The sequence below is a fragment of the Hetaerina americana genome, unplaced genomic scaffold, assembly GCF_022747635.1.
Source record: "Hetaerina americana unplaced genomic scaffold, ioHetAmer1.1.p SCAF_6, whole genome shotgun sequence".
Taxonomy (NCBI): Eukaryota; Metazoa; Arthropoda; class Insecta; order Odonata; family Calopterygidae; genus Hetaerina; species Hetaerina americana.
In genome coordinates this window covers 31,554,167-31,698,345 of record NW_027287205.1, presented here as the reverse complement: position 1 = coordinate 31,698,345, position 144,179 = coordinate 31,554,167, and positions in this window count along the sequence as shown.

The window sequence follows — 144,179 nt, the reverse complement described above, 5'->3', positions numbered from 1 at the left end:
TGTGGCCGAAATACTCGTATCCGTATTCACCTTTCTCATCCCTTTTCTTTTGCAGGGTAGCTTTACCCCATCTTTTGACTCGTGGCGTCAGCCAACTAATCTCATTTGAACTTTGTTGTGAAAGGTAAACGTTTTGCGGCTATCGGAGATTTTCATTTATTCAATACTACTAGCAGTAAGAGCCCAATTCAATCAATATTACATAGTTCTACGATCCGAGGTTTAAAATTAATAGCTGACAGAAGGATAACCTATTATTATTCATGTGTTCGGTGACGCTATCGAACATGACCATTCGGGTACGACGTGTACTTCGACCGAAAAGTATTGCATAAATTCACTGCGTAGGCGTTTTACTATCAAGAGGTTCTGTAGAAGTTGTAACTACAGTAACTCCATCCATGTCATCAAAATAGATGTGCATGATGGATCAAGAAATCGCTTTGGTAATTTTGGCTGCTTTTAAGGTGCATAGTCAACGTGATCACAAATGCATTTTTTAATATAAACACAAATGCACAAACAAGAAAACTTCGCACAGATTCACAATTAGTTCTACGACGTTATCTCACGCTCTTATCCCTAGCTTAAATCAATTGTTATCATCAAATTTGATGCCGCCGGAGTACGGCATTTGCGGAGTAGGCACTGCAAAACATGTCACATGTCTCCATTGAAGACGAGGTTGTGTATATAGCGGTGAATGGAAATTTCAATCTAGTCGAGCAACTCTTATGTAAGCGATCATATGCGTATGCGATACATGGATTTTATCGTTCGTTCAAGTGAAGGGGCAATTCGTGACGCCATCGATTATATACTATTAGCCAGAGAGCATAACTCGATAACAAGTAGTACCTCACATTCAAGTGACAGTCATTTTGTTCGAAAAAATTCTTTTGTTGTAATAGTTATAATTCGTAATAAACGTTAATAATGCGTTAGTTTTTCCTGCTCATTAATTAACTAATTTCGATTTAATTATCAACGATCTATAATTCTCTCACATGCATTTCTGGTCTGCGGAAATATCCCAATATATACCTGTATAATAGATGAAGCATAACTGATCATCAGTGAATTATCCAATTCAGCGTAATATATTATCCTTATATATTTTCATCATGCATGTCGCCAAAATTCGAGTCGAATTAGCGAAAACGAAAGAACCAAGTTTTACTATTTAATGAAAATTAATTGAGTTATTTGACATATCAAATAACTCCATTGTATGAATTCTTTCTGAGTTATATTAACGTTGAAGGAAGATAATAAACTTGAATAGGAAACCATGCATTGTAAAAAAATACAGTATGCTGGAAAATTAATGGTTAGTCCTTCGAGGGGTGTTAGATTTTGCAGGTTGAAGTAATTCTGAGTTCTTCTCAATCCGTCCAAAACTACTTAAGTCACGGAGTGAAAGCAATGCAAAAAAATTAATCAAAAGCATCTGTTGGTTACAAAAAATATTCCATTGCATCCTTAAGTCATGATTTTAGGTTCAAATTTTTTATGTCCATGAAGTAAATATGGCAGAAGGATGAGGAGGATAAATTATCCACTTCAGTCACATATCTTTTTCTAATTAATTACTGCCGTCACAAAAACGCGAATGGTGCTATTGGAAAGGAAATTTAATTTTCTGCCATTTTTGCTTGCAAGTATATTCTCGTATCCCTGAAACTTAAAACGATTTGAAGGAATATGTATTCTTGATCGGAAGAATATCGGAGATTTTTCTGTTTCATTTCAAAAGATTGGTTTCATATCCATCAAATTACGACATTTTTTTAAAAATATTTACTTTGTGGGCATGAAATATTTGAGGCTAAAGTATTGATTTTTTTGGAATGAAGCATTGTTTTGTAACTAACTGATGCTTTTGATACATTTTTTGCGTTACCTCAACTCCATGACTAAGGAGTTTTGGTCATATTGCAAAGACGGATGAAATGATTAGAGTAAGAATCCTACCTCCCTTAAAAGTATTTATCATCTCTTTCCTATTGCATCTATGGCATAATAGAAATCAGAATTTAATATTCAATGCGCAAGGGGGAATTAGGGCTCGAGATGCGGAACTTTAGGAATCGAAATAAAAAGAGATTCAATTTCGATGAAATTACAAAGTCGACGCATCTTTAGAATATTTCAACCATTTGTTGTGATAGTGAATTTAGCATCGTTACTGTGAGAATTAATAAATATCCGAGTTCACGTAATAAATTCACCCATATTTCACTGGGGTTAAGTCATCAGTTGGTAGAGTGAAATATTAGGATTTATTTTTAGCCGTCAATAACTCTTCTGCGAATACATATTTCCATTCCGTTGAAGCGATAGAAAATCGAGTATACGTATGTGTAGCTGGTATGATTGATATAGACCAAGTGCTCACGTTTCCCCTGAACAAAATGGTTCTCTTTTTATGTTCTTAACACACACCTTTGATATGACACATCTTTGTCAAAATTGGACACTGCGACGCAAGTGATTTCGAATAGAATTTATCGGAGGCGTTCCTTTCAAATAGGCCGATGGAGTAGGCCGTGCGATCATTCCTTTGCGTAAGCTTCCTCCATTAAATTCCTATCGCAAAGGGTTGAGATTGCAGAGCTCCAGGGCCAGGTTACGGCAGTCTAGCGAGCTGGGATGGGAAGAAGCGGTGGAAGCCGTCAGGACGTTTCCCATCTCGCAGCTCCCTGAGGGAGGCATGGCAGGGAGAGGAGGGGGGACGGGACGCAGACGAATGAGCAAACCCTGAGGGGCCTATCCACCAGCGGCGATGCTGCGGTCGCAGTTGCAGCCGGACGGGTCTCCTTGAACCCCAACGGGAGAGAAGGGTAAAATGAGGCTATGAACGCGCGCGTAGAACTCGGGATCATGCCGTTCATGGACTCCTGGGGTCCTGTACAGAACTCTTCGTTCAATACGAATCGAGTAACATCGTGCCCATTGACGTCTCATTTCTTCGTGGGGCTCATCTGCTCCTGCAGCCAAAGACCTCTAACTGCATCATTCGACAGTGGAGGTCTCTTCAGTTTAAATGCATCGGTCGAATAGTAATGCAATAGAAGCCCTGTAATAGGGTTTGCTTAGGTCTGTTTGGTTCCCGTAGTGGTCAAACAAGCCGGGTGGTGACTCAAACAAGGGGATATAGTGCTGAAATATATATATATATATATATATATATATACTCATATATACAGAAACATATATAAGGAAAAGGGATAGGAACACGTATAAAGGACGAACACAATAGAGGTGGGGAAGGCGGAATCGAACGGATCACAAGAGTAAAAATATTTCCTCAACCGGGACTCGAACACCGGATCTTTCCACTTGCCGGGCGGATGCTCTTAACCACTTGAGCTATCGAGGATATGTAATTTACCCTGAGATCCGTGGGTCTTATATGTCGCCAAGCGCCCCGATTCTTTAGCCAAGAGATGGCGTCAGGGGGCTGTTTCACCCACCAAAGGAGAATTCCAAACACCAAATATATAATGTATATATATATGTATATATATATATATATATATATATATATATTTATATATATATATATACACACACACATATATATACATACATACATTCAAACCGTCACTTCTTCTGGCTATGCGTTCCACGAAACGCACGGTTCCTATCCTTAATGATGTTGTATGATTGCTAAACTACTCTCCTTTCCTCTTATGTGTTGTCTATTTCTCCTTTGGTGGGCGAAACAGCTCCCTAACGCCAACTCTTGGCCAAAAGAATTGGGGCACTTGGTTGCATAAAGCGTCGCAGATCTCAGTGTAAATTACGTTTCCTGGATATTGCAAGTGGTTGAGAGCACCAGCCCGGTAAGTGGAAAGATCCGGAGTTCAAGTCCCGGTCTAGGAAATATTTTTACTCTCGTAATTTGCCTGATTCCGCCTTCCCCACCTCTACTGTGTTCGTCCTTTATATGTGTTCCTATCCCTTTTCCTTATATCCATTTCTATGTGAATGAGTATATATATATATATATATATATATAAACCCGGAGGAAATGGACATGCATTATAAAACTTGGGATGTCTGATCATTCTTATCGCTTGGTTGTGACGTCTAACCCCAAAGGCCCCAAGCTCCACCCCAAGCTGCCGCAGATTCAATGGTTAATTTCCCATTACCCTTTTTCGTTGGCGCATGGAGAGCTCAACAGCAATCGGAGGCGTGTCAGGAATTGTGTGATTTTTCAAATATGGTTTCAAAACTCTTTAAAACTGACGCCCGCTGAAAAGTTTATCGTATTATCATGGCCTTGCGGAAAAAATAGTCCTCGATCCGTGATTGTAGTCATAACCGAGCTTACCGAAGAGTCAGAAGAGTCGTGATTACGTGAATATATTACCGCAAGACGTCGTTTATAGGTTTGTCGGAGGGTTACAAACGCAAAAGCTCAAATAGTCTCTTCTATTCTGCAAACCTTTAAGTCAATAATCGCCGTTTTGTTTGTTTGTTTGGATTTAAAGCCGTGTTCCAAACGACAGAGAGAAGTGAGTTAAGCTCAAGTGTGTGCCCTTTGAAGGGGGCATCCCTAGGGCTCTAAAATTTTTACAGCTTCGGCAACACTGTGAATTGAAAATAAGAGAACGACGATTGTCAATCTTTTGGTGAAATTATAAAGCAAGCGATTTTTGATGGTTTAAATTTTTCATTAGCATCGCTTGGTTTAGCATAGTTTTTCAAATTACTTTTTCGAATTAGTTCTAATTAATTATCATACTCAATTTTCATTATATGCGTCGTAAACTGCGGTTATATATTATCGAGCAAAAGTTTGGGTTTGTATAGTTAAAATACAGAAATTCCAAATGTAAAAACTATTCGTTTTGACCGGGATTCGTACCCGTATCCCTCGATGACCGGCCGAGCTCTTCAGCCAGCTAAGCTCCCGACTGTTATTACGCTCGCAAATTTTGGGGTCTTTATAGGAACAAGATGTTACGATGAAATCCGGACATCAAGGGATCTAGGTTCAAATCCCGGTTAAGGCGAATGATTTTTACGCTTTGAAATTTCTATGTAAATGCATATCAGTGGGTGACTCCGTTAAAAGGTATTGTCGCGGCATCTCCCGAAGCAGTGCGTATAATTTATGAAAATTGTATTAATTTTCATTTTATTAATTTACAGGTATAGCATAAGGGTTTTATCTTTTCCGTATTCATTTTTATTTACGAGTGATGCTTAAATGTTTACCGCCTATTTACCTGTGCAAATGCCATTCCTAACGTGCTCCCATGATGTTCCTCTTCAAGATGGCCGCAAGCGCTATGAGGAGTGCGTTAAAGTAGAGTGCATTACTCGCACTCTTCTTACCCGAGTGCCCTTCACTCGGGGCCCCTAACATTTGAGATAACCTTCGCAGGATAGCCGGTTCCTCTGAAAGGGCCCTTCAAGGGCGCATAGATGTCATTTTGGACGCGGCTTTAAACCCAGGCGGAAGCTCTTTATTTTTTTACTCGTAGTTCCTCGACATCTGGCAGTTCGCGCTAGAAGTGTGTGTGTGTGTGTCTGTGGGGGTGTGTGCGGGCGCGGTTACTGTGAGGGAGGGCGTTTCGCTTCTGGCTGAGGGAGAAATGCCGAGTGCGAGAACGGGAAGTCCTTGGGGGTTGAGGGTGAGGCCACACGGCGTTAGTTAAGGGGTTGAGGCTCGGTTGAAGCCCTCGCGGCGGTCTGGGGCGGGAGAAGGATACAGCCAGAATTCCGGTTGACCGCTTAAACCGCCTTTGGCAACCGTATTTGTTTGCGATGTTTCCGCCTCGGTGTTGATGAACCTTAGGGGGGGATGGTTTTTCACATTCAAGCCAAGTTAATTTTAGAGCCTTCGGATTCCATTTGCTCGGGTGTTGCAAACTCGAAACCATTCGACGTTTTACTGACTGCGTTTCGAGTAATATATGGTTAATGGTACAAAATGCTTGACGCAGAAGTGTGTCATGACTATTTTTCATGGAGTCCTCGAAATATTCTCTTTCATGTACTTTTCAGAGACATTATCCTTGCGCTACTCATTTGATCAATCGAAACAAGCTTTCATTAGGAATAATATAATTTCACCAATTAAAAAAAAATTCGTTTGAGCAGTTGGAAGGCTACGTTCATACATGACTCTAGTAGTGGAAATTGAGTGGGAAAGGTAAAACGTTTCTACCGAAAGTGTCTCTCTAAAGGAAAATATATAATGTATTTTTATTTCACATTAATTACTCGCATAAAAATTGGTGAGTTTTCATAAATAAATAGATTATCTTCATTCTATTTCTTCTACGTATGATCTTCATTTATTTAAACGCACCTTGTGATTTTTAAAATTGTCGATTTCAAATATTTACCAAAAATAATTATTTGAACAGTTTTCACATTCAAGTTTTTTCAGCTACTGCTACGATTTAAAACCTCATCGAATTTGAATGACAAACGTCCGTTTTCAAGGTAGTGGTCTCATTTCTTATTTTTTCCAGTCTATAGTTTGATAACCGTATCCCTATCGTATTTCAGTATAGATGAAACTCTGAAACTGAAACATCTTTCCCATATACTTTCTATTTTCTTTCTCTCCCCCCCTTGGTTCCAGTCTCAAGGCTTAAATATTGCATCTTCCCCTTGACCTGCATGAGAGAGCTTGATGTAGCATTATTAATCACTATTGCTACTATCTCCTGATATATAGGCAGAAATTTCCCCATCTCAAGGGATGCCGGCACCCAAAAATGAATGTGTACTATTTCAACTATCGTCATTTGACTCCAGAGTATACCCCTTTGTTATCCTCTTTAAAGCTGTCGGTAAGAAATTTAATTCTTGGCTAATTTTCGTGGCGAATTTTTTATTATATTATTTCCTAATACGAAGTCTTTACGTAGCGTTAAAGTCTAATTTCATTTTCTTCGTATTCTTTTCCATAGGGTGTTCCACTTAGTCCCGACATCTTCTATATCTCCGTGTATTTCTTCATTTGTAAATTGTTGTGCCACTTACGTTTCTTATGACAATGTGCATTTTAAATGCTGTTTGTGTAGTTAACCTTCTTAAGGTGATGGTTTTATCTAAGTCTGTAGGAAGTCAACTTTTTTGAATGATTTTGAATCCCAAAGGTAAAACAAGGGCGCTGACCGTGAATGCAACCATTCGTTTCGTTGCGCTCTTATTGTATCTCGTTCTTTGGATTTTTCATCTGCTTTAATGAATAAACTGCCCATTAGTGAGCATTCCTTCGATAGTTATAGAGTAAGATTTACGGAGCGTAATGGGACACCTCGGTACATACATTGCCAAAAGCACTCGGCCAGATATCGAGGGATCTGGGTTCCAATCCCGGCCAAAGGGTATGATTTTTACTTTTGAAAAATTTGGAAATTGTTGTAAGTAACCTTTACGTCTTGCGAATATTTTGTTTCTTCTGTTTTGTTTTTATCTCCTTTTTCAGGAGATTGGAACAGTATCTTCGGGGCGTAATTAATCAGAGTAACAATAGCCCGAACCTGATTTTCTGAACTTAACATTGAATCGGGTTTCGTTGCTCTGTGGAATGTGGCATCGTCAGTGCGTGACGTGATCCTCGAACAGGTGTCCAGTCTAGCAGCGATCGGTACCCTGTAAAGGTCCGAAGACTACTGACACGGGCTGCGTTGCTTTCTCAAGATATACCACCAACTTTCCCGCCAAAAATCGCTTGATACTTTATTGGATAGACCCTATATTTGATGTTTATTGATAGAATATTTGGATATTCACACGAGAATCATTATTGCTATTCGACGTCATAATGGCCGATAGCCGGCAGGGACCCATTTAATTTTCCATTTCAGAATATATTTCATTAATACACTGAGAACGAAGATTCTTCGATATCTTAGAATGACAAGATTCTTAGATTACATTTTGAATCGGACTCACATCAGGAGTGATGTATTGTGAAGAGCGTTAAAAAACTTTTACAAACTAGTAAATTGTTGCGTAGAAACATGTACAAGTGCTGATTTATTGTTTCTACTTTTTGCCCTGGATAGCCCAATTGCGGGTTTCGGTGAACATCCCCTGAGCATAATTCCAGTGCTCCAGTGCTACTTAGCCTTTACCGGCCACGTGCAACATATGTCGGTGAACGCTATACCCTGCATCTCAGCCCATGTACATCAGCCCACAGACTCCAGGTAAGTTTAACTCTTTTTCGTATTCTGTTTTCACCATGAATGCATCCAACGAATCTGGTAAAGACTTACCATGATAACTACAGCGGCTATAGAGGGTCTTTCATTTCCTTTTGAAGCTGGGGCAGTGCTTGACATATAATATTAAGTTCAATTATGCTAAACTTGCTTTATGAAGGGACATTACCGTTATACTTTGCCTTATTTTCGGTCACAAAATAGGCTTACAGTGAATGGCTCGTCAGTTCATCGTATTTTTAGTTGTAAAATTAGAGTTTTTCATCACATTCTTTTTTTTTGTCATATATTGTTACGCATCGATACTGCCATCGCTGTGGTAGAACTGCATTGTTACAACTCACGGTCCAGAACAATCCGTTTGGGCCCACGGTCACGATGTAGCGGGTGTTCGGTTTTTATTTGATTGCCTCTGGTATCATCACCATGCAGAATCATAGCTCGTTCATTATAAAAGGTTTCAATAAAATAAATCAGAAACAATTTTTTCTTGACGAATGCGTGAGGTACTGAATTCAGACCGTCGGTTAAGTGTGCGCATGATGGCAGATCGCATTGGCATTGATAAGATGACAGTGCAACCATTATTACTAAAAATTTGGCGATGCGAAAGATCTGCGCTAAACTCCTCCCGAAGGTCTTGACGGACAACCTAAAGCTGAGTTGAGGCAGGACTATTTCCTATTCCATTAAGTGAAAACCTCCCTCTAAGGACACCACCACGGGACACCAAGTTCCGTCAAAGAAGTTCGCGGTCGTACCCTGAAGGATCTTCTGGAATTCGCCAACCAGAGAGCCTTCTCGTCGTGTCAAGGCAGTTGGAAAAAGTGTTTAGACGCTCAAGGGATGTACATCGAAGAATTTTGAGTAATTGCAGCAATATCTGAAATTAATCTCCCCGAAATTTTGACGAAAATTTTCCCATTATTTTTATACATACACGTGTCATTTGACGGTCTAATGATGATACCTCATTTACCGAAGTCATGATGGTCCTTGAGAAAAGTAATTTAAAGTGGATTAACAATTTTAAAAATGATTGTTTCGTCTATTTATACTTAATTCCCTTCAAGGTTTTATTGGACTTTGGTGTAACGATTTCAGTTTTAGTCCAAGTTTAAAAAAAAACTAATCAAGAGTAAAACCCATGGCATTTTAGAAGTTTCCGGAGAAAATTTAGTAGAAATGAATCTCCAAGCCCTTAGTTTCGTTAAATTCGTTCGTTTAAAAATTCTTTCATTATTTAAGCATAACTTTGTAATTAAATTAGATCTTTCTCACTTTAATCTATTGACCTCTTTAAAAGGATGTTATAAGGGTCATCATATCATCAAGGAATATGTACATATTTATGCATTTCGAGATAAACGTCAAGCATTACTAGTATATCGTTTACCACGACGCAGGCAATAATTGGAAACAAGTACATGTTTTCGAATTTCCTGATATTCTCGACACGAGACTGGATTAGTTCTACTTATTAATAAATCGCATTGCGTTTATGCAAGTTTTTCCTCTTTTTCCCTCTCAGTATCCCTGGCATCCACTTGTCCAGCCTTCTTCGAATATTTCCAAATAGCAGAATCTCTTTTCCTACCGTTCCGAGAACTTCATCATTCGTTTTCCTCTCCGACAATTTAAATATATTCATCCTGAGAATCTATAGGCAAACATTTATACAAGTAAGCATTTATGATACTCCAAAGCCGGAAGTGTATTATTAGTTATATGCTCACGGGGATATAGCAGAAAAACTAAGAGCATTCTAAACGGTAACCGAGTATTCTCTATCAAAATGAAAACTGAGTGAAATATCGGGTTTCTTTTTAGAATAATTTTTTCAAGCTTACTTATCTTGTTCAAATTCGTATCGTCCTCATGATTGAACAAAATATATTTGAGATAATGCTTACACAAATTTGTCATTATTCTTCTATGAAATATGCTTTAGTTTTAAATAATTTTATTTATTTATTAGGTAATCTACTGCTTGAGGTAGATATTGCATAGACACAAATACCTAATAATTATTTTGTTACTCTTAACAAAACACAACCCACAAGCTACTCTACAACAAGTCCCTCTTTATCTCTGTGCATTTCCTTCCTCCCTTCACCCCGTCCAATATCCCTTTTAAGATAATTTTTCTTTTAATATAAGTTAAGAAACATTTGCGTGGGTAAAGAATTGACAGCAGTCAAGCATGCCCACAAATAACGATTACGTACGTGGGTCGTTCAATGGAGCCTTTTACATGGACTCTTTAAAAAATATTTAAAAATTCCTAAAAGCATTTTTTTCCTAAGGACACTGAGGAAAAAATAGAAAACCAGATTATTATGTGCTGGTTTTTATAATTGTTCGACATAATTGAATTTAAGCTAGAAACACCTTTCCTGGAGTTTATTCAACTTTTTTTTAAGACATCCGTCAACAATTTCGCTAACTTTGATTCGTCGATAACTCAAAACCATATCGTGGGTTTTATCAATCGTTTCGAGGAACCCACTTCCACTTCGTCCCGAACGATCCTAATTATTTGCGTATGTACGGCGAGGTTTAAACTCATTAATCCAACTGTAAACAGTTGCAAACACAGGAGCAGATGCGCCTTGAACTTCATCCAACTCAGCTTTGATCTCTTTCGGTTTTAAGCTTCATAAATCGAAGTGTTTAATGACCGCACAAAACTCATTTTATCCTATTTTCCTAAATAATCAAAAGTTTGTTACTTTAATCGACTATGGAAATGAAACCACGCAATTGATATAACGGAGACTTTAACAGCAGTTTAGTGAGAACTGGGCATTACTAAAAGCAACCCTTTTCCGTCACTACGAGCGCTATCTCTTGAATTTTCTAAGGAGTAATTGAAAATAACCAGTAGTCAAAGTAAAAAACGTAATGGTAAAAACACCAGTTAATAAATTTAATAATCGGAATTTTTCGTGGATGATTTTTATGAAATGTGTTGTAAAAAAAGAAAGACGGAGGAATTACTAGTCTACTAACGTTTTACTATTAAATTAATTGATTGAATGGGACGGAAAATAGAAGTCTAATTTATTAAGGGTGGTCTAGCCTCAACTTTGAATTGAAAAGAATTTTTATATTCTGCTTGCCTCTGAAGGTATTAAGAAAATTATACCAAATTTTCGTCATGGAATTGACTCCTTTTAATGCTCCAGTTTTTTACTTGTCTTAATTCTTTCCGTCAGCATGACGAGTTAAAAATGTGTCTTCTAATGATTTGCACCCCTATTTACCGAGCATTTCCTTCGCTTTCCGGAGAAAAATCGGAATTAATGAGGCGATGGTAATTCGTCCCTTTTAAAGCATTGAAAAGCGTTAAAGCTTAGGAGGAGAGTGACTGAGAAAAGCATCGCTCACGATGGATATAGTTTTATTTTTACCAGTAATCCTGGATAAGTTATGGCCACCTTCCCCTGTGAAACGGGAACCATTTTCAGGGAAGAAATCCTGTCATTAATAATGTACAAGGCGTTTTCTTCTCCCACCACCCCCTCGGGATTATCCTTCTTATGGGAGGTGGAAGTGCCCTCAAGGTTTCTCTCGAGGAAGGCCGAATACTTGTTGCGAGCACTCGGCTATGCGGCGAGAGGTTGGAGCGCACGGCCTCCACCCCATCCTGCATCCTAGCGTCTCAACATATCTTAATGGACACCATTCGATGCGGCAAAATTGACATTAAGACATTATCTGAATTCGAGACATAATGAGAATTGCGTTTGACAAACTTTAGAATATTTTTATCCTTGCATGTTACACTTTAAAATATTCTGCCATTGCTGGTATCTTTGTATCACCTTTTCATTTCATTCAAACTTGAAAAAGTACTGTTTCTATAGCGAGGAGGCGGGGTTGTCAAGTTCTCATTAAGTTTATGAACTAATGCTTTTCCTGTACATTGCAACTGCGTAAGAAAATACCTTTAAACTGAACTGAATGGACTGCTTTAAAGCCATTTAAAATTTCTAGGCGATATCCGACCTTTATTATATTACACCGATGTTTATTAAATAAATACCAATTTTTATAAAATGATGAATGGAGGCCTTAGAATGTCCCATTTGAACGATAGCTTCCGTGCGGGGAATTTATTAGTTGTTAAAGCGTGAAGGGCCTTTCAATAATAACACACCTATTTGACGATGATTCTACGATTTGATTTATTGATTATTTACGATTTATAAATGATGTTTTAGTGTTCGATCAAGCCACAACCTAAGTCATCTCAATTAATTCCCTTTCAAAGCTCTTCTCTGTTTGTGAAGGTAACAAGTTGGTACATTCCAGTGAGAAATAATCATCCCATTGCTATTGAAGAATGTATTTTTATCTTTTTAAACCACAATCCGTTCTCGCATTTTCCGGTCTTTTGGTCAAGGGCAGTCCAATTCTCAATTTTTCTGACATATGGCAGTAAACATTTAGAAATGTAGACCAGTTTACATATATTGGTAGCGTTTTGGATCAAAATGATTATAGTAGTAGGGAATTAGGTATACGCATTGTGTCAGGCAAAGAAGCATCCATGAGCAGGTGAGAATTGATGACGGACTTTTAGTAAGGATGTTAAGAAGGGTCTCCTCAAAACTTGGATATGTAGCGTGGTTTTGTACGGCGCGGAAACTTGGCCACTGAAGCAGGATAATAAAGTGTAGATTGGAGGCTTTTGAAATGTTGGTGTGGGAAACATGTTAAAGGTGAAATGGGCAGAAAGGAAAACAAACGAGGAAGTGCTAGGCCTGGTGTGGGAGGAGAGTGGATTTATGGTAGAAATCCGAAAGAGGCAGGAAATTGGACGCAGAGAAACTTGATTACTTATTGGATTTTGAAGAATGCAATAGAGGGGATAAAGGGGAAATGAGGAAGGACCAGGAATAGGATAGGCAAGTTGGGTGGAATGAAGGGAGAAAGAAGGTGTATGGGATTGAAGAGGGGCTTATTTTAGTGTTGGGTGTTGGGTTGTGTTTTGTCAAGAGAGTCCAAGAAATGTTGGGATGTTCAGTTTGAGTCCATCCAAATCCTTCCTCAAACGGCAGGCTACTAAATAAAATACAAGTAAATCTCCACTCTGATGAACTTCTTGCATTAAAAAATCTAACATCTTTGTGCTTGGTATTGTTCCTTCGAAGAGAATTATATTCGTAAAATCCATTATAATATTTAATAAAGTGTTTTAATAAAGTTTTTTATATGTCTTCTAACTCGCTATTGCTCCTGTTGAGACAAAGCGGATTACGTAACGGATGTTCGCCTCACGGTTGGCGGTGCTCGGATGTTCGCGTATCCCATTGATTAATCGAAGTTTGCAATTACCACTCTTATGAATAATGGAATAAGTTGCAATGGATCCTCCAGATAATAATGTGTGCCATCTACATCTAGCGAATCCTCTGGAATAGGATCCCGCCCACGCCAAACTGTAATACCATAGAATCAATCTCGGCACCGTTTGTTTGGCTTAAGAGAGAATCGTATAAAATGCGTCTTTAAATGAGTGTTGAATAATACTCGAGTCGCTCGGGCTCCATCGTTTTCTCTCACTGGGCCGGGATTGATGTGGAAAAAATTCCAAGCGGAGGTTTTCACGGTTCCCCCAACTCGCAGGTTAGCCTGTAGTTTTCGGCTTACAATTCCGTCTTGGCATGAAATAGTGCTTTTGCCGACCCAGTTACCGAAGAGGGAAGCGAGTCAGTCGACTGATGGCGCGTTGCCGTTTCCCTCTTCGTGCACGGATTCTGTGCCTTATCGTAGGTGACTATCGGCATGAAATTTTCTGCATGGCGAGATATGATCTCGGCCGCCGGCTCTCCAAAAACCAAACCTCTGCCGCGTTGAGTATTATATGTTCAACGCAACGTAACGTGTTACTGCTAGGACGCAGTGTTCTCAAATTTTGCCGTACGTAATGTTAAAGAGTCGAGAAACCAACGCATTTCATGAGGTATACACATCAGTAGAATATGCGGGGCATTCTTAAATCAGGAAGATTTCATTTGATGGATTTTAGGAAAATGAAATTAAAATGAAAAAGTGAGAGTGATGTGTTCATACAATTTAGGCCAAATTTTCGATTTTCGGCTAGTATTTGGGATGCATTGTAGAGGACGTTGATTAAAGAATTGGTAAAGGTCCTGAGAAAATAGCTAGATTTGTTAAATATTGCTACGAGAGGAGAGTAGGAATTAGGTTGGAACCCTCTTTGTTTCACGGCGACAGCAAGCAATACTAAGGTACAGGGCACTCCAGTTTTCCTGAGACACCGAAGGAATCATTATGGCTTCAAATCATATTGGTATATTCGACCACCGGGATTAATAATAAAGACACCTTCACCGACAGATTGGTAGAAGTACTCGTTTTCCCTCGCCCGATACACGATCAAAACAAAATCAGGCAGCGGAATTAACGTAAAGACTAAAATTTATTGATTTAAACACATCGATTATTCCATGATTTACGTATAGGTTATGTTGTGTACTTGCACAATTATTTTGGAACTAACCTATGATACATTATTGCAAGGGCCTTGTAGAATTTTAAGTGAGAACGTTTAAAATTAAATAGGAATAAGTTGAACGGCTTCAAGTCCGTCGTTGGGTGTATTCTTTTCATTCAAATTAAATCCGATTTTGTGGAAGACAATAGGGGAGAACTAATGGAGAGGCGAGGAAGAGGGAGGAAAATAAATGACATTTTGGATAGACTTGAAAGAGACGAAATAAATATAGACCTAAAGAACGAATTATTTCAATATGGTGCTCAATTTCCGAAATATATCTCTTGTTTGTCCCTACTATTAAATCAGAACAAAAAATTAACAGCGTAACAGCCAAAAAGGTATCCCAATATCCATGTAGGTACTTTCACTTTCTGTTGCAGTTACTGTCGCGCCATCTCCCGAAGTTCATTGAGTTTTCACTCTTTCTGTTTACCCTCAGTTGACCTTGGCCGGAAATATGGTTTCCATCCATCCTCCCACCATCCAAACATCAATCTCCCTATCCTTCCCATTTCATGCCAAATCCGGAATTTTCGAAAATTTCATTCTGTTCTCCATCCCGAAATGGGACCCCTTTCATATAGTTACGGTGACCTTGTGATTGACAAGAGTGATTTGAGTGAGTGGAAAAGAATTTGATGAAAGAGCTTAAACATTCTTAAGTCTTCTCGCATTTAATATTAACCCTGTAAGAATTAATCTAGGCAAATAATCGCTTCCTAGGGGTAGGTATATTCCAGGAAGCGTGCGTCCTCAGAATTACATCCGGGCACTATCGCAATAAGTAAAATGTCGCTATGTAAACGTTGCCTTTTATCCAAAAGCAGCACAAAGATGAGTGCACTTCTCCTCAAATTTAGCTTTAGTGTAAGGAGTTTCATTGTGAATGACCTTAGTGCAAAAGTACGTTCATCTTTTGCTAATCTTTGAAATATCCATAAATTATAGCTTAAATCAATTGTTATACTTTCTTTTACAATATTCTCGCCAATAGGTTCCTGAAGCAGTTGTTATGACTCAAATATAATGACTTACATCTAATCCTGCAAGTGTATTTAAATTTTAAATAATAACTCTTCGGGATGGATGGTAAAATTCAACGTTTAGGTGATAGCTCTCCAATCTCTAAGGGCAAACGTAGGATGGCCGATTGGTCATATATTTATGATAAAATTTGAAGTCATTACGACCCTTGTCGGCTTAGGTAGAGAATTATTTAAAAATAGAAACTTGCATGCTAGTTTAAGGTTGGTTTTGTTTAAAAATGTATAATGAAACACAGCCCGAGTTTGACAGATATATTCTTTCCCGGTTCACATTTGATTTTGGATAGTTTCATACATGAGCCAAAACTTGGGAAAGAAAGGCTGCTATAAGTTAAGAATCGAACGAACGACACATGATAACTACAGGAATTGCCCAGTGTTATTATAAGCGAGTGATAGTAAAGTGGAGCGGCATTTGAATACAAAGCTCAATTTATATTCATTAATTATTAAAAACGCCATTTTTATGGATCCCTCGAACCATGGACCAGACATTGGGGTGATGTAAGAATTAGGTTTTAGAATTAAGAATCGGAAAATGTACATCACTGAATATTCAGAAGGAAAAATAAAAAGATGCAATGATGAAATCGACGAGGGGTAAGACTGTGGTGTCCATTATCACCTGTGCTGTTCAACGTGTACTATTTATGTTCTAATGTACGCGTATGTAGAGGAAATGAAAGGAAGAGACATGGGAGAAACAGGAAGCAAGGATGAAAGTCTGTGGACTATTCATAAAATCAATTAAATATGCTGATGATCAAGCTTTAGTGTTTCAGTCAGCCAAGGGGTTGCAGGCATTGCTGGGTACATTGAAAGTGTGATAGATATGGTATGGGAATAAATGTAAGCAAAATAAAGGTTATATGATTTTCGAGAAAGAGGAAAGATAAATTAATTTTAAAAAAGGAGTTCATAATCTAAATCAGGAGGAACAATTTACCTATTTCATATGTGTTTGGACCAAAATGGCCGAATTAGCAGGGATAAACCATAATTAACCACAGTAATTAACTCGGTCGGTTTGGTAGTTGATGATAGAGTTCACCCAATACTAAGCTCAACGGTGTTGTAAAACTTACACATCAAGGCAGGGGGCCAGTGCCGGTTTTTGTTTTCCAGGAAGATCTGGTACCCGAAAAACCACACACCTTGGGTGGAGCTGAGGATGCCCAGAAAGGCTTTCCCGGTAATTGAACCCGCGCCCTCCGGTTATTAGTTCAACGCTCTACCCTATGGACGTCCGTGACCCACACTGGGGAAGGGGTGTAAGTGAAAAAAAAGGAACTGAAAATATAAGCTGAATGAGAATGTTACAGGAAATATTACCTGTAAGAAAAGACTCGTTAAAACTTCGATAGAAGCGTTGGTTTGTTCGGGGTGGAGACATGGCCACTGAAGCAAGATGATGGGCGTAGATTGGAGGTATTTGAAAGATGGTTGCGGAGAAGGGTGGTAAAGGCGGAAGATGGAGAAAAGAAAACAAGCGAGGATGTGCTAGGCATGGTTAGAAAGGAGAAGGGATTGTTGGGAGAAATCCAAAGGAGGCAGGAAAGATTGATTCAGAGCACTTTGATTAGGAATGAATTGCTGAAGACTGTGATAGAGGAGAGAATGTTAGGCAATAAAGACAGATATCGAAATAGAATAGGCATATTGGACGAAATAAAGGGAGAAAGGGAAAATGCGGAAGTGGAAAAAGGTGTATTGTAATTTCGGATGTCTGGTTGTGTTTTGCTAGGAGAGGAGTGCATCGTGGTACCGTAATTCCATTTGTTTGTGTTCATCCAAAACATTAAACAATAAAATACGAACACTGGTAAATTATTCGTGTAGTTTTATTTATCCAGTCACAAAACCAATCTCCTATGAGTATTATTGCATGCATTATCCTTTAGGAGAGAGAAAATTGTGTTTCCTCTATGTATCATTCTTTCCGTTTTGTTTCTTCTTAAACTTCTTATAAGAAATTAAATTTGTCTAACCACGTTAGCACCAGGAAAAAATTCATAGTTATCCGCTGAGTTATTTAGTTGAAAGCGACCCCACCTTTTAAGGTTTAATATTTCCCCACATATCATTCATGTGTACTACTTGCTTCTGTTAGGTGTAATGAATAACTAATTCAATGAAAATGACTCATTGAGTATTTTTGTCCTGATTTTTTTGAGAATAAAGTTGAAAAATACTTGCAGTCCCACCTTAGAAATTGAATAAAACCCCGAAAAGCATAATCATAAAAATATAAAACGGATATTACTTTATGTCTTAAACACCGCTCGTGTTAGTCTCTTTGCTTATATTTTATTCAATGAAATCAACCCTGTACCGCCATATCCAGATATTATGTGTTGCCATAAATAACTGCACGGGTATTCTACATTATTTGCCATTTGAAGAAACTTGATTTTTCATAATATGGCATACATTATAAAGTATTTTATTTAATTGTCTGTACATGAGCTTGGATTCTAATATTTCTGCATTTCGTAGATGTTGGGGCACTAGAATAACTCGTTTGGATATATCCGAGTATTTTAGTGAGAAAGAATTTGTGTGAGAAGTAAAAGCGTATGTAATATTTTAAAAAGAAATAGTATCGGTATTATGCATGTGTCTATGTTCAATTTTTCAACTTTACGTAACGTAATCATATAGGCTGTCTACTCAGAAAAGTTGAGCTTCCCAAGAGAGGTCGGTCAGATTTTTTTTGATAAACTCAATTTTTTTGTTCTAGGTTTTTTTGTAATTAAAAGATATAATTTGTGATCTTTAGAGATGAATATATGTGGTGCCGTTAATTAAGTTATACTTGTTTAAAATAGCTAGCGTCTTTATTTCTTAAAACACTGGTAAGTAATACATCTAAATATAGGTTGTTCGTTAAAACTAATGCTGGCTGATTCCCAATTTATTATTTATAGTATTTATTAGTAATTTATTATTTAATAGTATTTATTTGGGTAGTTGAATCGGGCCTGTGTAACTGAAATCGGGCAATGTGACCTGTAATTAGGTTTGAAAACAAAGGACTTGTTGGGCAACTATTATTTAGAAAATTGTGAGAAGGAAAAATTATTCGGAAAAGTCGTGTGCCAAGGAATGGAAGGACAATAAACGACACCAGTAAAGAGTGTTATCATCATAATGCAATTTGGTCCATGTACAAGTGGAAAAATAGGAGGGAAAATAATTTTAATCTATTTTGTTTCTAAAGCCTCCCCAGTTCTCTCCATTTTCTTATCGTCTAGTTAAAATTTGCATAATTCGAGTTCGCCTCACCGTTATGACGCCCTTTTCACGCCATGCTCCTTCAACACGCGTTAGCGCTCTCTCTTGTTTTCTGCTTCGAGAACTTGAACTCGAGTGTAGTTAATTTCCCCGCAACAGGGTGGGAAGGTAGGAGGGAGAGACTGGCATCTCACTCATCCGCGCACGCCAGCCCTACGCGATATTAATACCATGCATGAGTGATCATTGTCCATCGTGCGAATTATTTTTACAGGTTTAATGACAAACGCCCTTCATAATTCATCCCTATCTAGAACGACTTTGAACAGTTCTAAGCCAGGCGTGAATCGATTTACAAACATATTGGAAATGATGATTTAGTTACTAGTTATTTCATGGACGAACACATGAGTAATAGTTTGGTGAGTGTGGAAGATGAGCACCCACCGACAGATTCTTATGGAAGTAATACAATCTGAAACAATCTGTGGTAAAAATCTAAAACACTGCTTTGGAAAATGTTCATTAGTTATTATAGAAATGGAATATAGATCGATTGAGGAGTCGTGGAAAAAATTATTTTTATGTGAAGACAGTAGGTTTTGATAAAAAACATGCATTATACGAGGGTCATCCGGAAAGTAGTACCCGTTCGTGCCGCATGAAGTGCTGACGACGCGAGTAGCCGCTGGACGAGGTCAGATAGCTTCAGTGGCTTGTCTGCCTTCTCTGAGCCAAGTTGCGTGACGCTAGCATTGCCTGTGTTGTTTCTGTGATTGTTTACAATGTTTAAAAAAATTGAGAACGCCGCCAGTTGTGAAGTGAGGGCAGTGATTAAATTCCTCAATGCAAGAAACGTTCGCCCATGTGATATTCATCGCCAATTAAAGGAGGTGTATGGAGACAATGTAATGGACGAGTCGTCTGTTCGGCGGTGGTGTCGCAACTTCAACATGGGGAGGGGGAACACACACGACGATGAGCGTTCGAAGAGACCGTCTGTCATTACAGACCAACTGGTGAGCTCAGTTGACGAATTCGTGAGGAACGATCGGCGCGTCACAATTGATGACATCTGTGAGCATTTTCCCAATGTTTCTCGAACAATTGTTCATGAAATTGTTAAACACCATCTGCATTATGCAAAAATTTGTGCAAGATGGGTCCCTCGCGTATCTCAATGAGCTGGCGGCGAAGGACTATGCAGCAGGAATACAGAAACTTGTCACACGTTATGACAAATGCCTTAATTTGCTTGGAGATTATGTTGAGAAGTAGTTTAAAGTATCCTCTTTCAAATAAAATTTTTTATGTTTGTTAATATTTACTTTTGTGTCTTTATTTCACGAACGGGTACTACTTTCCGGATGACCCTCGTATGAAATCACAACTTTTTTAATTCAAGGTATAAAGACTGATATTGTTTCCCTGTTATGAAATGACTTTTCTTGGGTATAAATTTTAAAATAGTTTTAAAAGTTATTTGGTAACTAATGGCAATTTCTCACTGTTTTAAAAAAATCACTAAATTAGCGAAACTTGGCTGTTGGGCGAAGTTTTCTTCACAAGCATGCTCTGGTTTAAGAGTGCCCAGGGTCATAAGGTAGGAGGACAGGTAATGATCGTAATAGGATGGAGGCATCCTAGTATTTGTAATGAAACAAGCACCACAAAGTGGAATCCAGCCGGCAAAAAAGTTGATAAGGAAAAAAATAAAGTAGAGGGAAATGGAGGATGTGGACAGAGGCCATTAACCGGCGAGATATTTCACTTGTATATCGTTGTCGGTTTCAGTAACAAGAATAATTGAAACTCTCCATATCCGAGAGAGTCTTACAACCAATGAAGATGATTAGAAATAAAAATATGTAAAATTCAAATTATCTGAAGACAGTAGAGGCTCGCTACGAGTTATCAAAAGTCCATTGAAATGATTTCCGAACTCCTGAGTCGCATTTATATGAAGTCACAATTGCTCTTTTATGTGTACTATCACTTTATAACTAATCCTACAACCCTTTACTTCAAATGTTTATGTCATCTAATTTCATTAATGAGTCACTACTTTTTCTCTAAATATACGGTCAAGTTAATCAAAAGGAGAATGAGAAATCCGTTTAATATTAATCTTTAAATTCGCGTGATCAAATATTCTAGCTATAGGCTTCTCATGATTTCTGCTCATCTTTTCTTATAAATTTGAACATTAGCCGTAGTTAATGGGGCTCGCGAAACTTAAATTTTATGATAAATAATCATTTCGTTCCGTAGAAATGGATGTCATCCTAGGCAAATGAAATCCATGTAGATTTGGATATTCACGTTGTATGCACAATATAGCCGATATGGTAAGTATATGAACAGGCTATATATTCAAAATATTCTTCCTACTTCAGGTAGGTTTTTTATGGCTCTTTAAAAACTAACTTCTCTGAAGTTTTAATTCTCTGTTCTACATTATTTCTTTATTCATTTTTTCCTAACGTCTGCCTTCCTTCATGCTGGTGGATCTATTTCTTCTACTCCGGTTACCCAACGTTCTTTATTCCATAACAGCCTCCAACATGCATACAACACTGCTCTACGATATTTCCTCCAGCCGATTCCTCTACCTTCTTCGTGTTTCCCTCGGCAACTTACTCTCTTCACCCACCCTATGTGAAACCTCGGCATTTGTCTTCCTCTATGTCTAACTTATTTCCTTTATCCTTCTCCGCCACACAACAACATCTCTAAAGTCTTCAATCTACGCTCAATATCTTGCCTCAAAAGCCAAGTCTCACACTCATAAATAACTGCATTGTACTGAGTCTTACTGTTTCCATATATTTGTTCAGTATACCTCTAGTCAGTGCTATTCCTTTTACAAATGCCTCTTTTGCTATCGCAATTCTTCTTCTAATGTCCTAATTAAAATAGGTCCCTCTTCCTCAAAAATACTATCCAAATAAATCTACTGCGCAAAATACTCTAGTTTGTTACCTTCTACTTTAACATTTAACTCAGCTTTCATCCTTCCCAAGATTCTCATTATTTTTGTTTACTTGTGGTAATATCAGCATCATCATCATTGTAAATTATCATTCTCCCTCAATGTTCCTGTAAAGTCCTCAATAAAAACTGCAATCCCTTAGTTATCTGACACTGTTGGCGAGTTTGATCGTGCGTAAACCTAACTGCATCACTGTCTACTTTTATCCCCAGCTTAAGCTTTCAATTAGGTCTCCTATCCCTCCAGTCTGCTCCTGTATTCTGCAATATTTCCATTAACTTTGCCCGCTCTTCGCGGTTTAATGCATTCTCGAAATCCGAGAACACACACAAAGACATTCTCAGGATATTCAATGCTCCTTTCGATTATTGACACTAATCTCTAGGCATTATAACTGTGAATGTACTTTGTGTTGCGGCATCAGATACGTTACCTCATAGTACAGAGCTATTTTTTCATAACTACTAGTGACTCATTTTCGTCGCTGCACTTCCAGCAGGCTGTTTGTAGAGCGATATCAGTAATAATTTCGTAACTCTTTTAAAATGAGTTCAAATCAAATTACATTGTAAACTGTTGTACTATTTAATTTCAAATTTTTTATTGTTTCACGTCACTAAATATGTGCTTTATACAAAAATTAGATAAGTATAATTGTATGTTGCTCATAATTATTCAAATTATACATTTAGGTCCCTTAATTGAATTTTAAAGTATTAAAATTCACGAAAAAATAATTCCCATGTAGCTGCATTGATTACTCCACTATTAATGCGTCTAATATTTTCCCCTCCACGGCCCTGAACTGCAGAGTAGATCATCAGGCAGTTAAAGTTCCTAAAAATTTGAAATATTTCATACCAATATGAAAAACCCATTTCTCATCCTCTTGCATAGGATTATCGATGACGAATAACTACAATGCATTTCACAAACATGCAAGCCCTAAGACGGGGAGTAAAATTCTACAATTTCAAACAGGATGTCTAATAATCCTTTTCCATTATTTCGTATTTCATCATTTCTAGATTATTATTTATTATTATTATCAGTAATCTACGTGTCAGATAGGTTTTGGATGGACACAAGCTGCCAAGCGGTTCAGCGACAATTCCGTTGCTCTCTTAAGAAACTCTCCTAACAAAACGAGAAGAAAGAAAGAGAAGACTCCTAAAAACTTAGATATGGAGCGTGGTTTTGTATGGCACGGAAACATGGTCACTGAAGCAGGAGGATGGACTTAGATTGGAGACTTGTAAAATATGGGTGTGGAGAAGGATGGAGAAGGTGAAATGGACCGAAAGGTTAACAAATGAGGAAGTGCTAAGTATGGGGGGAGGAGAGGGAATTGTTGCAAGAAAAGGGAATGAAGATGAAGTGGCCAGATAGAAAACAAAGGAGGAAGTGCTATGCATAGTGAGAGGGGATTGCTTGGATATATACTAAGGAGCCAGGGAAGATGGGTTAAGTTTTTTGATTGGAAATGGGATGTTCAAGATTGTGATAGAGGGGAGAATGTTAGGCGAACAAGGAAGGGGTAGGAATAGGCTGGGGATGTTTTTCGAAATTTTCGGTACTACATCATTATTTATAGCTTTTAAAAAAATCTTGATGAAAATATTATGAATAGCAACACTGGCAATTAAGAAGAAAATGGCGTTTCAATATCCCTTTTAAAATTCAGAGGTCAAGAGAAGAAAACGAAATAGCATTTTCCATTTCCCTCTGGGAGAACATTTCCCGCCGCAAATTCCGAAACCGCGATTTATTCACGGCAAACGACAAATTCCCCTCGCCCAGGCGTAGGTAGCGATCGATGAAAAATAACATTCTCCCTGCTTCGGAAACCGACCATGGAAGGAGAAAAAAACTCGTCCGCAAATAAATAAGTATACAACAAAAAAAAAACGTTATGTCCAGGCGCAAGCTCTTTTCCATGAGAAACCAATCCAGGGAGAAGAATTACCCCTTTCTGACGGATCATAAAACGTAAAAATGGGGAATCTTCAGCATCCATCCGTCACTGAATTAGCTTTTTTTTTGTGCGTTTTTCCTTTTGATTACCTCATACGGGGGGAACATGCATGGGAGAGGGAGTGAAGGATAGTGCAAGCCAGAGAACGCCCTTGTGGCAATTCCATTTCCATCTCTTTTACGTCTGTTAGTATTGATACCGCTTTGAAAGCCTTTACCCTCAGACCAAAAATAGTCACTCCCCCGCCCACTTGGTTCCCCAACGAAATGGCGAATTCAAGGAATACATCAGGAAGCGTAGAAACCGAGAATGCAAGGAAAACATCAATCGAAAGGATTACCGGACGGAATAAACAACTGAATTTCCAGTTTGCTGAATTGTATATTATACCGACATTTATCTGCAACTTAAATGAGACGCCAAACCCAAAAGCCTTTAAAGGAATGCAACATTTTGCGATCCCAGAATATGCATGAAAATTATCCACAAAACTAAAACTGATAGTTTTTTCCGATACAATGGGCGAATAATTCAGAAATGATACTTCCGTAATTGACTTCTTTGAGCCAGGCGTAATAATCGTATCTATAATAAAAATTTTGCTTTAGTTTATCCCAAGCGTCGAGACTTAAAGGCTAGACTTTTGAATTGTACATATTTAAGGGTAAGCCTTAAAGATACGTTTACCAAATGTTCAGAATCTTTTCCTTTAGATCGATACAGCCAACGGTAATTGTTCAATTGCGGACGTGATCTGAAAGGGTAATATCGCACGGTATAAAAAAAAACTGTTGAAAGAAGGAAAGGAATGTGTTTTCGGTATTTATATTTTTATGGTTGACCAGGCAAGGGGCATAAAGAAATCTCTTTTTTTTCGCCATACCGCCTCGTCCTCTCTCATGGTTTTTATATTTCACTTCATCTGTCTATTGGATATTTAAAATTCACCTCCAGCGCCAGGTTTTGAAGGCTTTTCTGTGATTCCCTGATCTGCGTTCCGAATTAAATCTGTCTCCGGACCGTGGCGTTTCACACTCAACACGTATGTTTTCTCCTTATGCTACTTGTTAATAAAAATTTTTCTAATCGAGGAGATGAGTTGCCTCCCGATAACAAACATATATTATCTTGACCTGATTTGAGAGATGTTTGAGACCGGTACTTAGTGGAAATCTACTTGTGAAGCATGGAGAAAGAATCAAAGACTCAGTCTTTCTTGTGGAAACGCAAAGTTGTAATCTTGACCTATTTTCCGCTTGATGATCTTGAGCTCTTTCCGTAAATACAAAAGAATAAATTGATTTTTTCAGAAGGAGGTAATAGTTAACGCGCTTGACGGCCGGAAGCGATGCCTATGCATAAAACAAAATGAGCGGGTTCAAACCCGTTTTCACATGATCACTTATTGTGTTTTAATTTTTATTATACGGCTTAGTCAACGTTAACTTTATTTTCCACGACCCACCCTGAATGTAAGCGCTGTGGACAATTAACATGCAATCCGTAAAATCATTGCGAAGTTTAATTTGGACGTTAAAATTCAATATTTTTTGAATTTGCAATTTAAAATGTAAATTTCCTAACATATTTCCACACTCAACATTAATTTAATCATTAATGACTATCATTTGCGTTTGAATTCTCCTCTAGTAAAAGTCAATTACGTTGTATTTTGGTCGACAAATATTGGTATAAGTTGGTCGGCAAACATTCACCTTTAAAGCGTTATGATGGTTCCATTATTACAACGGCACCCAATGCATGAAGTAGTGTATGTATTTCTGCATGGTCGAGCTGTATAGACGAAAAGGTTCCATTAAAGTATCGAGGAAAAATATATGCCTGCTTTCTTTATCGCCTTGCATTACCCTGTCTCTACTGTCACTCAACCTCTCACTTTTCCTAGCTTTTTATCTTCCCCTTTAACACTGGCATTTCCAACTCTACTTCGGTCCACTTGGCTTCCATCCCCTTTTCCCAAATTCTCCACCTCGACCCAAAAAGATCCAATTCGAGAAATTTATGGCCCCATAGCCTCTCGTTCCATGGCAACGACAAATCATTCATTAACGATAGGTGGACTAGCTCGGCCAACGCATCAGCCTCCGGGAATGTATGCTCTTCTCCTCCGCTGAAACAGCCATCTATTGCGCTGCGTTGCTGATGACTAAATGACCCTTATAAATTGTTCCGCTGCTATTTCTGTGAAAGTCCGAAAGTTTTCTACAAAAAAATGTTCATATCTAAAGTGCGAGGTTATGTAGGCTAAATTCGTACGCGGTCAAGAAAATATATTTTGTTTTGGAAATAAAAGTTTTTTCTTAGTTATCACCGTACTTTTGGCAATAAAGGGATAAAATATTCTCGCGTGTGGGTTGTCAAATCTTTTTCCTATAAAGGCCCATCAAATCACGAAAATTTTAAAATGAAATATCAATCAAGACATATATTGTCATATGTGTTTTATATATTGAACGTGCATTAAAGAAAATTACAATGCTTATATTGCATTCCTCAAATAAGAGTGGAACGCCGTGTGCTAAATGATTAAATATAAATAGGTGTCCAATTTCGTCTGCTGGTCGAAAAGGCCTCAAAGGATTGCTGTAGCTAAAGACTTGAGGCGATAAATATTATTTTTCAAGTATACTGGTGCATCAATGAAGGGTTGAGAAATTTCATTGGTAATGCAAACGATGTTTTTTGTTTGTCTTAATATTTAAATAATACTGAGATTTTTATTTCCTGAGAGGTCCAATATTGGATTTAAGGTTTCTAGACTTAATGTGAAGGAGCTCTTTCTCTCCCTCTCTCTCCCTCTCTCTCCCTCTCTCTACCCTACGTACACTTCTAACGAATAATGTTTACCTTGAGCGAATGTAACATTCAATTCAAATTTCCCCCGATTTGGATTAAATTTCTCAAATATTTTACCGATATCCCCAGTCTTTTTGACCCCACCCTCAGCGCGGGGCGATTCTTAGCCTTAGCATTAAATGTTCCTGTTTACTCCATTACTATGAAATACGCATTCATGATTTTATAACTGCGCCTCATATTATCATCCCAGAGTTAGTAAGCAACATAATCCTTAACTTAGCTATTACCTGCGTACAGCCTCAACTGTAAGCATTTGGCAATATACATGCAAATGCATGATGGTAAGGAAAATTTCATGTTGGTGTTATCATAATCATATCCATTACCTTGATTTCTTTTACTAATCCATCATCGATAATACATCATGCAGTAGAAATCATTTCGTAGTACTTTTTCGTTTTTACACGTAAATGGTTGAAATTAGAAAAATGGATATTGCGTTAATTAACGCTCTAGTGAAAATATCCGAGAGATTTAATTCAGGCAATTTCATGAGTTAAAATTGCCGATCCGAGGGAAGAAATAGGATCTGAAAATAATTTAAATAAATTAATTCAATAATAAACGGTTTCATCGAAATGACAAGTCGGCCTTCTTCGTTTTCCGCTCGCGAAGAGAGTGTACGCTTTTGTCGTTCAAGGATTTATTTCGTTTTCTCAAAACTACCTCTTCCTAACGAGGCAATAGCACCATAAAACAAGGGGGGGGTAATGTCTTTCCAAACACTTTCGTTTCTCCGTCACCTGACGTGGGTCCGAAAGCCTCCCAATGCGTCCCTCAGTCAAACATTTATGCTCCGTTAAAGCACCCTTCCCTGGTATAACTGCCTCCTTGTACTAAGCCAAGCATTTTACACATTAATAATGCCAATCGTGACGACATGAAAACTTTTTTTTGTCGTTAAAGGCTTTGGTATCACAGCAATCGTTCAAAACCTTCCGCTATCGACCATCGTTCGTTTGGAGATAATCCTGTTGTAAAACTTACGACGATGAGGCGTTATGGGAGATTTGGTATTAAAACCAGAACAATAAAATGTCAAAATCCAAATGAATGTACGCAGTAATTCAAAAGAAGTTTAAAACAATATGGTAGTTTATGGAAAAACGAGTTGTTAAAAAATTTTCTTACGGTTATTATAGGAATTCAATTAGCTTAGCGAAAAATTCAAGCAAAAAAATTGCTTCTTCACGGGTGTAAGGTTAAACTTATAATGTCATGCAAACGTAAAATAAAAAAAATACGTAGAGAGTACAAAATCGTCGCCGTAGGGATATTAAATTGCAAAAATGGGTAATAAAATTGCAATCTGATTAAAGCATCACTTCCGTTTGAAAACATGTAATTGTTCCGGCATTCATAGCTATAATATCATACTGTTGATGCCCTGAATATATCGCTTTGACGTTGACGACATGAGGAATGCTTCAAAGGATTAGTAATATCGGAAAGCCATATAAAAACAATAGAGAAATGTCTACTATAGTTTATTGGTTTCAGGGATACAACGCAGAATAAAATAATTTTTGGTGCTTTAATATTTTCCCTTTGCTGAAAAATTATCAATAAAGCCTGCCAAACGCTTAAAAGATTTTATCGCGCCTACTGGTTTACCCAGAGGGAACATATCGCCATCGTTCAAAGTTCAACGGTTGATAGCGAAAGAAAATGCTTGTTTGTCAACAAATCCCCAACCACCGATGGACATTAACTTTTTCTTATGCATCGAACGGATTTTTATGAGGGGGGAAAACTGGGTCACTGTACCCAGTTTTGTGATATCTGAAAAATTCAACTCAATGTGAAGAGGCAAGTAAGTGAGACCACGACTGTGAGTACAAAATTAGAGTATGGAACGTTAAATTACATTTTTCAAACATTGAAATCCACCCTTCACCGAGGTAATCCTATTTATACTGGGTGGGACAGAATGGACTCCCTGATTTGACGGGTGAATTGTAGAAAACCAACCAAGATAATCGAAAAAGATTTTATTTCTGAAAATTATATATAATACCGTTTTACATTATTTTCATTCGGTTTTGAAAATTATTTAATCCAGGTGATGACCTTGGTGATCGATGCACAATGTGCATTGGACATGTTGAGTCGTTCAAAAATATTTCCGACAACTCTCCTCAGCATATTTTGCGTTATTCCAGCGGTGACCTCGGTAATTGCCTCCTTAATAGCTTCCAAGGTCCTTGGTCGAAGTTTGTAAATCTCAGCTTTGAGATATCCTCAAAGAAAAAAATATCACATGGGCTCAAATCTGGAGAACGAGAGGGCCATGGAACATCCTCTCGTAAGAAGATCAGGGGGCCGAGAAATTGTTTTTGCAGGATTTGGTGTGAACGACAAGTGGTATGAGCCGTGACACCATCCTATTGAAACCAACTGTGTCATATTCCTCACCATACTCTCTCCCATTTTGGAGAGTAAAAATTTCCCTAGCGCCTCACAAAGCGCATACAGTTCAGAGTAACAGTTGAACCTCGAGATTCCAAAAGGTAAGGCTCAGTAATGTCCATGGAGGACACAGTGCGCTGAACTGTCACTTTGAGGTTATGAATAGGTCTTGGGTGAAGTTCGTGAGGGTTGTCAGTGGCCCACTAACGAACGTTTTGCTACTGTAGTTTACTGAGCCGGGGAGGTGAAAATGCGCTTCATCGCTAGACCACAGAATAGTGTCGGGTTGCACAGAGGTTAAGATTGAATTGCAAGCATCTGTATGTTTCACACAGTCTTCTGAACTCAATTCTTGAACAACCATCATTTTGCAGGGGCGTAAGTGAAGTTCAGAGGGTGAAATTTTCCTTGCCGTTTTGGGCGATATTCCAAGAGTAGCAGCATGTCTCTGCACAGAACGCGATGGAGACTGTTCAATGGGCGCTTTCACTGCCACGGTGTTTTCAGGTGTCCGCACACTTCTAGGTGGCCCAGCTGGTTTTCTAGGAAGTGCATATCTTGTCGTCCGTACACTAGTAATCCATTCCATAATGGTTTTAGCGTCAGGACCTTTTCTTCACTTCACTCTAAAATCCCGATGAATTATTGAACTTATTGCGCTCACAAAAATCGAACCATAGCACGCACTTCGCAACTGGTGGGAGCAACGATTTTCGCAGGCATTATTATTTGAATTCATTGAAAGGCAGATAACTCTAGAGTCAAAATAATAATTCATTGGCTTCAGAAACAATCAATTGATGGCGCTGCATTAGTACAACTCTGTTCTGACCCATTAACATTTACATGTTAGAAAACGGCCATTACTTTACGAATATACCTAGTATTTTAACGTTTAAATTAGCTTTCCTCTTCTTGAAAGAAGCATAACCTTTGTTCTGTTTGCCTATTGTATTTTAATGCCATAACTAAAGCACTGGCTTCCAATACGCTTAGCAAATCCTTACATAGCCCGCCTTAAAGAGAGGCGCATGGCGTGGGGGCGCTTTGCAGCTTCTTTAGAGTGGAGTGAAGGCGACGGGTTGGATCTAGCTCCGTGGAGATAGATTTTTTGAAGTTAATAATGTAATAAGTATGGCTCATATTTTTTCAGTAAAAGTGAGGAACCCTTCGATGCCCCACGTATACAACTTGGAAACTAGGTGACATGAAGATTAATTGGAAGAGCTTCATTTTTAACCTCTTCAGAAAAAGCAATTAAAACTTGGTGAATGAACCCATGTCTTTCACAGCGTAGCTTGCTGTGACCCAAATAATTTCGGTGCCCTGAATACAGAAACAGCTAAGGGATTGCATTTTGATTTAAGGCCCTTCCGATCGTTAACCAAATTTTCTATCGACCGGACTATATTTAAAATATCCGAGAGTGCATATCTTAAAAATGCTTAAAGTTTCGGCACTACCCCGTCAGCAACGTTACGTTACAGCATATGATTGTGTATATTCTCTGAGCGTAACTTAGTGAACTAGGAATATTTCCAAAGGAATACAATTTCTACACTTAAAATGTTAAAGTAAATATTGCAAATAGTAACCTAGCTATGGCTTTTTTAGGTAATCTACCGTTTAAGGTAGTTTTTGGATGGACACAGCTACCAAATAAATATCTTCTAACAAAACACAACCCCATATCCTATTGTATAACAGGTCACTCTTCATCTCTGTGTCCTTCCTTCCTCCCTTCATCCCGTCCAACATCCCTATCCTGTTCCTCACCTTTCCTCGTTTACCTAACATTCTCCTCTCTATTACAGTCTTCAACATCCCATGGCCGATCAATATGTTTTTCATCCAAATTCCCTGCCTCCTTATGACTTTCCCCAATAATCCCCTCTCCTCGCTCACCGTGCATAGCACTTCCTCGTTGCTTTCCTTTCGGTCCATTTTACCTTCCCCATTCTCCTCCATACACACTATTCAAAAGCCTCTCCTGAAAAATTCAGTTGCTTTCTCCCCGCGGTTATTCCTTGTACCTAAACCGTTTTCCTCCACCTCCATATCATCTCATCCTTCGCTTACCGTCGCATCCCAATCCCCCATCACTATCAAATGTTTCTCTGCAGGAAAACACGCAATTAAGTCCTCTAACTGGTCGTATATCCTAGGGATAATAACCTAGTTCGTCGGTTCTGCTTTTATCTCTACTAGTAATAATTTATCCGTTACCTACTCTGTTGACTACGCTTCTCCCTACCTTTTCATTTAATACTATGGCAACCCCTCATTGGCTCTCGTCCCCGCCGCTGTATATTATTCTATAACTATGATTCCATTAATCTCCGCTATCCTTCCATCTCATCTCGCATAGACCTAAAATGTCTATATTTCCTCTTTTCATCTCCTGATTAATATTCTCTAATTTTTCTGTCCTCTATATTGTCCTAACATTCCAAGTTCTTATTCTAACTAATTCGGTCTTCTGCTTCTCCGTCTTCTGTTCTGCTGCTATTGGTTTTCCTTCGTAAGGTTTGCGTGAGATAAAATTTGCGGAAGCCTTGCCTCTCCCGTTGCCGAGCACGTCACACGGTTGATTGCATCTAGTCCCGTAGTTTTCAGGCCTGATTTCCTCTATACTGTCCATCATTAAGTTCTTGGAAATAATAACTGAGGTGGTTTCCCGTTACCTTCCTCAATAGCGTTTTTAGCGAGAAATTATCACTCAATGGCCGCCCCACTGGGGTCAGACGCCATTGCAGCCGCCTCACTGAGGAACACACGCTGCGTGGACTACCTTTCGTCTGGCTCATAACTTTCGACCTATCTCTAGGGGTCATCGGAACGCACAAGCCCCTCCACCACGTTAAGGTGGTAGTCAATGGGAGGGCGTGAAATGGATTAAGGGCTAATATTAATAAAAAAACTTCTTATGCTTCAAATTTTGATACTTTGTATGTGATACCTAAAGTTTAAATTAATAAGATTTAGTCAGTTAAATGGAATATGTTTTAGCCGAAGAAGTTGGTCAGGTATTTTGACGTTAAGAATTGCGTTAGGCAAAGAGGCTTTTATTAAGAGGAGGGAGTTAATGACAGGGGCCCTGAGTAAGGAGGTTAAGAAATGACAAGTTTTTACCTTGGATAAGGAGCGTGGTCTTGTACGACGGGGAAACATGGTGATCAAAGCAGGATGATAGGTGTGGATTGGAAGTTTTTGAAATGTGGCTGTGGATAGGGATGGAAAAGGTTAAGTAGATAGAATGGATAACAAGCGAGGGAGAGCTAGGAATGGTGGGGAAGAGAGGGAATTGTTGGAGGAAATCTAAAGGAGGCAGGAAAGATAGAGCCAGAGCATTTTGATTGGCGATGGAATGCTGAATACTGTGCTAAGCGGGAGAAAGTCAGGCAAACGAGGAAGGGGAGCGAATATGATGGGGATAATGGACAGAATGTATGGCGCAGCCGTATACAGAATTGAAGAGGGCTTTACTGCAGTGTCTGATTTCAGGCTGTGGTTTTGGTTGGGAGAGTCAAGTAAATGTATTGTCCTACAATTGTATGGGATTTCTCCATTCAAAAGCTACATTAACCGATGCAATACCAAAAAAATGATTCGTCTCTCTTTATGCATATTTTGTCGATCGAGTGGTGTTTTTACCTGCATAACATCCCGTAAATAATTAATAAGTAAAATAATAAATATAAAAAAAAATTAAATATGCCTGTTTTTTTATCTTCTCAATTATACGCGTAATATTAGGAGGCTTAATGAATTATGAAATAAATGAATGATATTATTGTGCCTGTGTGGCACTTAAACCGCAGTTTTAGCCAACAAATGGTTCCGATTAATTTTCACTTCATTTTAATTTGGTCAAGTTTTAATTTATTGTAATTTTTTTAAGTGAATAAGTAATGACAGGTTTTAATTTTTAAATAACATAAATGCCAATATCATTTACAACTAAATAGTCGGCAAAAGCCAATCTACAGGTTTAACATAATTGTTGGGGCAAAATAAATTTTGCGTTTTTGTATTAGTATTATTGTATATTTGATACTGTCAATAGTTGATATTCTGAAATATGATGCGATAGTAAAATACAGGATTAGGGGTAATATTATTTTTAACGACATATGCCGGAAAGGTCATTGATAATTTTTGCAAAAGGCCTTAAACGACGGAAGAGCGATTTGGCAAAATTCATTATATTTAAATGCCTGTACTTGCGATTTCAGTGGAGTTATATACTTGGAAAGTGATGTCTATTGACATACCCATCCGTTCATGGAAATCACTTCTCTGTGCATTTGTATCGGATTGATATTTTCAGTTATTTGACCGACATTTTTAGGATTACTAGTAGTAGTTTTAGAGTAGGGGATCGAGATGGTGCGGGGGCTAACGTACTGGCTTCCCACCCTGAGGGCGCGGGTTCAAATCCCGGCGGTGTTGAATATTTTTCAGAGGTATCTCGATCCCTACTTGAGGTGCTTTGTGGAGGGCACTTTGAGTGAGTACGCCGTCCGTCGGATGGGACGTTAAGCCGCGGACCCCGTGGCGCCTTTCGTAAAGAGTAGGCTAATGCCGACGCCGGGTTTCTCTCCACCCTTCATCCTTTCCTATCCATCCCCTATGGCGCAAATGACCTTAGCTGTCGGTCGCCTCCCCTCAAAACTACTACTAGTTTTAGAGTAGTAGTTTTAGGGGAGGCGACCGGCAACTAAGGTCATTTTCACTGCTATGGATAGATGGGGAAGGAGGAAGGGAGGAGAGAAACTCGACGCCGGCATTAGCCTACTCTTATCGGAAGGCGCCAAGGGATCCGCAGTTTAACGTCCCATCCGATTGGCGGCGTACTCACGTAAAGTTCTGTTCACAAAGCGCCTCGAGTAGGGATCGGGATACCCCTGAAAAAGATCTGCCGTCTCCAGGATTCGAACCTGGGCCCTGCATATCAAAGAATCGTTTGGCGGAGAAAATAATTTATCTAAAAAAGTTATTGCCTTAAACGCTCGTGATTCCAGCGTAATCATTTAACCTCTCAGCCATAATACTGCATAAGATCCTAATTACCATTGATGACGTGCGTGTGAAATGTTACTTCGGGGGTTACCTATAGTTTTCATAAAATGCTATATTTCCCGCTTATGAGATCAGTAGTGATACTGATCGATCTAAGTACTCAGGCCAAATTTCCTCACTCAAAAAAGCACTTCGACCTAAGTCGGCAAAAGCTGTATCTTCCACGTTGCTCTAATCATTTTAGTATCTCTGCAGGAATATGATCTGTATAAATGCCTGATTCATTTTCATATTCTATATTGCCTTTTGAATTTCTTTGTCAAGTAGCTTGGACTTAGCTATCCCAATCGGCATCATAATCACCTTCGTTGTATTGATTGAATGGCTTAATATCTTCATACACTTCTTCTCGGTATTTTTTTGTACTTTACCTGACGCTTTCCTGCTTCAATTAATACATCTTAGTCGTGTATCTGATTTCCCACGGATTTTCATTTCTTACTTCCTGGCAGTTATTTCGCCTTTCTGCGCCGCGCTTCCATTTCAACGCGTACCCTTAAAATCTCAATACTGGCATTAGTTGCTGTATTTTATAGGGTAATGCATTTTATTGGTCTGGGATTATTCATGCTATGAAAACATAAATACAAGATATTTCAGAGGAGCAATAGATGCACACAAAAAAGAAAAAAATGACACTGTGTTGCAATAGCACCTAAGTAACTGATACAACTGATGCAAAAAATTAATGGCAATGTATTAAAAACAAACTGCAGCTGATGCAGGAAATGTAATTGCAATAAACTAAAAACAAACAGCCATGGATTACATATTATATAAATAAAGCAAATATTTCCGCATATAAACGGTGTATCAACAATAATAAAACATGAAAAACGTAATCTTAATGCCAAACCAGACTAATTCAATACAAAATCGAAGACCTTCACTTTAAATTATAACGGGAGACGACCGACTGAAGGGATCATATGAGCCAGAAGGGATCAATGAGTATTTTGGGAGCGTTAGGATGTTCAGGAAATGGGAAAAGGGTGGTGGGAAGCACCACGTAGGCATTAGCTCACTCAATGGAAGGAATGAGGATATTTGACATAAGTAACAAGTACTAATGGCAAATAATACTAGGTTAGACATAAGGATGAGATTCGTCAAAAGTTCTGTATTTCAATAAATGTAAGACTCTTAAGATATTGGCGGCAGAAAAAAGAATATCGAAAGCGCTGGAAATATGCTGCTATGGAATAATGTTAATAGTAACGCAGATGGGGGAAAAATGGAGTAATTCGAAGAGTAGGTGAAGGGAGAAGCCTATCGAAGAAAGTTACCAGAAGAGGAGGGACAATAGCTTGTTAAAATAATGATTTCATGAAACACAAAGGAGTATTTTGGGTAGAAGTACTAGGAACAGGTAATGAAATATGCCGGTAAAGGGGAAATGAGAGAAAGAAGAGATTGGCAGGGAACAGGGTGTAGTTTCAAGAACTGCACTAAAGCAATCCTCGGGTTGATAACCCGTGGCGATGATGATGAACGAAAGGAGCCAAGGGGTTCAAAGTTTAACGTCCCATTCGACAGACGAGGTACTTCAAATGAAGTGCTCTCCACAAAGGGTGAGCACTTCATTCTGCACATACACAACCCCAAGTAGGGATTGGGATACCTCTAAAAAAAACTGCCACAGCTGTGAATCAAACCCTGTCATTGGCAATCTTAGTATCTTCGCATGAATTTACATGGTAAGAAATGACAGTACTATAAATCCACTAACCCATAGTACTGCAGCATGTATTTTATATAGCAATGAAATGTAGTTAATTCTTTGGAAGAAATATTCGAACGCTACGGTATAGTTATTTCATTGGATACTATTATACAATCCCAGGAATGTCACTAAAATTAAAGCTAGAAATGCTTGTGAGCTTGAGGTTCGTTAATTCACCACCCAGACCACGTTTCCCGATTACCTAACCTTTATCCGATAAAAAGAGACTTAGGATATTGGATATCCAAATGGTATCTTTTCCCGCAAGAAACAATGCTCATTTTACCAGAAGGAAACAATGCTCATTTTACCAGAAGGAAACGTTAAACCCATTTCACAATTATCCGGGCGTAACCTTGAACTTCTCCAGCTCTCAAGTGTTGGACCTAGAAGGACTGGGAAGTAAGGGACCAAAACTGCATTATCCGCTGGTAAGACATTGACTTGACCTAGGTACAATTATGAATTGGCAACTGGAAGCAAAATATAACATCCTCATTCATGACAATCGATTGTGATGACCAATAGCGAAAGTAATGTTGTCAACATTTGAAGTAATATCTCCACTTTTGTTCTGCTGCATTTCTATGATCTTACAACCATTTGCTCTAGTACTTTTTATGGCAATTTAATATTTGTTATTTCATGATTTACGTCAGTGGCGGAATTGCCTTGTTTCGCGTCACATATCATTCAATAAATATTTACCATTTCACAGTTATCAACCCGAAAATTGATTAGGCGAGGGTAGAGCTCTTCTATACTGAACCCAAAGGCGGACGAAATTCGCAAATGAGTTGAATTAGTGGGGGTAATACCTTTGCCTGTACCGGTTTCCTAGGGAGATCTGGTATCCGAAAATTCAAACAACTTTGGTGAGGATGCGGAAGTCCATGGACATCCCCGGAAATCGAACCCGGATTCTTCAGTCAGTATCCCAAGGCTATACGATACATACATATTATACTGCCATGTCTCCCCACATTTTCCGATACTCATTTTTTAACTTTTTGAAATTTTAAAGTTCATTTACCTCCTTGTAGTTTAAGTTGTGTTTTGCAATCACTAAGTTTTACTATCTTTCATATGTTCTCTTAACTTAAATCACAATTAACTTTTCTGCTTCAGTAGATGACGTTATAGCAACCAATTTAGTCTTAAGCTCAAGTGTCTATTTAACTTATGGAAAAAAGTAACTCCCATCTGGTTTGATTTACTTTTAGCTATGATAAAACATAGGATGTACTTTCCAAAAACATATTTCTAGACATATTGCCATGGAAATGGCTCTTTAATTACCAAGAGCACCAATTTGATCACGTTTTCCTGAGCAGAACTAATTTATAATGCTCGACGTGTGTTGGGTTTATTACAGTTTTTATCAAACGTGTACCATTGTAGTTTATGTGCACTGTACGTAGGATTGAAAATTTGTACAGTCTCCAATTCCACGTATTGCATTCTCAAAATGCGGACCATGTAAAACTTGATTGTTTTGTGGCTTTTGGGACGATAGGGTTTTATGGCCGCAAAACCGTGACTTCACAAAGATTTGACTAATAACGGAGGTCAGTAGTCATGGAACGATGTTAGAGACACATAGATGAGTACCTTGATTACGTGGTGGAGGTCGCTAAACTCTCCTGCGTGTGGTTAAAAAAGGTTGGCCTTTAATCCTTTGTGCATTATTTTTATCCCAACCATCCTCGTCTATCCATTGAAATTCATTCCTGCCTTCATTATTTTTCCAAAGCTGACCCCTTCGCGTATCCTTTGCTTTCCCTATATGCCATACTTGATCTGAATGAAGTCTAACGATCCCTCATTACTACACCTTGACTAAGACGGTAATGCTCGAATTATGACAAGAGGTTTTTGACACTTCATGCTAACATAATAAGCTTTCGAACTACAACAATTACATGTAGACTTAGCCTGTGTGTTAAACTCTAGTCGTTTTATAAGGAAGGGAAAAATGAAATGCCTGGAAGAACAACGTGTTAGTGCTGGAAAATTGCTTCAAATTCAGTAAATCTTCAACAGAGGATTTTAAAATTCTATAGCAAACATTTCCTGATGATTGTATGAGCAGTGCGCAGTGATACGAATGGTTCAATAGTTTTAAAGGAGGCAAAACACCGACTGGTAGAGTTTCCAGATTAGAATACTTTTGCAAATCAAAAAATGACGATAAAATTGATGCAGTTCAGGCCATAATTCGGGAAGGTCTCCCTTTAGGCTACCAGAGAAAATGGTGTGGGATTGAGGAATCATCACAGGATCATGCCATGCATATTTATATAACAGAATAACCACACATTTCATCGCCCCTCCGGAAAATTCGTGCCGCGTTTGCTGCCTGACGATCAACAAGAGAATCGCGATATGATTCAAGATCTACATGATAGAGCCGATGAAAAAATTCTTAGAAAGAATCATAGTAGGAGGTGAAACTTAGGTTTACGTTTACGAAGTAGAAAATTGCAATCGTCGTAGTGGATTGGGAAAGGAATACCCCGACCAAAAAAAAACCCGCGTGAGTCGGTCCAACATGAAGGTCATCTTGGTGATTTTTTCGTCTAGAAAGGCTTGGCCCGTTATGAATTCGTTCCACGTGGTCAGACAGTAAACAAAGAGTTCTATGTGGACATTTTTATGGCTTTGAGAGATGCTATGCGCAGAAAGAGGCGTGAGATGTGGGAAAACGAGAGTTACACCACTACCACACGCAATCACACGCTTTGCGTATCTGTGATTATTCAGCAACACAAGAGAAAAAAGTTGGGTCGCACTCTAAAGGTATGCGCGCAGTAGACATTTATCCTGTTTCCAGAATTGAAGGTACTCTGAAATGACGTCGTTTCGAAACCATAAAGATCGAGGAAAATACGATATAACAGATGAACTCTTTCTCCGAAAACGCTATTAGGGGACGTTCCGAAAAGGGAGAAACTTACGGAGAGATTGATGCATTTGCCAGCAGCTAGTTTGAGAGGGAAATATTTTAATGAAGTTGAAAATACAGTAATAAAATTTTTCTTAGAAAAATATGCATTTTTTAACTCACCTCGTATGTATGTATTATCACTTTATATATTTGACCTCTATTTCAAAAGGGAATTATCATTTTAAAAATATTATTCAGCTCATAAAAAGAAAGAAATTCCCATTTTACCGATTGCTACCAATTCTGCCATGTTTTCTTCGAAATAATGAACAAATATTGGCGGGGCAAAAGGAATAATTTCAGCTAATTCCTATTGAAATAATGATGTTGGTTTCCTAGGCGAGGCGCAACAACGGTGGAATATTTCGAAAGTCGCTCATATTGTGTAAGAGTTATATTATTTTAGATGCCTCAGTGATTGAGGTCATTTGTAGCTAATATGCCGTTAAGATGTCATCGGAACCCAGTTCCTCATTTTGATGCAAAAATGGAGTTGATAGGAGCGGCCGCTTGGCACTCAGTATCATCAAGTGGATGAAGAGGAGGGCAAATTATTACTTAAAGGAGGATCAGTTAAGGTTCAGAAAGTGGATGAGCACGCTTGGAGTCATAGCACAATTGAGGTCACTAATCGAGAGAACCGTAGAAAATAGTCAAGACGCATTTGTTTGTTTCGTAGATTTCGAGGCGTTCGATACAATGAATTGGGTTGAATTATTCAATGGGTTACAGAAAGCGGGAGTAGATTTGAGAGATGGGGGACTTAACCTCACGGAGTTGTCGGGGTAGTAGTAGTTTTGACGGGAGGCGACCGACAGCTGAGGTCATTTGCACCATAGGGGATGGATAGGAAAGGATGAAGGGTGGAGAGAAACCCGGCGTCGGTATTAGCCTACTCTTTACGAAAGGCGCCAAGGGGTCCGCAGTTTAACGTCCCATCCGACGGACGGCGTACTCACTCAAAGTGCCCTCCACAAAGCACCTCAAGTAGGGATCGAGATACCTCTGAAAAATATTCAACACCGCCGGGATATGAACCCGCGCCCTCAGGGTGGGAAGCCAGTACGTTAGCCCCCGCACCATCTCGATCCCCCCACGGAGTTGTCTTTCCTGTATGAATACAGCCTCAGACAGCTCAGGTGCGTGTGGTGGATGTAGAGTCAGATTAGGCAGTGCTAGGAAGAGCAGTAAGGCAGGGGTGTCATTATCGCATGTTTGGTCCTACTTATGTGGGGAGGAAATGATTAAAGAAACTTGGGGAGAACTGGGGGTGGGAATAAAAATCGGGGGAAATTTTCAAATCAGTTATGTTTATTGATGGATAATCTTTATTTCGTCAGTCAGCCAAGGGGTTGTGAGCATTGCTGAATGAGTTGAAAATTCTGTGCGATAGACGTACTTAAGAGAATAAATCTAAATAAAACGAAGGTTTTGCGGTGATCGAAAAAAGAGAAATGCTTAGGTATACATTAAAATAGGACTCTTATAAAAAATGAAACATTCGTAAAACAGTTTATATGGAGCGTGTTTAAGTGCGATGCGGACACATATTCGTTTAAGCAAGATTTAAGCGTGAATTACAATCTTTTGATATGTTGTGAAAAGGGATGGAAAAGGTGAAATGGACAGAGCAGAGCACAAAGGAGGAACTGCTTAGCATGGTGAGATTTGAGGAGAGAGGATTTTTGGTAGAAACTCAAAGGAGGCAGGAAAGATGGATTTAGAGCGTTTTCAATGGGAGCAATTACTGTACTGTGACAGAGGGCAGAACGTTGGGCCGGGATGTCGAGGTTGAAAAAGGAGAGGTATTGGACGAAATGAAGGGAGGAAGGATGTTCGTGGAATAGTAGAAGAGTTTATCGTGGTAACGGATAGGAGTGCGTTTTTACTAGAGTCAAACAAATGTATTGTTTTATATTCTGGGTACAAGCAAAGTTACCGTTACCGGTAGAATATCAATAATAATAAAAGTAATATATCAATCTTACTATTTGCGTACTGTAGTCCTCCATTCTTGTCAATGCAGTGTTAATTTACTCATTCTCTGATAGTTTCATATTATTACGCTCTTCTTAATTTGTCCTATATTCTTGTCTACTCGTCTCCTTCACAGGATTTTCCATTTTATAATGTTTCTAAGAAATCCATTTTACCTCAATGTTAGTCAAATCTATCTACTAAATACTTCATTGACATAGATTTCTCCACATGGTCTTTTCTTCTTCTGCTCTTCTTTATACTTCCTCGTTCCTCACTTTCTCCATGCATAATCATTAGCGTTTTCCTCCAGCACCATGTTTCAAAGGTCTTCTCCAATCCACTATTCCGGTGTTCCATGTCTTTGATCTATAGGGTGCCAAGATTCATGCCAACGTATTGAAGTCCTGTTTCCTTGTTTTCAGCTTTGGGTTCCTTTTTGCCAGCCTCTTTATGGGCTAAATGGAATAAGAGATGATTTGGTCTCAATTTCGCCCAAATTGGGGCCTCTATCTATCTATCTATCTATCTATCTATCTATTTTTATGATCCAATTATTAGCTTGAACTATTTATCACGAACTTCTCCCATCCCAATATTACACAAACCTTTTTATATTCCGTTGAAGTAACGACCATATCCATATTTTTGTGGAAAATATTGCGTCTCCCATAAAAAATATCACAGTAACTTCTCCAATATACTCTTTCCCCGAAAACCTGATAGACTGGGTTTAATTCTCGTGAAACACAATAGCATCCTAGAAGTATCTACAATAAACGTGTTATTATGTCAACAACAGTTGTCAGATCTGGATTGTGAGCAAGCTGGAATAAGATAGGCTCCACAATTTTATTCAGCACGTCTGAAGGCAGGGCACTGGAGATGGGCGGGGGAGACGAAGTCGGAAAACCGAAGGGACGGATAGGTCTGCGGCTACCGTCCTTTTTTCCTGAGTTTTCTTCTTCCCTTTAGCCACCGCCCAAATAAAGGTTTGTGCAAAACCTTCTCCCTCGCGGGAAGAAGGAGAGACTGGCAACGGAAGTGTAGCCAATGATTGATGAGAGATGAAGAAAAAACCCCTTTCTTCCATTCGATAACCCCACAACCGGTCCTCCACACACCATTCCCTTTTCTCTCTCTTCTCTCCATAGTTTCCTGTGTGCGTGTATCCGTATATTTTTGGCATTTTATGTTTGTGATCATATATATGTGTGTGTGTATATATATATATATCCTTTCTGTATATATATATATATGTATATATATACATACACATATATACACGTGTATAATAAAACACACGCATACATATGACATTAATGGATGCCATGTTCTTATTCAACTTTCGCGACCGTTGAGGCCCAAAGCAATTTTTGTGAAAATATTTTTATTACTAAATTTGAACCTTAGCAATTAGATAAAATTTATATTTATGATTACGAAAGAATGATTAAAATGTAGTACGATATATGGTATCTATCTTACGCTCGCATGTGTGTGTAAAATATATGCCAATACCTACAAGGACTATCCCATAAGTAGAAGGGCTGAGTCGATTAAAAAAAATGTATTGCTTGAATGGATAAATTCGCTCAAAAGTCTTCGAAGGAGCACCCTATTGTGTCCACATACCGCTGCCAGCGGGTTTCCCGCACCTCGTACGCCTTCTGGATGGCGGCGTTCGGAATGTTGCTATACTCCCTCGTCATGGCCTGTTGTAATGTTTCCACTGAACCAAGGTGACATCATTTCAGCACAAATTTGAGGCGGAGGGAGAGGAAGAAGTGTGTTGGGGCAACGTCAGGGCTGTAGGGTGGCTGAGGGAAGGTCAACAAGCTCGGAGTGTAACGAGGTAATGTTACCGAGGTTTTGCAAAAGAACGATCCCCACTCTGCAAAGGTTAGGAGCCAACCCGTCGGCCTCCAGCCTTTCTTGAGACTCCACTCCCTCGAACTCAGCCAGAGAAACTGCCGCCCGTCCGATAAAAAATAAGTCATACTATTATGGGAAGAATCAACCCCAACCGTACTCTTTACAGGGGGTAAAGGATATGGTGATGGAAATTAGAGAGGAAAAATAAATAAAGAAATAAAAATGAGCCAAAAAATAAAATGTAATCGGGGAGTTAGAACAAAACAAGCGATTATACCAAAATACGAGAGCAAAAACCCTCTGGCTAAGGTGTACTATTAACCATCGCCCTTATCAAGCACTCACCCAGGCAGGGCTTCCGAGGGATTTCTCCCTGCGCCAGTGGCCCACCAGTCACACGTAATAAAATTATTGCGAATTAATCACACACTCTCTAGCTTGGATATACCAAAAAGCATTGATCCTTGGTAGTCTCAAGCACTCACACACCCAGGGCTTACGAGAGATTTCTCCCTGTGCCATGGGAACGCCAATCACTCACCTACTTGGGTATGCGTAAACGCCTTAACCCTTGCAAATCCCGCTCACCCAAACAGGGCTACCGGGGAATCTCTCCCGACGTTAGTCCTGTTACTCGGAAAGGTAATGGAGGTGCACAGAAACTATGTCATACTACTTTTGGGACTGACCGATATGGATCGCAAATCTTGGTCCCCTTGTGGAACGACTTATTGGTTATCTACTTTTTGAAGTAGGTTTTGAATGGACACAGGTGACACGAATTTGCAATGATAATAGCCTTATCTTTCCCACAAAACACTACCTGATCTCCGACACTACATTAAGGTCCGTCGTTAACTCCTTATACTTCCTTCGTCCCCTCCTCCCGTCCAACATGCCTATCCTTTTCCTGCTCCTTACTCGTTTGCCTATCATTCTCCCCTCTCTTACTGTCTTCAACTTACAATTCCCAATCAAAACACTTTGAATCCATTTACCTGTCTCCTTTGATATTCTTCCAGGAATCTCCTCTCATCCCCCACCATTACTTATACTTCCTCGTTTCGTTTCCTTGCTGTCCATTGCAACTTTTCCATTATTCTTCAAAGGCACCGTTCAGAAACTTCCAAACTACCCCTATCATCTTGCTTCAATGACCATGTTTTTGCGCCGTGGAAAACCACGCTCCATTTCAAAGTTTCAACGAGGATATTCGAAGCATCCTTACTCAACGTTACATGCATCAATTTCCTCCTCCTCGTGGAAGCCTCTTTTCCTAGCGCAATTCTTCGTCTAAGCTCCTTACCATTTTGACTATTTTGAAGCGGAACACTCCTGAGAAAGGTTAACTGTTTTGAACTGCTCTATTTTATTATCTCTAGAATAAATATTTAACTCTGCTCGATCTCTGCTTCTCTATCTCGACAATCACATATTCTTTGTTTACTTTTCTGATCCCTTGCCTTTCATATTGATTTGATTCCATTTCTTCTGCTCAACCCAACTATATGAATAATAACGCGGAGGTGGAACCTTGTATTACAGATACAAGTTTCCAATTAATGTTATTTTTCATATAGTTGGGTTTCCAGTTTCAATATCCATGTTTTGATAATTTCCGATTATTCTTTTATTGTGCCAGTCTCACTTTCTTCACTCGTAGTTTTCTCTACATATTGTTCGTTCTTCTTTCTTATTGTTGCTCTAAATACTTGTCCATGAGAAATACAAACATTCTATTTCCTCACCCGTTTTCCCTCTTCTCGTATATTCTTTTCAACTGGACGAAGTATTCGTTATGATTAAATGTTTCGTGTAGAACTCTTTTGCTTTTCCCCGCGGTCATTTCTTGTCCCTAAACCATTGCCTCCTACCTCACTACTATTGCTACCGTCGCGTTCCAATCCCCCATCATTATCAAATGTGTTAGTTAGTCAATTAGTGGGGTTTACTCCAGCAACACCCATGATTAAGTCCTGTAATTAACCCATGACCAAGATCGCAGGTTCAGCTTCTACTACTTCTAATAATTGTTTATCACTGGCCTGATTTCTGTTACCTGCCTTTTTTACAACCTTTTTTATTATATCTAACAATATTATTGCCACCCTTCGCTACCTCTCTCCCCCTGCGATGCATATTGCTCCATAACTATTGCTAGCTATTATTGTATGTACGAGGCATATTCATAAAGTAAGGGCCGTTTGATTTTTAAATATTGGCGCCTCAGAACACAGTTTTACTCCTGCAGCGCCATCTACTGATTCATTAATAAGCTATAGCAGCTTTTTTTATTTCAGAAGTCGTTTTCTTGTCCGTGCTTGCAAACAACAATGTCCACGATAATCGTTGATCCCGCCAGCTGTGAAGTGCGTTTTGTCATACGATTCTTGTATGCAAAAAGATTGTCGACTGCTGACATTCATCGGGAGTTATGCCTAGTTTATGGTCCTAAAGTTATGAGCAGAGGAAAGGTTAGACAATGGTTCCGTGATTTTAAACATGGACGAAGAAATGTCCATGGCGAAGAGCGAAGTGGCCGACCCTGTATTCTGACCGATGAAATTGTTTCGCAAGTGCAACAAAAACTGCGATGTGATCGTCGATTGACGATGAATGGCCTGGCTGAACAATTTCCTCAACTCGGACGCACTACTGTTTACAATATTGTCTCAGAAAACCTCGGACACCATAAATTGTGTGCAAGGTGGATACCGAAACACTGCCAAAACCAATAAGAAAATTCAAGATTTTCGCTGGGAACTCTTTGACCACCCACCGTACTGTCCTGACCTTGCACCTAGCGACTATTTCCTCTTCACGCACTTGAAACAGTGGCTCGGTGGACAACGTTTCGAAACCGAAGAGGAACTCAAGAACGGCGTTGTCAATTGGTTCAACTCTCAGGCGGCGAGCTTCTATGCAGAGGGGTTAAAGAAGCTGGTGAAGCGGTGCGAAAAATGCTTAGAGGTGAACGGCGATTATGTGGAGAAGTGAAGTAGGTTTGTAGCTAACTAAAAGTTAGCTAATGTGTTTCGTATTAGTATATTTTTTCCTGTGACCAAACGGCCCTTACTTTATGAGCATGCCTCGTATGTACATATCTGCGCCATGCTACCATCTTTCCTCGTACAGCTCGAAAATATCCATATATCTCCTTACCATTTTCCGCTTTATATATTTGATTTATACGTCAGTAACATAGTATTAACATTTAAAGTCTATATTGTAAGTGTTTTGGTCTTCTTCTGTGTTTTCTGTGCTACTTGTGTTTTCGTATTCCCTTTGAATAGTTTTCATGAGATGACGAATGCAGAGGCCTCCCTGCTCCTGCTGTCGACCACGGTACATGTGTCATTGGTCCGAGCGCCGTATTTGCCAGAGCTTACTCCAATACACGTATGCTATGTAGTTTCTTTCTAATTTTTTACTCTCTAGATCTTTGTTTTTCTAACTTAACCCAGAAGTGGGCAGGAGTATTCTATACTAAGAATTCCTTGAATGGACAAAACTTCATTCTTCAGTTTGGCTAAGTGATGGAATTTTGACATTGCATCTTTGACAACTTTCCTAAATTTTGACATAATAATTGTCTGAGTACGTCTCAGATGATATTATGTGATCAATCAATCTATATATATATATATATATATATATATATATATATATATATATATATATATATAAATATAGTACAATACACAGTAACACACAATATAGAAACACAAAAAAAGAAGAACACTCACAAGTTATTTCTTGATATTTCGACGGAAACAGTCCGTCTTCATCTGAAGATATAGAAGTAATGATTAGTTCAGATATAGAAGTAATGATATTTTCAGATGAAGACGGGACTGTTTCCGTCGAAATATCAAGAAATAACTTGTGAGTGTTCTTCTTTTTTTTTGTTTCTATATTGTGTGTTACTGTGTATTTTACTATTCGGCACTTCCGTGTTACGTCTACGAAAGCATATATATATATATATATATATATATATTATATATATATATGTGCAGTATTAGTATTCACAAGCTTGCACCTGAAATCACTGTCAGGAATATTTCCAAAGTTCCACCGCAGGTGAATCAAGAAGTTTCCCTGTGTAAAATAACGGTTATTGTAGAAACTTAACCTGATATGTGAGCAGTGAGGGGATAGGCATATATTAATTATTTCTTAAATTTAAATCTAAATCATCGATACGTATTTTAACAATCGAACAAAAATATATTTTTTATGCTTTCTATCATTTGAAATTTATAATGGAGGTAGAGAATTTCAGTCTTTGCCCTCGATTGATTCTATGAATATTTTATCGCTCACATGACAGGCGTTAAAGGTCGAATCTCCGCTGCATCACGGGGTTTGACTAGTAATACCTTATTGGGCACGAACAAAGTGCAGGAATCAATTATTATTCAGCATGAATTGTTAAACGCTCTGAGTGGAAGAATGTAATGTGTTTTGAAATAGAGCTGTCACTCTCCACGAGGAGGACATGCATCAGCCGGTTGGGAGTTTGCATTGAGTGAAATAACCTGGTCATTCGAAAGGAAACCTTATTTATAATTGAACCTTTGAATGGGCATTTGTATATCCAGTTTTATTTGAAGCGCAAGCAAATATTTATTCATTTGGGCATACCATCCGTTGCGAATGTAACTAAATATTACGGATTAACAGTAATTTAGAATTTTAGTCCACAATAATTAGGTAACAGTCATATCGTAATAGTTTATTACATACATCATACCTGAGAAAAAAAATTTTTCTACGTTTTTTTATTTGCTGGATAAGGAGATTTTTGTATTTAAATGCAAAAGGAGATACCACAAGAAAGGATAATCTTCTTTAAAATAAAAAAAATTGTCATTTTTGCTTGTCTCTCGAAAATTGAATTCTTAGCTTTCGGGTGGAAAAACTTCTCGAAAGATGATATTCAAAATATTGGTAAATGTTACAAAGTTGCTTGATTTTCGACCACACTACTGTGCTAATCTAAAAGAAATTTTAGTTTAACTGAGCCAGAGTGTGACATAAATGTTTAAGTTCAAGTTTTTTCATATATTAACAATCCAATATTGCTATAATGTGAAATATGGAGAGGCGGATATTGTAATTACTTCTTTGGTAGTCTACCATTTTAGGTTTTTTTAATAGGCATAGACTGAACAACGATACGCTTCTTTCCTCGCATTGAAAAACACATCCCATTATCAAAATATACAATAATCTCTACTTCAATTCCGTACATATTTTTCCTTTCTTCGTTACTTCCGACGTTCCTTACCCAGTGTATCTTTTCTTCCCCTTACATTACCTTCCTAACGTCCCCCTCTATTACTGTGTTCAACACCACATCATCTATTAAAATACTCTGTGTAGGTACTGTATTTATCTTCCTTGCCTCCTTTGGATTTATGCCAACAATTCCATCTCCTCCCCTATGACCATGCCTAGCACTTCGTTTGTTCCCTTTCAGTCCACTTCACCTTTTCCATCCTTCTCCGCGCCCACATTTCAAAAGCCTCCTATTTACACATCAATGGCCATGTTTCTGCGTCGTACAAAACCACGCTCCATATCAAAGTTTTGACGAGTCTAATCTTAGTATCTTTACTCAACGTCCCTGTCATAATTTCCCTCATTGTAAAAGCTGGTTTGGCTAACGCAAAATTTCTTCTTATGTCGTAACTACTTTGATTTTTTTTGTCCCAGAGTACTTCGAAAATAGTTAAACTGCTCTACCGTCTCTAACTTTTGCACTCCTATTTAATTAGCGGCTATCAGTCAATGTAAAGATGAATTGCTCATTATAGAAATTGTGTGTGGTTTCGTCATCCGTGTGGGTATCCAGGTAAGGCATTGCTGGTGTAGACATCTTCACGTAAAGAGTTTAGAAATAGTTAATTGCAGTTCATGGTCTGTTAATGGACATTATTTAAGAATGGAATATAAGAATAGGATTGCTCGTTCTTTCATAATATTTAGTTAATACCTCATTCAAACGTCAGCGTATTACAGTGACTAACAGCTGTTAAGAAAAAAATCAATTGGGATTAACCTAGTTTTAATATATCAAAATTAGCGTCCAAGTTTTATTTGCAGCAAAAACAAAATAAATTTATTTTTTTAAAGAATAATTAATAAATTGGTTTTTGCAAAAATGGGTAATGGATAATTAATTTTGAAAATATAATTCTCGTATACGTAAATGTCACTACTCCATTTAGGTAATTTCCTCCCACAAAATAAAATGAACCCCTCTTCCTAATCGACCGTGATAATTTTTCCATAGCCAAGGGCTTTAGTGTCTTCACTGCGATCCAAATGTATTTGAGTAGAACACGTGACTATGACATGGCATACATCTTGTATGAGAGAATGATTTTTTGTTCGAATACTGAGTATACCGACACTAATTGATTGGTGTTTTCAGGGCATTATGAAGCTTATTAAACAGTATCAGTTGAAAATTTAAAATAATATATATTGTTCTGAAAATTGAAATATTCCAAGGGGCTAGTGATGTAAAATATTTTATTTTGCTTCGGGGTGGTATTAATGGGAAATAACGGGTGCAAAAAATAAAATGGGTGAAAGAGATGATAAAACACTTGTTCATTTTCTCCTTTGAATCGAGAGAAGCAAATAATGGCTAACTCTTAACTAGAAATGATTTACAACGGGCAGCATATCATATCATCATGAGGGTAAATTTATGATTGAACCATTCTTTTTCTCTTGTTGTATGTGAAAACTGATGAGCGTTAGCAGCATGCTCTAAATATGTGATGGCATTTGGAAAATGTATCAATTAGTGTGATACATTGTATTATATTTTCCAATTATAAGTCTCTGAGAACAATATTTCGGTTCATTTTGGGATACTTAAAACTGAAATGTTTTTATTTCGCAGTAATGAACTGCAGTTTGATTAAATTAAAAAAATTAAAAATCGGAAATAAAACAATCATTCGTTGATTTCATCGAAATTTTTCTAGGAGTCAATTTGCATTGTGATAAGTAAGTATCTTATCATCATGGAGGAAATTAATCAATAATTAATTCGTTCCTTTTTCCATTTTGTTATCGAAAACTAATGCGAGTAAGCAGCTCAATATACATACAATTTCTATGCCTGGGTAAACTATATTTGTCGATGAATAATAAGGCTCTCCAAAGTAATTCTACTAGTTGTTCCGCAGGCTGCTCACAGTATCTCCCCCCACTCGTCTGCAAACTCGCCTTCCTCAGTTGTAGACTGGCTTGCCGCAAATTTTCTTCTGATGAAACCCGAAACCTCTTGCAGAACGCCCATGTTTTACGGAATTTAGAACTTCTAAGAATGTTTTCGCATGAAAACCATCTCAATTGGAGTAAATCATTCTCTAGATAGACAGACTGTGTTCCTCCCTTCATAATGTGCATAAGACCTTTGATTTCTTTCCTCTTACCTAGATTTCAAAGCATTCTTCATTCTATCACAATATTAAAAATCTCCTTTCCTCCATTCATATTGGTGTTGGAGATTAAGACTGTAAGCTTTCCCAACTACTGAAGTTTACTCTGATTACTTTTTAATATTTAAATACGATTACTATCGATCATTAATACTGTTGCGTGCATTTCATTTTGACCAAAATGATATTGATGTCTATGAGAAATTCATAAAATATGCTTTAAAATTTGTAAAGTCTGAAAATGTCTACATGAAATCACCTTTTGCACATTTTTTACCTTGGATTTTAAAATTATGCCTTTTTCTTCTGCCATTAAAGTTGTCAAAAAATACTCCTTTAATATTTTTTAAAGAACTGTTTTAAAGGATGACGCGGTTTAATATTTTGCCTAAATCCTAACCTAACTTTTCTTCGTAACGCAATTCTTCTTCTCATGATCCTGCTACTTTAACCATCCTCATTCGTAACACTTCCGAAATGGGTAAACTGTTCCGCCTGCTTTAGTTAATCATCTATTAAGTTAATATTTTTCTTACATTTTCTCTTTCCGGTAAACCACAAAACATTTCTTTTGCTTGCATGGATTCTCATCGTATACAATCAGCGCTGAATTTTCAATGCGCTCAGTAATATTTGCGAACCCTTGGCTGAATGCCAAACTAAAGCATCTGCAAACTTATATCATTTTATGGATTCTCCAACGACTTGCGTCCCTATCTACAGTTATTTTCGTTTCTCTTGAACCATTTCCTACACGTATACGAGGTCTGTCGGGAAAATATCCAGCCATGCACTATTTTGATACATAGTATAGCCTACCTAGAGCAATGAGGCCTTAATACCTGTCAAAAGTACTTCTCTTGGGGCCCGCATACTTATACCAGCGTCTCCTCCAATTACAAAACATTCAGCAAAATCCTTTTCAGAATGGTATTCAGCTGCCTCGTCCAGCATTGAAAATTACAGGTGATAATGGAGACCCCTGTCTTTCTTGTCTTCCTAATTCTACCTATCAGTTCTCTTAATCCGTCATACGCATCTCACCAGCCTATGATAATTACTGTTTGGATACTTTTGTATCCGAATATTATGAAATAGAAATAAGATCACTTCGGTCATTTAATTAAAAAAAATCGCTAGCTTTATATTCATACAGGGTGAGGCAGAATAATCTCCGTGTTTACGGGTAAATTGTACAAAAACCAACCAAGATAATTGAAAAAGATTTTTATTTCTGAAAAATATATATAATACCGTTTTACATGTATTTTATTTTAATTTTGAAAATTATTTTATCCAGGTGATGACCTTGGTGATCGATGCACAATGTGCATTGGACATGTTGAGTCGTTCAAAAATGTTTCAGACAGCTCTTCTCAGCATATTTTGCGTTATTCCAGCGGTGACCTCGGTAATTACCTCCTTAAGAGCTTCTAAGGTCCTTGGTCGAAGTTTGTAAATCTCAGCTTTGAGATATCCCCAAAGATAAATATCACAAATCTCTCATCTCACGGGCTCAAACCCGGGGAGCGAGGGCGCCTGGGAACATCCTCTCGTAAGGAGATCAGGAGGCCGGGAAGTTGTCCTTGCAGGATTTGGCGTGAACGACGGGTGGTATGAACCGTGGCACCATCCTGTTGAAACCAACTGTGTCGTATTCCTCACCATACTCTTCCATTTTCGGGAATAAAAAGTGTTCCAGCCACTCACGATAGGGCACAGAGTCCAGGGTAACAGTTGAACCTCGAGATTCAAAAACATTAAGGCCCAGTAATGCCTATGGAGGACACAGCGCACTGAACTGTCATTTTGGGGCTATAAGAGGCCTTAGGTGAAGTTCGTGAGGGTTGTCAGTCGCCCAGTAACGAAAATTTTGCTTATATACTGAGCCGGAGAGGTGAAAAGACACTTAATCGCCGCTAGACCACAGCACCCTCTGCGTCGCCACCACACCATCTTTGTATTTAAACAACGTTTGTACGACAAAGCCTTGATGCTCACCAGGCCACTACATGTCAACTACTAATAATGGCGTGTTTCCCCCAGCTGACACCACTACTTTCACCCCGCTAATTCAACTGAGCGCTCTTCAGTGATTTTTTAAAACTAGGGAGTTCCCTCGGCTTCTCACTGAATTATGATTTATCTGTGCAAATAAATTTCATTCAGTCCCATAATGTGTTACCATTAGACTCGTACAATCCGATTTCAGTATCTTGCGCATGGTTCATGAAACAGGGTGTATGTATGATGATGATGTATGATGTTGAATGTCGGTGTGGAATACGATTGAAAGTCTTTTCTTTCGGGAGGGAAAGAGATGAAAGACTGATCTGCCCACTAAATTCAAGTCCTGTTTCTCACCCGGTTGAAATTAAATTAATCTCATAAAATTGGCTGACTGCGCCTCGAAAATTATTTTCCCAGGAAAACTTTCCGTTCCGACGCGACAAGAGTCGCCATCGTCGTCAGCTGGACAACTTTCAACTCATTGGGCGTGGAGACTATTTTGGCACCTCCGAAGCATGTCCTCCTCCCAATTCGAGAAGCATTTTTTTCGGTGCACGGGTCTTTTGTTGGCCTATCGCGCGGTCATAATTTGTCGCTGTGGAGAGGATAAGTCACGGGCACGCACACATGAGAAGGGAAACAAGAAAGGAAATTGGCCTGGTCTCAAATTGAGGGTGCCTAGAAGGGGATAGTTTTGGGCTTAGGGCTTGAAGGGGAGTGAGATATTCCGTTTGCATCTACATAAAGGGCTGTGTTCTCTGGTGTGATAGGGATTCTTGTTGGCCGAAGATGGCTTCCTTGTCCAAGGTTGCAATGCTGGATCTTCTTTTGACCCTTTCAACTATTCATAGCCTAAGTTCCCTGGTTCACCTTTTACTTCTAATAATGGGAGGGATGTGTAATGAGAGCGTAATAGAGCTTTGGTATGTTGTATAAGTTAGGCCGCACATATGGATATATGCTGCGAGTTTATGGCATCCTCACAAGGTAGGCTTAGTTTTAGAACTAGATCGAGTGCAATGTAGAGCAGCTGGGTTTGTGAAATGTTGCTATCAACGAAGTACTTTTACGACACTATTGAAAGGATTAGGATAGGAGCCACTAGTTAACCGTTTGCGGTAGATTACTCATCCGAGGATGTTAAACCATATCACAAACCCCAATTAACCATGGTGAATCTGATCACGCACATAGAATTAGGGTGATAGATAGTAAAACGAATTTATTAAAAATTTCAATTTTTCCTCTTTCTGTTTGATAACTAAGTTCATAGATATAATCGCGTTCGCATATAATTAGTATCAGTGGTGCTTATATTTTGTCGTTATCTTGCATTCATTTTAATAAATTGTTCCTGCATGTGTGTAACACCACTCCAAGGTGACCCGTCGATACTTCATGGTCTTTCACGCTCCAATCTTCCATTAGTTAATTTAATATATTCGACTTGCACCATTCCCTTCAATATTTTCCCTTCCATGGCTCTTTCCGTTTAGATATTTCATAAACCACACTGCCTTTACAATGTGTCTAATTGATTTTCCCTTTCTCGGCACTGCCTTCTAAATGATCTTGTATGTAATGCTATCTTCTCTCGCCCTTCTAAGGATTTTTCTAGTTCCACTGGAATAAATAAATAAATTAAAAAAATTCCATTCTAGTGATCTAGTCAATTTACCGAATTGCCGATTACACATCCTTGAATGTTTTCTCTGACCAATATTATATGTATGCTTGAGATCTATTTTTTAATTGAAAGTAATTGCTATGAAACAATCTTTTAACAGAGTGAAAACGATTTATGTTTTTTAATAGGGACATAAGACCTGTTAGATCTGAGATTTGGCAAGATGAATAACTCTTTCAGTGGCTAATAATAATCTGTACACTCGTACATTAGGACCTATCTTCATATGTGAATTAAAATTTTGCTTTTGCTCTTCAGTGCCTCTTGTTATCTATGCAAACATACCAAATATGAAATCAACGACATCAACGATACCAAGTCAATACTTATCATCCGAGAAATGGAATAATTAAATTGATGGTTAACTTAAATGTCAAAATTAAAATGTAAAAAAGCTGACAAAAATTAGCCGTGGATTGGGATTGAACCGGAGACCTTGCAGAGAGTAAACAATTACTGCAACAGGTCTTTTATCATTTCCTCCACACACACGTTGAAAAGCACGGGCAGTAATGAACACCCCTGAGTTACTCCTCTTCCTAAAACTGCCCATTCGGACTCTCCATCCGTCACTCGCACCTGAGCAGTTTGAGGCATGCACAAGTAGCGGATATCTCCTATCCCTCCAATCTACTCATATTTTCTGTAATGTATTAATTAACTCAGCTCAGCTCACTCCATTGAGCGCCTCCTTGAAATATAAGAAACAGGAACATGCGTACATTCAGCTGAAAAGGGAGGAAGTTGTTGCTAGCCTAAAACGACCTTTAAATAGCTATGCGCAACCTGCCGTGAAAGAAAATAACATGCCAAGTGCATTAATTTTTAGCGCATCTTTCCGCTCTCTTCTGCTTAGTCATCCAGGTCTATCTTTCGCAATAAATTTGAAAAATTCAAGGTTTTATTGCTATCTTACGGGTTGTTTAAAATTCAAAAGGATTAATTGAATTTAGTTCTTGGTATTTTGTTCATTGATTTACTCTCCTTGTATTTATTGTAAATCCGTTGATTACCAAAACCATGGACGTTGGGCCAATATCCTGTATTGAGAGAAACTATTGCTTTTCACAGATCTCCTCTGTCCCGTTGAGAAAACTCTGCCAATAGACATTTACATAAAACGAGATTTGGGAAAATTTATCATCTTAAATCGTATGGCAATTTTTCAGTTACAATATAATCATTTTTAGTTTTTGTTATGGTATATATATGTATCGTATACAAGAGAGTATTTTGTGACCACTAAAAGAAGATACTAGTAGGTATCACGATAAAATTATCACTATGCCAATTAAAAATAATAGATAGAAAATTTTTCGTTAATCTCAGAACTCAAAACTTTTATACTTCGTACTTTTTGTGAAGAATTTTTTCCTCCAGTAGGGCATTGAATTTTCAATAATGGTGGAATTTTAAAGCACCCTCAACTTGCATGCTGGGATTTGAAAAATCTTGGGGTCGCTTGATGCCCTCGGAGTACTCTTATTTCGTGTTCAAATAACATAAAAGTAGTGGTAGACTGATAAATATTTCAACTGTTTGTAACTCGTTAGCCTGGAATTCTGTAGGCATATGAAAACTTGTATTGATTAACCATGGATTCACGGATGAACACATTGAATGACTATTATCAAAATCTTTCATAAAGTTATTTTGATGAAAATGTGCTTGTGGAGTTTTGATGGAATGGTAATTGAGAATACTACTCCTTAATGAATGTAAACTTATAGAACTATCGTTCTAATTTTTCGAGAATGAGAGGACTGATGATACAAGTTTTTTTAACTTAAGGTTTACCAATTCTCTAATGGTACCTCATGGCGTTTTTTATTTTTAGTGATACAATAACATTTGTTTTATTAGCTGTGATTCACGAAGCGTGTAATTAGATGGCTAGATTTTCTCTTGCCATCTGTCCAAATGATGAGCTCGAAGCGACCCCTTTCAACCAAGTGGTCAAAATTGTGAACCTTGTTCGAAGAATAACTTTCAGAAAATTTATTCTACCGTCCCTATTTTATATCAAACCTCTCTGCAATTATCGTCGAAACATCCTCTTAAGGACTTTTTTACGCCTCAACACTACTCATGGTATTCAGCGAAACTTGATGTAATACGCTCAATATTTCCTTTTATTCGAGACTTAATTTCCTCTCCTTTGAGAACTAACCCTATTTCATCCCCAGTTCTGACCGGGACGGAGAGAGCGGGGTAAGAGGAGGAGGTTGGCTCACGTTTTTGTCTTCGTCTTCCGTTCCCATTAGCCTCACCTTATACTTCCATTCGACACTTTATCATCCGACGACATTCCTCTCTCCCCTTCTATTCATTAACATCGCTACAAACTCTTCCGTTTGGATCTCAGTTCCCCTGTTCTCATTTGCATTTATTGTTCTTTAAAATATCCCTCCCTCCAAGCACAGACCAACAAACGCGTTAGACACAAATTGAAAAGACTTCCTTTCTCTCTCTTTTGCTTGTCCTTATTTTATTGAGATAAACTTCTTCCTCTCGGTATTTTTCTTTCCGATTAATGGAGAGGCTCATAAAACCCAGCCATCATTCCTTAAGAAACGTTCGAGGTGATTAGCCCCTGGAAATACGACGAATACATTTTTTTCTAATTTCTTTATCGATATTTTAGGTAGGTACCTATATAATGTTTACGGTGTTGATTTTATTGACTAGCATTTACTCCCGGATAAAGAGTCCTTTGGGAGTATCACGTTGAAGCATATTACTTACGGAAAGACTTCCTTTCTACTTCTCAGTGTTCTGATCAATATGATGACCAATACTTATATTCATCAATACTCCTTACTGGAATCGTCTGACTTGATTTATATTCTTAATGTGTGAAGAGTGCATCAGACCAATCCTAGGTTAGTGAATACTAGCGATTATCAGTAGTATGAACTTTTAAAGTCGGTGATAAGATATTATTATTTTCCTTGTCGCTACTGCCCGGTATGAGCTATAGTCTCCTTTAAGATGTCTCCCAGCCTACCTTCTCTATACGGAATCTTTTGGCATCGTCTTGTAACTCTCATGATCTTTAAATTCTCTTCCAAGCCCTGTATCCGTCGCTTACTTGGTCTCTTCCCCTTCTCCTCTTTCCCTCGACACTCCATGTAGCAACTTCTTTGGCGTTCTTTCCTCACTCATTCTCTCTACGTGTCATAGCAAACCCCGTGGTTGGAGCTTCACGTACCTGACTACGTTTTCTCCTTGTAGAAATATTTCTATTTCTCTACTACTTTTTACTCTCCATCTTTCTCCCTCTCTAACTGGTCCATAGATCCTCCCTAAGATTTTTAATACAAATGCACGCAAAGAATTTAATTGACAGCTGGCCCAGGTCATACATCAGATCAATAGACTACCACTGGTCTAATCAGTGTTTTATAGAACTTAATTTTCATGTTTGGAGCATTGAGTTCAGTAACTTGTTGTTATCGAAATAAGATAACAGTTTCAAGCATAACTTTGTGGAATTCCTTCATAATGATTGTAGAAAAAGAAACTATGTACTTCCTCATAAAGATTTTATATCTCGCCCGACCATGGTTTCGATGCTGCGCATCATCATCAGGTGATGATGATGTGCAGCTTCGAAACCATGGTCGTGTGAAGTATTAAATCTTTATGTGAAAGTGCAAAGTTTCTCATTCTACCCTCAGCGAAATAAGATATTATTTATAAGAGCGTGCATAAGAACTTGTTCCAATTGTCTTGTGTATTCAAAGAATAATCCATGCACGGTTTCGGTCACTCTCACTAGGATCAGGGTACACATACATACCCATATCTCATCTCTAGGACAGGCAGAATGTCCCTTTGTTCGCGCACGCCCCTGGAATGCACTCAGCTGTGCCAAATAATCCATCCATCTGCAAGAAGCCTTAGGTATCCTTCCGCCGTGAAATGAACCGACAACCCTGTCAACCCATCAACTTAAAAAAAATTATCGCGTCGCTACTTTACATATTCGGACTTAACATCTTTTAGATAAAAAATTGATCCATTGGTTTCTTTGTACCGTGTTTTTAGCGCAGAGAAAAATACCGCCCCTAAAGTCTTACATTCTGCTTATATTATCCGTAATGTCTATACTGTAATATAAGATAACTCCAAACTCATATTATGTTTTGACGGACTTGTATTTTTTTAAATAATCCATTTGCGACATGTTAAAAATATTATCCTGTTTTCATACTTTCACCCTCGGACATAACCCAGAGGCGACGTATAGGAAAGGTCTTTAGCTCATGTTTGACAGAACTCAAATGACGCATAAAGAGCTCAATTTTTTGTTCAGTTGCATGCGGCCGGAATTAAGGGACTGTACGCAACTAAATCTGATGAGAAATTGCTACTGAGATTAAGTTCCCTTAATACTTTCGCTGAGAATGCCTTCATTTATTGCGTTGGCGAAACTAAATGACGGTGATTTCAAAGCGTTTAAAACACAATGGTAGCTATTCATTTCCCTCTCCATGTTATACTTGGCTTTCACATATTTACATATCCAGAAGTACACTGCTTTTATCTCTGCCATGTCTTAAACATTACTTTATTTTCCTTTACGGAAGCTTTGTCTCTCGGACTTTTCAGTGCGCATCAATCATTCTACTAAAACTACTTTTTCTACGCACTCGGTTAGAAAAGGGAACCTTTATGTGTTTCGCCTCCTGAAAAGGCGCCAGTGAGACGTGCTTAGCTTTGAAATGTGTCTCTTATTAGTCGTTCAAATGATTCTGAAGCATTTGAGTGATCGTCTTTTGGATTAACATATAGTTTTGATTCATTTATCGTCGGTACGATTTTCATTGATATTTTATTCTGATAATATTCGCTATGGTTTTCATGTTTGTAGATGTAATAATATTATCATCTGGGTCAATAGCTTTGTACAATTCAGCAGTTTTAACATACGGTCGTGTAAGTTAAAATTTGAATCCCTGAGTAAAATTGCTGATAATGTAGCTATTACGGTAATTTCAATCAACGAGGTAATATTTGTATATAAATTTGATAAGAACTTTTATATTGTTAAAACAGTTTCCTTACAAATGACTTGCAATAATAATAGGATATATATTACCTTCTCACTGATAAAAATATAAAATATGACATTTGCCATATTCCATAATTTTTATCATGCCACATTGGTAAAAGCGTTTGTTCTTCAGTTTTAAAATATTAAATTTTGAATGACTTAAATCTGGATACACGTCAGCGGGATTTTTGAATCAGTAAATGATCATCTGTCACTTCACTGCATTGTACGTATACCTATATGATTGTATGTATCATTCATGTACAAAATTATTTAGTTCAAAGACAAATTATCTTCAAAGAAGAGAGAATGAGGCAACTATTTTGCAAATTAGAACAGTTTCTTGAATGGAAAGCGAGGAAAGGGCAGGAACAGGATAGGGATGTTGGACAGGATGAAGGGAGGAAGAAAGTACTCAGAGATGAAGAGGGACCTGATGTAGATTATGATACTAGATTTTGTGTTTTGTTTGGAGTCACAAAATATTTACTTGGTAGTTGTGTCCATCCGAAAATCTACCTTAACCGGGAGATTACCTAATAATAATATTATCATTAATTATAAAAATGCTCTTAAATGTTATTGCCTGGTAGTCTAAAATGAAAATCGTTTTTATATTTTTCATATTTGTAGAGGAAATGAGACGAATAGGCGCAATAAGAAATTTTTTTGGTTCTATGAAACAATCAGGGATTTAGAATTGGTTTTATCAGAAGAAATTTAATTATAAATTGACATTGAGGTAGAGTTTCGGTCTCAAAAGAGGTCGTTTTGATACGAATCTTAAGAAATGGTCCAATATAAAGGAAATTGAAATATTATGAAAATTACTTTTTTGGAGCTGTACTCGTCGTCATCTCTGCACTCCGTAGAAGAAATTTATTCCGTTTAAAAACATCATCTGAATATATTATTCGAAAATCAGTCAAGCAGGAATTTGTATCAGCGTTAAATCAGTCAATACCCAAGTATTTTTCATATTTAGGCAGTTAATTTTTGAGATTCAGAGAATACGAAAATCTTTTAATAAGTTTTCGTGTAACTTTAAACTGAGCATAATTTGTCGAAGGGGCAGCTATATTCGGTCAGGTCTTTTTTCCGACGAAGTTTGAAGTGCCAGGTGCACAAGTATGAAATTCGCATTTCAGACAACAGATTGTGAACCAATGCAGTTTGTGGTATAAATATTTGACACTTATTATATTTTGTTGTGCCATCAACAAGTCTCAGACCGGCACGAATAATGTATTGAAAAATGTTTGCATAGTGTCGTGTTGCTGCGTTTAATGTGTCGAACTTTATACCAAACAAAGAGCGCGGACAGCATTAAGATTTATTTTAAGAAAAATAAAAAATGTTGCCTAAATTAGCGATTAATTCTGGAAGCTTATGATGGAAAATTTCCATCGCAAAATACATGTGAACGATGGTTTCGGCCTTTTAAAAGTGGTGACTTCGATGTTGCATGCCAGGAACTCGGAAAACCGCCAAAAAGATGTGAAAAAATAACTTGATGAATGGTTCGCGGCAAATGTCTAACTAGCAATAGAGCATGCTTTGAATAAAGCTCTTTTTATTATCCTCTCGAACTTTTAAAAACAAAACTCAAACTCAAACTCGATTACAATCCACAGACATTATATTGCTCAAAATCAAAGCTATACTTTGAGAAAGGAATAATTAGGATTCGCAAAATTCTTCGGAAAGACTAAAAATAAGTTAGTGTCAAAGGATGCTAGACAACTCTCCCAAAGTTCCAGAGGAAGCGATTCAAGATTAAAAATGAGGAACTCTTGAGAAATAAGGTGAGGATTATTGATGAATGAGGTTTGAGAGAGCAATTTAAGGAGTGTCTTTTGGAAAAAAATCATTTCGGAAAGAGTGATTCCATTGCTAGGTTGACGAACAGTTCGTGGAACAGGGTAAACAGATATCCAGGATTCAGAATTGTCTATGAAGGTGGTTCATGCGTGGTATCACTAATCGAAAGAAAGCCTCAAATTCAATAGTATATGTGGGTGAGACGGCGTTAAATTGGTTGCTGAAAAAAAAGAATGTACACCAAAACTATTAATAAATAGGAATTGAAAACTTGATATATTTTAAGCACGAACCATAAGATAACTCGATCGTGACTCACATGTAAGCATATTGTACAAAATGACTATCCAAGGGCTTTTATCACGCTTTTTTTTGATTATAAATCAGTGCAATTCTCTTTGCTGAAAAAGAATGGCACCGTATGTCTTAGAAATTAAGACAACGTATATCGTTTGAAAAAGTTATCGCTTTGGAACACCAATAGTTTCAATGAATTATTTTAATCTCTGTATCAAGCAGACTTATCATGTTATTCTTATAAACGTTTTTTGTTAGCATAAACATTTTCAGTTTCAAAACTAGCTAAGCCGTTTTAGCAGCACGCGGACAACATTAAGCGTTTCTTAATTTTTAAGGTATTATTATAGATTTAAAAATAGAGCTCGTATATGCAGTAGTATATAGTAGTAATGGAGTCGTATATGTGGAAGTAAAGTTTTAGTCTATCGGTATACAAGTGTGGGTTGTGTAAGGAATAATTGAATATTTTTTTTATTTATAGGGGTAGTGGGAGGCCAGTGAGAGAGAGATGTGTCTGTATACATATCGTAGTAAAATATGTGGTGCTTCCTGGCATCAATGCGAGCCCAAGTGCCTCTGTGGATAGGCATGTTACGTAGGACGTGGTAAGAATGGCGGCTCATGTTCTCCAACCCTCACCCCTTTCCAGTTCCCTCACATCCGAGCTATATTCCATTTTCTCCCGCCTGGGTTTCCATTTCTATACGCACGCTTCCCTTCACTAAAATCCCGAGTGTGTGCCGTGTATTTCTGGGTGAGACAAGAAGGACGGTAACGGTGCCCATTTATGCCTTTTTCTCACTGTGACTACCGCGGTTTCTCACGCCGCACTGTTTATGTCCCGCCGCCATTCCACCCCACGCAACATAAAAAATGGTGAAGGCTGTGATAAAATCCTAGGAGTGATATAAATTAATGCTAAACTGAGGTTGCTTGAGAAAAAAAACTGAATTTAGGTTTGTATAAAACCCGCGGCATCTAATATAAAGGAAATAATCAAAGTATTGGTTTAATATGAAATTTCCCAATGAAATTACGCATAGGTTAATTAAGTACGTCGTGTTTAGTGGATAATAAAGTATTAGGCCTAGTTATGGTGTACTATTCCTGGACTGATTTTCAGTTCTTTAGAAGAAATATTAACATTATTAAGGAATCAAAATGTGGGTTCTCACTAAATTGTGTCAAGAAGTTGTTTTATTTATTATTTTTTCATTTGATTATTTCAATTTTCAAAGTCACCTCGTGATGAAATTTACTTTTGATCTTTAAGATTCTTTACTTTGTTATCTTTTAGCTTTGATGTGTCTGTGCTATGGAATTAAATTGACGTAGACTTTAAAACGGTTGAATGGTATTAACGAATTTCTGTGAGAGATATTTTGTAAAAACTATGACATAACTCTCTACTAATTATATTGAATTCATTGTACGAGTAAATGTTGACAGCTTGTGGAAATGTCATATCGTTTGAGTAAATCAGCCACTACGTAGAGGAAATACTGTCTAAAATTGATGTAATCTTGACATGGATCATTTAAATGGCGGATTACTCTGTCACTAGATACCATTTCTCCGACAAATTATTCCATCGAGAAATCTGCGATTGTAAAATGGACTCACAAAATATTAAATTTGGAAATCTCTTTCAATCATAAATTATCCTTGTGGCATAATTAATCGATATTGCTTTGAGTTTTAACATTATATTAAACTCACTAAAAAAGCTTTAGTAATGTTAACCGTCCTAACTTTGATTTTTAGCGGAACATTTTCCCCTTATAACAATTTTTGAAAAGTATATATGAGGTATTGTTTTTAGTTTTATAATAATATCTTCCATAATTGATACACAGTATTCTCCGTGAAAATATTTATGATCTAATAAATCGAAATATGTTCATTTGTAACGTAGGAAGAAATTGTAAAATAGTTTACATGCGGAATATTTGTCCCTCGGGTCTCTGCTATGGAAACGTTTATGAAAATATAGTATTTCATTCCATGTTCAAATTATGACATGCTCTCCTTTAATATCGCCAATCGCCGTTATTTGTGATACTTGCACTATTTAGAAACACTTAAATTTCATTGCTACACTTCTAAATATTTTGTCAAGCCTCACCCAATTTTTAGACAGCGCGATTAGATGATTTTCAAGTTTTTAAGAGGTAAGCTAAATGACGATTGCATTTGGAACGATTTTGGATGGATTTAAATTGGCATTGTGGGTATCTCCCGTGACTAATTCCTGTGTAATTGGAATACTAAATACTCTCAGGGTTCATGATGTTAGGGTTACTCAAAGCAGTATTTTTTATACATTTTTATCAAAAGAATGCCCCCGCAAGTAATCGTGGGTAAATTATGGCATGGAGTAGGGAAATATTATCGATTGCCAAAGTTGGAAAATCTGTTAAGGTGAGATGGATCCCCTTTTTACTATTGCTGTTAATTGTGCGAGCAAAAACAGTATCTTTGTTCTTATCTGTTGTATGGTATGTCGTTCAACAAGGCGACATTAGCCTACTTGTCCGTGCAGTGGGAGAATCGATGTCTTTAATGTAATCTCGTTAATGATGCCTTAATGATGAGTAATATATCTTTGAGTTGTCGCAACTCCAGGGACTCCCTCATATTAAATTAGTAAGAGGTCTTCTATTAAATGTAATAATAGGCCCTTTCGTATTTTATTGCTGTAATCATCACATTGATTTCAGACACATCTTGTAATTCACCCAACGATTTGGGTAGGACTGGTTGCCATTGATAAGAAGGGATTTAATAGATAAAATTAGAAGGTGGGGCTTTAAGTTATTGCTATTACGTATTAATGGCGTAAAATAAATTTCCCTAAACCTATTTACTGCTTTTAGTAAATCTATTTTCCAATTCGAATTTGCTGTGCGATCGGTGTGAGTACTTTGGACTGCAAACTATATAGGCACTCAATATGCGAACTAATGCACTCTGAATTCTTTGAAACACTCCATTAAGAGTTCATTCTCTTGTCGAATGATTCGTAAACTGATTTATCTTGAAATTCATCATGTTAATTGTAATTGTAATGGGATGGCTTGCATAGAACGTCTTAAAGAGATGTAACCCGTGTGCGACCTCTTTCGCGAGAGCAGAGTTGTTGAGTTTACGTGTTACCTTTAACTTGAATACCGACCATAATGGAGCATCCTTTTAAAAATATTAGATTTGATTTTGTTTTGATTCAATTTTCATTGGTAAAAATTTTTTATTTTGCATGTTTTCCTTTTGAGATGAATTTATAATTGTGGTAACAGAATCACGTGCGATGTGTGGGTGTATGTGCGATGTTAAAGGTTAATGTGCTGCACGAGACGCACATTACGCTTAAAACTTTGCATTTCGGCGATACTTCTCGCCACGCGCGAGAGCGCATATGACGCAAGGGAGAGCGTGTAAAGGAATTTAGTGGGCATTCAGCCGCTTGTTCCCCCATTAACCCTCCGCGTGTGCAGAAGCAGTATTCCTCTCCCCCAACCTCTTGTGTACTATCCGTGCGACGACTCTGTGACCGACGCCGATGCCATCCATTCCTCTTAGGACTTTTCGGACCTGAGGGGAAACCTTGCCCCCTCTCCGCCACTTATCCTTAAACCACAATCTCTCTCCTCCTCCTCTCACCCGCTCACTCTCTCTCTTTTAACCCGGCTCCATTTCGTATTTCCTCAGGAGCGGCGGGACACCCTCCGTGGGTACATTATATGACCTCCGAGGCGATAAGACCCAAGGGGTGCTAATCCCAAGTCATTAGGGAGTTCTGGAGACGGTGGCTTGAAAGTGTGTTGCTCGCGGAGGGATGTGGGAATGGGGGGGGGAAGAACGAACGTCCCGTTTGGGTGGAATGGGGTAGTAGGACTGATAGTGTATGTTGGAGGCGGTGGGGGATTCAGGGGAGGAGGTAGAGGAGAAGGGGAGGGAGACCATTGGGTAGGGATAAGCAAAGCGAGAGGGTGGGGATGGAGCGGCGCAGATAGGGAGATTTAGGAAGGTGGATTGGAGGAGGGAAAGGAAGGAAAGCAAAGTTAGTTCCGAAGGTGGACTCCTGGATCCGATAATGCGGGAGATATATAACTCGCCTCAGGGTCGCAGGATTCATGCACTGTTTGGACAAGTACTACCCGTAGTCCATGGCTTGCAGCGTGGATTTAAATCCACCCCTCCCTTCCAACACGGAAAGCGTGCTATGGCTGTACGCTATACTTACTCATGCGTCAGCCAAATAAGAGATGACAGTAATCCATTTGGAAAACAGTAAGCGCACAGCGATAACCAGCTTTCACCATTCATGCGTAGTTGTGATGGCCATTGTGATAGGAATATGAGGAGAGAAAGGAATTAAGAAAGATGAAAAGGCAGGGGGAAGGGGATATAGTCGCCGACTCTGGGGACAAGATCAACACTTTTGACTAAGCGTTTCTTATTGCATTAGTAACATTTATAATATATTTGAAATATTCCCGATTTGAGAGTTTAATGGTAGTTCAGTGATGAAAAAATTTTCTGTACCCGAGGGAATGAATTCAGTTGTTCCTAAAATTGATTGCGGAGCCAAGCGCAAGGGAGGGGGACTAAATAACGGGTGAAAGGAGGGAACTCCACTTACTGGCTGAATGAATGGTTGAATTTCGAAAAGGGAAAAAAAGCACACACAAAAGTCCAAATATTCTGGTAAGGTTATAGAAAAGCTTGTCTGCCGCCATTGATAATCTTCGTTGAAACGGAATATACCTTAAATGAAAACATATGGATGGACGAAACCATAACATTTACAGTTTAAAAAAATGGAATCAGCCTAATTATGTTCATAGGGGTTGCCAGTTATTATGATAGGCAGCGAAAGTGTATTCATTTGATTTGGCGCAGGATTGCAAAATGCAGTTCATTCATGTATATTCCTATGCACTAATCTATTGCTACAATGTATTTTCGAGTTCATGTCCCCCTTAAATATTTCATCCACTGCATCTTGGGAGTCTTTTTTTTAAAGTGTTTTTGTTGACTTTGTCTTCCGCATGTACGAGTACGTTGTCAATGCCCCGGTTGAGGGAATAAATCAAGAAAAAACGTCCTCAGTTGACAAAGAAAAAAATTCCCTTCCATCAAGACAATGCACGGCTGCCCACCTACGTAGTTTCGATGGCGTAAATTATGAAATTAAAGTTCGAATTGTTGCAACATCCACCGTATACACCAGATTCGACCTCCGGTGATTTTTTTATTTCCAAATATGGAAAAATGGTTCGCCGGAAAACAATTCGCGTCGAACGAGGTCATCTCCAACACAGATGTCTATTTTGAGGACTTTTCAAAATCCTACTTTTGGGACGGCTTAAAAAAACTTAGAGAAACGCTGGGAAATGTGTATCGAGCGAAAAGGCTGAAATGTTAGAAAATGCATCCAAAGTAATTTTTTTTCCGAAGGGCTTTTTAGCGACTCACTATCTTCATGGGACTCTTGTATGTATGCACATAATGAGTTTGGTTCCCAACAAAGGACAAAATAAAGAGTTGATTTAAAAAACCGTAAGTTAATGGAATTATTAATTTACGAATGCTATCAATCGAAGTGCAACTGAGAGAGATAGTTTTACAGTGAAAAGGTGATTGAGAAATTTCTCATTTCTCTTGTTTTCATATTATTTTCTTCCAATCTTAACAATGTCCAACGCCATATGTCTACTTCTCTCTCGTGCGCTCTCATTTGATAATTTCCTTTACCAGTATTCAGCAAACACTGATTCCTCATACAATATATGAACTAATTTATCTTTATTTTCTTGAGTTTCTCTAACAATTTTCTCACTTTTCCAAGTCTTAGTAGAACCCTTTCATTCTTTACACTATCCTCCCATCTAATTCCTTCCATATTTCTCTAGATCGACAATTTGAAGGCCTTCATTCTATTCGTTTTACTTCATATTTCCGCGAAGTCCATGACTCTGCTCCGTACAGTATCCCAGTTCAATGTAAATGTTTTCCATTCTTTTTCTCAGTTCCTTATCCGTAGGTACTCATAATAGTTGCTTCTTATCATTAAATTTATTTTTTGCCATAGATATTCTTGATTTTATTTCCTAAATTATCAACAAAGTTGTGAAAAATACAATTGCTCGTTAAGGAAAGATACCTACAGTAAAGGCAAAAGTTGTGAATTCCCATCTTTCAAATCGAACTCTATGAATTCTGCTATTGTAACAGAATATTTCTTTATGTAAGTAATTATTCTCCGTTATTCAAGTTTGCGTGCCTTCAATATCAAAAGGCCTTCCCCTTTCACTTTCCAGCAAGTAAGGGTTTTCCAAACGTATTTCAAAATACGTTTTCCAAGCGTATCTGTTCGCTCAAGTTGGGGAAGGTCGTGAAATATCGAGTGAAAGACTAATCACACCATTCGTCTCAGCTGCGTCTATGATCTTATTTTCTAATCAGTTGTAATTCATCACTTCATCTTAGTTGCCGTCATTATTCTGTATTTGGAACCCACATAAGTAGTTTAAGTTTTTATATCTCTATTATCTTTTGGCTGTGACGAGTTATTTACATTCTGATGAGAAGAACAACACAGCAAAATTCATATGTTCATCACGCAAAATCCAAAATCTTCAATTAATCTTGAGGGGAGAGAAACTGTACAGAAACCTATGAGCTATTACCTTGTGGTAGTAATCAATTATTCTTTGTGCACGTACTTGTCATCGTCATTGCTAGTCATCAATTGATTTGAAAAAGCTCTTCTCTACTCTGTTCTTCTTAGCTAATCTCTTTACGTCTACTTGTTTTATTCCCTCATTGATATCCGTCATTGCATGTACCATGTATTTTTCTCCGTAGTTTTTCCGGGTCAATATTTCATCGTCGATTGTCTATATTAGGTCGTTATATCCTCAAATGTGTCCAATAAACTAAATCCTTCTTCTTTCACAGAGTTTTTATTAGACTTCTTTTTACTTCTAGTCTTCGTAGAACTTTTTTTTACCAGTGATTCGACCCATCCACTGATTCTAATTCATTACATATACTCCTGGAGTTTCACATTTTCCTTCCAGATATTTTCCTTTTCTGTTTCTCATTGTTCGACTCACTCACTCCACAGAAGACAAAACTCCACTTATTTGTTTCAATAAAGTGTTCCCAAACTTATTGATTGTGTCTCAGCATGCTGTCCTTCTGTTAGAACGCTGTCTTCACCAAGGATATTCTGCTATTTCCTTTTGCTTCTTCCAACGTCGCTGATTTAAGTTACCAATAATAAAACTCTGCCTCATCTTTTATATTTTGATTTCTTAGTTTAATGTCTGCGTTGCCTTTTGATTTTTTGTTCACCAGACCATGATATTTGCTTTGCTTTTTTTATCATCGATTGGTATATTTTCATCGCGTTCATCAAATTATCGTGGGTCTTTTTAGGTCTCCTCTCTCTGTGGCAACAGCTGTACTGATTTTTATTAATGGATACGCATCGATGAAGGTTCTCTTATGGTTTCATTTATATCTTTTTTGATTTCATTTTATTGATCATTTTCTAAGTCTCTTCTTGGTCTGTAAGTACCCTGGTGGCCGAAAGAGTTTCTCTTGTACCCTACCTTTCCGGGACACAAAATTGCCTCCATCCAGGAATCTTCTTCTCCAGTAGGTAATTACTGTCAGCGTTTTCGACACCATATGAGCATCTTCGATTCAACTGTAGTTACATTTAAACGCTCTTGACATCTATCTGCCCGCCCAGTTTTAATAATGGGGGCGATTGAATACCTTAGGAAATACATCGTTATTTTTATTAATCCCGTAAGGTTGATTTCTTTAGTATTTCCTTGTAATTATTTCAACAGCATTTTTTATGAGTCGGGGGAAACAGTGGGTTTCGAGTGCTTTTTAAAATCCTAAATCCTTGCTGCTGTCTCTAATTCCAAACGCAGCGTAGCATCTCCTTAGCGCCTCCATCAATGTCTTATTTCTCTTCCATAATATTATATTTACATCTATTTTTAGTACATGTATTTAATATCTCGTAAGCCGTCGCATGGACGTGTGGGAGTGGGTGTTAGGTGCATCTAATACAATACTTTCATAGATACATGGCATCAATTGATTCACTTAAAGGACACCTGGAATAGGGTGACTGGAAATCATGCATGAAGCATCCGTCTCATACATTAAAGCTGTTAAACTGTTAGTTACTAATCCACTGACTATGTTAAGAAGACACTCAAAGAATCCCATTTAAAAGGGCGGACTAACATGTAACCCAGTCGCCAACTATCAGGTAGCATTCCACTCAGACAGGATGGACAATTTACAAATAAATTAGATCCATGTATTTATTTACACGACACCCCACCATAAGACAGCCAAAAGGTGCTTGGCGGGGGCGTTAGGATACCAGCGATTAAGAGAGTTGTGGGGTAATGTAAATTCCACGTTTCCAAGTATTTTTGCCCCTACCTACTAATATCAGTCTTATTGTTTTCCCCTTAAGTTATTGACACTAATAGTGGACGGGGAATAGGAAGAGTTGCTTCAATCCGTTCGGCTGTATATATCTCTTATTTTATGTAATTTGGGGCTGAATTGTATAGTATGTTTATTTTTAATCATTGTATAGTAAACATATAGTTTTTACAAATCTTCTGTTAATCTTTTCCTTTCATTTTGATCTTCAGTAAAAATAAAATCCTTCTTCTTAGATCTTGTTCCAAATCGAGTGGTAACTAACATTCTGCATAGATTTTTCGAGTACATTTAGAAGCTCGTCTCTAACATTTGAGCGTGAAACGTTTCTTAGTCATAGGTACTACTTCCTATAGCGTCGTCATGATATCGAAAGGAATTATGCATCCCGAATGACAACGGAGTATTTTTACTGGCAGGTTGCTTTCCCAGATCCAGTTTCCTGCTTAACTCACTTTTCTAGGTGCATATGAACTCTCTTAATCGGCAAATATAACAGGATGCCGCATATGCTGCAAGTGTGGGCATCATCAGCATCAAACTAAATTTGACCTAATATTATTATGCATATCTATTATGAATCACTTATGCATATTTTGAATTTAAGATTGAAAGACTACATTATAGAGTCTTTAAAATCCTTCTCCATCTTAAGTAAAATAAAATGCGGTGACTAAATATTTTGAAAGTTTTCAGCAGTCCTTATCTCTCATAAGTAATTTATGATTGCTTTACATTTTATTCAGCTTATTGATTATTGCTTACCTTTTGTTATCATTTCGCAATTTACTTTGGCGAATATCGACTGCTTAGTTTACCCTTTAATGTTGGTTTTGGTAAGCAATAACGCTTGCCCTGGGTGCAATTTTACAGCCTTATGTAAAGATGTAGAAAACTCGTCCTTATTTCCAGACAAAAGGATTATCGGTTGATGGAATATTGGTTTAGTAACGCTTGGGGATGAAATGAGTCCATCGATCTAAATATACAGAGGTGTTGAATAACATCTGTACTTATTAAATCACGCTAATTAGCGATGAAGATAAATTTACCATTATTAACGGAACATGGTTTGTGCCTAAAAATAATCCGGTGAATTTAGGCAATTTGATGTAAACTGGAGGAAATTGACAGGAAAAAAGCTGTTATTTTTTTAAAACATTCACGTTAGCTAACGTAACGTGACTTATACTGTTACTATGAACCAACAGAAAAAGTGTGTCATTAATAAATAGGTTTATAAAATAACATAACATTATTTTACTGTCAATACTTTTGCATTATTGTAAATATTCGTAAAGTATCCTAATATGTTTTTTTTGCTCAGGTAACTAGAAAACTTCTCCCTCCATAAATTTAAAATTTTTGTACAATTTATAAATGCGCATGAAGTTCAGCTTCTGTAAGTAACCTCATGTGGAATGATTTATATGAACTCGGAAATATATGTATAACACTCAGTAGATGCTAGGATTACGAATTGGCGTACCGACACAAGCGAAACGACTACTAAACACATTTTAACCAGTGGTTGAAACGTTTACAATAATTTCGCCAAATATGTATCCTAATTCAGAAAATAAGGTAGCAAGTAGTAAGTAGTAGTAAGGTAATTGTAGCCCCAAGGTTTAAAATATTATCGGTGGGCAAATTATTCTTAGTATTTCTCCTCTCCATAACGTAGTATTAAAAATGGTTATCTCTTCTTTATTATTTCATAGCATAATTGGATACATCGCAATTGAATTTTGGACACTGTTTTCCTTCTTAGTATTTCTAAATGACAAGAACACAGTGAAAAAAATATGTGGAATCCACTAATGTTGCGGGCAGAGGACTGCATAACCTACATCATTTTTTTGGCCTGTCGGAGGATAATAATGATGTGTACTCTTGAGATCGCGATAAGCCACTGCTGGCTGGCTCCAGGTTTTCCCACGAGTCTATTCATCACGTGTTTACACAACACCCACGCCTTTCCATTTTTCTAGGCTTTTAGCATTTTTCATATGTAACTACGTCTATGGTAGTGATGGAACGACTTCTTATTTATCATTTAAGCCTGAAAAATTTGATTGTTTCTGGACTTGTTTATTCTTTGCTCTTAAGCGATTCTCCCCTACCTCATTCCCATATCTCTCATAACGCGCTTCTGCGCTTCAATTTCCTATCTTAAATGTGTATTATTTTCTGAGGATGAATCTTATTATTACCACTTGTCCTCACGTACCGTGTGTCCTAATGTATCATGGACTTCTTCCTCCTTCCGAGGCCTTGTTACTACATACATCATCCTTAAAAATAAATTTCTTGGATCTGCTTTCATCCTAAATATTATAATATCCATAATATAATATAATTCGCTATATTTGAACCTTCCTTAAATTTCTTTTACTGTGGCTGCTTTATTATTAATTGTGGCGCTCCCAATTTCAAAAACACTAAAAATCACTCGTTAATTATCGTTTCAGAAGTATTCGATATCTATACACATTACTTTAAGTTCACCCAAAGCTATCAGATCCACTTTCTCCATCGTATGCTTAATTTCGCATATCATGATATATTCAATTAAGTTTAACTTTGTGAAATCTTCTATAACTTAAAATGAAGAGCTGCTTGGTATTTTTAATAACCTGGTAAATTTCTATTTAATGGTGATTCAACCTCAAAAGTGGCTGGATAATGTTATTTTTGAATTTATGCGTTCGGAGGTATTACAACTACTATTAGATGACACCCGCTCCCCTGGCTCGAGTTCCTCAATTGCTTGAATGAACGCTTGTTCTTTGAGGCCATAAAAATTTCATGGGCAGTTAATTAAGATAGATTCCGGTGTTTTAAAATGGACCCGTATCCTTTATTACCACCTCGCCTGTTTGAGATGCCCTTCCAGCAACCTTACTTATAATTAGTTACTGACGACATGTGGGCTACGATTCGTGGGCTAAGTACAAAACTTGAGATGTCATTTAGGTGATTACCCAGTCATCGCCCTATCGTTTCCCAATTAGAATAATGCTAGAGGTTATTCTAACGTTCTAACCCTTTACAATATATATTGCAATATATTTACAATATAGTATGCCTATGGTGATAGAATAATTGTTGTGCTTGTAAAATACATTTTATATGAAATAATTCTGCACATTCATAGTGAACAGTGAAGAAAAATGTCATTGTAGCCTCTTGCATTAGCAGGAGCAAATTAACAGTGTAGCCATTGCGAAATAATGTTGTGTATTCTACCCAAAAAAATTCATTCGAAATTAAAGTGATAACTGTACTACATTTTTAAAACCTTTAGTGCTTATTTATTTTGGCACTACTCGATGGTTGGCATGTTGAATAATAAGAATATTGGATGAGAGAATAACTCTTTTGACTGCTAGCGAATGTTTGACATGCTGGTACATCAACCCGATTTCATGACACCGGATTTCAGTTCCCATTTCGAGAGGGATTCGTCTACAAGTTTCGCGCCAGAATTCTGGCTTCTAAGAGACTTACTGACTCCAAGTCCCCTTCTTTTGGATCTCATATTCTCTCTCTTTCCTTCATATCTGATTCATCCGTCCCTCTCATTTTCCTGCTCATATCCTCGACGAATCTTCTCCCCCAATACGCGTTCCTCCGAGTCCTTTATTTTCTTACCTCCTCCTTTCCTCTCGAAATATCTCCTTCTCCCTCGCTAAAACTGCCTTCATGTCTTATTTCCTTATCGAATTCATCTCCCTTCCTCCGGTTTATCTATTTCCCTCCCTTGAATTCAAATGTTTTTCTCTTCACCTCTCCACGCTATATATCTACTTCTTCGTTTAACTGTTGAAATATTCCGAGAGAAGAAGAGAAACATCACTCCACACTCCCACATTCGTGGGAGTGTGGAGTGATGTTTCCAGCTGTAGTAATGATTAAGTAATATCAATTTTCCATCTGATAAAAATTTACTACCAATCAATTTGTCTTGTAATACTCTGTCTTCAGCTCACCATGATGTAGTACATCAATACCGGGTCGTTAATACATTTTATCCAGTGGCAAAGTGCTATTATTTGGTCATTACATTCTCCCTCCACATTACAGCGCCTGGAGCTTCGTAATTCGGTCAGATGTAATATCTGTCACAGGTATTTACAGCTGTGGACTCTTACATATTCGAGGTATTATTGAAAAAATGCAACCCTTAAATATGTCGAGCCGACGTATTACAGTGGAACTATCGCCGTCGGCAATTGGAGTGTAACTGTTACAAAAACTTATTCCATTTTATTAAGTGTTATTACAAAAAGACTTTGATTTTTTGTTAGTATCTTTCAATGCGTAGGAATTATTTTGTGTCCGGTGCGGGAAATCGGAATTTTGGATACCGTAGTTGACTTTCCAGTCATCGGGTATTGTATTCTCTTGTTTGTATTTCATTATGAAGCCGTCCCTCTCCTGTAAAGTCTTGGAACACATTATTGTTAGTTACATCATGACATTCCTTGACATTCACAACCTATTACTCAACAGACAACCCTGATTCAGAAGGGAGAGGGAAGATATGAAACGCAGTTGGGGCTTTTTATACCCGACGTTCTACAATCGGAGGAAAGAAACAAACAAGTAGATGCGATATTCTTGGGTTTAAAAAATGCCTTTGATAAGGCCCCACCTACTAAATTGATTCACAAGTTGCAATGATATGGAATAAACGACAAAGTAATAAACTGGATTAAGGACTTCCTTGATGACCGCAAACAAATGGTAATTATGACTCAAGCTCTAATAATGTACAAGTAACATCAAGCGTCCCACAGGGTAGCATCATAGGACCACTACCATTTCTTATAATCATTGATGATATCACCAGTAAAGTAAAAAATCAGTACAAGACTCTTTGCCGACAGCACTAATATTCAGGGAAATAGCGAATAACGCAGATCATGAATCACTAAAAACTGACTGGTTGGGTGTGAAGAATGGGGGCTGGTATTTAACTCGAAAAAATGTACCGTCATGCATTTCTTTAGAAATGCATGACGGTACATTTTTTATTATTTACATAGAAATCACAACCAAACTTTACCAACTGAGACACGTATAGCTGGAATGAATAACTGATTGAAGCACTTTTCCACTTGATAAAATTTTTTTTATATTTACGACCGGGTTTCGATGTATTACATCATCATCAGAACCTGATGATGATGTAATACATCGAAATCCGGTCGTAAATATAAAAAAAATTATCAAGTGGAAAAGTGCTTAAATCAGTTATTCATTATGTTCGACTTCCACCACATCACGCCTGAAGCTACTTAATGTATAGCTGGAAGGTGTAGCGACGGAAAAGTGAAGGAAACGTGCTATATTTTTCTTAAGTAAGGCCTCGAATTGAGTATGCGGGAAGTGTTTGGGATCCATTTCAAAGAATATTAAAAACAGAATTAAATAGGGTGCCTAGATAGACCGCTAGGTTCATGGAAAATTCGTACCAAAGGATACAAAGCGACACACATTAAGTACAGGATCTGAGGTGGGAACCTTTAGATATACGAAGACTCTCGGCTAGATTGTAATTATGACAAAGATATGAAGCACGTGGTTTTGCATAAGAAATTGGAGATATAATTAGGCTCCCTAATTACATATGCAGGGGCGAGAATTGCCTCAAGATTAGAGATTCAGAGTGTCGAACTAATAGATTCTAGCATTCGTTTTTCCCGCGCTTTATTCGTGGAAACAATAAAGGGTGAACACCGAAGAAAATAAAAGGTACTCGCTGTCTAAAATAGAGGTATATAAGATTTAATTCCCACAAAACAATATCCAAGTCTGGCGTCCCAACGCCCCCCACCGCGTGCCCTTATCCCAGGTGGGGTGTAGGCGAATGTATATAAAGTCTTGTACTTGTAAATTGTCCGTCCGGAATGTGTAGTATACTAACCGGTAATAAGTATCTGGATTGCATGTGCACATGCCCTCTTTTAATATATTTTCTTGTCCTCTTTGTGTGGGCAAAGGAATAGCTGTTAAACATGTAATACTCGTAATTTGTGGGGGACGTTGCATGATTAGTGTTCGGTCGTCCCCTTTCTACGCAGTATTTGGTGGGTCGCGGGGTGCCAGGTGCATGAGGATATAGAAGGAATATTCAGGTGAGGAGGGAATATAAGCCGCACAAGAGTTTTTGAGTAACACAAAGTGTTTAAGGAAGGCCGGGAACTTGTCGAAGACTAGCACCGCGTCGGACGCCCGACGATCGCTCGAACCGATACTAAGGTGGCCAAAGTGAAATACGTTTTGGACTCTGACAGGCGTTTAACCATTGCCGTTATCGGTGAGGAGACCGTCCTTTCAGTTGGAACCGTCCACACCATTGTAACAGTGGATCTTGCGATGAGGAAAGTGTGCGCGAATCTGGTGCCGAAGGTCTTGAGGGAGGAACAAAAACAAAAACTGGAAATTCCGCAAGAAATTTTGGACTGCGTCCAGGAAGATGAAGGTTTTCTCGTCAACGTTATTACTGGCGATGAAACGTGGGTGATCCAGTACGACCCGGAAACAAAACGTCAAAATTTAGAATGGCACACGCAGGGATCCCCGCGTCCGAAAAAAGCTCGGATGTCAAAATCCAAAATCAAAACCATGCTGATGACCGACGTGGCATTGTTCACAAGGAGTTTGTGCCTACTGGAACGACCGTAAATGCTGAATTTTACCGGCAAGTACTGACACGCCTGAGAAATCGCGTAACGCGCGTGCGACCAGCCAGTGCGAAGAATTGGAAACTTATCCATGACAACGCGCCGTGCCACGGCGCGATTGTTGTGCGGTAGCTGCTGACGAAATTCGGCGTGGCAACGTTGCCTCACCACCCCTAAAGCCCCGACCTGACTTTTTCTTGTTTCCGCGAATGAAAAGGGATCTCAAAGGATATCGGTTCAACTCCATCGAGGCGGTTCAAGTGGCGACGACAAAGGCTCTCAACAGTATTCCGGAAACCGAATTCCAGCGGGCTTTTGACGAGTGGCAGACGCGCCGAACTAAGTGTATCGATGCAGGAGGAATGTATTTTGAAGATTATTAAGTAATTGTAATGATGACTGCAATACATTTTGATTTTTGGAACCAGTCCCGATACTTCTGGACGGACGCTGTATATAGAATGGCTGGTGCATGGTTTCCGCTTTCTGCCACGCGCCCTTGCGACGGCTTGCAGGGAATTATGTAGATGCAGACGAATTATTATCATTAGTGATCTATTGGCTTAGGGTATCTACTTCCCTTGCCTTAATCCAAAATTTCTACTATTTTCCTACCTCTGAAAAGCGCATAGGTTTAAATTTAAAAACATAACAATTTTCTATTTTCGAACTACAAATTTACCACATCATTCACTTTGAATTAAGAAGAAAATGAATTAAACGGATTTTAATAGCTGCGCGATTATAAAAACATAAAACATTTGTTTTTAGTCAAGATTTTATAATTATAATAATTGGTAATCTATCGGTTAAGGTAAGTTTTGAATGGACATACGTGTATCAGTCTTCAGCATTCAATATCCAATCAAAATTACGTGCATCCATCTTTCCTGTCTTCTTATGATTCCTCCCAACAATGCCTTCTACTCTGCATTCACCATTTTCGATTCTTCTCCGCACCCACATTTCGAAAGCCCCCAATCTACGCTGATCATCCTGTTCCAATGACTATGTTTCCGCGCCCTAGAAAACCACGCTCCATATTAATATTTTGACGAACCGTTTCTTAACAACCTTAATCAAATTCCAAAGAAACTGCGGGAGATGCCGCAACAGTAACTTTTAACGGAGTCATCCGCTAATGTGCATTTCAATGCAACAATTTCAGAGCGTAAAAATCATTCGCCTTGACTGGGACTCGAACCCAGATCCCATGAGGTTATATTAGGAGGTAGATTATACTAGGGGTGGGGTGGGAGCATGTGTATTTAATCTCATATAATCCTTTAGGGAGAAAAGCTGAAAGCCTCTCCCGAGAAATTCATTGGCTTTGTTACCTTAGTTATGAAATATCCATGCTAAAAATGCCTAGCCTTAAGTGACAGGAAACAATAAAATGTCTGAATAAAAATTTGATTTGATCCCGAAAATCATACGCGCAGGAACTCATTCTAAGTTCAGCCTAGATGTTCATTTGTTAACTTGGGCTTCACGGGGTTAAAAGATGGCAATTACCCTGGAAACCTAGGATTAATTTGAACTATTTTTACGAGTGAAGTAGTAGACCTTGCTTCGGAGGACACTCGGTTGTTGTCAGAGATTTATAGAGGTACGAAAGGTGGATACAGAGAATTCTTTTTGGAAAGGTGAAGACGTGGTAGAATAAAGGACCTAAAGTAATTGAGAACGGGGAGGAAAAGGGTAGTGCTGGGCAGGATAAAGTTACGTGTGGAATTGTTTGATGCTCAACTATAGTGCTCGGTTTCAGATTCTGCCTAGTTAGGCGACGCTTAGAAACGTTCAGCAAAAACCCACCATAAACAGTAGACTGCCAAATAATAATTATGATGCATAAAAAGAGAATGCAGTTATTTAAAAAATTTCTTCCTACGATAATATGTACCGAGTTCTTCTGATAACGTATAAAAGTTTTTTTTGTTGATTTGTCTCTCACTAATTGTTTTTAGTTTACCGTATTTTATGATACTGAAAATTTAATGTGATGTTATTATATGTGTCTGATGGTTAAATGATGTAATAAGCTTAAGGCAAAAACCTAAAGGAAAAGAAACATACAAGGGTGGTCCTATAAGTACCCGTCCTGACCTAGAGATGGCAGTAGTTGTTTAAAATATACCACTGTCTTTGAAATTACGTAATCTATAAAGTATATGTTTCAAGTTTGAAGACAGTACGTTGTTTCGTATTTGTTTGGTAGCCATCAATAGCGAACGTTTTCAGTTAATTTGTGAAAATGGAGAAGATTGGTCATCGTTATGTGATACAATACTTTTATTTGGAAGGCCTCAGCCAAACCAATATAAAAGCTGAACTGGATTATACTCTGGGTGAGTCTGCTCCTTCGTTTACAACTATAAAATATTCGGTGGCAGAGGTAACACGAGGCTGTACGAACCATCAAGACGAGCATCGCATTGGTCAACCAATTGGGGTAACGACTCCAGATACGGTGAAGAAAATCCACAAAATGATACTGGATGACCGTCGACTGAATGTGGGCGAGGTAGCAGACAGTAAGCATTTCAAAAAGTGCGGTGCATTGCATATTAACTGTACATTTGGATATGAGAAAGCTGTGTACAAAATGGGTGCCGCATTTGCTCACACTCGAGCAAAACCAGTGTCGTGAAGATGTTTCAAATGAGTGTCTAGCAAAGTTTCACAGCAACAAAGTAGAATTTTTGCGCCGTTTCATAACCAGAGATTAAATCAATAACAATTAAACCCAACACAAAGGATCAATAAAAAAAATGGATTCAAAAGGGAGAACCGCCTCTAAAGAAGGCGAATACCGTTTCATCTGCAGGCAAGGTCATGGTGTCGACTTTTTGGGATGTACGTGGGATAATTTTCGTTGACTGTCTTTAAAAAAGAAAAACTATCAACTACGAGTATTATGCGAACTTATTGCAACGTTTGAGGGAAACGATCAAGCAAAAGCGGTCGTATTTGGCTAAGAAGAAAGTGTTGTTTTATCAAGACAATGCATCAGCTCACAAATCCGTCATTGCAATGGGCTAAATTCATGAATTAAAGTTTGAATCGCTACCTATATGCGCCCTATTCGCCAGATTTAGCCCCCACGGATTATTTTATGTTCGCAAACTAAAAAAAGTGACTCGGTGGTTAAATATTTTCCAACCGTGAAGAAGTGATGTCGGCAGTTAATGGCTATTTTGAGGGGCAAGACAATTCTTATTATAAAAAGTGTATCGAACTTATTGGACATCGCTGGGAAAAGTGTTTAGAGCTGAAAGGAGATTATGTTGAGAAATTAATATATTTTTTTCCGAAAAGTTTGTTTATTTATCGGGTCAGGTACTTCTGGGACCACCCTCGTATTCCGCGGCTGTGTGCTGATTTCTTTAGTATCATAGCATAAGGTGAATTATATCTGATACCTGATAGATATAAAATTTTACCCTTAAATGTGAGAACAAAAGAATTTACAAGTTATAATAAAGGACCAATGGAAATTATATTGTCCACCAATGGCTAAAATTCTTATCCAACGTAACTTTAATACAAAAAATCCCCTTTTTTACGAGTCAACCTACATTTCCGAGGAATAATATTCTGCTTTGGCAGTAACTCTATCCGATTGGGAAGAAATCAAATAATGATTGGATTACGTGGTAGTTAGGAATACTCGTATTTTCGGTTTGGCGCATGTTTAAACTGTGATGATTCAAAAAAGAATCTTCTCAATTCGTGTACTTCCAGTTTAAGCATAATCTCTGAGGTTTTACATTCCAGAGTGCAGTTCATACATCGTAATCGGCGTTGATCATAAAATAATGACAAATAATTTAGATTTCATGCCTTTGGCGCTATATGTTTGCATTGTAATGTGAATATCAAACTTAGGGCATGCCAATTAAACAGAACGCGTTCGAATAGGCGCTTGATTCGCCGTATAAAATCCAGTTTCGAATTACGGGGTTGTTTATTCACCATTATCGTGAAAGACCATACCGCATAGTTTCATCTTAAAGCTCAGATAATGAGCAATTTTGTGTGCACTCTTAGTTTGTTATTAATGAATGAATGATGATGTTACAAATTACACACATAAGCCTACAAATTCCAGTAGCATTATCATACTATAAAATTCTGATAAATCCGCAAGTATAATATATTTATGACACCATTTCCAATGAATACGAAGTATTTATTTTATTACTTCAGCATATATTTTTTTATTTTTCACTCTTTAATAGATTGTATACGAATAAAGAGATATGCTTCATTGTGCAGGAGAATTCACCACTTCTCCTTCATGAGGAGCAAGGAATGTGGCCAACCACTGCGGCCTACCTCAGTAATTTTACTGTGTTCCCTTTTTTAAACCTTAAGTACATTAAAGGCAGAAGTTACTTCAGTCATGGCGCTCAACTGTACTCATCGTAATTCGTCTAAATAATAATTTGTTGAAATTTGGTGGAAGGGTTACCCTGATAATACGAAAGTGGTAGTTGTAATACAAAGGTTAAGACGTCAGTTTTTTATGGTGTTATTCCTATAATTTCAGAATAGTTATATATTTTACCTGAACATTTATTTATTATTCTGACTTTAATAATTTCATATTCTCATTTAATAGAGTGCCCGAAAACGGAATGGTCGTTTCATTAATTCCAAAAGGATACCAAACTACCGCAAAGAATGAATTGTTTTATCTTTCATGCCTCATTTTTATGTAATTGAAATACTCAAAAATACATAGTGATTTGCATAGGCCAAAAAATGTCATTCAACTCGGGTTTTTATTGGTAGGCACTATTCTGCACAAGAGTCGGTTTCAAGATCACTTTCACCATATTGTATTCGAGTCTCGTGCCGGAAAATACATACTTCTGCTTATTATCTGCTAAAATATGCATTATTTCCATCTGGGATTTGAATGAAGTCGGCTGTCGTGTTTGTAAACAAGTCGGTATGGATATTAGGCGCATGAATTTAACAGCGTGTGTCAGCCGTTATTGTGGTTGGAATTTGCGAAAATGAAAGCAATGAATTTATCAAATTTGAGTATAATGTGAACGTGATTCGTCAGCTTATCTTTATTTCATCCATAGCCATGACGCCGACTGCCTGAATTCAGGATGGGAATCATGTGAGTCGCAAAGAGGATAAGATTATTTTAAACGTACAGAAACCCTGAATTTACTAGTTGCCACTTTGGAATTATTTTGATTGATTGATATTTCATCAAAACAAAATAAAACCAAAGTATTCCAAAATTTCAAAACCAAAGAGCATATTTTAAATTTTTAGATACTGCCCCATCTCCTCTCAAGTATTGAAAATATTTTAAGAAGGGCATTTTTTTCCCTTTTTAAGAGACCGTAAAAAATCTTAAGAAAAGCTTTCTAATCTGGGCATCTCCCATCTTCACGGTGGTTTATCATTTCCGCTGCGTGCCTCGACCCCTAAACCTCTCCTTCGTCTGGCAAACCACAAAACTGAAGCAAACGTGTAACCTAAATACCCCTTGGTCACTTTTTAACGACCCGCAAATTTATCTGATTTATTAAAATCCAATAACCCTCAACGTAATCCTCCGTCACCAGCAAATCCACTCCGGTGCCTCTCAACAGATCCAAATGTAAAACATATTCCAACTTCACCACTCCTTGTCTCCCTTTCTCTTTCCCATCCCACGGTCCTCCCTCATGCACATTTCGAAAGATAACTTACAAACTTGACTTCAAATTCTGTTCCACCTTCTATATTGAGCAGTGCACCATACTCTTAAACATTCGCGCAAACAATCATGAAAACCTTCGGTTTTAGCCTCACTACCTGCCATTGCCCCCCTTCACCCCGTATTCTTAAACTTCAAAACCCTCGAGTCGGCATGCGTTTGACTCCTGGTAGCTTGGTCTGACCCTGATCTGCATCTTGCCCACTAGGGGCACCCTTCTCCTTCCCGTAGATCCCCACCCCTAAAGATAATCTACGAAAACCTCCCTCTCCCCCTACTGCTCCTGCCGTTCCACTCGTATCCTCAAGTTTTCTTTCTTCCATTGAAAAAGTGGTTGTGCCGACCGACGTATTAAAAAAATAAAACAATGAGCGCCTTATTATGCGTTCTAATGTTTTATATACCATCGCTACGCTTGTGACTAACTTCTAATGACTATAACTCAATATAAATAAATAAATGTTTCTTTATAAATTTAAATTAAAACATTTATACACGGTAACACTGGGAAAGGACACTCACATATCCCATTTTCGTTTCGACGGCATGGCCGTCATCATCATAATCTGGTTATGATTCTGATAATGAAGGCCATGCCGTCGAAACGTCAACAAGTGTTATATATATATGTACTATATGTGTGTATACGGACCCGAAAGTAACGGGAATTGGGTTGCGGTGGGGAGCGATAGTGGGGGAAGCCTTTGTTCGGCCGGTCTTGCGTCAGGATTACGCCACCTGCGTCAGTATGCGCAGTGCCATCGCTGTGACTGAATCGGTCCGTCCGTGAGAGCTATTTCAGTAAAGCAACTTTTTTCATTTCGGCGAAAAACGTGATGGCGGATTATCAAGAGCAACGCGCTGCAGTGAAACTTCCTGTTGGGGAAAACGGCTGCGGAAACAATTGTAATGCTCAAGACTGCGTATGGGGAAGCTGCTCTAAGCAAAACCAGAGTCTGCGAGTGGTTTACGCCAATTAAAATGGTGAAATGTCAATTGAAGACCAACCCGTTCAGACCGCCCTTCAACATCAAGAAATGACAAAACGTCGACAAAATCAATGCCCTCATTCGTGAAGACCGTCATAGAACCATTGATTAAGTCTGTGAGATGTCTGGAGTGTATGTGAAGATTTGCATATGAAAAGGGTTGCAGCCAAATGTCTCCCTCACCATCTCACTAACGAGCAAAGGGAACGTCGAGTTCAGGCATGCTTTGAGCTTCAAAATCAGCTCAAAGAGGACCGTGATTTTTTTCCAAGATTACTGGTGATGAATCGTGGTGCTATGGATACGATCCTGAAACGAAGCAGCCATCAAGCCAACGGAAGACAGCTGGCTCCCCTTTGTCAAAAATACCTCGCCAAGTGAAATAAAAAATCAAGACAGTGCTCATTTGTTTCTTCGATTGCAGAGATACTGTGCCATCGGGAGTTCGTTCCCCCGGGTTAAACTGCCAACCAGAAGTTTTACCTGGCAGTTTTGAAGAGATTGAGGGAGAGCATCCGGAAGAAAAGAGCAGATCTTTGGCACACAGGCGACTGGTTCTTCCATCATGACAACGCGCCGGCTCATACCGCCCTCTTCGTGATGCAGTTTTTGACGAAAAACGGCAAGACATCGATTCTCCACCGCCCCCTACTCACCGGATGTAGCTCCCTGTGACTTCAACTTAGATCCCCAGACTTAAAAGGGACATGAAAGGAAAGCGTTTTGACCCTGCGGAGGAGGTAAAATAACAATCGCTATAAGGCTTAAAGGACATCCCGATAAATGAATTTCAGAAATGTTCCGAACAATGGAAGCATCGATTGGAGAAGTGCATTGTGGTCAATGGGGAATACTTTGAAGGTGAACAAAATTTGATGTAAATATATTGAGAACTAAAGAATCTATAACAACATGCCTGTTATTTTTGGGCCCACCCTCGTGGTAGTAGTAGATTAAGGGGAGGCGACCGACTGCTGAGGTCATTTGCCCCGTAGGGGATGGACAGGAAAGGATGAAGGGTGGAGAGAAACCCGGCGTCGGCATCAGCCTACTCTTTACGAAAGGCGCCAAGGGGTCCGCGGCTTAACGTCCCATCCGACGGACGGCGTACTCACTCAAAGTGCCCTTCACAAAACACCTCAAGTAGGGATCGGGATACCTCTGAAAAATATTCAACACCGCCGGGATTTAAACCCGGGCCCTCTGGGTGGGAAGCCAGTACGATAGGCACCGCACCAATCCCGATCCCCTCTCCCCTTGTATACGCATATACATATATATAATATATATATATTCTATATATACATTGTTATAAACGTATTCTACATAAACAAGTTGTCTTTGCGCGTGTGCGCCAGTATTTTGGTGCACCAATGCTAATTGTGAGATATAGTTTGTGTGGTTGAACTGGTTGGCGTTGTTGTCTGGGTTTGCCATCCTCGATCGATGTTGTCCTCAATTATTCTACCCCTTTGGAAAAAGTCGCTTAATCGGTTCATACTGTTACAGCAGCCCTCAAGGCAGGGACGAAACCAGGGTCCATGTTCTGGGACAAACATGGATTTCAGCGCTGTCTTCCCTCAGCTACTGGGGTGGAGGGGGCTACCTTCCCTCCTGACTCCCCTCCCTTACAAATTTCACTGTTGTGCTGCGGGAATTATTATAAATGCCTGGAAACGCACAGTATACAAGGAGCTATTTTGCCTTTCTAGCACCTTATCCTCAAGTTGCGCCTGAAGCACAATACTCGTCTGTCCGCTCCCTCCTTGTCGCGATCCTTCCTCTTAAGGAGATTGGTTGTATCTTCAAACATTAAAATCAAGTCTAAAGCGAATCAAAGCAGAGGAATTAGCTGCGTTTGCATTAATTGTAACTTGAGCTGGTACGCAAGCTTCGTCGAGCAAAACACGAACTCGGAATCGATACAGACAAATACTCAAATTGCTTTCACGTGGCAACGTTGAGGAAGAACATAGTTAAGAAAACCGCATTAATGAGGAATAAATTATCTTTTCCTTGTGCCAGATTTATTCTAGCTGTCCTTTCTTAGAGAGGAACTTAATTAGAATGTTGCTTTTTATATGAAAGCGGGTTTTTCAAGTTGAATTATTAGCCCCTCTGCTATAAATGGATAATTATCGTTCCATGTAATGTGCGGAAAAAATAATTCCTTGGGAAAAATATGTTATTTCTTATTCCCACATGTTGGGCTTACAAGATATCCGCAATGCGATCTGTCAAGTTAAACTTTTATTTACGGTGTCGATTTAGACCAATTGATTTTAAATCCTGGAGATCGTGCAAGAGGGCATTTAAAGTGTTATGATATTAACTTATCTTTTTTAAATTTAATAAAACAAACGTATAACTTATCAACATATTCCCGTGGTATTTACAGTGGCTAAAGCAACGCTCAGTCTATAAATTAGTCTGCGTTTGTATATACACGTAAATTAATGAATTTTACGCTCCACTTAATCATTGCGGGACGTCAGACATTGAGGCTAAATGTTGTAAGAGTTTGGTTTGATTTACGGTTAAATCTCGATAGCATTTCTCAATAATTAGTGCGCTCATCAAACGTGTTTGCTGTGGATCAACGGAAAGTAAGACAAATTAATCAAGACGGCAACTACTCTTTCAAATAATGTTTGTCTGGAAGCCTTCTTTGATTAAAGATAAATAACTTTTGTGACAAAGCACAGTTAAGTTAGTGAAAAAGCAAATCTATTGAGAAGTAGGTGGTATTCGAATGATCTTCTGTAGGTGGTATGTTCATTATCTTCTGTTGAATCAATGAAGCGAAAAGGTATGAAATTAATAAAATTCCGAAATAGGTATAAAACGTGTTGTATAATGTTGAGGTGATGGGGAAAATGAATATTCCAATGTGTTCGGGGCGGTTTGCGTACACTCTCGGTTTCATTTCCATTTCTCTTTCCTTCCATTCATTAATAAATTCTGAAGAGTGCTTTCGTCTCGCCAGATGACCTCCCAAAAATGGGGGAATTTTCACCTTGTTCAACTTCAGTTAGCGCTTGGCTTTTTGAGCGGAATGGTAATTATGATGGCACATGCCACGCTAAGATCTGAGTGGATTACACCTTCACAACCTTTAGTGAATGCCTAATTTAGAGAGTTAAAGATGCATCGATGCGCAGATGTGACTGCGTTATCCTATGATACTGAAATTAATCCTTCATTTGGCAGCTATCTCTTAGTGGTTTCAAACAACCTAGTGCTGTATATCATACGATTATACGGTTACTTTATCTACATCTACATCTACTTAATACTCCGCAAGCCGCCGCAAAGGCGTGTGGCGGGGGATGTTAGGACACCACCCGTAATTTAGAAAAGAAAAAGAAAAGAAAACCGCATGCAATAACCACAAAATCACATATCCACAAAAAAAACATGGCATACATTTATGCATGAACACTTACACCCCACACACTTGCAAACACTCAATCTACATCTTACATACACATGCACCTGAAAGTAAACCTAACAGATTTGCTGTGTTTAACTTTTCTCCGATTTGTAAATTCAATGTTTTCAATATTTCTGAAGTTACTTCAGTTTCTTACTATTATGATTTCTGATTGTTCGGGGAAAGAATGAGTATTTGTACCTATCTGTCCTGGAATCTATCTCCCTTAGTTTATCTTTGTGGTCTGATCTGCCTGAGTAGTGTGGGGCCATTATAATTCCTTCAGTGTCATAGTTAAACTCGTTTGTTCTGGACCTTTCTATAAGTCTAAGCCTCGCTTGTTCTCTCCGCACTTCAAGTGGTTCCCAGCCTAAATCCCCTAAGAGATCTGTCACACTTGTGTTCTTATCATAACAATTTTTAACGAATCTAGCGGATTTTCTTTGGACTTTATCTAATTCTTTTTGCCAAATTTTCTCCCAAGGATATCTAATACTTGCGGCATATTACAAATGAGGTCTAACTAGAGCAAAATATCACCTTTCTTTAACTTTTTCGTTACATTTCCCCACCACCCGTTTTATGAAGCCAAGTTTCTTTAAAGCTGATCCGCATAACGTCCTGATATGTGCTCCCCATGAAAGGCGTGGTGTTAGAACAACCCCCAAATATTTAACTTGATTTGCCGTAGTCAATACTGAACCCTCTATTTTGTAGTTTATATCCTGTTCCTCGCTTCCTTTATTCCAAAATTTCAAAACTGCGCATTTATCTATATTAAGGTGTTAATCCCCATTTTCCGCACCATTCCGAGATATTGTCTAAGTCTCTAGAGAGTAGCTCGCGATCTAGTTGGCTCCTTAATTCCCTGTACACCACCGTGTCGTCAGCAAATAACCTCAGATTGCTACCAACGTGTGTGCTTAAGTCATTAATGTATATTAAGAACAGAAGAGGCCCTATTACACTTCCCTGGGGGACGTCCGAAATTACTTTGCGCATGTTGCGACGTAAAAACCAAATAAACTAGGGTTTCCGAATAATTTACAAGGGAATTATTTCACAGGCGTAGGACATGACTATAAATAAATTTTTATCGTGATATTTTAAATGGCCAGCTTTTGGATCATTGTATTTTCAATCGATATTTAATACACTTAATTTTGGTGAACTATGTGAACCTAAGGTTCAATTTTTTTGATAAATTATTATTAAAGATGTGCCTGCTGGAAATGTGATGATAAACGTTTCACAGCCTTGTAAGTAAATAGTTGAGACTTAATAATTCCTAGCACTGTAATGAAGGCATAAAGATAATCAGCATGGTGATAATAGAGTAATTTACATATTGTTTGCAACCATATTGTTTTGTAAAGACAAAAAATAATTCGAAGAAGCAGTCAAAGTTATGATCACTTTGTCATTTGCTATTCAATGTAAAAAACTTCATACTAGCCTGTAAAAAGTATGTTAATGCCAAAGTGAAGATTACGCAAAATGTTCCAAGAAGATGATCATAGACTAGAGGCTTTTGAAATCTGCGTATGGAGAAGTACTGTAAAAATTGTTTTGACATAGAAGTAGATAAACGATGAACTTTTAAGGACCGTATAATGTTAGAAGGTAGAAGGTTGTAGGGTGAATTCCGAAGAAGACAGGTAAATGAAAGGAAGAAATATTGAGAGGGAGTGGGATGATGGAAAGTAATTGGGATGCAGAGATGATTTTTGGTAAGGATAAGTGCAGGGTGGAAGTATGAAGTATTGAAGAAAGAAATTTACGAAGGGAAAACGGTGAATCTCTGTGACATAATAGGATATAATCGTTCTTTGATATTGTTCAAAACCTCCCTTAGATAAGCATGAGTAAATTAACTTCGGATTGAGGCTTGTTGTAGAAAGGTAAATGAAGAATATCTGTCCAGGAGGAAGAAGTATTATGCAACTTTTAAATAAAACAATGGCACTCATTATCAAAAATTTTAAAATTAATAAATGGAATCGAGTTTGGCAAACAAAAATCTCGAATACGCTATTTTTGTTGTCACATTCAATAATTATTATTTGTTGGGATTTTGCCTATGGATACACCTAAACGAATGGAACGAGATAAAAATTTAAGTCGTGAAAATAAATTTTAATTTAATGAGCTCGAAACGATTTTTATCATGGCGTGCTGGCCTCTTTGGAGGGAACGACTGAATCTAGATATTTAGTAACGCTTCGTTTTTCGTTGAAACAGTATCCCTTCTGCGCTAACGTTTAAACAATCTGTCCGAATGATTGTTTAATCAATCTGTTCTATGTGTCAATCTTCGAGGCTCCAGCAATCCTCCCTACTTCTATCTTTTTCTCTTCCCTTCCGTTTCACATGCACCGCGTTCATCCCTTTCTCTCTCATATCCCTTCATTCGACCCCGCCCCATGCGCCTCCATCATATAACGCAATCCCTTTATTGGCGTGACAGCTGGGAACCCGAGGGAAACATGCTGCCACTTCCCGCCATTTCCACCTTAACCCGTCCCCGCCCCCATCCGCCCTCTCTCTCTCCTCCTTCACCGCTCCTCTCTCCCGTCCTCTCTCTTTCCCCTCACCACTGAAGCACTCACCCTTCCCTCCCTCCCCCGGTAATTCTTAAGACTTATCCCCCATCCGACCTGCGGAATAAGAAGAGGATGCGACGACGAGCGGCAACGGGGGAGCAGGGGTTAGGACGTGGGGGGATGGAAGTGGGTAAAGGAGTGTGGGAGGGAGAGTATAAGGATCGTGGTTAGGGCGAAAAACTGGAGGAGAAGAAAAAAAGAGAGGGCCGAAAGGGAGGGGGGAAGAATATAAGGACGGGATAAAAATCTCTCCAATTTCGTTGAACATGACCAGAGTTATGTCCTGAAGGCGATACGAATGATAAAAAGCGGAACGGAGACCGATTTATTATATCCATAATTTTCAAATAAAGTGCTCTGTCACATTCTGTTGGAGTAAATAGTTGACAGAGAAGACGGTGCAGAACGACCTAAATCCAAATGATATAAGAAATATTGAATGAGCGGTGTAGTAGCCCGTTTTAGAAACGCACGGAATTTAATTTTACCTCCTGTTTTTTGAGTTAACCGTGGAAAAATCCTACGTGAGTTGTCGAACTACAAATGGCTATGATACAATTTGGCCGGGAATGTGTTAGGCCAGTATAACAAGACCGAGAGCGAGGACCAACTGTCAAGGATGCTGAAGGGTAAAAGAGGGGAAAAATCCTTTCCCCTTCTGAAGTTTTTCAGCAACGACTTTGAACGATTTTTCAAAATGTGAAGTAGTGTCATTTGAGAAAAAGTAATAAGTCCCTTCCATGCAGTAAAACTTCAGTTATTTTCGTTGTCAAAAGGCGAAATTCCCCATCAAACAGATTTACTGTTTGAATTTCTTCGTGGAGTGCTTTTCCTCGGCATAAAAGTGAAGTCATTCCCACGAAGGACATTCATATTCATGTTTTGTTCGCATTAATGTGTACGTATACACATTTACACATAACAGACTTTTTTATGGCACTATAGACGAAAATTAAATTCAAGAGCGTAAACTTTTGCCAAATGTAACATTTAGTATCAATGAAATTGACTTTTCCTATTTAAAGGTAACATGAAAGACATTGTCTAGCAATAAAGGCCATTTTTAGAAATGGATGAAAAGTAAATCATCCACGTGCCATCAATCCCTAGATTGGCTTGACGAATCTTTTCTCCAGATTCTTATAACCTGATTATTGTCTATTTAAGTCCTCATATTTCTTCTCTTTGACGTGCAACCTGTTTGGGGTCTTCCTCAATGGTTATTTCCGTTGATATACCTCATGATGTCTGTCTTTATCAGGCCATATTCTCTCGAAATGTACCCGATAAAATTATATCTTCTTATTTTCAGAGTTTTTCAAAGACTTCCGTATTCTTCTGCCATTATTTGCTCCCTTTATTAATTATTCTATATGCTCTTCCTCAGTCCCATGTAGTACCTCATTTCCAATGCTTGCATTCTTCAATTTACCACTTATATCACTAACAACTTCCCGCTACCATAGGCAATAACGCTCTAAATATCCCTTACATAGGTTTCTTATTCTTTTTGATACGCACCAATCTTAAATTATTCACAGATGATGGTGAGAAATAAGGACATACAAGTAGTATTTGTCGTTTGATTTCGTGCCTCTCTCTAATGATTTAGATCAGATGTAGGGGTAAATTTTTAATTCGTGGCAACTATTTGGGATCAATGGAAGAAAAGGTTCTGAGAAAATACACTGGGTTAGCAAAAATAACGCGAGATGCGAGTACCCAATCGTCACAGGTATGCTGGAGGAATGTGTTTGGGAACCTAAGTATTGATTAAGAGGTCAAGCAAGATTTAGATTTTTAGAAATGTACAGGACACCTGAGTTTTTTCCGACACGAGAGAATTATTATTATCAGTTACTGCTGTATGGAAAAATTGTTCCGGGCATGGCCCCTAGTAATATGCGTATATATATATATTCGCGGTTTCAATACTGCTCTCAAGTGTATATGGGTAGATACATATTACAATCAACAAAACACTGGATTTATACGCTGTTTCCTGAGATGATGTATTTAATCATATTCAATCACTACAGCTTCGAATTTGAATTGTTTATTTGTTAATTACTGCATAAATACTGGGCCCTCCTCATTGGTAATCATAAGGTGTCAACGAGGTATTATTATGTAACTGTCAAAGTCTCTTGCTATCTTTCATTCAAGTCATGATCCGAATTTTATAATTAACACATTCTATATATTTGCTTCAGACGAAGGAGTATTAAATTCCAATCACGTTATTGGATGATTTGTCCGGAAATTTTTCCAAAAAATGAAAGCTATTGGTAAAGGAAAGCTATCCTATTGATCCTTTCTCACGTCTCGCCGTTAAGTAATCTTAAGAACCGAAATTTCTTCATTTGTGTCTGTTCGTTTCTGATAGATCCATTAACTGATATCTATCAAAGAATTTTTTGCCTTACGTTATTTACATCTGTAGATAATTATTGTACCACGTACGACACGTATGGAGTGAAGACTCATGTCATGAAGACTCAAGTTTCAGCATCCGTCTATCGGTCGGCCATATTTTTTTTGGAATAGGAAAAATTTTATTGTTCTGCTGATACATCCATTATTTCTACTTGAGAGTATGTTGATATTTATTAGATGATCGATTTAATGTAGTACTGCTTTTTTAGCACAACTTGTTGTTACAATTGATTACATATCGCAACTTATTTTTTCCGAATTGGATATACTGTTTTATTTAAATTCGGAGGAAACACAATCGATTCCGAGAAACTTGTTCATGCACAGATACTTAAATATTGGTGAAAATTCCAATTTGAGATGTGTATGCATCCTTTTTTCATCATCACTGAACTATTTCTTGTTAATATCCTCTGCTGAGATATCTTAAGTGATACATTTCCATTGCTGTTCATTCTATTTCCACTTGTAACATTTCTGTGAATTATCTTGTCTTCCTGGTTATTTAAATTCGTATTATTTTACAACGTATTCGTCCATTATTAGTTATCACTTTCTTGTACTTTCTTCTCTAATCTCATTTCACCAAGACCTTCTTCTTGGAGGCCTTGGTTTCTCGTGAATGGTTTTTGCTATTTTATTAGTCCGCTTACAATATTTTTCATCTTTCTTCCACTGATCCCCAATCAAAGTTTATTTCTAAATTATCTTTCAAAGTCCATTGGAAGACATGATCTGTTGAGTTTACTTCAAATTGCATTATGTTCATCTCATCTCGGATTTTTCTTTCCTTTTAAATTTAAGAGGTTATTTCATCATTGTAAACATGTAAATTGTCCGGGTAGCTTGTCCAATATTCGAATTGATTTCTAAATCTGTGTTACGCCAAATTAGCTAATTTGAAATCTCTTACAATTTTTTGTGTGTATCTTCCCAGGGGGTATTTTTAAAGGGAATGTTCCACTGCCGCTTTCATCATCCTCGGATATCATGAGGTTATAATGTAGAGTTTCAAATGGACGTTACACCTGGAAATCTATGCTACCAGATTTCTGCGATAATAACTATAAATTATGTTTGCACTTAGCTCAGCTATCGTAGCTTTTTATCATTTCATTTCGCTTCAAAAGGTTCTTACGTAATTTCAATTTTACTTCTCTGAATGTTTTCTAATTTCCCTGATCTCAACATCGGCTTAACGTTTCATTACCTTATTCTGCGGGCGTAGTTTGTTCTATATATTTAGTTTGGATTTAATTCTCTTCACCACACTGTCACGAGTTTAAGGAATGAATTGGAGACAATTTCCCGCAGGTCTTCTCCATAGTGTTTTTAACTCGACTCCATCCTTTCAATGACCCATCTCTATGAAACTGAGTTGGGATGCTTACACTACCACTTCACTGAAGAATGAAGTGTCATTGACTACCTTTCAGCGCAATCCTATCATCGTCAATGATAGAATTAATAGTAGCTGTCGTTAATGGTTAGACGACCGACAGCTGAGGGTCAATTGTGTCATTAGGGATGGATGGAAATGGAGGAAGGATGGATTTGATGGAAAGGGTGGTTTGTCGGCATTAGCCTACTCTTAACAGAAATGGGTCTGCTATTCAGAGAGAGGGCAAATAAATTATCTCGTCCCTTACCGACCATCATGTTGCTTATCCTTACCTTATCATTACTAAGCAAGTGTACGAATATAGTGGTTCCATATATATCTTTTTACAAAGTATAATATGTGGGATTATAACCAAGTGGGAGAATTGAAGATTTTCTGTTGTTCATGCAGCGTTAATAATAAAAAGTGGTGGCAGAAATTTGAGTAATTTTAATATTTTTAATTCAACGCTTAAATAAGGCTCCTAGGGGTCAGGAGCTTTACGTCCCATCCGACAAACGGCGTAATCACTGAATGCCCTACCCAAAGCACCAGTGAGAAGCCATTACGTTAACCGCCTGGCCATTTCGTTCCCTCATCAGTTCCGTCTTACTCGTGAAAGCTCTTTGGTTTTCCTATGGAAAGAAATGCTTCCATTTGTGTCCCTACCACTTCAAATTCACAAACTTTTAATATTCTTCAATGTACTGTCCTAGGGCCTCTACACATTTTTCCCAGCGACTCTGCCACGGCCGACACGCGCCCTGGAAGGCGTCTTCAGGGACCTCTCGCAAGGTATTCGTCACGGCTGATTGGATCTCTTCTATGGACCAAAAATGTGTTCCTTTCAGGGCTGCTTTAATCCGAGGAAACAAAAAGAAGTCTTATGGGGTAAGGCCAGGACTATAGGGAGGGGGGGGCAGCGTTGGAACCTGGTGTTTGGACAGAACCTCGCGGATCCGTAGCGCGTTGTGGCAAGAAGTGTTGTCGTGATGGAGTTGTCAGGTAGCAGAGATGTCTTTTCTCGTCCTGATGACCATGTTTCGGAGTTTTTTCAGCAAATGCACACAGTATGCAGCGTTAACTTCCGTCTGTCCTTGAGGAACAAGCTCCTTATGGACGACTCCTTTACTGTCGAAAAAGACAATGAGCATTGTTTTCACTTTTTATTTTCTCATTTTTGCCTTTTTGGGCTAGGGGGACTGGTCGGTGTGCCACTCAGAGCTTTGGCGTTTTGTTCCTGGGTCGTATTCAAAAACCCGGGTTTCATCACCAGTGATGACGTTGTCCAAAAAATCAGGTTCATTTTCAATACGTTGCTAAAGTTCACTTGAAAGTTTCACTCGGTTGGTCTTTCGTGACACGCTCGGTGCGCGGAGCTTTACAGTAACTGACGTCCTGCCACTTTCACAGCTTGGAGATCGCTGAGATCGGCAAAGCTTAGCGTCCTCAATATAGCGATATCACCGTCTCTATCTTTGGATTCATGCATAAAAAGTGACTTTTAAATTTTTAAAAACTCGGCAGTTTGCTATTCATTTGTCCGCTCATCCCTATACTTTATGAATAAAGTAATTTATTTAGTGTTTTATTAAAATTCTCTGGTCTGTTTAGCAACAAAAATATCCCAGCAACAGATTAAAACCAAGAATATACGGCTGACTGTATTAAATAATATTTCCTTAAGCTCTTAAGGGTTTTTTAAACCACTTAAAAAGGAAAAAAAGGAGGGAAAATTGAGATAGGTGTGGTGATTTACGGGGAAAGTTAATCGCTCGCGAGTGATCAGACCCACATTCAAAATGTGGGGATGTTCACATTTACTCAGGTGTTTCCCGAATAGGTTTACAAGGAAATGAATCCTATTGCCAGGAACCGTATTCGGGAACTTAAAAGTAAACACTCAATCACATTGCTTAGCCTAAAGCGGTTTACGGGGCAGTTTTTCCTTCTCAGGGACCAGCTTAATCACTTACGTGTTGCTTTGGAAGAGACCGAATAGGTTTGAGAAGACATTAATCCAACGGCCAGGGACCTACTTCGGAGGAATAATACACTCACACCCTCACTCTCACTCATTCACTCAGGTATTGTAGAAAAGCATTACCAACTCCCGGGAATATGATGTGGACAAAACACTGGATGGTCTGATGATGTTGCAAAAACCGAAAAGAGTAGGGAATAAAGCCCTTCAGTCTAAAGGTGGAAGGTAAGGCAATGGAGGCATATAGGATGGGCCTTAAGTTTTTGAGATTTTACGTTCCCATGGATTTATTAATCCGCGAGAATTGCACCGTATTCATTTAAGGAATGAGAAATGTTTTAGTTACAAGGGCGTAATAAGCTTTTAATAGCATCAGGCGGCGTATTTGCTGAAAATTGTTGCCGCTTCCATGAAACTATGAATCAAAACTTCCTAAATGTATTTATTTTATTTGATTTGCGGGAAATAAGGAGAACTAGTTCTCACATCGACTCTTTTCAAGTCAAATTCATTGGAGTTTCATAAATCTTGGCAAACTTTACAATCCAAAATCATGAAATATAGATTTATTTTTGAACGTTGCTATTGTTAGTGCTCATTTTCAAATGTCACTCTTACTACTGATAGCATTGGAGAAAATCCTTAATCGTAATATGAACGTGTAATAATTAAATACGTGTATCGTAAGCACTTGGACATACAGTGTTCCCAGGCGTTTTGTATATATATATTTCTTTATTGCACGTGCATTGCAAAAATATGGAGATTTTTTACCGATCCTGACTAATGAAAAGTATCGCGTTGTATTCTTTGCATATATTTTTAAATGCTACTTATGATTCACTGAAGTAACACATTCATTGTTGTGATGACATCAAAGACAACACTAATCATGAAAGAATGCAAAAATGAATGACGAGTGTTTCTTAATTAGATATAAAACTCTGATACGAATTATTTATTTAAATTTAACTATTGTATACGTGTTTATGAAGATAGCTTTTTAGGTAAAGTTTAATACTCTCGTAAATTCCTGTACCAATGAAGTTATGCATAAAATAAAATTTAATTTACCATAATTATAAGTTGCAGCAGTCTGCTTATAATGTAACTGATTGACGACATTGCTTATATGGCTGTGGCATAAGGCACACTCCTAAGCTGACCGTTGTCTCCTAATACATTAACTACTTAAACTACTGCAAAATCCATAAGATGTCTTTGAATCAAGTTGCCATTTTTCATGCACGATGAGAAATTCGAAAGCTGTGTCTTTGAGGACAAATATTGTTTATTGTAGGAAGACATTTTTCAATGTTACGAAGAAATTTATCCTTTAAATATTAGTTTTAAAAATTAGGTTTACTTCATATTTTAAATGCGTTTTACTGAAGTAATCAGATTCGTGTACGATAGCTCAAGTTTCTAGGAATAAGTTAATTGAAAACAACGTGATAAGAGGAGCTATTTTTCAACTTCCATTGAATAAAAGTCTATTTAGAGTTAACTCTGTGGATTTTTTTAGGATCCTATATTTTGATTTGACAGAAACACTTAGAAATTTAGGTTTGTTGTTACCACATACCTCCACTTATCGTACTGATGAAGTCTTAGGGGGTTTTCCACCGGGTCAAGGTTTCAGCTGCCGATTCGATGACTAACTCCGCAATCGTCTTCAGGGAGCTGGTGCCTAGCCATCATTTTCCTTATTTATTTACCCTTCTGTTGGGCTCAGGTCACACCTGAAATGTGAATTTCGTTCATCGGATGCCACGATTTGGGGCATTATACGACTAAGGTTTTCAATTGGCTTCATTAAATCACAAAGAACCTTCTTTCAGCGCGGTCCATCAGTTAAATGTTACGGTCCGTTCGCCATCACATATGCATGAGAGTTATAGTGAAAGCAACAAGAGTGCGTACATAATTGTAATGGCGCTGTAATTTTCTGCGACGGGCAACATTTACTCCTAAAGAATTTCATCGGCATTATGGATATTTAAAATTAAAATTTTGGCCCTTTCATAAAATTAATCTCGAAATGAACAACATTGCGCTAAAAATGACTATAATGTATAAAAGACGAATGCCAAGTTTCAACAAATATTTTACTTAATGAGATAATTTACATTTTTGTCCAATTTCTCTCATAAACACGCAAAAAAGGAGTCGGGTGTAAAAAAGGAGTGGTGAGTGTAAAGGACCGTTCCATTCATTATTTTGTAGGATTGCGAACGGAAATAATTCATGCTCTAAATAAATAAATAAAAATATTGAGTCGACAAATGAATCATTAACTCTGTCCTAAATAATTCTCAAGGCAGTGGACAAGCAATTTGTTTAACGTCAATAGATAATGAATTAGAGGCGTGTGTTCACTCTTTTTTCATTAAAGAGTGCTCAACGGTCCTCGATTAATGATGGATTGAGCGGACAAAGGTTTAGATGTACTAGATGTAGATGTAGATTTAGATGTAGATGGGAGTGCCACACGGTGGTTATTCCGGGAACTTTTTGATCAAGGTAGTATATTGGAGACAGGAGGATAGTTCCAGTAGCTTCCTCTTGTTAGGTCTCTGGCAGGAACAAGCGCCAAATCCTCGATAAATTGAGATAGAAAGAATTATTTTCGTCACTATACGCATTCCCTTGCTACAAAATGATTTGTTTCCATTAAAAGTAAAAACGAGGGCTCTGTTTCATGTGCTGAGGTAATGGTGCCTCATAGAAAGGGCTAATTAAGAAGTACAAGTTAGTGGGTAATGCATAAAATCAGTCAGATTTGCGGATGACCAATCTAAAACTCTAAACCTAACTAAACAGGCTAATAAAATCTAATAAAATAATAATCTAATAAAAAAACCTAACTAAACAGGCAAACAAGGGCAATTATTGATGTAAACATTAGAAAATCAGAGTGGTAGGTATTGGATGAGAATCAATTTATGCAAAAAGAGTTTATTAGGCTATGCAGAAGGGGGGAGTTGAAGTTAAACGTTAAAATTTGGGTCAAAAAATAGAGCAGGTGTAACAGATTACCTATCTTGGAAGTGTACGTATTAGTCTAAGATGCTCCAAGTAGTCACGACATGAGAACAGGAAAGGCTTTAGGTAAAGACGCATACACAAGAAGGAGGGAGGGCATTTATAACAGGGACGTCGAGAAAGGTCGTTAAGAATATGTTTGTGTAGGTGGATACGGAGCGTGAGTTTGCTCAGTGCGGAAACATGGTCTTTGAAATAGGATTGTATGGATTGGAGACTTTTGAAATATGGTTGCAGATAAGGATGGAAAAGCGAAATTCATAATGTATTAAACGATACATTTATGTGTATGAGCATAAACATGCGCTGTACTTACGTGTTTTAGCAGTATCAGTTTCAAAAGTTTTTATTCACGTACATGCCTTATTATGTATCTGCTAAGGGAAATGTGTATCTTTGTTTTTTCCATCGCAAATCCCGTATTGTTACTTATTTCTACTATATTGAATAATATTTATGCTATATTACATAACCCACCTATGGACTACAACCTTGACGTGGTGGAGGGACTTGTGCGTTCTGATGACCCCTAGAACTGTGCTAGCGGAAGCAATGATAATTGCTCCTGGAAGGGTTACCAATGCCTGATAGGTCGAAGGTTATCAGCCAGACGAAAGGTAGTTCTATGCATCGCGCCTAACCTACTCCTTTTTCTTCTATTTTTCAAACTCTCCCATTTCACTATATCTAACATTTCTTTCTTTTGTACCTTCCGAGTACATATCTTGCTGCCTTTCTTTGAATCTTTTTAATATGTCCCACCATACTATGGAGGAGTATTCTAGGCTATATGCTTTTTCTTTTGTGGCTACGCTACTTCCTTTTAAATTTCTCATTCCCCAATGCAATACTTTAAATGCCTTCCATGTCAAATTATCTACTTGGACCCCCCACGCAAGATCCCTACTTAAGTAAATGCTTAAATATTTGCATTGACTGGTATATGGGATTCTTTCTCCAAAGGGTGTAAATTTCCTTTTCTGCATTCTTTTTATTTGAAAAATATATATGCTTACTTTTACTTATATTAATGCCCATATTATTATTTGTGACCCAGTCACCAAGGCGATCGATGTCATTTTGTAGTATTACGCGGTCATTTACATGCTCTATCCGTCTGTATATAATGCAGTCATGTGAAGAAATGTGTCGTGTCGGCAGCGGGGGAGGCAAGGTTTCTGCAGTCGTCATCCCACGAAACCTTTGCAAGGGAAAACCGACAACAGCAGGACAGAAGACGCAGGAGAAGGAGACCACATTAGTGAAAATAGGAACTTGGTTTGTTAGGACAATGTAGAGGACAGGGAAATTAGAGAATACTAAGCGATGGATGAAAAGGGGAAATATAGATATTTTAGGTCTATGGGAGGTGAGATGGAAGGATAATGGGGATTACTGGAGTGATAGTTGTAGAGCTCGTACAGCGGAGGGGACGAGAGCCACCAAGAGGTTGCCATAATATTGAAAAAAAAGTAGGAAGAAGCGTAGGCAACATAGACCAAGCCAAATATTACTAGTAGGGATAAAAAAAATAACCGACGAACTTGGTCATTGTTCAGTAATGTATGCCACCAAGCAATCATAAAGCGGAAGAAGTCGATCGGATATACGATCAGTCAGAGGACATGCCTGTGTTTCTGCAGGAAAACATTTTATAGTGATAGGGGATTGTAATGCGACGGTAGGTGAAGGAAGAAATAGTTATGAGGTGGGGGTCTACGGTTAAGGTACGAGGAATTACCGCGGGTAGAAAGCAATTAAACTATACAGGAGACAAGTGGTTTGTCATCATCCACACTTTTTTAGAGCCCACAAAAGGCGTAAGTATGCATGGAAAATGCCAGGTGACTCAAAAAGGTATCAGTTAGATTGTATTATGGTTAGGCTCATATCTAGGATCCGTGTCAATTCGCAAATCTTCCTGGGAGCGGATGCTGACTCTGATCAAAATTTAGTAGTCATCAAGTGTACCGCTCATTTAAGAAAAATGAGGCCAGGGCGGCGGGTTTGGAAATGGAATGTAGAAGTATTAAATTGGTTGACAAGGAGAAGTCATAAGGAGGAACGAAAAATGGACGAAGGGGCTATCGATCGGATGTGGGATACTGAAGACTGTAATAGAGGGGAGTTGGCCAAACGAGGAAACGGCAGAAATAGGATAGGAATATTGGGCAGGAGGTAGGAAATACACAGAGATGAAGAAGGACTTGTTGTAGAGTTGGATGTTGGGTTGTTTTTGTTAGGAGTAATAAAATATTTATTTGTTCCTTGTGTCCATCCAAAACCTACCTTGGCCGGTAGATTACCTAATAATAAGCAAAGACCTTGTTTTAAGTTCAAAAACCCTGATTCAAAAATTGATGTATGCTTGTAGAGAATGTCCAGAGATTAGTTTTGCACTCAAACAGGATGTTCGGGGAGGTCAGAGAGGAGGTTAATAAACAGGAACTTTCTGAACGTCCGTGAACGACACATTGCGAAGATAATGCGAAACAAGTGAGAGACATGCTTAATTGATGCCTGAGTGTCAGAATGTTGGCAGAAGAGATTAAAATTCCGAAAACCACAGTTTATCTATCATAACAGAAGATTTAGCCATGAGAAAGTTGTGTGCCGAGCTGGTCCCCAAGGTACCGTCGGAAGATCATTAAGTAGCTCGTGTGATAATCTGACGTGATCTCAAGGACGCTGCCCCAGCTTCCTTGCAGCCCCAATGTGGAAAAACCAGACCTCTTATTGTTCCCAAGAATAAAGAGGAGCTTTTAAAAGCCAAATTTTGTAATGCTGGATAACGCCAAACAGACCGTGACAAAGTGTTACCATCGACGCGTTCCAGAAGTCAGAAGGAAGTGTACTGCGATTTGCAGAGTACTTGCCGTATGGGTGTCGATGCACAAGGATTTTATTTCGAAGAATTTTAGTTACTTACACTTTGATCTGGCATAGTTTATTTCTCGGTTTTGTTCTACTAATTTTTACTTGGAAGGTTTCTTAACTTTATCTTATTTGCTGCCATGTTTGGTACTTCTCTGCTTGTTTTAATTTTCTTTCGAATTTACTCCCAATGATCTCCGCACACTCTCACTCTCTCATTAAGTTATTATTTCTCAAAGATTATTGTTTATCATGTGATTAGTTCAGCTTGAACTTAATATCAATACAGAATGAATCATAGAAACGTAGTAGCGTATATTCATGCAACTTGATTGCCTCATATTTAATCAGATAAATTTTGATAGATTTCATGATCAATATTTTTTTGTTGTGTTTTCCAGTATAAAGTTGGAATTAAATTAGTAGAAAAGGTATAAATGTTGCCTTATCACGGGGGCCAATCCTAAACATTTTTCCTCTAAAACCCAACCCTTATTTATAAGATAAATTTATTCCGCTTGGTTATTTGTTAATTATTGATGTTAGAGACGGTTAATAAACGACATGTTAGGTTTAATTGCGTTTCTCATTTATATCAAATGTGATCGACGCCTAATCCCTGCGTGTTTAGGCTTTCGCTTGGAAAGACGCGGCATAAATTTTGCCCGTAATTCCACGTAATTCTGCGTCTATAGCGAATATATATCTCCATTCTTCCGCATCTGACATCGTATGAGATACACAAGAGACGGAGACTGAAATTATTTTATTTTGCATTACGTCACGCTTTAAGATGTCTTACGTTTAATGAAGCCTTTTTCCTTTCAACGGAGAAAGGACGTCTGTATAGCAGAACTTTAAGAAGTTCCCATGGGAAACCATAAATCTGAGCACACATACTGGTTTGGTAACTCCAAAAAGACCTCTAGTTTGCGAGTAGCTTATATAATCCTGATTGAACCTTGCTATTTTTTACGCATCAATTACATAGCAGTGCCAACTCATTGCGAAACGATATTAATCTTCAGATGATTTCAAGCATTTCAAGTTTAAGGCCGGCAAATTTATCCAGATTTCTTTAAAAAACACGTCCTTAGTATTAAGCCTCCGGCTAAAATGTTATTGCCTGAGGTGCTGTGAAAGACTTGGCTTAAGATAAATAATGATTTTCAAATGCTGTAATATAAGATTTTTTCTTTTATACCATAAATGAAAGAATCTTTTTATAACCCAAATGTTATTGAATCCTCCTAGAAAGAGTACATCTCACGGGTATGATGTTTTGCACAGTTATTTATGAACGTCTATAAATACCAACGAACATTTGTACATTTGAAATTAATACACTTCTCACAAGAATTACATGTTTTGAAATAGTACACTTTGAAATACAATGAAATTCTGCTGGTATATTACAATGTTATATATCTTGTCTTCATCATCAGAATTTCAATCCTAAGATTGGTTTACTGTAACCCTTCATTCTTCTGTGGCAAATCAGTTCTTTGCTAATTAAATATGTCAGTAAAAACTTTTGGCTTATGGTTATTATGGTAATAGTTGAGCAGATCACCTTGCATATGCCGGCAATCAATTGTGACGATAAGTTACCAATCCTCACGATTTTCCTTGAGAGTTATAGGAAAGAATTTTTATGGCTAAATGTTTTCAAAATGCCTACTTAGGTGAAGATATTTTCATCGCTTGTTATTTGATTATTAATTTACTCCCAAAACCTACATTAACAGGCATATTACCTATAGTAATATTACGGGTATTATTTCAAAAACAGCGTACACCTAAACTGTATTTGAATCAAACTAGCAAAAATTGAAACTTATTACTCTACAAAATCTGAATAGGCATCTGACGTTTTTTCCTCACACGGTAGCAATATTTTAGTGGCGAGTAGTACTCGTAATTATTCAATGCTAATAGCCTTAATATTTTAAAATATTAGTAGTAATGTTCTCTTTTAATCATTAATATCTATAACATGGAGATTAAGCAAATTCTTTAGTGTTTTTCTTGTTACACTTTATGCTAAATTTATTGCTTTCGTAATTGAATTTGCGACTTACGAGTTCATCATCATCTGGTAACAGTAAATATTACTATTTTAAGAAATGCAGTCAGGTTAGAGATAAAAATAAATATAAACGTAAGATAGTTGAAATAAATGTTTCGCTAGAAGATAGTCGGAACGTTTTTAATAAAGTTCCCTATAAATATTACAGTTCTCAAAGCTACACGGCTGATATCCTCATTCGAAATATGAATGAAAAACAATCCAAACCTTACAATGTTCTTTTATATCTATCATCACTGAACACGGGAGCAGAAAATCCGTATAAACTCTTAGAAATCTTGTGAATACATGATGTTTGTCAATAGCATTAATTTAATTTACTTTGAGTCATGGTAATTTTAGCCAAAAAATAATGGTCGATCGTATGATAACCTAGTAGGTAGAGTTTTTGGCTATTGACTTGTGGGTGCTGCTAGAAAAAATCTGTAAAAATCCAAGGAGGAGGATTCTTTGATACTAGTTCTTCGTGAAAATATTGGTACTGGGATGCAAAGGAAGTTTGGAGTGGTTTCTACTCTTACTAGTCAAGTACAATCCATTGATTATTTTAATGGCGGTGGTAGGAATTGTACGATATTATCATGTTAATCAAGGAAGTAGAGATGGTTTTTTGGACGGTCCTTTATTAGTATTTTAACGGCTATTATCTCTTCTGTACCGCGGGACATTTTCTGTAGCTAAATTTATTTCCTTCATTCCATCGTTAATTCTTCCAGCTCTCTTGCTGTCCCTTCTTTTCCTTTCTCTCCTCCGCCCACCCTGCATTCTCCCACTGTCACGACCTTCAACACCCCGTTGCTTATCAATATTACCTCCATGCTCTTTCTCATTTATTTTCGAATTTCTCTCGGCAACTTTCCTTTCCTCTTTATTCTTCTCTACTTCATCATTGGTCGTCATTTCACTATTGAAAAATGGGATTCCTTTATGCCAACAGAATGGTATCGTATCACCAGAAAATAGTTGTCATGATGACTGCTTATTAGATTTTACAAGTGAATTAGTGTTTTCCGGTGAATTCAGTTCAGATTTCCGTTTTGGTATTGATTAAAAAATTATTGTATCCTTTGAATATGCAATCGTGGTCATTGTTTGCACAATGACACATTGTATGTAAAAGGATGATAAAGATTTGGATCGAACTATTTCCTGACGAAGTCATGGTTGCAAATTGCTCATTAGTTTTTTTTATCTTCTTCCTAAGGGCGCTCAAACTTGGTGAAATTTTCTTTCTCTCAGGTTAATTATTGCCATCCTCGAGATAAAAAAATGAAAAATTTATATCAGGATTTATAGCGATGGGAGTGGAATCAATTTGCAAAGTTGAATTTATTTCTGCGCTTTTGAACCCAGACTGAACCAATTGAAATGTTTTCTTGAGTTAGTGATTCCTTCAAGTTCCGATCAGGATCCCTATTCACCCAATAATTTCAGCATGGGATCATGCGCTTTCACTTCGAAGATGAACGATCTCTTTCCAGATTTAGCCTCCATTTAACTTGAAAATTTTTAATTGGACATCATCACTCATAATCTTTTGTTTGTTTCTTTAGTGTGGACAGGGATAATGAAAATAGTGGGTCACCCTTTTCTTTTTCTCGAAAATTTTCCTTTGAGCTTCTGTCTTTTTTTTCATCTTCCTGCGGCTCCCTTCCTCTCATTTCTCCTTCCGGAATTACGAGAAAAAAACAAGTCGTGGGCTTTTTCCTATCTCCCAAGTTTTATATCGACCCGTGGCGGTATCCTTTTTCTTTATTTGCTTTGTCGAGGGATCAAGCCAGTGCGACAGAGAACGATCCCTTAGATGCTATGGCCTCTTTATTTCCTTCCTTTCTATCTCACCGTGGAGGCACCCATACCGATGTACCACATGAATTTTTTCCCTTCTTGGACCTTGACCCTCTCATGAATATAAAATTTCTCCTCTATTTTGAATCACAGGTTTCCAACGTGTTTTGTTTTACTCCTTTTTTGGATGAAATCGGGTTTAGCTTAGGACTTATATGGCAATCATGTATAGCGAAGGACTAGACATAAGGATAGTGGATTGGATTTCCCCGGTGGCTGACGTATTCGGCATCTATTTGAGGGGTTCTGATTTTCATCCCACCTCGCACTTGAATACCATTTTATGCTGCTATGGAGTTTGACTAGTTGAGGTCATATGATGATCTCACGCGTCATTTTGCTGACCAACCACATCAAATACTTTCATGCCCGATGAACTTGAGTTTGTTGGAGCTAAAACATTTTTCATGCCAACAAGAGTCAAATCGAATTCATCGTTTTATTATTTAACTAACATAAATTGAAGTTCACATTCTTGTTCATATTCTTATTTAAAAAAAAGTATTTCTGGAAGACTTGATTTGTCTTATGAAACCAGTTGAAGTAGGCAATGCTCATTAATTTCATGGAATGAATTAGTGTTTTCGAGAATTATTTAAATTACCAGCTGTAAGATATCTTTGTTAGAAAATGGAGATACTCTACCCCATCCAAATTGTTATCTTAGGAGAATTTTTCTATTTAAAGATTTTCCAAACAGTTTTACTTTGTCCGCTTTCTTTTAGTAAGGATCGCGGAAAAAAGGGCAGCATTTGCATAGAACACGTTTGGAAACATTCAATGTAAAATAAGAAAGATGTGTAGAACAATGAATAAGGTCCCTCTTGACATAGTTGCTTTATAGCCTAAGATGGTAGGCATAGTTTTATGTGAACTCTACTTCCACAGATGACATACAGGCCTGTATATCTTTCGGTTTAAGTGGACGATTGATTATGGTACTGCAGGAGTCATGATAATGTACTTCATGTAATGACGAATTCTATGTAATAGTTAATTGAAACTATAAACTTTGATTTTCTTTTTGCCCAAATTTATTTTTATTTCTCATTTCAATATGTCTATAACATCTATTATGAGCACATTACAGAATAATAAAGAATATATATATGTATATTTAAGTATATATAAATTTACTTATATATATACATATATATGTATGTATATATATATATATATGTATGTATATATATATATATATATATATATATATATATATATATATATGTATGTATGTGTATATATATATATATGTGTATATATATATATATATATATATATATATATATATATATATATATATATATATATATATATATATATATATACTTACAGAAATCGTAAGGAAGCAGAAAAAATGGATGAAGTGCGTATTGATCCGCAGGGGCATGTTAAAGACTAAGATAGGGGAGAATGTTACGCAAACGAAGAAAGGGCAGGAGCAGGATAGGGATGTTGGACGGGATGAAGGGAGGAATGAAAAACACAGAGAAGAAGAATGACTTGATACAGAGAAAGTGCTGGATTGTGTTTTTTGGGGGTCACAAAATATATATTAGGTAATTGTGTCCATCCAAAACCTACCTTAACCGGTAGATTACTTAATAATATGTATATTCACGTGTACATATATATATATATATATATATATATATATATATATATATATATATTTATATAAATAATATATTTATAAACACACGCATGCGTGTGTGTTCATAAATAAATAAATGTGCACATGAAATGTCTTTTAATATGCTAGGTTTTATGCAGAAAAACACCGAAAATCGTCTTTTCTCTTCTTGATGATTTCTAGCGGCAGAAATTTTGATATGTTAACTGCTGTTTCCTTCTTTCTGCGTTCTTGCCTCTTCCTCCTCTATCGTCAAAACATTTCTAGCCAAGCCAATCGGATACTCACTCCTTCAACTTTCTCTCCGACTATAATTAAACAATGAAGTGTCGTATATATATGCATGTAAGTATCTAACAATCGAAAGATGAAGAATTTCAGGTGCGTCAGCCATTTTCATCGGTTTGCATTTGATCCTGAATTACAGGGTGCATTCCGAAAGTAATGCAACTATTGTATTGGTGATGTATTGTACAGATTTGCACAAACACTTAAAATTCTCTAAAGTACCATCCTTGGGCCACCACACATTTTTCCCAGCGACTCTGCCATGACCGGCACGCGCCCTGGAAGGCGTCTTCGGGGACCTCTCGCAAGGTAGTCGTCACGGCTGATTGGATCTCTTCTATGGACCAAACACGGGATTCTTTCAGGGCTGCCTTAATCCGAGGGAACTGAAAGAAGTCAGCTGGGGTGACGTCAGGACTATAGAGGGGTGAGGCAGCGTTGGCACCTGGTATTTGGCCAGGAACTCGCGGACTCGTAGCGCGTTGTCGTGATGGAGTTGACAGGTAGCGGAGATGTTTTTTCTCGTCCTCATGACCCTTTTTTGGAGTCTTCTCAGCGCATCCACGTAGTAGACAGCGTTAACTGTCTGTTCTTGAGGATAAAACTCCTTATTGACCATTCCTTAAATGTGAAAAAAGACAATGGGCATTGTTTTCACATTTGATTTGCTCATTCTTGGCTTTTTGGGCTAAGGGGACTGTACGGTGAGCCACTCTGAGCTTTGGTGTTTTATTTCTGGGTCGTATTCTAAAACCCAGGTATCATAACCTGTGAAGACATTGTCCAAATAATCAGGATCATTTTCAATACGTTGTAAAAGTGCACTTGAAATTGCCGCTCGGTTGGTCTTTTGGTCGTCTGACAACACCTTAGGCACGAGCTTGGCACACACTTTCCTCATCACTAAATCTTCTGTAACAATGCGAAACAACAGCAGACGAAAAGTTCAGTTCATTTGCAGCCATCCAGATTCTCAATCGACGGTCATAGTCCTACAATTGTCGCACAAGAGCCATATTGATGTTGGTTTTGCTGGTTGACGGCCGCCCAGAGCGTTGTTCGTCGTGAGCCTCTTCCTAGCCTTCCTTAAAATCCTTTAACCACTTAGACATTTGTGGCTAGAACAGAGCAGAGTACCCGTAAGCCTCGCGAATAAAAAAATAATTTCGTGACTCGGTCGGCGGGCAGAGGTTTAAAATAACTAACGTTCTGCCACTTCCAAAGCTTGAAGAGTACTAAGACCGGTTTCTTGGCAAAGCTTAGTATCCCCCCACCTACTTCAAGTGGTTCCATCCCACTCCAAGCAATAGGAGCGGCGCGGGAACTCACCCTGTAAAGGCTAGCCATATTATGAATTATTTATTAATTCTTATTTATATTTTAAGATTACACCTATGTGGTTTAAAATTTCTAAAATTTCTCAGCACGATCAAATACTAAAGCGCATATAATTTGTGATTTAATTTTAACTTTAGATTGAAAGGTCTCAATGTAGGATAATATTTAGTATTACTGGTTTGACTGTTTCCAGAACTTATTTAAATGGGAAGTTTTTACAATTTATTTTGGCGATAAGTTTTGGATAATTCCAGGTAAAATCCCCCTTTCCATCTTGTTAGCGTAGATTTTCGTTGCATGTAAAAATGACCGGAAAACATTCAAATTTCGAGACTTTTGGTTTGTACGTAGATATTGGATGTGGATTGAAATAGTCTAGAAAATTGAAAACTCATATTCTTATCTTTTAGCATATCTCGATATGCAAATCAAATAGTTCATAGGGTCGTAATCTTTTTAACGTTTTTATAATACTCAAGCGCGTCATTGCTAAGGAAACGAGATTCGTTCCAGCTTATTCGCCCCTATTTTAATTGGTTTTTCCTCAAATAATCTATCGCTCGTATTTCAATTTGGTATAACTGTTCAAGTTACGTTGCGTCTTTCCTTCAAATCATCAACACTGCTATTTTTATTTGGAAAAGCAGCATTGTGCACTATTACAACCGTTCAATCCGAAATTTGTTTACTTTTACTAAATACTCTGCAGTGGGTAATTATGAATCGGATTCAATATAGACTGAATTCTTAGTTGATGCATGAAGCATAAAGAATCCCCGAATTTTGCCCTCGGAAATGAGATATTTCCTTTTATGGAACTAATTATTACGAGTTTTGAATAACATTTTCCTTCGATTAGAATGTTGGCGGTTAATGGAATCCCTTATTCGCTCGCCAAATTTAATCACTTACTTCAATTTCAAAATGTTTAGTTTGACTTGCTACGCACTCAATTATACTTTCAAATCTTTGGGCGATTCCACGAATTGTAGAAGTTTCAAATTTTTGTAAACATGACGTTTTAAAAACAGAGAATAGTGTATGTAATGCGTTATTTTATGTACCTAAGAAGGCGGTTATAAGGATTTAAGTTGATAATATACCTGCCACGCGGAGATTAGGGAATTCAAGCGAAGATGCAGATAATATTCGGGAGAGTATGTTGATAGTGAAAATATATGGACAGTACGACTGAGGAGCCATCTGATATTGGAGTATCCGGAAAAATGATTGACGGTGTAATGACTGGGAGAGAGCAGAAGGAATCGCAGAAGGAATTAAACCCTATGTGTTGCACATACTTTGAGGAATAAATAAAAATCGCACATAATCCAGATAAAAAAATAATGCCTCGATGCGAAAAGTGGAATGTTGAAAGACGGAAAGGAAGCGATAGGCTGCATAGAACTTATCTGAAAGAGAGTTATGAGAATAAACATTAAGTTTAATGGAAATTAAAAAAGTGTAGTGTGAGGAAGTGCGAAATTGTTTACAGAAATAAGGAATTAAATTAGGTTGAAGCAATAAAGGCAGCTGTTAAAAGAAGAGTTCACGTGTGTATTGCGCAGCGAAGCACAATGTGACCACTTGTAAGAAGCTAAGGCGCCTTATGGTATCAATTCTTTGATTTCACAGGCGTACTTGTACTTGACACAAATAAAGCTCAGCGTTCTTCATTGCTTTTATGGATCCAGAGAAATCGTTTCTGACGTTGAAATGGGTACGTTGAAAATTGGCAAAATATTGACAAACACGGAAAAAGTAGAGATTTGCATGAAAGGACGATATAAATGGGAGGAGTGCCCATTATCTCCTGTGAATATTGATGTGCAGTTGGAATAGGTAATAGACGAGTTAGAGAGAGAAAAATATATAACCAGTTTACGGTCGCTCGCGGGTAATCAGTTCACCGCAGTTTGCGGCACATACATCTACGTATATATAAGAGAAGGAACTGGAAAGAACAAGATTGTCCGGGCAAGGGGATGAAGCACCAAACGAAATTAATGAATGCAGCAAATTCAAAGTGTAAAAATCATTTACCTTTCCTGGGATTCGATTCCGGATCCCTCTATGCCATGTCGAGTGAAATGGTTAGTTGAGCTATTGAAGCGTCTTTTTACATTATAAAATTTTAGGGTATTGAAATGTAATGAAATAATTGACTTTGTAATTCCACACACTTTATTTAAAAACACACGACCCAGGTTTCGACGTTGAACGTCATCATCAGGTCCTGATGATGACGTTCAACGTCGAAACCTGGGTCGTGTGTTTTTAAATAAAGTGTGTGGAATTACAAAGTCAATTATTTCATTACATTTCAATATGTTATGCAAATTCCACAAAGTTACGCCTGAGACAACAAAATTTTAGGGAATTTTAAGGAGATTAGATATTTTGACGAAATATAGGAGTCAATGTATATAAATATTCGGAGTTGAAGAGGACGCCTAGGTGGTTTAACTGGCTAAAACACTTAACTGTATATTGAGAGATCCGGGTTCGGTATCGGTCAAGGCAATTAAATGTTTACACATTGAAATTGTTGCATTGTGATGCACATTAGAGGATGACTCTGCTAAGAGTTAATGTCGCGGCAGGTCCCGTATTTTCTTTGAATTAGTCGAAGGCAAGTTAACCAAATTTGGATCATAAATAAGAGACTGTGTTCCAAAGAGGAATATATATTTTATGTCAACCAGTGCAAGGCTAAATAGACCTACTTCGTCCTTAGTAGAGTGCTTAGTTTTCTTGATTTGGCAACCAGCGATGGAATAAATATGAATCTCAATTTCTCGATCCAAGAAGGCTTATTTTAAAATTATATCAATGATAAACGTGAATATCACCTACATGGATGCAAGAAATATTTTTATAAAGGTTCAGATGTAATATAAAAAGTATAGATACGAGTATTGGGTTTCCTTTCTGTGTTTTTTAAGATCTAGAGGGTGATGGCAGCAAATTACTAAAGATAAGAATAAATGGAATGTTGGAGCCTCTAAAGCATTGGGAAAATAATATGAATTGTCCGAACGTATAATGAAGAAATCGTTGAGGAGGATTGGCGGTTGTTGGGATGATTTGGATGGTTTAGACGAGGGTTGCATCACCAATGCTGGTGTTGATATTCAGAGGTAATGTTAACCGGTTGCCATTTTATGTGCCATGTTCAATTACGAAGTAATGTAGCGACGTTTTGAAGCATAATGAAGAGAAATGGCAAAATATTAAATATATTGGACGTGATGATATTTCTGCAAACGTAAAGGCGGTTTGCCAAAGTATCAAAATAATCTTTTAACTGATGACTAATTTAAGTCTTGATAAATTAATCACTTTTTTAAAGAGTGCACAGTCGGTATATCTAACATTTCATTTCGCCGCAATTTATGGTTTTATTTTCACAGCATTAAAACAAACCTCTAGATCCTAATTTTAAGACATTAATTCAATCCAATTTCCTCATCTTCTTATCTCCTTATAAATCATTTTCGTCTGTCCAATGCCTCAATCAAAGCGAACGGCTTTAAGCCGATATGTATGCAAATTTCCACCCAAATTTATGCCTTAAGAATAAGGCCGTAGAATATTAAAAGATTTAATTTGAAATGTTCAATCAAACATTTCAAGCCAATTACTTGACTAGAATCTTATGGTTCTTTGATTTCCATCCAGCCGTTTGCATGATTCGTAGGTAAACGATCGTTAATTAGTGATTATCTTAAAATAATCTTGCGATTTGATTTAGACACGAAGAATATTGCTAAATAATTGAAGATAGCTAATATTTTTCTAATCATCATCGCAGTATAATTACGCCCTTTTAAAATGCACGTAAACACGCACAATATTATAGTTTTAACCATGTTTAGTTAATGAAAGCCTGTCCCTTAAAATCATTCAGCTTATTGACATTCTTTATTGTGGCTTAAGTGTTTCTTGATTTGCCCACTTCCCTCTATCATTGTTTTGAGTAAAAAATGGGCAAAAGTTAAATGTTGTAACATTTATAACAAAATATCTTCAAAATAAATTTTAACGTTAAAATAATAGCCTATTTATTGAACCTTAATAGAAGGCCTTTACGAAAAATAAGGGTCATGTTCTTATGTTCACGCAGGATTAGAACAAAGTTGTATGTATGCAGGAATATATGTTGATTGTTTCCGAAACGACTGCATTTATTGTTTTTTTTCAGTAGTTGTTAACCTGTCGGTGAATGCAGATTACAATGCCCACGAAAATCGTTGTTCTCGCCAGTTGTGAAGTGCGTCCTGTGATTCGTTTTTTGTGTGCCGAAGGACCGTCAACTGCCCCCGTTCATCCAAATTTGTGCTTAGTCCACGGACCTACGGTAATGAGTGAAGGTATAATTTTAGAGAATCAATATTTAAAAAATTATCGCACAAATGTGCATGATGAAGAGCGGAGTGGCAGGCCCAGTATCGAGTCAAATGAAATCGTTCAGCAAGTGGACTAAGAACTGCGATCTGATCGAATATTAGGGATTAGTGCTCTTGATGATGAATTTCCTACATTTGAATGCACCGCTTTTTACACGATTGTGATGGTAAAGTTCGTATATCACCACTTTTATGCTGGGTGGGTACCGAAGTTGCCTACCTTCCAACAAAAAGAGTTGTTGAGTGGAGAGCGTCTTTGGATCGCTACAATGCGGAAATGATTTGTTTTCCCTCAATGTTACCGGCGGTGAGACTTGGACATCCTACGCCTACGTGGAAACAGAATAAGTCCGTGCAGTGCGTTGCTCAACGTTACCAAAACCAAAAAAAACTTAAAGCAATCTTCTTACTTGTGTCGTAAAATGATTGCTACTGTTTTTACGGGAACAAAAGGGTCCTCAATCGGCTGCACGACAAACTGTCGTCCGAAGACAAGTGTTCTACAACGCGAGTCTTTACACTGCTGCTCAAGCGTAGGAGAAGACTCAAGTTTGAAACTTCTTGATCACCCATCCTACAGTCCCGACCTTGCATCTAGTGGTAATTCCGCTTCTTGCACTTGAAACTGTGGGATAGTGGATAGCGGCTTGAAGACGACGAGGAACACAATACCACCGTTGTCGACTGATTCAATACCAATCGGCGAAATTATATGCTGAAGAATAAATAATCTGGTGTAGTGTTACGAAAAGTGCTTTGAGGTGAACGGCGATTATTTAGAAAATTGAATGAGGCTTTTAGGAATCTAAAACCGCTAGTAAAAACTTTTTCTAACGAATATATTCTTTATAATTAACCAGCCCTTCCTTTTAGTGTAAGTAAACTTTTCGAGTCAAGTACAGAGTGAATGTATTGCAGGAAACCATACTTTTTGATATGCAGGGATATGACATAATGAAACAGCAATCCCGCAATAAATATTTATCGTTTCATTTGCCTGTAAAATTCCACTAAGTTACGGCTTAACCAGTTTCATATGATGTATCTGAATTTTCATAACCCTTTCAATTTTTAATATTAATACTTTTGCATTTAGCCCATAGTAATGGTTATAGCACATATATCTGTATAGGCTCATCGCATGAAATCTGAGTATATTATTACTTCTTTTCGATGCTTCCAAGTCTTTTAAAGGAGACTCATGTTTGCAAATGAAGAACTCGTTACTCCTATCTCGCTGAAATTTGAAACCTTAGCAAAGTCAATATAAAAATTTAATAGTAATTTTGACTTGGTCGATGTTTTTAATAAATTCATTAAGAAAACAAATATTTTGCCTTAAAAATGCGCATAGACATTTCGCAGAAAATCAAATATTTAAGTAATTACATTTGTATATTTTATTTTGTTGAATGTGGAAGTTTTTGATTATGTTATTACTTTGTAAATTGAGTCAATTCGTTTTCATTTGCGCGTCACATTAATGAAATAGTTTAATTAAATATGATAATAATTATTCAAATATGGACTGCAAAGTTTGAATACTCTACTATGCTACAAATTCTGCACTTCAACGAGGAAACCTTTTATCGAAATTTTATCTGGCATATCTACTTTATTATTCCCGTGATAGTTTTATATTTCTGCTTAAAGTAACTAGAAGTCCTTTAGAATTTATCACGTTTTTGAAAACTTAATGGTGTCGGTAGGACTTAAGTTATCTGAGTTAAGTTATTTGAGCCATTAAAATTATGATTCCAACAATAACATCCACTGAAATCTTATTTTTCTTTTGTGTACGAATATTTTTTCTTAAATATAGCTCAAATTTAATTTTTATTGACTGGTTCAATCAATCAGACTCATCAATATTTGTCTCTTAACAGAAGCAATCAAGAAAATGTATTGATTGATGCTTTTGATATGAAGTTGAACGTGTTCAGACATTTGATTCTAGAGACAAAAATAAATTTAAGTTGTAGTCTTCTGAACAAATAGTAAGGTCGATAAAAGAATGCTGGAAATGATTAGGAAAGGTGAGTAAATATTAAAGAAAATTCGACAGCAACTCGCCACGGCTAGCTGAAGCTGGTTACGATTGATGCATTATATTAGATAACCACGGAGGGATGGGAGGAACATGGAAATATCCATGGTTTTACGGGGGATTTAAAATATGAGGACAAAAGAAGGACATGGTTCAACAGTATTGTATCTGTGATGCTCTGAAACTCTTTCCATTTATCAATATTTTATGATAGTTTTCGAAGGTTTGATAGACAATCATATTTCTATGTTGCACATAATAACAATTTTTTACCCATTATATCCTTATGAGTAAACACATTTTTGTCCAAACTTTGCTTGGCACACGTTTCTCCACATTTCTTATCTTTGATATTCCATTTCAAGGCTCGGTAACATCATCACTCAAGCTTTTCCATGACTTCATTTCGTCCTCAATTGCTTAGTAAACAATCCTTCGGTAGTCTCTAATATTGAAGCACCAGTAAAATACTTCGGTTAGGACGATCCATTGAAAAAATGCTCACGTGACAAATATGTCTTAGGGAAGTAGCAGCGAATACCAATTCTCACATCTTTTTTTTTCATTTTCTCTTTTGTAAGAATCAAGATATGAAATATTTAATGAAATGTTATGTTATTATTGTGGCGAAACAACGTCTTTTTTTATAAAGGATTGAATAGCACTCGCAATGAAATCAGATCAGACACAGTACGCTCACGTTGCAGGAAGAGTATAGGGACTCTAGTTACATCCAGGCTTAACAGAGATGTCTTTAGTCAAGAGCATACATGCACGCCCAAGAGTACACAACCACACACACGCGTGGGCAAGAGTTTCTCGGTCTCCAGCAAATAAACACGTGTTTCTAGTACCAAGTAGTCATCAGCAGTGCCACTCTGGATGGTGGGTCCATTAATTTATGCCTTGATACATAAATAGCCACTGTATGTAATATAATGGAAATATTTTATTGAAACGGTTTTATCCTACGTATTTATTTTACTAAGGTTTTCCAAATCACATAGTAAATAAATAATTATTTTTATTAAAGTCTTAATATAATGTTTTTTATAGCACTAAACAGATTCTGAATTTTTCAAATGCAATTGGGGACACTTTTGCATCCGGCCTGTAGATTCCGCAATTTACAGTGATATAAAGAAATAATATAACATGCATGTAAGTTTTGCAGAAGTATAGTGAAATGAAAGGGGAAAACTCTTTTCAAACACTATATTGATCATTAATGAACGCAGCGTTTGAACTTTAACCCCGCTAAACTCAACATCAATGTCTCTGGGTAACCATGTTGGAATTGTTAGGTATAAGTATGTCATTAAAATCTCAAACCCCAGTGTTAAATCTTTTGGCATAGAGCATTTTTGTTTTGTATTTAATTATAATTTAAGATTACCATATTACGTTCCGTTTTTGAACGCTTCTTCCTTCGCTTTTTTCTTCATAAAAAATCTCATATCATTATCTCTAATTTTGATAGGAATGGACTTATTGATTGCAAGTGCATTTTTAAGTATAAATAAAATTCTCTTATACAATGCAATACAATTTTGATGTAATTCTACGTCTTCATCGACGTATTGTAAGCCATTAGAAGTGAGATTACAGTATATTTCAAACTGATACCATGTATTAATCACTCTGTATTGCCAAGTATTCTCCGAGAAAACATTTACATCTCTTTTTATGGCTATTGATGTAAAGTCAATAATTTCACGAGGGCTTAAGGTACTTCAGGTTTTTATATTTTATGCCTTTTTGAGGAAAATCGAAAATAAAAATAATAGTTTTCTACTTTCGTATTTGACATTTCCCTTATAGGGTTAATGCCTCAAACGTTAATTTCAAATCTAATTTTGATTGGAAAATGCTTCCCTTTATCAATCTTCAGAAGTAATATCTTAAAATACAGTGTATGTACAATGAGGAATCGTAGTAAGGAACATGAGGATGGCTCTACGCCAGACATATTGGCTTATTGGAACCAAAAATAAAATTTTCCTTGTAAAACTTATAGAAACACATTTTTAATGAGTTTTCACATTAACAAGATACATGTCATTCGTAAACGCGTCGCCCTTTCATACCAATTGGAAACATTTCTCAATGGAAAAATAATTCACCATTTAAGCTACCGTTTTCTCTTACAGTTGAATTTTTAGGTACGATTTCAAATCCCGGTCTGGTTGTACGATTCACTTTTCCCTTTGTTTTTTCTCGCTCTGTGACATCTTGGCTGAAGCCACTAAAACGTTTGCTTTGATTTCTTAAAAAAATATTTGTACAGAGTAGGTGAAAAGTAATGCAGTACAATTTTTCGTTAAACATCAGCAATAATGATGTAATTTTATTGATCAAACATTGTAGAAGCACTGTGGCATTGTACGAATTCTTCTTGCATAGGGAAAGCATTGTAGTAATTCTGCTTGCACATAGAAATAATCGCATTTCCTCTCCCATAGCTGGGCAGCTAGTCTCTTGGCGCATATTGAGGTCGTATCCAATTATGGCCTTTTGGTTACAGTACGTATGCCGGTACTATTGTCGTAATGTGCGGATTTAATTTTCTCTATACCAGCAGTAAAGTAGGAAATGGGGCGCCATTCGCACAGAAACCTTACGGATTTTGGTCGCACAAAGAGTAAGATCATTTCATTCCACCTATTACTCCACCGGGCAGCGTCACTGCCTCGGCGGGGGGAGGGGAAATAATTGTAATCCCGGGGACATCCAGCATAGTTATAACCCAACCACAACTTTCTCCCTTTGAGTTTCACCGGGCTGCGTAATCTTTAGAGAATTGCCCCTGTTTTGCTCCGTTTTTCAAATGTTAATCCCAGCGCCACGGCTCGCCCGCAGCGAGAGAGCGCGCGGGGCCCTAGCTCATCTCTCTTCCTTGTTCTATCTCTCCACCTCATTTTTTTACTTATTTTTTCATATTTTTGTGGAGCAGTGGTATCTTTTGTCGGGGAAGAGAGGATGGAAGGAAGAAAGGGGGAGGGCATCCATGCATGCTCTCTTTCTCTTCCCGAGAATATCACTGCCCCGTCAGCTAGGATTTCATCCTCGCGCCACCTCTCTCACACAGGGGACGCAGTGCTCATGGAAACGTGACAAATGTTTCGGCGCATCAACTGGGACCATGGGAGGTGATGACGGTGAGTGTGGGGGGAAGGGAGGCGGAGTGACGAGCACGGAGAGGAGCGAGAAGAGTTCGTGGAGTGAGGAGGAGAGAGGGGGAGTGAGTGAGTAAGGGGGTAGAATAAAAGGAAAAAAAAGAAAGGGACGCGTGAGGAAAGGGAATAAAGAGGAAATGGAAAGAGAAAAATATGGGAAACACGGAAAAGAATGACGCAGGCAGGGGATAGTAAAGTTTTGCGAAGTGACAGGTCGAAACTGGAATTTCTAGTGTGCAAGGTGGATAGCTTTATTGAACTGTAGACTGTAGAAAGTCTTAGAAATAAAATACGCGAGGTGAAGGGAGTATTGTGTGTGTATCTATGTGTATGTTTAGATATATTATATGTTATTAAATACAAAATATAGGTTTTAAATTTAATAATACTTTTTTCTTTATTCTCTGTAAATATCCGGACACGAATAATTTCGCTGTATAACAATGATTTTGCTATTTATTTTGAATTTCAAAGGTCATTTTAGTTATTAGGGTTGATGCGGAGGAAATTTCTCGACGAATGTACTTTGTCGAAATTTTTTTCGGATTTATCAGCTTTCCACGAAGGTTTTAACTTTTGGTAAATTAAAAATTGTCGTTACATAACCGGGGTAGTACCAGTGCGTAAATCGATATTAATGGTGTGAATATGGGACTGGTGGATTTTCCAAGTTCTATTAGTTGATTCATTTAAAATATTTATATGATAATTACGATGTGAAAACGTGAATTATAATAATATGAGTGATAGATTGTGATCATGTTTTAATTTTAAGACGGACTTCTTCCATTTGGTAATCTCGCTTTCCGAATATGGCTTGATCAAATAAAGCTTATGAAAATATTTGAGATCATGGAATGCATATAACTGTGAGGACATTATTCCCAAGAGAGAGAGACTCGCTCTTATAGTGAAGTTCTCTTTCCACCTTACCGTTGTAATTGGAATATCAAGTAATTCAAGGGTTTTACTTTTCTATGGCAACTATAAGAGGCAGGTAAGGTGGATGCAGACCATTTTTTGAGAGATGGAATGCTGACGAATGGATTACAAGGGAAAAGACAGGCAGGCGCGGGAGTGTGGGGATAAGGATAGGTAACTTGAACGAAATGAAGGGAAAGAGGGAGTATGCAGGATTGCACATCATCTTTACGTACTGCGAGGTTTCAGAGTACGTCTTGTTAGGCGAGGTTCAGAAATGTCCTGAAGGTCAATCTGTAGCCACCCTAAACCTACATTTAACGTTAGACTAAAAATAATAATAATTTTGTATTATATTTGCCAAATCTTCACAGTCAGGTTTTCTTTGATTGGTAGATTATTTAATTTTCCCGGTTAAGTTTTTTTAACTTATTTTAAATTAGCCATTATCCATTCCTTATCGACTTCATTCATTAATTCCTAGCACGCCCGCCGCAAAACTGGACGAGTGTTTATACTGACCAATGTCAAATTCACCCCCCGCTCCGTCTATTCAATGACTCTGCCTTCTAAATATAAATTAAAAGTTATGTATGTAGGGTGATATTTCTATTGGATCTCTAATCGCTAGGTTTTCTTTGTTGCTATATGACTAGACTATTATCCTGCAGTCATGAATCTCGATATTTTCCTAGCGTTTGACAAATCTGCCGAAGATGCACTTCGTCATATTAAAACCCCAAAAGCCATCGAAAAGCGTTTCTTTATTATATCAAAAATTTATACAATTATTTATAAATGAAATTCCCATTCCCAAGGGGAGTGGCATTTTTGTCAAGCTCGGCTATCAAATGACAAGGTTCCGAGGATATAAAATTTGATATTTATTTTACCAACAAATTTGGTTTAAGGAGGTACAATTTAAGTATAAGATTTCTTCAATCGATGCACAGTGAAAATGTGGGAGCTTAAACATCACAGAAAAGAAGTTGACATTACATTTATAACATTTGAATATTTATACAGGATATTGTTAAAAAGGAAACGGTGGACATATAGCTTTTGTTAATAAGTTATCACAATTCCAATTATTTTTAAGAATTTTACTGAAGATGAAATATTTACAATTTGCTTGGTCATTAATACGAGGGTCATCCGGAAAGTAGTACCCGTTCGTGAAATAAAGACACAAAAGTAAATATTAACAAACATGAAAAATTTTATTTGAAAGAGGATACTTTAAACTACTTCTCAACATAATCTCCAAGCAAATTAAGGCATTTGTCATAACGTGTGACAAGTTTCTGTATTCCTGCTGCATAGTCCTTCGCCGCCAGCTCATTGAGATACGCGAGGGACCCATCTTGCACAAATTTTTGCATAATGCAGATGGTGTTTAACAATTTCATGAACAATTGTTCGAGAAACATTGGGAAAATGCTCACAGATGTCATCAATTGTGACGCGCCGATCGTTCCTCACGAATTCGTAAAACTGAGCTCACCAGTTGGTCTGTAATGACAGACGGTCTCTCCGAACGCTCATCGTCGTGTGTGTTCCCCCTCCCCATGTTGAAGTTGCGACACCACCGCCGAACAGACGACTCGTCCATTACATTGTCTCCATACACCTCCTTTAATTGGCGATGAATATCACATGGGCGAACGTTTCTTGCATTGAGGAATTTAATCACTGCCCTCACTTCACAACTGGCGGCGTTCTCAATTTTTTTAAACATTGTAAACAATCACAGAAACAACACAGGCAATGCTAGCGTCACGCAACTTGGCTCAGAGAAGGCAGACAAGCCACTGAAGCTATCTGACCTCGTCCAGCGGCTACTCGCGTCGTCAGCACTTCATGCGGCACGAACGGGTACTACTTTCCGGATGACCCTCGTATATCTGGAATGGAAATAATGCACTTAAACAAGGTAACATTTCTTAAAAATTTCAAAATAATATGATAATTTAAAAAATGATTTTACAGAATTAGGCATTCAACTGGAATTTTCCTCCCTTTTCTGTGACTTATTTCTGCGGAAATGCTAGCTAGTATCATAAAAGTTATTCATCTTATATTCTCTAGAGAAGCATTGAATCATGAACGGCACGCTGATTTGACATATTCTTTTATTCTATGTCGTAATAAAATCATACTTGTTTGCACGCAAATCATTAATATTCAGAATTTTTCTTAAAATACTCAAAAATTGCCTCGGAGAGTAAATGTTGCCCTATTATTCCCTTAATTAGAATAACAATTGATGTTTATTTATTATGTTAATGTTGAATTGAATTTTATAAATTCAGTATGTTCATTATCAATTCATTTGTTTAATTAAATTGTTTCACAAAATTATTTAAGCTTTAGCGGAGACATCGATTGGTAAGTCGGAAGTGGAATTAGCACTTCAGTGTGATTATTGCAAATATAGTATGTAAGTTATGTTATTAATATTGTGCTATGTTTTTAATAGCATATTAAATATTTTAATTAAGACCGTTTTCCCTTTTAAGAAAAGGGCAAACTCATAAATAATTTTCTGTGGCTACTTGGTGGATGTCAGTAGCCATTTATCTTTTCTGGTCTTGATTCAAATTTTAGAAATATGTCAGAAAAAATATTTCCCTAAATTGAGTATGATACAAGCTCACATTATAAATGTTACCTTCATCTATAGCCAAAGAAAACCAAGAGAATATTTGTTTTGTGCTTTTCTGCAGTCGTCCAAAGGTTTACATTGAGGTGGACGTTGCGGTTTCAGCAAACCATTCCATTTGGTGTATTTCACTTACCAATCTTTTTGGACTTCTCAAATTGGTTCATTGGCTCTTCAAACAAGAATTTATAGATTTCGCCATATCTGATTTCCTGATCGATTGGCCCCGATGGTGGGTAAGATAGGATAAGGTGCATAATGGTGGGATAAGGGATATTGCAGCGATCTCAGATATAGGTATCGCCACTCCTAATATATATTAATATCAATTAATATTTAAATATATTTGAAATTATTAATATTCAGTACGATGTAACCCGTTGATATCTAGAGGTAACTACAACCGGTAGCCTTGATGGAAATGCAGTTTAACTTTTTTGTCCACTCAACTTTTTGTTGGCATTGGATTGACGATTCGGTTTCAGAATGGTCTTAATTTTGGTTTTCTTTTCCGAATGTGTAGATAAAAGCAGTTCCCTTTTTCTTCTACCTATATTTATTTGTATTTGCTTCGACATCATCATACTTCTTAAAATACCGTTATGGCTTGTGCCAGGGGGTGTAAAGTTACCGCCGATAGGATAATGTATGATTTTTAGCGTATAGTTATATTTTATTTTTTGCATTGTTTGAATCATAGAACCTGGGAGTTTGTCCTGTTATGTTGACGAAGTATGTTTAAGGAAAATAGTTTCCTTGGATTGGTCTGTTCGACGTCTCATATGTGGTTACTATGCAGGACCTTGCCATTTTAAAACAATATATGAATAGTATATGAATGAATTTGAACATTTTCGTCTCCTTTGCCTCTCAATAAGGAATTTTTGAATATGTGTTTTGTATGGTGTAATTTATAGAGACAGCCATTTCGTAATTCATTCATGAATCCCTCCCGATATCCCCTATTTGTTTAATTTACCTGGTTGAGTTTATTGAATAAATGTATTGCAATTATACCGTAACCTATGTAATTTGTAATGCTCTCCTTATGATTTCTCTCAACAATCCCCTATACTTGCTCGCCATACCTAGCACTTTCTCATTCATTTTCCATTCGCTCCATTTACCTTCTCAATCCTCTTCACACCCTCATTTCAAAAACTTCCAATCTATGTCTATCCTCCTGCTTCAGTGACCATGTTTTTTCCGAATAGGAACTAATATATATGCTTGTGTGTTTGTATGTATATATATATATAAATATATATATATATATATAAATAAATAAATAAATAAATAAATATATATATATATATATATATATATATATATATATAAAGGAGAGTGTTTGTTTGTATGTATGTAATTTGTTTACGTTGTTGCTGTCATAGAAACAGCATTTTTCCAACTATGCCAGCAGGATACTTTTGCAAGAACACTATTGTATTCAGAATTGCCGAGATATTATACGTGGAATACATCAAGGAAAGTCTTTTGTAGAAGAAAAATGGGCAACTTTGATCCTGAGAATAATATTTATTCATGTGACGCATTGGGCCGAGTCTACACAGTCCATCCTAACAACGCCGAATGTTATTTTTTAAGAATGCTTCTACATACCATTAGAGAACCTCGCTCATTTGCAGAATTAAGAACGGTAAACGGAGAAATATGTGAGACACTCAGAGAAGCTTGCCAGAATTTAGGGTTGCTAGAAGGAGATCAACACTGGGATGACTCATTGCGAGAGGCCAGTTTGATTTCTCTTCCAGGACAAATCCGAATTTTGTTTGCCATCATAATAACCTCCTGTAATCCATCTAACCCAAAAACAATATGGGAAAAATATAAAGAATCAATGGGTGAGGATATACTGGCTAAAGTTCGAAGTGAAAATCCTACATTGGATATTACGTTTAACTCCGACATTTTTAATAAAACTTTGATTATTTTGGAGGAAAAGTGTATCACCATGGTTAACAAGACTTTAGTGGAACTCGGTCTTTTTGCACCTGTACAAGATCAACAGGGTGTATTTTATCCAGGTTATATACGTGAAACTAGCTACAATGTCTTAGACTTAGAAGCATTCATCGCGGATAAAAAGCCAATTCTTAATGAAGATCAGAAATTCGCGTACGAAACAATAATGGATCAAGTAGATAAACAAGAAGGAGGTATCATTTTTCTTGATGCTGCTGGTGGCACGGTAAAAACATTTTTAATTAATTTAGTTCTCGCTGAAATCAGGGTTCATGGAGAAATTGCTCTAGCCGTTGCATCTTCAGGTATTGCAGCGACATTAATGGAAGGAGGAAGAACAGCCCACTCTGCCCTTAAGTTGCCCCTTAATATTTCCCGACAAGAAAATCCCACATGCCATATAAATAAAACAAGCGGCCAGGCACAAGTTCTTATAGAATGTAAATTGATAGTATGGGATGAGTGTACGATGGCTCATAAAAAATCTCTTGAGGCCCTCAACGCAACACTTCAAGATCTTAGAGGAAACTGCAGTTTAATGGGAGGAGCTCTGGTAATCCTGTGTGGAGACTTCCGTCAAACTCTGCCTGTCATTCCAAAATCGACTCCAGCCGATGAAATTTATGCCTTTTTAAAACATTCTGTTCTATGGAATCATGTCCAAGAAATTAGCCTTAAACAAAACATGCCAATGCTCTTAAGAGATGGGAATGCTCAAAATTTTGCAAATAAACTTTTGGAGATTGGAGAAGATAGATTAGTTATTGAAGCATCTGGTATGATAAAATTGTCATCAGATTTATGTGTATCGGTGAAAACTGTCCGCGATATGATACAAGCAGTCTATCCTAACGTTAATCAAAATTATAAAAATTTAGAATGGTTGCGAGAAAGAGCCATTCTTGCTCCTAAGAACGATGATGTTAATGAAATTAACAAGGAGATACTAGCCATGCTGCCAGGAGACGTGATTGAATATAAATCGGTTGATACCGTAGTGGATGCTGACGAAGCCGTTAATTATCCAACGGAATTCCTAAATTCACTTGATCCAGCTGGATTGCCACAACATCGCCTTAAACTTAAAGTAGGATCTCCAATCATTTTATTGCGAAATTTAGATCCACCAAAACTCTGCAATGGGACACGATTGTGTGTGACAAAATTAATGAAAAATATAATCCAGGCAGTCATTTTAACTGGAAAAGGAAAAGGTGAAATAATTTTTATTCTACGGATACCTCTAATCCCAACTGATCTTCCCTTCAACTTTAAAAGATTACAGTTTCCAGTCCGGGTAGCTTTTTCAATTACCATTAATAAATCACAGGGACAGTCTTTAAAGTTTTGTGGTGTTGATTTAAGATCGCCATGTTTTAGCCACGGGCAACTTTATGTTGCTTGCTCCAGAGTAGGTTCGCCTAAAAATTTATATATTCTTTCTCCTGGATATGAAACAAAAAATGTAATTTATAAACAGGTGTTAAATAAAAAAGATTCTTAAATTTGTATGAAGTAGTGTATTAATGTACTTTATAATTTGTTATTTTTATTTATGTAGTATATTTATATTATTGTTTCTCCCTAACCCGTGCAAAGCCGGGTATTCAGCTAGTATATATATATATATAATATATATATAATATATATATATATATGTATATATATATTATTATATATATATATACACACACACACGAGTGTGTGTGTGTGTGTGTGTGTGTGTGTGTGTGTGTGTGTATATATATATATATATATATATATATATATATATATATATATATATATATATGTATATACTCGAGGTATACTCTACGATGAGGTAGAAAGGGCATTAATGGAGATGAAACTAAATAAGGCCGTGGGGGTGGATAACATTCCTGCGGAACTACTGAAATGTTTAGGAAAATGTGGGAGGAAGAGGTTATATGGTCTGATTCGTAGTATCTATGAGGAAAGAATTTGGCCAGAAGACTTTGTGAGATCAGTTTTAGTTCCTATTCCGAAAAAGGTAAAGGCTACATCATGTGAGGACTACAGGACAATAAATTTGATATCCCAAGGAGCTAAAGTTGTTCTCAGGATCGTAAACAAAAGGATAGAGAGTAGGGCAAATGATAAACGGGGACGATTAAAACTACAGGATGACAGGGATGTTGAGTAAGGATGTTAAGAAAAGACTCATGAAAACTTTGATGTGGAGAATAGCTATGTACGGTGCGCAAACATGGTCTTTGAAGCGGGAGGATAAACGTAGATTGGAGGCTTTTGAAATGAGGGTGTGGAGAAGAATGGAGGAGGTGAAATTGACCGAAAGGAAAACAAATGAGGAAGTACCAGGTACGGTGGGCGAGGAGGGTGGTTTGTTGGGAGAATTCCTAAGGGCGCCCGAAAAATGGATGAAGGGCGTATTGATCGGTAGTGGGATGTTGAAGACTGTAATTGAGTGGAGAATGTTAGGCAAACGAAGAAAGTGTAGGAGCAGGATAAGGATGTTGGACGGGATGAAGGGAGGAAGGAAGTCCCCAGAGATGAAGGAGGACCTGATGTAGAGTAGGTTGCTGGATTGTGTTTTGTTAGGAGCCAAAAAAATATTTATTTTGTTGTTGTGTCCATTCAAAGCCTAACTTAACCGGTAGATTACTTAAGACAGATAATAATATTATAAATATATAATAGTAAATAAGGGTATTTTATTTCCTGTTAAAAACATGAGCGGGCATAAATATGTCAATGGTACACGTCCTTACTTTCTTTCTTTATACGCTAGATACTCAAGTTTTACGAGGTTTTTGGAGCTTTTGGGACAGCTAAAAAAACTCTCTTGATGGTCTTAATAGATAATTCGTGTCCAACTGTTTTAAAATTCAGATGACATGGGTCCTTGTCCTTCATTAACTCTGCTAGATAGGTCCCTGTGCAGTGAACTATATCAGCACCTTGGGCTGCGTGCTCTTATTTGACTAGTTTTAGTATCTTACAGCGGACATGAGCTATTACTATTATGATGTTAGAGTATGCTTGCTTCCTATGTATACTCTTTTGAAAACACTCTTTCAGTTTCATAATGTTTTCCCATTCCTCGTATTTCCCAAGGATTTGCCATGATAATGATCTTCTTGGCGCGTGTTGTTTGAAAATATTGTATGTGCTTTATTCAGTTCTACCTGAAACTCATTAAAATTACATTTGCTGAAAATTTATAACAATTTTGTCGGTTTTATTATAGTTTACTGGAATAATGATCCAACCACGAACGCTGGAAAATCTTTTAGTAGCAAACTTTATCCCTGGCTATTTACTTCTAGCGCTACTAGAAAATACAGGTTCTAATTTATATTCAATATTCCAAATATGAAGTATCGCTGAAGTCGTCTTCTTAACATTAGAATTTGCAGTAGCCTTTATTCAATCTTTCACTAACTTATCTGTAGTCCTAAGCAGTATTTGAGCAATAAATATAACCTGCGCAACTCCATACACTATTACTTAAGAAATATCCATCACGGTCACGGCAATGTTTTTAGTGAACCACTTAATGATTTAGAGGTACCCTCCCCTTTCCAAACGCTCGCCGAGGATCCATAATTCCGTCTTTATGTCCTTGCATGAATTTTGCTCCTGCTTGATTCATATTCTCCCCCCTATATAAAGGTAAAAGGAAGTGAAAAACTCGAGAGAACTGAAGGGCGAGAATGTTGTCTAAAGCAAAAAAGGAACAAAACACAAGTGTAAGAAGAGAGAGTGAAGGTAATATATGTTGAAATATGGGAAAAAACTCGCTAATTGGACGGAAACGAAAGGTGAAGATGCTGCGACATTGAAAATGAATGTTTAAAAAAAGCCATAGACCGGTAGACAATAACAAGGTGTTAATGTCTGTGACCGTGCAAGTTTTCACATATCCGAGCCTCTTTCTATTATTTAATAAACATGTAAGTTGGGTTATTTTATGCACTCCATAACTTTTTGGAATAATGAAGAGATGTAGTAGAGGAAATGCCTCTCCTTAACTAAAAGTGAACCCTTCGACCCAGTAGCTTGTCGAACAAAAATGCTAGCTCTACACTCTTCCATCGAACCGAGACTGCTATTTTTTAGAGTCAATCTAATTGTGGATGAAACAGGTAAAAGTACGTACTTATGCATATTTGAGGTAATAAGATCGTGAAGGTTTGATTATAAAAATGTTTATCTTCATTTTGAGGGCTATATTATGCAACCATACGAGTATTAGCCCTTTTGCCCGGACTGTACCAGGATACTTCACCGGTAACCGATCAATATTAACTCGACTTAAGATTCAGTAATGACATCTATTTGCTATTTTTTGAATGTGAATCATTGGTCTCCTCGGTAGATATTGATGTCCGTGAATCTTGCAGGTTACTTGGATGTTGGAGTATGTGAATTTCGGAGGCAAAGGCTAGAGGGGGCAATGTTTTGCGTTTTTCATATTTGAGTAGGGCATGAGTAATCTTGTAGTTTCGTGGTAGTTTTCTTCCTGTTGCAGTAGGGGTACTTTTTAACTTAACTTATAAACCAACCTTATCTCTCACGTTAGGTTTATTGCGCGTCTTGTGGTAAATTAAAGCTGATGGAACATAACTACTTTTCGCACAGTTAGAAGAGGCAATAGGAGTAATGCGAATTAAGTGGCGGAGAAGGATAGAAAAATGCTAAATCAAAGTTGTGGATGAATAATGTTTAAATAGTTTGAGTTTTTTCTTTTTTACGACAGATGATATTCGAAGAAATAATTAATTATGTGGTGAAGAAAAGAGAGCTCATCCGTCTTTGAATGTGTAAAAATAACAATGGCTTGATAGCGTTAAAGCTAAGATAGTTTTTCTTAAGCGTTCTGTGTTTGGAAATTTGGCATCGTTCCTACCTCTCCAGGGGGCGCGCATCCCCGGTAGAAATACTTCTGCCCTCCCTTTTTGTTTTCCGGTGTCATCCACTTTCGTTTTCCCTCGCGTGACAGTATGGATAAGGATATTTCACTCTTTGAAATACGAACTGCACGCTTTCACGGGTATGACACCAGCTCTATGCAGTTTATTTTTGGGGAAGTGAAAAATAGCACTGCCGCAGGAGGGCGGTGGGAAAATGAAAGTGAATGAAGAGGAGGAAGATGAGTGAGGGGAAAGAAGGATGGTGATACAGTGGTTTGCCCGAGGAAACGAATGAAAAGGGATGGAGAGGTGGGCGGAGTAGAAAGGAAGGATTACGTGGCATGAAAAAAAGGGATATTATTCAATCTCTTATCATTTCAACATCTCCAATATAGAACCCTTTCCACTAAATCTAATTTAGGTAATCCCCTAACGAAGACGCATAAGGGCAGCTATTTCCTATGGTGCGCCACTGTTTACTGGTGAACCCTAAAAGTCGAGGAATGGTCCGGAGCGTAATTCGATATTGGTTTTATCCTAGTATTCGTTCGCTTTCCGAAATCGGCCACCAAAATATATATCTTTCTCGAGGTAATCGGTGACCGAAATGTGATCAGGCAGAAATCGCTTTAGAGGGGGAGATTTTGAAGAGGAGTTCTTTCTGGAACAAAGAGAGCACATATCCTCGCTTGAGTGTTTGTCTTACGGCTAAAAATGGGCAACTCTCTAATTGCGAGCGGCTTCATTTTTGGTGACACGAGGCTATAGCTTACGATACTTTGAAATCGGTAAAAGTACATTTTTTTTAGTTCTTTGAATGAATGCGTTAGTTAAAATTGTTGTATATTACACCGTCGTTCATGAATTGGTTTGGAACTAAATAATAAACGATTTATGGGCAAAATTAAATTAAATTTCCTATTATCTTTTTTAGATTGGAGAAAGTAAAATGGATAGAAAGGAACACATACGAGAAGGTGAAAGTCATGGTAGGGGAGGAGAGAGGATTGTTGGGAAAAATGCCATGGGCATAGGAATGATGGATACAGATCGTTTTGGCTGGTATAGGGTGTTGAAGGCTGAAGGATGTTAGGCAAACGAGGACGGGGTGGGAATAGGATGGAGATGTAGGACAAAATGAATGGTGGGAGGAAGTATGCGGAATTAAAGAGGGACTTACTGTAGTGTTGGATTTAAGGTTATATTTTGTTAGGAGAGACAAGGATATTGTCATTGTACCTTTGTGTAGCTTGTGTCCATCCAAAACTCACCGTAACTGGTAGAAAACCAATATTAGTAATATTAATCATCATCTACGGAATATTAAATTGTACGGAAACTGTGTATATATTATTAAAAACACTTTCGCAATCTACAAGTGATATTTCTAAGTGTCTCTCACGCAAAGTTAAAATATATTATGGACAGATCTTAGGGCAATTACGAAGACGAACGTTATGATGTGCCTTGTGGAATATTCATTCGTGGTCGTGAAATATGAAAACAAAATTCGATTAAAATATAAAGGTTTTGAACAGCAGTTTAATGGAATAATTATGAACAAATTATTTACAACATTCATGGTACCCTTCAAACCACCGCTACAGTGTGCAGCTGGGGGTGATAACATACCACTTTACTTTTCACACAAAATACTCTTCCCTCTTAGCTCGGCCAGGTAACGTTATTCTGATCCCTTATCGTTCGTGGAAAAATGACATCTTTAAGCTGTCTGTTCTACACTAAATCTTTTTAATTTTATTCACATGATCCCTTCAATCATAGTCAAATCTAGCTAATAATACATTTTCAGCATCGTCGCTAAAGGGACCTTCTTTTGATTTATGCTAGTGATTTATTATTGCATCAAATTATCGGTATATTTGAGAAATGGGCGAGTATAGGGAATTTAATTTCGAATATATACCCTAATGTGTGGGTCGCAGTAGCCCAGGGGTAGGGCGTTGAACTGCTGATCGGAGAGCCCTTAATGGGATCAGATCTTCTTGAGAAACCATAACCGGCACTGGGAAAGGAGCTGGTCCTCCTACCCTGATGTGTGAATTTCGCACCCCTTTGGGCTTAGTGCTGAATGAATTCCAATCACCTACCAAAACGACCTTCGGGTTGATTACTGTGTTTATGGTTTTTTATCCTTTTTGTGGTTAATCTATTTTCCTTAGATAACTTATCGACAATAATTGCGGCGTCTATAGTTGTCTCTTGAATGTTTACTCGTGTAAGGTTGAACAGCCAAATAAGAGTGCATGATATCCTCTTTTCAATAAATAGTCAAACCTGGCGGCTAGCGTGAGTGGGTGGAAGTAGCTGACCCTCAAAGGTCAATTAATGTATGGGCAGGAAAGAGGAAGCTCGTTTGTTGTAGCGTCCACATAGTGAAAGAGAATCTCGTAATTGCCCATTTTAACTGTTTTCAGCTCTTCATGCGTTCCTCATTCAACATTGAAATAGGCAGTATAATAAGATTTGCAATTCCAATTTCACTGCGAGGAATCAGTAAAGGGAGACACAGTGACAAACAGCCCTACTATGGGGAAGAATGACCTCAAACTTTAAAATAGCTCGCTCATGAAATGAAGTCTTCAGGTGATGATCTCATGTAGTGAAATATTAAACGGTCACTCAGCATTGTGCAGTTGTTCTTTTATTATTCAACTTTTACTTTCAATTCCAGTAAAGCCGCATTATTACGTATTAATATGCATTATCAGTTTAATGCGGCCCGAAAAGTAAAATACACACTTTGACATAAAGGTATTTATAAGACAGCATACCTTTTTATCCGTCAAATAATCCGCTTTAAATTAAATTTCTGTTGCATGATTTTTGCAATGACATCGAAGTTTTTTTCGAGTTGAGATTTTAATTTGATTATTTTATTTTTCTAATACAGTAAAAATTATTGTGTTAGAATATCATATTACTTTATTTGATAAGGTCTAAATATTAGTTATTACTGACCAAGGTTTATAGTTAATATATTTTGATATGATTGCTTGATAAATGCAATAAAACAGTTAACCCGCAATTACGAAATCTGGTTCGATGAAAGCTAGCGCTCCACTTCTCCGTATTTTGAGGAAGCATAGGAATGCCGAGCCTTTTTATAAATGTAAAAGATTATCTTTTACATTGATGAAAATTCTCTTCTTTAACATAGAATATTTCATGAGATGTCGCATATTTGGTTGGTGATGAACATATTTTACATAATTAAAATAAGATTCACATAAAAACTACGCCGTTCAAAAAACTGCGGGGGATGTCGCGACAGTAACTTTAACTCAGTCTTGATAATTAATGTGCAAAAAATCAAAAGTGTAAAAGTCTTTCGTATTGATCGCGCGTAGATATAATATTGAAGTCATTGCATTTAAATTGCACAGTTGAAATTCCATTAAAATTTAGCATTTAAATTAACAAGATACCAAGCGTCTTATTATTGTATGTTCATGGATTCCTCGAATCGCTCACAGCCCTGGCGAAGTAAGTGCCTCTTCCTTTCATTTATCATATCTCGTTCACTAGCAAGTTGTAATGATAATATTTTTAATAAAAACAAACAATTTCGAAGTCACTAAATTAGTTGTTTTTTTCATTTTTAGTTATTTCATTAAAAGGCTCCTGTTTAGGAATGATCATTCAAACACTATTTAACAGTTTAAATTCTCTGCTAGCGTGTTCTTTTGGAAAATAAAATTTAATTTTCGGAAGGGGAACACCGAGATCCGGATGTTGTCGTTCATTTTTCCGCTTCGTTTTCACTTGCTATCGAGAGTATTTGATGATTTCATCCGGCGCAAATAGAGGAAGAGCTCAAAGGGAATGATTTAAGTGGAATGCGGGAAATGGACTAGGCAGTCCTCCTTGATTAAAGGATGGTGGAATATTCGAGTAACCAGAAATTTCGAATTCCTCCGGAGAAAGGAATTTCAACGGAGTCTAAAATTGCATCACAGCCGACAACACTGGGAATACCTATAGAGCTTTGTTCTTCCAGATAAAACAACTGGGGTGACACAGGAGTTATCATAGGTGGAAGGTTAAAAACCAAATCGATTAGAATATTACTTAATAATTATTTTGAATTTCCCTTTAAGGTAGGTTTGATGGACAGATTGTACATTCCTGCATTTCGCTGGTTCTTCAAACAAGACAGAACCTCACGCCCCAATCTACTATAAATCCATGTTCAATTTCGCACACTTCCTTTTCCTTTCATTTCGCCCAACATGTCTGTTATATTCCTACGTCGCTTGCCTGAAGTTTTCTCTGTATCACACTCCTTCTCTAATCTAATGCTCAGGATTTTCTTACTGCTGTAAAATAAGTAGTAAGTTTTTATCGTCATCGCTCATCGCTAAATAGACTGCTTTAATTGTTATGCTAAAATCTTCTTTAAATATGTGCTGTCCCTTGATATTCATGAGGGATGATCTCCGAAAGTTCTAAGTGGGGATAAATATTAATTAAATAAGTACCTTGTGAATGAAAGAGTAACAGAGCTATATACGTACTTTTTCGAACGATTTATTAAAGGAAATTCAGCAATCATCCAAAATGTACTTCTTTAGAATTTGACCATGCCATTAACATCTTTATTAGCCCATAAGAAATTATTTATGATTTAGCGTATGTAGGGAAAGACTATGGTTGCAACTGCCATTCTGTGAATCTGTCTATTATTTTCCATTCTTCCTGTAATATTAGAGAATCTTTTTATCCATCCACTGCATTTCAGAAGACTGGAAGGACAACTAATTTACGAGGGTCATCCGGAAAGTAGTACCCGTTCGTGAAATAAAGACACAAAAGTAAATATTAACAAACATGAAAAATTTTATTTGAAAGAGGATACTTTAAACTACTTCTCAACATAATCTCCAAGCAAATTAAGGCATTTGTCATAACGTGTGACAAGTTTCTGTATTCCTGCTGCATAGTCCTTCGCCGCCAGCTCATTGAGATACGCGAGGGACCCATCTTGCACAAATTTTTGCATAATGCAGATGGTGTTTAACAATTTCATGAACAATTGTTCGAGAAACATTGGGAAAATGCTCACAGATGTCATCAATTGTGACGCGCCGATCGTTCCTCACGAATTCGTAAAACTGAGCTCACCAGTTGGTCTGTAATGACAGACGGTCTCTCCGAACGCTCATCGTCGTGTGTGTTCCCCCTCCCCATGTTGAAGTTGCGACACCACCGCCGAACAGACGACTCGTCCATTACATTGTCTCCATACACCTCCTTTAATTGGCGATGAATATCACATGGGCGAACGTTTCTTGCATTGAGGAATTTAATCACTGCCCTCACTTCACAACTGGCGGCGTTCTCAATTTTTTTAAACATTGTAAACAATCACAGAAACAACACAGGCAATGCTAGCGTCACGCAACTTGGCTCAGAGAAGGCAGACAAGCCACTGAAGCTATCTGACCTCGTCCAGCGGCTACTCGCGTCGTCAGCACTTCATGCGGCACGAACGGGTACTACTTTCCGGATGACCCTCGTATTTCCTCTAAAACGTCTGGATAAACGATGAATAACAATGGATCATTACATCAACTGAATGCCTGAAGACAGGTATGAATTACCAAATGCGATTTGAAGCAAAAGATAATAACATTAATTGATTGCAGGTGTTGGAAGTACGGTCGCTATTGTCAAAGAATGTCGCTACTGTTAGTCATCAGTCAATAAACTCGGAGCGCCGATAGATGTACCAGGTCAGATGAATTCAAGCGAAATTTGGAGAAATATTTTTTCTCAAAAGATCCAGATATAATATGGAAATCATTAATCACCCTGTTGGTGAATTTTCTATATAGGTAGATATGTATTTTGCCGATTGATCCAGGAGTTTGGTTTACATATCAAGTCCACCAGTTTTTCCATTATCTCTTTTACGAGCCATTGTAATTCGGCTCGAACATCGTATAGAAATATTCAACGGTTTAAACTTGATGGGGACTGTTCAATATTGTTGAGTTAAACCAGTTGATGAAAGCATTTTAAACGTAAATATTGGAATGATAAAACATTGTGTGATTTAAATAAGTTCGGTGTTCTTTTAATAAGTATATTTTTCACTATTCCCCAAGAATCGACTTGTTCAATTTACCTCCTAATAAAATTTTGAGTAAGTGTTGAATGTATGAGTCTCTAAAGAAAGTTAACTTCTTCTCTTTTCCTTAAAATAATTGGAATTTTAGAATGAACTGAAGCAATGGACGCCTTCTCCACGGATCTCTCCTGCTTTTAACCGCTGTGAGGAATTGCTGTCGCGCAAGACAATTTCCTCGAGTGAGGGTACCGAAGTTAACTGAAGACGAACGCCGTTCGACTGCAGCGGAGTTTCATAGAAGATAGCTCGGAGCCATTAATAAAACGGTGAGTACTGGCAGGAGACTGAGAGCGTGAGGAAATAGCTTAGGTGAAAATTATTGCGGTAATTAAAGTTGTAAACGGTGTCTTAACATCTTAATTGGTCCAAGCAGTAGTTTCCGCAAGGGAGGAGGAATTGGCTTAAAGAGCAGGAGTCGGAATATTTTGCGGATGCTGATTCCGGTAATTAATTTTATTAAGCGTACTAATAGATTCATCCGTAAGAAATCTTCCGCGGTAAAGATTTATAATTTTCCCTGGCTTTATTGAAAATCTCTCTATTGCCTCTCATGTTGCTTGGGAAAATGTTTTATGTAACATATCTGAATTCAAGACTGAGGAAACTCATTTTCGCTCTAACTGCCCGCGAAATGTCATTCTTAAAACCAATGTCTTAATAGAGGCGGTTTCAATGGTTGTTCATGGAAACCATAGCTTTTCTGTTGGACTTTATTTTTGGCTTTAGTAAAATTGAAAAATGGATATTACTGATATGCCCGACATAAGTTTTGAAAGCTGCTGTCCCCGGAGCTTAAAATTATATGCGTCGCGGTGCGTTTGGTTCTGTAAATTACTGCGATAATTTCGAAATCATCATAAATCCGAAAAGACAATAACCTGATAAAACATTCCATAAATAACCATCATGCAGCGGATTATTTTGCATTAAAATCGTACTTTTTCGCCCATGGTAGACAGAAAGTTTGATTATATAGCTTGATAGTCTATGGCTACTATTTACGGTATATAGCATTCAGATCTATCTCGATACGACAGCCCTTTGCAACAAATTCGTTCACCTTTCCTGCCGCCTTTGGATTTGTTCCAACATTCCCCTCTCTTCTCATCTTCTCCTCTCTCATAACTTCCTCTTTTATACACATAATCTTTTCCATGCTTATCTACATCCATATTTCAAAAACCTCCAATATTTTTGTTTATAATCTTGCTTCACTGACCATGTTTCCATGCCGGACCAACCACGCTCCATATATATAATAGGTTTGACGAGCCAATCTTGATCAAAAACACTTCCAGGTAAACTGTTCCACCTGCCCTATTTCTTGCCCTCTTATTTTGAGGTTTCAGTTAGCCATTCTCTATGTCGAAAACCTCATGAACTTTGCTTTCTTTATTGATTCTCATCCAGTAGTAGTCAAAAGAAGAAATCATCTTAAGCATCAAGAAAGATAGTAAATGAAGAGGTTTATAAAGGGGAGGACGACAGATGAAAACATCATAAATGGATCTGGTCTTTGTCCGGAGTATTTTGTTGGTAAAAATTATTTGCAATATTTTACCGTTCGGATTGTCTATTTCATAGATTTTTAAATTATTGAATCGATTATCGAAATGCTATATTCAAGTGAAGCATTACCCCAGTGAAATAGCCGAGATGGTCTTCTTTAGTAATGATATACTATATATGCAGACAGCAGCAATATAGTATGCAGACTTCAAGATTTGGTAATAGGGATTAGAGAATTTTTTTGGTTGATTTTGAGATTTATAAAAATATTAGTCAAATAAGTAATCAATTTATTGTTAATGTGTCTTGAGAGGAGAAATGTTTTAAGAAGTATTTCGCGAAGGCAAAAAAGCAGCTGGTAGAATGGCACGCTCTGAAAGGATGTTTTAAGGCTGTAATAAGTGCCAAAACCTTAGGTGAATGGAAAAGAGGAAAATCATTCGGAACACTATTAATACGAGTAGAAAGTACTAAGAAATAAAAAAAGGAAATAATATTGGAAAAACGGTGTTTAACCTTGGTTGAAACCTATGACTATGCACAAAGGTGTCGTAAAGGCCGTCGAAAACTTGACACTGATTGATGCGCTACCCATGATTGCATGTAATCTTAATTTAAAATTTATTTTCTCTATTGCGCATCCAAAATTTATAATACTCTGTGGTGTACTAATACCTTAAGGGATTAATTAATTTGCCTCAGTTGTAACATTTCTTATAGTAAATCTTTAAATAAAATAATATTGATTATTTTAGCCTATGTATAATTCCAGGCATCTTTAGCATTTTCGAAGCGTTAAATTTCCGAAATAAAATGAAAAGGTTTTATTTAAATGATTTCAATTACTTACATAGATATTATTTTAAGGAACACTTACCGGAAGATGGGTAAATGAGTGTATATTTTTACTTTAACACATCAAATAACGCAGCACAGAATTGTAACACAGAAATTTCTAGGATACAACTAGAACAATTTGATATGTATCCATTGCTCTGACAATTTTCTCACTAATGTCTTATAAATGTTTCCATTCCTCTAAGTATGAATCCATCAGTGTACACTTGAAAAATAGTGGTGTGGTGCACTGTATCGTGCTACGCATGCTATGTTGTTATCATAGTAGGTACTAAAGATAACTTATTCTTACTACTGGGTGAGAATCAATGAAAAATTGGAAACCTATAAGGGTGATGAAAGAGATTCTTTCACCGCCTTTGTACATTTTCTTTTTACCTCGTACAGGGATCTCCTATGGAAATTATTCTCATGAGGATTCAGTAATCATTTGATATTGACCCATATGTTTGACCCATTTGCCCCAGAACTGAATATGTTCCCTTTTTTACAGTTTTCTGAGTGAAATCCGCACTTCTTGTAATCATCTTTAGTTTAGAACTCAAAACAGAGCATAGGGCATATTTTAATTTGCTATATTTTAGGCCAGACATTGTAGAATGTCCTGGTAATATGCAATTTCGTTTTCAAAAACGATTGATTTAATTTTTCATAATTTTTTACGAAACGACGACTTTAAGTAATGTTGTTCGATTTTTTTTTATTATCAATAACTCTTCGAAGGTATTGGTCCAGTTAGCGATGCCGGATGAAAATAAAACCATCAAGATTACAAACAGAGTGGCAACGATGTTGCGAGTACGATTAATACAAATGCAGTCACGTCAATTTTAAATTGGTTTCCTCATACAGTAGCCGTAAAGGACCTCAATAATGAATATGGAGCTGTAGTGGCCTTGTCTGTTTAGTTTGAGACACTTGAAAGCACGCGCACTCAAAATATACGTACCGATTTCGCTCTATCTCACCTTCAAAATCAACCCGTGCTGAGCCTACTGGACACCTCGCCCTAAGCGCTTCCTCAATCAACCTTTCTCTGGCACACGTACAGCATCTCGTCCGACTGCCATCATCTCTCCCTTCGTCTCATCCCATCGCACTCGGAAAAAAAACTGCCGCCAGCTGAACGGGGGTCCTCCCGGGCCACTTCCAGCCGTGGACTCACAGCGAGCAGGTATTCCAGACACTGATTTGGAGAAAAGGAAAGGAATTCCATCCTCCCATGTCTCCCCCTCCGGCTCCGAAAATCTTTTTCTTTTAATATTTTTGCTTTGTTTCCCTGCACTCCCTACTATTTCCTTCCTTCCTGCCATCCACTCGAATACCTTACTGTGTACCTGCGCAGGTTGCGTGAGCCCCCATGCCTTTTTCTCTCCCCCTCCCCAAGCCTTCCGCCTTTTCATGCACTCTTTAACCTGATCTCTATTACACTTCCTTCCCCATCCCATCTTCTCCTTCTTCCGTTTCCTTCTTTTGCTCGTTCTCCCTTTTCCTACGTTGCAACCCCTCCCTCCCCTGCAACCCATCCTGGCTTTTATAGGTACTATTCCTTAAACCGTGAGAGAACGTTCATACTTCCTCCCCAAAGCCCTCTCTCTCTCTCTCTCCCTCTTGCTCTCATCCTTCACGGCTCCCCCCCCCGTATATCACTCAACAATCAACCCCCTTTCCTTCGGGCGTAAATCCCGCCCTCCACACCCACCTATCCCCCCCTTCGCCGTCTCTTCTCCTCTCGGCAGCAACCGTTCCCCATCTCGCACCTCTACACGCCCCCAACTCCCTTCCCCCCCTCTCTCTCCTTTCCTTAAACGGAGCCCTTTAAACGGAACCACCTTCAACCTATTCCCCTGGCGCACTAAAGCAGTGCACATGTGTGGGTGTGTCATTCTACCCTCTCGTCCTCTTATCTACCCCTATCTTTCTCTTCTCCGCCCCGCTCATTATTTTAACCCTCTCTTTTCCGGACCTTGATGTAAAAATGGAAAGGGAAGTTGGGGAAACTTGCCTAAGTCTTTCTCTCTCCCTCTGTCGGTCTCTTTTAATAAAGACCGTGTTCTTTCGCTTCCACCCCTCCTCTTTCCTCCTGGCTGTCCTTCCCCTTTTACCCCACCGTAAAAGCTTCGCTAAATCTGCCTTCTTCCCGTTTTATCCCATCCTTGTTTTTCAGGACCGTTTCCTGTTTTTACCTCTTCGCCCACCGTGGTGTCCTCATTCAGTCTCTCATTGCGACCCCTCTGTTTCCATTCCTTTCCTCTCCCTTTTTCCAGTACCCTCCCTCCGCCCCGAGTCATCCGTCTTCTGTATACCTCGTTCTCCTCCTTAGGAAAACGTTTCCATGGGATGCGGGATAGGAAGTTAGGGGATAGAGAGTTGAGTGGGGTTGTCGATGGTGGACGTTTGGCTCTGCCAATTCTTTTTCCATAAGAGACAGTCAGTGTAAAAGAAATATCGAAATGGTGAAGGTAAATGGATTCGGCGATTATTATCGGGTATATAGTATGGGGCAATACTGCGTCTATCGAATAGCCTCGGAAACACCGTCCATACCGTCAAAGACGAGTTGGTCAAATAAAATGATATTTACTAAATTTTTTTCACGTTGTGTCATCATTTTCTTTCATATGAACATCCGGAATGTCCCCCGATATGCCCAATTTAATGCTGAATTCATATCGTTGATGTATACACATCGAACATAACGTCAGTTTGGTTTTGTCGCAAAAGCTGAGGTTAAAATAGGATAGACGAAGAGAGAAAGTTGCTAAGGAAAAGAAATCCGAAAAAAGGCTGAGTAAGTAAATGGGGAAAATATGGAAAGGTAATGGTACGTCGGAGGCCGGGACAAAATGCAGAATATTGGGAAAGCGGGGTAGAGGAAGGAAGAGAATGGGGTTTTTAGACTGCATTAAGGCAGGCGGTTGTTACGAAGAAATGAAGAAAGAACGAGGAAGTCCTACGATACTAAGAAATATATAGCCATGAGAGATCGTCCAAAAATCTACCTTTAAAACAGATAGAATACCTGAATTTATTGTCATATTTAGTTCTTGAGTTTCTTAAAATTATCCCTGTCAACCTGGTCGATGCGAGAAAAATGTCGACATACAGGTACCTGTATGTACCTTTATTTTATTTAGTTATACAAATATGCCGGTGTATCGTAATAACACACCTTTCTAGGCCTAGGATCTGATTATGGTCCTCGTTTCGTCCTCCTTTTTCATGGAAGTGATCTCTCAACTTGTTTAGTTTTTTACTTTGCGCTAGGGACCATGCGTTTTGTAAAACCATACCGTTTCCTGCACTCGGTAAATATTTTTTAATTTCGGTGTTGTCGACATTAAGTTCATTGGGGTTAAGGGTTTTATTTAATTCAGGCAGAGCAGGGATGCAATGAATTCTTAGTTTGAAGTCCAATACCACGGACATTTTACTGTTTGCAATTGTAGTATTCTCCGCCCAGCATTCGCGTAGGAATGGAAATGCCGCTTGGGCAGTTCGCTGGTCTGATTGCCAAATGCGTGATCTAAATAGAGAATCCTATATTGATGTAATGCGTCTACTCCAAATTCTTCACATTTTAGATCGAATTTTAATTGAGGTTTAGAAAATGAGTTGACGACAATAGTCTACTGTCTAGGTTAGGTTTGAACAGCTGCACTTATAACCTTACTCAAAACTCAAAATTCTAACCACGTGAATTAAATTAACTGATTATCAATCATTCATGCTTTCTGCCTCCCATTTATTGCATCGAGAGCCTCCTCATTTTCGCCATTCCACCTCATTTATCCAACATTCACCCCTTGGTCACCACCTTCTTAGAGTCCACATGTTCCTGTATTTCCAATAATTAGCTTATCATTACTTTAACTAGGCACGAATTAACGTTTCCACTCGCGCTGGCGGTGGCTTTAAGGGTGTTATTTAGATCCGAATTTTTAAGAACTCTTGAAGCTATAACCCTTTGTACCAAATCGGGTGTCCGATCCATATTTCCCTTCTTTTTTATCATCTCCCCTAGACACGGCTTTCTCTCCTCGACCTGTCGCTTAACTTCCTCATCTGACACTTTGTCTACTCAGAGTTTCTTATCATTCTAATATAACACCACACCTCAAATGTCTCAAATGCCATATAATCCTCTTCTTATCCATCTCCTTGTTTGTCCAGGTATCACTATATGTGCAAACTGCGCGAACTTTTTGACCAGCTGTTTCTTGAGGCGATTTTCTTGTGTGAAGTAAACAAGTTGCGATTCTTGTTGAATGCCATCTTTGCTTGGTTTATTTAAACTGTTTTTTATTTGCGTTCTGATGTTAATTCACTCCGTTGGCGTGTGGGTTTACGATCTCGATTTGCGTTCTCGAATTGTTTGCCTTTTGTGAGAAAATGGCCATCTAGCTGTGCCCACCACCTACAGGGATAGTTTATGCTTTTTAAAATGAAATTTATGCACGGTTGTCCAAAAGTGTTCTCCATTTATGTCAGAATGGACAGACCTCACTTCCATTACCAGATCTCACTCCCATTACCAGAATGGCCAGATCTCATTACCAGATCATGCTTATATTGAACCAGCGGAGCTAAGTAATCCACAAGGAAAACTGTATAAATTCTTCCCCCCCCCTGATGCAAAGTACTCCCCTCTTTTTAACTAACGATGTGGATGTACATGGTTAGTTTTAAGTGGTTTAGTTTTGGTATTGATTGAACTCTCACTCTGGATTCTTTTTATTCCAGCGGAGGTAAATATGAACTTGAAACATGTATCACGGAATTTTGTCATAAAATTATCCTTTTTTATAATATACTGTAAGCCGCCGCAAGGATGTGTGGCATGGGGTGGTTACTAACAGGCTACTTTTGACACAAAATGATTTTTCTCCCTAGCGCGCTCAGATAACGTTATTCTGATCCCTTATTAAGCGTTGGAAAAATTACATGTATATCATAATTTATTTTGACTTCGCTCGGTTAGTAATTCCAAACTTGGGCCCTAAAATAATTTTGGTTTGCTACTCAGTTTAGTATACGAGGCCTGTTCAAAAAGTATCACGATTTTTGTGATTTTTCAAAAATTATTTATTCATTCATGAATATCTATTTTGTGCCCTTCAAAGTAATCCCCATTAGATATTATACGCTTGTGCCAACGTTTTTGCCAATCCTCGATGCACTTAAAAAATAATTTTTGTGCAGCTCCTCCTTCGATGCAGTCTTTATCTCGTCCATCGTAGCGTAGCGTCGTCCTTTCATGGGCCTCTTCAGTTTCGGGGACAAGAAAAAGTCACTGGGGGCCAGATCTGGGGAATACGGTGGCTGCGGCGTCATAAGTGTGTTGTTTGTGGCCAAATATTCACGCCCAAGTAACGATGTGTGAGCGGGGGCCTTTTTGGCATAAGTGAGAGACATAAGTGGCAACATTGCGCCACAAAAATCGAAAATCAAATTTATGTAACCGCGAAAATTCAAAATTCGTGATGCTTTTTGAACAGATCTCGTACATATTAATATAACAACGTTTTACAAATTTAGCTCTTCCACGCTGCACACAATCTATCGTAATTTGACAATCAGTGTCACTCTATGAGAGTCAAATATACTAGCAGCTTATTCTAAATGAAAGTTACCTTCGAAAGACAATACTTCTCTTCAAATTTCTCGTCACTTTTCCCCAATACTCTTCCAATAAATCCTAACTTTTTGTAAGTTTGTTCACATATTCTTCGTATATGTAAAATCACTATTGGGAGTGATTTTAATTACATGGTTCAGCATGCCTAGCGATCTTTTGTTTTGTATAATACTCAGTACTTTTCAACATTGTCGACTTCCTTGTAGTTTTACCATTAGATACTCGCCCTCATTCCTTATCTCTCATTGCGCTTCACAGAGTTTAATTATGATTTTGTCGTTCTCCGTGCTTGGCTTCATTAATCAAGGTTGTTTACTTAAAAGGATGAGCTCATCGCGTCTCATCTCAAAGGAATGTGCAACATTTTGTACTGATGAAAAAAATGGAAATCCTCTCCGTACAAGAGAGCCATTGTTATCACCTCGGATTATAGCGTGTAGGTAAACTTAATAGCTCAGCTTGATCTCGGCTTTACTTGTGGAGATTTAATCATGCGTTGAAATTCAGCCCTTGTCGTATCCCTTATTTGGTGGTAGGCTTTGAGGGAATATTTTGGTATTTTAGTAGATGTTTATGTCCAATAGCTCGGAGTCATAATTCATGTTACCGTGAGGCGTAATTGCCATTTTAGATGCCTCTTATATATTTCTTTTTTTATGTATAATTTACGATTGTAGTATAACCGTCATCATATATTATATACAAGAGAATTTAGATAATCAATTCGATGTAAAATTACAGACAATCTCAATCATATACCTTAGTGATATGATCTTCATAATATGCATTAATAAAATTTATGCATGGAAAACTTATCCTGGTCCGGCTAAGACAGTCAGTTCTGGCTTGACAGTAAGTGCCGCGTAAACAAAAACGAGAGATTAAAGATTATGCAATTACAAAGCTACATATACGAGGTTTTTCCAATAAATACACGAACTGCGGCCATAAAAACTTCATTCTCCAAAATCTAGTCTTCATCGATTTAGTTCCTTTCAAAGTACTCTCCATTCGTTGCTATGCACTTATTTTATCTAATTTTCCACTGTTTAAAACACCCTTGGAAGTCCTTGGCAGTTAGGCTTCTTAGTTTTCTCGTCGTTTCTTGCTTCATTGTGTCCACATCTTCCCAGTGATGTCCCCTCGTCACATTTTTGAATTTTGGGAATAGGAAAAAGCCGCAGGGGGCGAGATCTGGCGAATAAGGAGGATGGTGAATGAATTTTTTGCCGGAAACTGGCGCACAATCAATGCTGAATGTGCACGATTTTTGCGCACATTTTAAAAAAATCCAAATGTTCAGTTGTCCAAAGTGGACAGTTTTTCGACGATCGGTATGGACAAGGGACCGCACACGATCAATGTTGTCGTCAGCACAAGTGGTTGATCCAAATGAGGGGTCGCAATCCATGGCGCCTTGTCAGCCATCTTTAAAACGCTTAATCCACTTGAAAACGGTTGTTTTACTCAGAGCATTATCATTGCAAACAGCTGTCAACATTTCAGTAATTTCTTGATACCTTTCACCGCACTTCACAAAAAACTTTATGTTGATTCATTGCTCCGTGATTCTTTAAATTTCCATTTTCAACAGTCAGTAAAAACAAGGACAACATAAACTAACATAACTGACACCATACGCACAGCTCGACGATCCGCCAAGCACAGACGGTCATTGGGTCTCAGTCAACTAGCGCCGCTAGTGGGTGGGGCTGTAACCGTCATGGCCGTCAGATTGCAACAGTTTGCGAATTTATTGTACAGACTACGTATTGTGTCACGTTTTGTTCCAAGCCCTAATCCATTCTGTGTGGTAGCCAGTCTTTTATTCTCCCGTTCACAGCGTTTACTGACTATAATATT